Source organism: Taudactylus pleione, unplaced genomic scaffold (assembly GCF_031769625.1).
Source record: "Taudactylus pleione unplaced genomic scaffold, aTauple2 ptg000046l, whole genome shotgun sequence".
In the NCBI taxonomy this organism is placed as follows: domain Eukaryota; kingdom Metazoa; phylum Chordata; class Amphibia; order Anura; family Myobatrachidae; genus Taudactylus; species Taudactylus pleione.
The window spans coordinates 15,172,080-15,316,258 of NW_028284448.1; the positions used below are offsets into that span (position 1 = coordinate 15,172,080).

At 44.6% G+C, this 144,179-nt stretch overlaps 1 long non-coding RNA gene and 1 pseudogene across 3 annotated transcripts; one reads left to right on the top strand and one right to left on the bottom strand.

The window, feature by feature from the left end:
- Positions 1-39,366: 39,366 nt before the first annotated feature.
- LOC148537704 (uncharacterized) lies at positions 39,367-107,049 on the bottom strand. Of its 3 annotated transcripts, none has more exons than XR_015873479.1 (5): positions 106,994-107,049; positions 83,235-83,337; positions 71,214-71,265; positions 54,453-54,541; positions 39,367-39,451 (listed from the first exon to the last, which is right to left on the bottom strand). It is a non-coding gene; the product is annotated as an uncharacterized LOC148537704 (long non-coding RNA). The 3 variants fall into 3 exon arrangements; XR_015873480.1 differs by lacking the exon at positions 106,994-107,049 and adding an exon at positions 106,613-106,681; XR_015873481.1 differs by lacking the exon at positions 71,214-71,265.
- A 346-nt stretch (positions 107,050-107,395) lies between these two features.
- LOC148537705 (uncharacterized) lies at positions 107,396-108,565 on the top strand (annotated as a pseudogene).
- Positions 108,566-144,179: the final 35,614 nt, after the last annotated feature.

The window sequence follows — 144,179 nt, forward strand, 5'->3', positions numbered from 1 at the left end:
ACAAAAAGGAGAGTGAGAGTTCCCAAGCAAAAGAACATTGTATAGAATAGCTGTATAATGCCTCAATGCTCAATCATCAGTCCAAACATTCATGAGTAGTAAAGTTTTTATTTTATTTAGAACACTCTCTCCTTACACAGGAGCTACTCATTGAAACCTCAATGTGTAATTAATTGTTTTTATTTTGTATATTTGTTTCCTTTTATCCTTTCAGAAAAAATGCATATATTTAAGGGCTCAGATTGCCATCAGTAGAGTTGATTAGATTGTCTGATATAAAGCTTCAAACAGAAAAAAAACAGCATGGTAAACACAATGTCTATATCAAAGATAGAAAAAAACCACCATTAAATACAAGTGGAATGAGAGGAATGTAAGGAATGCCAAGCTTGCAATGTGAATAGCAATACTATTTGTTAATGGATGCTTACAGTGATGCTCCCCTTATAGCTTTGGCCTCTGAATGTACACATAAAACAGTGATAACAGGCAGTGAAGATAGTGTGCAAGGAATTTCAATTATTTTGACATTTTTTAGCTGAAGCACTATCTGAAATACTAGGAGTTAGGAAAAATGAGTGATGCAGGTCAATAACAGCCAATCACTGGTTATCTACAGCTGACATTTAGGACAAATAGGCTTCTTGCACTACGATTTAAAATATACATGATAGGAGTTGCTAAAAAAATGCAAATAAGTTGTACAGGTAGCTTTAGATAAGAGAGATAAAGGGAACATTCTCCAATATATGTCATGGAGTAAACATGTGTACTGTATTGTTCTGTTATGGCGTTTTGTTTTGGGGGGTTTTGCCTGTTTTTTACTATAAAGTTTTTTTTTATTTAGTATTGTACTTTAGTGCAAACCACAATGAAAATGTGCCTACCTGCTACAAACAACTCAATCACATGAAATAAAATAAATATAGTTGGGATCTTTTTTTTAGTACAAAGATTGGATGGGTGTAGTAGGTATTGCCTCCGGCCTCATGGCCGGTGGTTCAAATTCCGACAGCGTCAGCCCGGCAAGGGTGAAAATACAGATCGTCCAAAGGTAAGTATCGCTAACCTAATTCTACCCCCTAACCCTCCCTTAGGGGTGCCTAACCCTAACCCCCCCTCTAAGTGCCTAAACCTAACTCCCCTTCCCCGCCACCTAAACCTAAGTCTTCCGGGGGGGGTGTCTAACCCTAACCCCCCCAGGGGTGCCTAACCCTAACCCCCCCGCCGTTCCCCTAGCCTAACCCTCCCGGGGGGAAGCCTCCTTAAAGAATCGGGAGGCAGGGGGTTGGTATTTAGACTATCGGCTTTCTGACTACATCATAGATTGGATACATCTATGCTACCTCTATAATTTGAGATCACTTGAAATGTCATAATTCTGCATCCCCATCCCATGAATACACAGATGTTCCAGTATATCATGGTATGAAATAGAGATAAGCATAATACAGTATCTAGCTGATTTGCTTTCTTGGAAACACAATACATTGGGTAGGTAGACTGAAGCATCTCAATCCAAAATGAGACCATGGAGCTGATTCAGAGTAGGGCGCAAGAGGCAATGAGGATGGCTCGTGTAGATTGCAGCGTGCTGCACATGCTCCAAAGAAAATAATTGCGCCAAATCAGAATTAGTCATCAGACAAATCAGACTTAAGAACAAAGAGTTTACAAGTGCGTACAGATTGATCCATCTTTTGATGAACACCACTATCTGTGAAATTAGCGTTCATGGGTAAGCTTGCGAATGCATAGAGCTTTTCCATCTAGTAGGAGTGTCAATGGCGTGTAGACCAACTTTCATACTCTATTGCAAAGTGCGGGCAGAGGTGGGTGCCTATTTCAGACGGATGTTTTGCACCCAGCACGGGGTAGGTGCAAGTTCATATACTAACAACGACGACTGCAAATGGAAAAACAGTGGTGGGATAGGCTTCCACATGTAGTCGTAAGGGTGATAACTGTGTGGTGCGCGTACAGATCAGAGTTACCTTGGTGGGGAAGTCTTCTTTCAGTAACAGTTCTTCACTGAAGCCGCACCCCAGCAGAGGGACAAGGATTCCCCAGACACAGAGACATGCAACACAGCTCAGATGCAATATAGCAACAATATTTAGTCCACAATCTGGTGCAATAATTGGAATGTTCTCACCAGGGGCCGGATTCAAGTAGAGGTGAAAAGTGCCGTTTTGAGATAAGTTTCCGCAGATTCTGACTTTCCGCCTGTTTTCAAAGTATCTCCATATTAAATTCCTGGACGATTTGTGGAAACTCAGGCCCTGATTCAGACCCACTCGCGAGCGGCTGTCCGCTCGCAAGTGGGTCGATGTTCTGCACTGAGCATGCGCACGACGGAGGGAGCTCCGTCGTGCGCATGCGCCAGACGCGACGAGCGAAGGACTTTCCTTCGCTCGTTGTGTCTGATCCAAGGGGGCGTGCTGTCGATGTTGATTGACAGCACGCCCCCTTTGGTGGGCGTGCCGGGGGCGTGCCGGGGGCGTGCCTCCCTGACGGGGGCGTTCCTAAGGGAACGCCTCCCGTCAGAAGCCGGCCCACTGACATCACTAGTGATGTCAGTGGGAGTGATTTTGGCTCTGATAGAGCCAAAATCACTCCGGGCCTTGCGGTTGAAAACCTCAACCGCAGGCTCCGGCACGCAGTTTCGATGGTCAAGACCATCGCGGCCATCAAACTGCACGCTCGTATAGGCTGTGGGTGGTGACCCACAGCTATACGAGCGTCCAGGAGGACGCTCCATAGTTATGGAGGCCGGCCCTCATTCAGAGCGTGCGCTCTGCTCAGAGCGTACGGCTCTGAATGAGGGCCTCAATTCACTGTAATAGGTGGAAAAGTATCTCCTATGTATAGCAGGTGAATCGTTATTGTGGGGTGCAAATCTGGGGAAATAACTGAGAACCCTTGGGACAGCCACCCCAAATGACAGATCAACAACAAAAAATTTAAAAAAATTTCCTCAGAAAACCCCCATAAAGTACTTTCGTTTGGGGGGTGAAAAAGTAAAAAGTAGGGGGACAAGCATAAAAACTAGTGAAAATAGACTTCTTAGGGGTCTGCACCGATGAGTCAGGTGTTTTTAGGATTGCAGGTGCATGCCGCAGGTGAGTTTTTTATGTTTTTTGGTACTTCCGTATCTATGCGGCCCCCACCACGTAACTTACTTAGCCACTACGTAAGGTACTGTACTACTTACACTACTGACTCTTTCTAATGTATTTTGGCGCAGACGCCACGCCCTACTGTATTTCGGCGCCAACGACGCGCGATATATCTGTTTTGTCCCCCACTGCTCTGTCCCCATTTCGTGCCCCCCCCCCGCGTTGTTTGTGGTAATAATACAAGTTAGACTTACCTTTCTTTACCCGTCGAACACTCGCCGCATTTCTTTAGCCGCCGAACACTCGCCGCATATGACCAGCCGAACACACCCCCACATATGATGTATCTTCACTAGTCAGTGAAGATACGTAAGTAGCGTAGCCAGCAGGGGGCCGCAAAGATACGGAAGTACCCATTTTTTAAAAGTTCACTTTAGAGACATATAAATATACTAGCACCCATTTTCAAGTACCCTAAATTTGACTGGACTCCTTATTTTCACCAAAAAATACTGCTTTATGCCATTCTTCACCACTTTTGCAAAGACACAAATAAGAAGCAATTTAAACTACTTACCGTATATACTCGAGTATAAGTCGACCTGAATATAAGCCGATGTACCTAATTTTACCACAAAAAACTGGGAAAACTTCGAGTATAAGCGTAGGGTGGGAAATGCAGCAGCTACTGGTAAATTTTAAAAATAAAAAAAATTGCCCCCAGTAGTAGCCCCCCTTGTAGTGATTCCAGTAGTAGTCCCCCTTGTAGTGCCCCCATTAGTAGCCCCCCATTGTAGTGCCCCCATTAGTAGCCCCCATTGTAGTGCCCCCAGTAGTAGCCCCCCTGTAGTGCTCCCAGTAGTAATCCCCCCTGGTAGTGCCCCCAGTAGTAATTCCCCCTGGTAGTGCCCCCAGAAGTAATTCCCCCTGTTAGTACCCCCAGAAGTAATCCCCCCTGGTAGTGCCCCCAGTAGTAATCCCCCCCTGGTAGTGCCCCCAGTAGTAATCCCCCCCTGGTAGTGCCCCCAGTAGTAATATCCCCCCCTAGTAGTGCCCCCAGTAGTAATCCCCCCCTGGTAGTGCCCCCAGTAGTAATATCCCCCCCTGGTAGTGCCCCCAATAGTAATCCCCCCCTTGTACTGCCCCCAGTAGTAGCCCCCCCAGTAGAGAGAGACGTAATAAAAAAAACAAACACCTGAAACCCCTCTCAGGGTTCCGACGTTGCTACCTGCTCCTCCGGCCGCTTTGCATTATGGGAGAGACATCATGATGTATCTCCCATTACCCACTGCGGGAGCCGGTAGATGACTCCCGCAGTGGGAGCAGCAGCAGCCGATGAGAGTCTGACAGACTCTGATTGGCTGCTAATTACAACAAACACACAGCTGCCGGCGGCGGCTGTGTGTTTGGCACTGTGTAGTGTTGACCGAACTCCGTCCGATCAGCGCTACACACGCGGTGCAGCTGTGTCACGGAGATACAGTCTGCACCGCACCCCGCATGGTACGCAGCTGAGTGAGGCGCCCTCCAATATGTGGCGCCCTACTCAGCTGCGTAACGGGAGAACCGGCCAGGTAACTCGAGTATAAGCCGAGGGGGGCTTTTTCAGCACAAAAAATGTGCTGAAAAACTCGGCTTATACTCGAGTATATACGGTAAGTACCCCAAACACTTTTATTAGGGCTATTAGTACACATCTACATTGATTCCCTATGTTAGTGCATCTTTTTTGGGGGTACAGACTGATTTCCCTAATTCTGACAATACTTTCCACCTGTTCCGCATTCGCCGCTTTCCGGTTTCGCCTGTTTAGGAATTGAATAGGGAGAAAAGCGGGGATACATGCGTAAGGTTTCCGCCTCTGAACCAGGCGAAGGAGGCGGAAAGTCGGATTGGCTAAACTTTTCTGACTTTTCGCCTCTAATTGAGTGCAGGCCTCAGTGCTGAGTGTCACTAGTGAATCAGTTATTCCTCTGAACTTGGGAAAAGTCAGGTATAATAAGAACTGCTAGCTCCCTGTGGTAAGTGTAAGTGACTCCAGATGCAGGGTTGCTTGCAGCACAATCTGTTTTTGCTTTATGCTGTTTCCTAAAACTCCTCCTTTCTCTGTTCACTGATCTCTCCTTTATTTCTTATTCGCAGCGGCTCTATGTAATCCCACTGCCAAGTTCTGGAGCTGCCTTTCTCCCTCTCACCATGATGTACAGATCACCCAGCACCTATATATCCAGCTCTGCCTCACCTGTACCCATCACTAACTGTCCTCTCTTTGGCTGCAGAGGCCGGAGCAGCACATGAAAAACCAACTAATTGGTACCCAACAGTTGCAGGATACCACAGATGTTGACAACTATCTTTGGGAGAATAATAGATTTTTTTTAGGGGAAATGAATAGATAAAATTAAAAATATATATGTGTGTGAGAGGTGGAGAACCCCTGTAACAAAGTCCTTACATTATTTTCAGCGTTTACAAATGGAATTTCATCAGATGAGTAAGATCCTCTCCATACTTTTCTCCAAATTGTAAGCGCATAGTGTATGTGGAGAGAAAGAAAGTCTCTAGTACATTATCTCATATAGAGGATGGAGAATGTATTCATACATGTACATATAAGGACATAATACCACATAAAATATCTGTAAATATAAACAGGTGAGTACCCTACCAGATGAGGGTAAATAAAAACGCTCCTGGATTAGCAGTTGCAGCTTCAGATAATTGAAGCAAAGGAACCCAAGTTACTGGCGGGTGAGCACTGTTGTCAAGTAAGTACCTCTTCCAACGCATTCCAACAGTTGTGTGTATTATTCAAAGATGAGGTACTGACTGAAGACAGGGCCTCTTTATACTCTAGACCCAGGTAGATAACAGAAAATGATGTCACTACTCTGATAATACAGTGCATCTATAGATGTACAATTAATAAGAAATGATGAAAAATCTCTTCTGGAGAACAATCATAATCAGTGGCGTAACTTCATCCCAGGTGCCCGGAGGCAAGATAAATGTTGGTACCACCCCCCACAAATTAAAATATACCATCTCCCAGCACCTATGCCAGCCCCAGCTGCCGCCACCCCCCTATGCAGTTCCTTTTATACAATGCCCCCATTACTGGTCCCCCTACGCATTGCCCTCAGTAGAGGCCCCCCTATGCAGTGCCCACCTATGTAGTGCCCCCAAGTAATGATCCCCCTATGCAGTGCCTACAGTAGTGGTCCACCTATGTAGTACCTTCAGTAGTGGTCCCCCTATGCAGTGCCCCCAGTAGTAAGGCCCCTGTAGTGCCCCCAATAGTAAGGCCACTGTAGTGCCCCCAATAGTAAGGCCCCTGTAGTGCCCCCATATGATGCCCCCACTAGTAATGCTGCTGTAGTGCCCCCATATGATGCCCTCAGTAGTAAGGCCCTTGTAGTGCCCCCAGTAGTAAGTTCCTGTTATAAGCCCCCTGTAATGTCCCCTGCAATGCCTCCTGTAATAAGCCCCCAGTGGTAAGCCCCCTTTAATGCCCCCTGTAATAAGTCCCCAGTAGTAAGCCCACTGTAATGCCCCCAGTAGTAAGCCCCCTGTAGTGCCCCCTCAGCATGCGCAAGCGCGCACACATACAAAAAAAAACAAAATACTTACCTTAAACCCTGCTCAAGTGCCTGCTGCTGTCCGTCCCCGGTGCCCGCTCCTCGGAACTATAGGAGTGATGTCACGACGTGCACTGCGGGACCCAGAAGCTGGAGCTCAGGAATGAGCTCCGTCCTCTGGTTACTGCCGGGGGGAGAGAAGGAGCCGGGCGCCCGCTGGTAACACACTCAACAGGCGCCCGGCAAATGGAGGGTGCAGGGGGTGTGACTACACCACTGCACAGTCCGTAGTTACGCCACTGGAGGTGGAGCGCTGATCAGCGGCGCACCTTCTCCATGCAGCTCCGGTTGACAATGGAGCCAGGTGTCCCCTTCAGGGCTTGTTGCCCGGCGGCAAATTACTCCATTGTCTCCGGGAGTTCCACCACTGATCATAATTCCCCTCTATTGACGTGATCTATGATTTCAAATTTGTGGCAATAGATTATACTTGTACACAGAGAATGACTTCCGTTTAAATTCTGGTTGTCTAGGTTACTTACAGCCAAAAGTGAAGTAACGGTCCTTCCGATTGCATATGGCTATGTGTGTTCCTGACATGTAACCCATTAATATACCTCTTTCCAGTCTGCCACAAAGCAACGGATGCAGCCGGAAGTGACGTCCAGATTGCCATATACAGTACACAATACCTAAAAAAATATTGATATAAAAATGGTGAAAATTGATACAAAGAGGATAAAAAAAAATCCAACCAACATAATATGGACAATCATATGTAACTTAAAAAAACATACAGATCCGCAAAGCAAGAATGTGGAGAGGGAAGGAAATGTAAAAACAGCAGCAAATGGTAAATTGCTAAAATTATAAAATTAATAGATATATTTCACATAAACCACTTTATCTCAAAGTCTATGTTAAGTCCATTGGCCATTGGAGTGTCCAAGAGGTAAATCCATAGCATCTCCATCTGCCCTAGACATTTATCATTGCCTTTGTTTCACCAGTGTGTAATAATTCTCTCTACTGTACAATATGCCTATAACTTTCTTCATATGGCCAAAGGAACAATGATGATGACATAAAGCAACCTAATTCCAACTACCTAGACGTTCAATAAAACTTTTGGGAGCTTATTTTACATCATCAGTACATTTTTCCCCCAACAGTGGAAATCAAAATATGCTTTGTAGGACCCTTCATCATCATATATAACATATATAACAAATGCATTCTTTCCCACTTGTTATCACAGGAGTATATGACTTACTAATTATTGATTTTACCCCATTTTTTGCACTTAAAGGTTTTTACATTTAGGTATATATAGACATGTTTAACCTTGGTTATACCATATCAAGCAACACAATATCCCTCAACAATTCTCAAGTGTCTAGATGGTTCCTGATTAATCCTACAGCTGTATGGACAATGGAAAAAGCATAGGGAACAGAGGGCCTGATTCAGACCCGGTCACAAGTGCTGTGTGCTTGCAACCGGGTCGATGGTAGACCAGTGCGCATGCGCACGACGGAGCTGGCTCTGTCGTGCGCATGCGCGAGACCCGGATAGCGAAGGGCACTCCGTCACTCTAGATCTCATATCACAGGGGGTGTGCTGTTGATGTTGAGTGACAGCACGCCCCCTTTGGTGGGAGGGCAAGGGGTGTGGCTGCCCAGATGGAGGCGTTCCCATGGGAACACCTACCGTCTGGGGCCGGCCCCACTGACATCACAAGTGATGTCAGTGGGAGAGCTTTCGGCTCTGTTAGTGCCGAAAGCTCTCTGGGGCTTGCAACAACGAGACCCTACCACCAGGGGCGCCGAGAGGGGGGGGAGCGGGTACAGTTTACCCGGGCCCGGGCTTCCAGAGGGGCCCCGTGGGGGCCCGGGTCTGGCGCTGCCCCCCCCTCACTTCCTCCCTCCCTCTGCAGCAGCCCAACACACAGTGTGTGCTGGACTGCAGTGGGAGATTGCTTGCGGCTGCTAAGCAGCAGCCACAGCAATCTCCTATGCCTGAAGGGGGGAGCGATCACACTGATTGCGCCCCCCACTGGCTTTGCGCCCCCTCCCCGATGCGCAGCGCCGCTCCGCGGTGCTGCAAAACTCAACTTATTTTTCAATGGGGCGTGGCCACGCCTGCTGCAATTAGGCCACACACCCTCTTTACCGGGGCCCTGCGTGGCTCTCTACGCCCCTGCCTACCACAAGGGTTTCATCACAAGCCCGATGGTAGCAATGGTCTTGACCATCGCGACCATCATCATGGCCGCTCGCCCACAGCTATAGCGAGCGGCCATGATGATGGTCGCGATGGTCAAGACCATCGCGACCATCGGGCTTGCGACTAATCCCTTGTGGTAGGGTCTCATTGTCGCAAGCCCCAGAGAGCTTTCGGCTCTAACAGAGCCGAAATCTCTCCCACTGACATCACTCGTGATGTCAGTTGGGCCGCCCCCAAATGGATGCGTTCACCTGGGAACGCCTCCGTTTGGGCAGCCACTCTCCCGGCCCGCCCACCAAAGGGGGCATGCTGTCACTCAACATCGACAGCACGCCTCCATTGGTACTAGACCCGGAGCGACGGTTCGCTATCCGGGTCTCGCGCATGCGCACGACGGAGCCGGCTCCATCGTGCGCATATGCACTGGGCCACCATCGACCCGCTTGCGAGCGGGGTCTGAATCAGGCCCAGAGGGCTTAATGTAATGTCCCAGAATAGAGATTTGCCTAGTTACAAACAGCACAGCCACTTGTAACTGGGACAGGCCATAATAATCAAAGCCAGCTGATGATGTCAGAGATCATGCCAAACTAATACATTACTTCCCAGATGTATATCCATAATTATGTGTCATGTCAGTATACTGACTCCACAGAATGGAAGAACTTAGTGGCATCAATGAACATCACCACTGCCTTATATTTTTCATTCTGCATCAATTGTGGTTAGTGGTCATAGGCTTACCATCATAAAACCTGTCGGGTCAAGATGTGTGATTTGAAATATGCCTTTAATAGGGCACAGAGCCAGAGCCTTAATCATTATCATGACATCTGTGTACAACATTGTCGAAGCCGGATAATTGGCTGAGACAGGATTGGTTTAAAATTAAATCTGCGCGACGCCATTTTGCAAATGGCAATGAGATACCATTTTGCAACTGGCCGCCCAACGCCATTTTAGTGAATCTCGCCCATTATAAGTACATACGGCGATGTTATTATTTAGCGTTGTGCTATTCCCACGCAATAGAAAGAAGTTAAAGGTCCTCACCATTTAAATACAGTCACTAAAACATATAAAATGATTAACCCTGCAAAACACATACCAGGGTGTACTCCACAAACATGTAGTCGCACTATGCTAACTAGCGTCTTTTCTCAATTCCCCCATACTTACACACTACACACTTACATAAAAGGGTTCCCTAGCATTAAAGTGTAATATTCAAGGTTTATTCAGTATTATTAATGTTGTCAAATAAATGGAATTTGATATCTAAGGTTTAGTACATGGTAAGCAGACCGTGTTTGGTGTTGTACTGATCCACTGTGTCTTTGCAGATTTCCGGTACAATCGGTGAGAAGATCGCAACATGTGTCTGCAAACTATGGACTAAAGAAAGTTATTAAAATGTACTTTGTAATGTAGCCAGCTTAGATTTATTATGCAGCGGGAAAAAGGACACAAAGAGCTGTTGGAGGCTGGTTTGTATCCATACGAACTGACCTATGAACTATACTGTAACAGAAGAACCAGGAAGAAGAACCAATGGAATCATGCCAAACTGTTCTATTGTATTGCCTATCTCTGCTAGAGTATATATGGGCTCTCTAAACTTGGATGCCAGTCTGACTGCTTTGCTGCTGACGGAGGTTTCTATTTTGATGCCGGTATCTGGGTCCAGAGCGCGTGCGTATGTAACAACTGTACCTTGGGTCTGTATGATTTATTTGCGCTAATTGTATTTAGATCACAGCATGTAACCATCTGTTTTTTTATATTGAATGATAACTTTTTGTGCTTTGCAACTACACTCAAAGTCTGAAAGCATTTATTTCTTGTGCAACTCATTACGCTAAATGGCGACAATTTTAGAAGGTATAGGTAGGTAGGAATCGATAGTTGGGAGCTCGCAGTGTGAATCACACTACCGTTCACTTGATAACACTCGGTCAGCGATCTCTCAGCAAAAGGGTGGAGGCACCATAGCAGGAGAACGCATTGTGCCTTCGAAAATCTGCTACCACTTTGTTGTTGAGAGTCCGCTAGCCGTTATTATTTTGGCTTAAGGAGCACTGATTAGAATCCAGGGACAAGGGAGGAAAAAGTTTGTTTTCCTTCATTGATAGATTTTCAGGTTTAAAAGGGGAAGTCGCACAATAGCGTAAGAGTAATAATATGTTTTGTGTAGTAGTCGCGTTATTGTGTATGCGACTAGTCGCACAATAGTGTATACATATTTCCTGTATTGCTGCCACGTGTTTTAAACAAAGTCGTTGAGAGTGCACGGTGATATTGATAGATAGCATTGTTGTAAATATCTTGATAAGTGTTGCTATAGTCTGGGAAAACGTGTATTTTTCTGCGCAGGAAAAAGGTGTGTAACAGTGAATATTTGTTGGTAGGGGTAACATGTTCCCTAGTTAAGGGTATCGTAAGACCCTTAAGTGCTAGGCACCTGGTGTCGGCCTAGTGGCTCGGTAGTAGATACCGCAGTCTATACACATAAGCAGGGGTAGTAGTTGTCTTTGGTGTAGTTTCGGCTCTCAGTGTGATTACAGTATTCAGTATTACAGTATTCAGTGATCAGTTAGGGTTATTTGAGCATTGTAATTGAACCGCACAGTTGTGGCTAAATTGTGATTGTGAACTGAGCAGAGGGTGGACGAAATCACTGAAAAGGGTAGGTGTTATTGGAATACCTACATGCTAGCAGTTGAAAGGTAGTCAAAAAGGGATTAGGTGCGTGGAGCAGCCTGGTTATTCTTCCATAGGTGTGTGGGCGCATCCTGTTAATATCGTCCACAGGTAAGTGAAAGTATCTTGACTGTCTTTCACCAGTCTAAATCTCTATTGAAAAGCTTAGGGTTCTCCCAGAAAGGGAGCCAAGCAAACGGTAGAGATGTTAGATGATGTGCTGCTGTTGGAAGCGCTGCTTGGGTCGGCACGGCATATTATGCATACTAAGTACGGTGCTTAAGCAATTAGGTACTGTGATGTATGGTTTAAAATGATTATGAAGAGTGTTAGACCGTTTCCCAGAATTGGCAGCTTTGATAAGGAGGTATTGAACAATGTCCGAGATAGCATCTGTATGGTGCGCTCTCAAATGAAAAAGGTAAAATATAATGAGTGTTTATAGTTGTGGCAGCGTGAGGGGGATGCGTGGCTTAAAGGTGTGCATGCGACGCAAACTAGCATTGCGAACACGTTACAGGAGAGTGCACGCACAGCGCTAAACTGTGGTGCGTGCGTGCCGTGAGATAGCACGCATGTGCAGCAAGGTAGCGTTGCGGAAGGTATTGCCAGTGGTTCACGCGCACCACCACCATCCTATGGGGATGGGGGTGCAGGTCAGGGGCATAGAGAGCGACGTGGGGCCCCGGTAAAGAGGGGTCGTGGCCTAATTTCAGCAGGCGTGGCCACGCCCCCTTGGAAAAAAAAGAGTTTTGCAGCGGGGCGCTGTGAGCCCCTCAGCCCGGCGCAAAGCCAGTGGGGGGCGCGATCAGTGTGATCGCTCCCCCCTTCAGGCATAGGAGATTGCTGTGGCTGCTACTTAGCAGCCGTAAGCAATCTCCCACTGCAGCCCAGCACACACTGTGTGCTGGGCTGCTGCAGAGGGAGGGAGGGAGGAAGGGAGGTGGGGGGCGGCGCCAGACCCGGGCCCCCGCCGGGCCCCTCTGGAAGCCCGGGCCCGGGTAAACTGTACCCGCTCCCCCCCCCCTCTCGGCTCCCCTGGTGCAGGTACAGTTGTTGAAAAAACCCATAAAAATTTAACAAGTAACTTGTACCCTCTCTTGAGTAATCACAAAGAAAATGTTTATGATGCAGATGATGAACCTATTGTTATGTCTGCCATTTCCCATGCTGTACACATGTTAGATGCACCATCACCACAAGCACAAGTGGTGGCCCCATCTTCAGCAGTGATAGTACAGGAAGTGTTAACATCCACTGCACCCATAGAGGAAGTTGTTAACCACATACGTTGCAGTAATAGACTCAATCCCCAGCCAGGTAACAAGGTCAAAAGTAACAGTGCGGCCGGTCTGCATCCCATCCGGACAATAACTATCCCGAATGGGAATGCAGATGCAAACAGTGTAGTGCCCACAAAGGAGGTAGCAATGCATTGTCCTTGGACAAGAGCGGAGCTAAATTCCATAATGAATGATATCCCTAACCCTAAAAAGGAATTAGCCAAATGCCAAAGATTTTTGAAAAAATTTTGTAGTGCTCACGAGCCAACCAATAAAGATTGGCGTGTGGTGTTAAGGGCGTGTCTTCCACACAATACCGACGTGAAAAAGTTTATCACGGATTGTGTATTGGATGGAGATGGTCCCATAACATACAAGAGTAACCAAGGTAACACTACCCGCATAATAACTCAGTTGGGTGTATATTTTCCAGTAGTAGTTAACTGGAGTAAAATTTTCACCATAAAACAACAAGAGAGTGAATCTGCAGAGGATTACTGTAACTGAGCTCTGCAGGCTATCACCCACTACACTGGGATAGAGGATATTAAAGATAGGACATCACAGAGGAATGATCATCACTGTACTTATGGTGGTCTAAAAGAGAGTCTAAAGACCTGAGTTCAGACCTCACCACCTGGCTGGAGAGGAGTTACTGTAGACACGCTCATAGAATCCGCTATTGAACATGATAAAAACATCCTCAAAAAGAGAGAGACCCAGAGCGAGAAGCTAATGGCTGTTAGTATTCAAGCTCTAGGAGGAATGACTGTAACATCACAGTCACCAGACACACCTGCACCGGCACACCTACATGTCCTAACCAATCCTGCACCACCACAAACACAACCCTACCCCACTTATCACACACAGCCTCAAAACCCATACTATCCACAACCACCATATTACCCTCAACATCCTTATCCACACCCACAATCTTTCCCTACCGCTCAACCCACACAGCAACCCTTTCACCCACCCCACTCACGAAGGTGCTTTAACTGCAACCAAGTGGGACATGTAAGTAGGAAGGTGAAGAAGGTAGGACCCCCTAACCAAGGAGTACCTGGCTATCCCCATAAGGGATATAAACAGAGTACAGGAAATTCCCAACAGTCACCAGCTCCAATTGTGACCTTAAATGCTATATTGGAGAGTGAGAGTCAATGCTAGGGGTCAGGTCATACCTGTAGTCTACAGATAGTCAGGTTAACGGGAAGTACTAGGGAAGAATCGGTGATGATGGTTGATGTAGCTGGTACTAAATATCCTTTTCTTGTAGACATAGGGGCGACCAGATCAGTGATAAAATCTCCAGCTAGTTTACAGGTGACCAGCGAGACAGTGCCAGCAATGGGTGTAACGGGTAAAGTGCAACATTATCCTGTAACCAAATCCACAGAGGTCACTATCGGGCCATTGCATACCAGGCATTCTTTCCTCCTGGCAGCAGTGGCTCCTACTAACCTACTGGGAAGGGATTTGTTATGTAAGATGGGATGTGTCATATATTGTACCCCTGATGGTATATTTCTAGATATCCCAGAGAGAGTTGCGCATGAAGTGAGGGATATATTGGACACTCCCCAAAGGATAATGTATTACCGGTTCAGGTAAAAATCCATCTCAGGTAGACCAAATGTTATCCAAAATTCCAGATTCACTTTGGACCAAGGATGGACAGGACACTGGATTAATGGCAAATGTAGCTCCCATAATGGTAAATCTAAAAAGCGGTAGGCAAGCTCCAAAAATTCCCCAGTACCCATTAAAACAGGAGGTAGAGTTAGGGGTTTATCCCATAATTGAGCAATTATTACAGCATGGAATTTTAGTCCGTACAGCAAGTGTAGCCAACAGTCCCATCTTTCCTGTGAAGAAGAGTGGTGGGAGGGTTTATAGGCTGGTACAAGACCTTAGAGGTGTTAATAAGGTAGTAGAGAGCCAATTTCCCATAGTGCCAAATCCAGCTGTCATCCTTATGCAGATTCCACCAAATGCAACACATTTCACTGTCATTGACCTCTGTTCTGCTTTCTTCTCTGTACCTCTTCATCCTGACTGTACCTATTTGCTTTTACATACAGGGGTGTACAATACACATGGACATGATTTCCGCAGGGTTTCATAGACAGTCCCAGTATCTTATCCCAGGCCTTACACGACTGTTTACAATCTTTTCAACCTGCCAATGGATCTGTTCTAATACAATATGTGGACGATTTATTGTTATGTTCTGATTCGTTTATGTCATGTTTAAATGATACTAAACTTTTATTGCTTCATCTCTCGCAAACAAGACACAAGGTTGCTAAGGACAAACTACAGCCATGCCAGTCCAGGGTTAAATACTTGGGACACTGCCTAACCCAGGGTTTACGACATTTGACAAATGACAGAATTCAAGCCATACAGAACATGACACTACTGCAGAATCAACAGCAAATTCATACCTTCGTGGGGATGTGTGGATACTGCAGAATGTGGATCCCAGGTTTTTGTATTTTGGCCTTGCCATTACAGGACAGTCTCTTCCTCAAAGCCCGATCATGTCATACACACAGATGAATCAGAGCAGGCTTTCCTTAATCTTAAGGATAGTCTGACCAGAGCACCTGCTTTGGGAATACCTGATTATGAAAAACCTTTTGATTTGTTTTGTACGGAAGCTAATGGTTGTGCAGCAGGTGTCCTGACACAAAAACATGGTGATGCCAGTAGGCCCGTAGCATACTACAGTGCACAATTGGACACTGTGGCAAGATCACTCCCAACATGTTTAAGAAGTGTAGCAGCAACTGCTCTATTGGTCAGTAAGAGTGAGGATGTGGTATTAGGCCATGATATGATTGTCTATACTCCCCATGTTGTATCTGCTTTGCTAAACTCTGCCCAAACCAGACATGTCTCCTCAGCTAAATTCACAAAATGGGAACTAGCCCCACTAGCACCTGCAAACATCACCATCAAAAGGTGCAGTATGTTAAATCCAGCTACGTATTTACAATATGTGCAACATGATGCACAAAGGGTGGAGAGAGGTGAGTCGCTGGCGAAAGGTGTGTTCTGCAGGTATATTGATGCACAGGATTGTATGGAATATCTAAATGAAACCTTTACTGCAAGACCTGACATACGGGATGCACCGTTAGAAAATGTAGATGTGACATTTTACATGGATGGGAGTTGTCATAGACAAACTGATACTGGAGAATTATGTATAGGTTATGCTGTGGTAAATGATGAGGTTGTTATAGAGGCTGAACCTTTAGGCCCACCACACTTGGCCCAAGTGGCAGAACTGGTGGCACTAAAGAGGGCGTGTGAATTAGCGGAAGGAAAATCTGCTAATATCTACACTGACTCTAGGTACGCCTTGGGGGTAGTACACAATTTTGGCGCTCTATGGCGTCTGAGAAAATTTATGACAGCAGCGGGCACACCAATTGCACATTCCAGACATATAAAAGGACTATTGACAGAAATCCAATTGCCTAAAACAGTGATGGTAATTAAGTGTAAAGCCCATACATGTGAGGATGATCCGGTGTCACTGGGCAACAACCGGGCAGACGAAGCTGCAAAATGGGTAGCAGGGTTAAAAATGAATATACCAATTGAACAAATGATGACTTTTCAAACAATTGACATGCTGAAATTAATTGAGATGCAAAATTTGTGTCCCATTCAGGAAAAGGCAGTCTGGAGGTCCAAGGGATGTGGGCAAGATTCTTCTGGACTCTGGAGAGATGGACAAGGTAAGCCAGTGGCTACCAAAGTGTACTACCCAAGCCGGGCTGACGCAGTGCACAGTCTGACTCATTTGGGAAAGCAAGGTATGTGCAAATTGGTGAGAGCATACTGGTGCGCACCAGGTTTTTCTTCTCAAGTGGAAAAAGAGAGCAATGTCCTGTCAGACCTGCTTGAGGAAGAACATTGGGAAAACGATCCTTACCGAACCATCCCGACTGACCTTTTCAGGTAATACAAATTGGTTTCATCCAATTACCACCCTGCAGGAATCTCAAGTATGTATTTGTGTGCACTGATGTGTTTTCTAATTGGGTTGAAGCATACCCAGCTTCCACTAATACTGCTGCGATCACTGCCAAGAAAATTGTTCAGGAGTTTGTATGCAGATACGGTATCCCTAAATGTATTGAGAGTGATAGGGGTACTCATTTCACAGGTGATGTTTTCCAACATATGTGTAAGCTGATGGGTATTAACAGTTGACTTCATACCCCCTACCAACCGCAAGCCAGTGCCAAGGTGGAGAGGATGAACAGGACTATTAAAAACAAATTAAGTAAAATCATGTTGGAAACTGGACTGGGTTGGCCAGAAGCACTGCCACTTGTCCTTCATAATATCAGGACAACTCCTAGGCCTCCTCTTAATCTGTCCCCCTTTGAAATACTGTTGTGTAGACAACCTCATTTGATTATAAGTCTGCAGGAAGATTTGAAAGGTAACAACGAGGTAACTGTAAGGTATCTTATAACAATGAGTAAACAGCTGAAACAGCAACAGCAGAAACTGAAATTGTTGTCACATGATATGCCTGAAACAAACTGTCATGATGTTGAACCTGGAGAATTTGTTATGATCAGAAATTTCTTGCATTCAGGTTATTTGACCGATCAGTGGGAAGTTCCATATCAGGTGTTGCTGATGAGTACAACCTCATTGAATGTGGCGGAGAGAGATATCTGGGTCCATTCCACTCACTGTAAGAAGGTCAACCAATCGGTGGAGATACAAGGCGGAGATGAGGCAGATAACGTGGACCTGTCGATTGCGAGCTTTTTCCGGGAGGGTTAAAAGGTTGCAGTGAGATATCTGAACTAAAGACATTTGTAGATCCTTACTACGGCAATGGACTGGTCTGCTGTGTTAATTTTCGTATTCTCTTTCAGAGTTTCCATCATCCTGGTTTGTTCAAGGATTTCTGGTTTCTGTGATGGGGGACCGATAGAGGAGATGGGAGCTAATGGCAGTATTCATGGAGTGGAGTCAGAGGAGGAGTGCTATGCCAATCAGGGGAGTGCCTGACTAATCTTAGTACAGTAATTGTTAAGAGATCTGCTATTCTGGATACTTGGAGAAAGTGTGAAGGTCTATCGTCAGAGGATTATTGTATGTGTGAGTTCTGTGGGTCCGTAGTCAATGAGAGATGCATCCAACAGTGCCAACCTAAGTATAACCAGTATTGGGGTGGGTATCCTTTAGAGGATTATCACACAATGGTGGGAAAAATTTTGAACCAAACCGACTGTTGGGTGTGCTCTCACATGCTCCAAGGGCAGCATAATGTAGGATTAGTGCCATTCCCATTAAATGTCTCTGAAATTTTAGAATTACAAAAAGGGAAGACACTGGATGGAAAATTTCTTAATACCAAACCACCCCATTTTAAACTTCACCAGTACCAGGCAGATAAAACACTTTTATGTTTAAACATCACCAACTCCAATGAACCAGGAAGTTGGGAGGTGACTGGAAATAACCAGACGATTACCTTCTCACAAAGAGCTGACCGTGAGCCTATGAATTATGAACTGTTACGCACAAATAGGTCAAGTGGAAGACACTTCCGGTATAAATATACACTGAGTAACACCAAATAAATGGTTGGCAGAATACCAGAAGGGTACTGTGCTAGGGTTATACAACCAGAAACATGTATTAGCCAGATGGGAGAACCTTAGATAGGATCATTTGTGAGGGAAATGTGTTGGATGATCATGATGCATTCTATTCCTTATGTTCTCCCCAATGATGTATATTTTACATGTGGAAGGAAAGTGGCTCTCTCCAAGTTCCGAAGGTTTGTGTTATCTGGGAAGAGTAGTTCAAGAAGATATGACCCTCACACATTATGAAATGCTAGGTATTCATAAAAACACACCATCACCATATCTTCACACACAGTATGAACACAGAGACAAAAGAAATATGATACCTGGTGACGTGCATAAAGCCACACAGTTAATTAGTGAGACAACTGGCTTTCAAGTTTTGGTAGATTTGGATCCCACCAGGATTGCTCGGTGTATACTAAATTTTAGATATATCCAAGATCTTGCTAAATTAATAAATAATATCACCGAGATGTATGATGACACATTCAGGTATACAGGTAGGGAGTTGCAAGCTTACAAGAAAGAACTTGTGCAACATAGACTAGTGTTAAATTATTTAACAGCTTCACTGGAGGGTATTGCATAACTTTTGCCACCCAATTTGGTGTAAAATGTTGCACTTACATTACAAACGATACCAGCGATCCCAAGGAGGTAATAGACCGGAAGATGGATGAAATTCTGCAGTTAAAATGGGAATTTCGAAAGAACCATAATGCTTCCATGGCTGAATTAGAGGAGAAGGTAGAGGAATAGGTTTCTTGGTTGAACCCAGTGAAATGGTTCTCAGGCCTAGGAGAGTGGGTCCAGGAAATGATTGCGAGCATAGGTAAACTCCTGATCCTCATACTGGTTGTCATCATAGTAATTGGCTTATGTGTCAGGTGTGTTCCTACTGTGTTGAAATGTGGAAAATGTAAAAATAATGTGAATCAAAGGAATGAAATTATGATGGTGGTCAGAGTTAACAATATGAATACTGAGGTAAATGTAGGACTGCATTACAACCCTGAACTAGAAGGTACCATCATATGATGTATAAGATTTAGACATGCATAAAATACATTATTAAAATGTTATTTCAAAACATCTTACATAATGTAAATCCCTATTCCCCCTCAAGACTTCCTTTATAGGATTGGTGCATCCCCACATCTTTCCCATGATCTTTCAAGATCTGCGGTGTGTGTATAAAGGTAGTTTTATGTCCCCTCCTAGAGACACATTATTGATGGATTAAGAACCACCTTCTGCCATCCCATAATATAACATTAAATAATATGTCATAATATAAGCCTCAATTAATTTTAAAATCAGAGTATGATAGCATGTTGTTTGCTACCAAAGGGTGGACTGTCGAAGCTGGATAATTGGCTGAGACAGGATCGATATAAAATTAAATCTGCGCGACACCATTTTGCAAATGGCAATGAGATGCCATTTTGCGACTGGCCGCCCAGCGCCATTTTAGTGAATCTCACGCATTATAAGTACATATGGCGATGCTATCATTTAGCGTCGTGCGATTCCCATGCAATAGAAAGAAGTTAAATGTCCTCACCATATAAATACAGTCACTAAAACATATAAAATGATTAACCCTGCAAAACACGTACCATGGTGTACTCCACAAACATGTAGTCGCACAATGCTAACTAGCATCTTTTCTCAATTCCCCCATACTTACACACTACACATTTACATAAAAGGGTTCCCTAGCATTAAAGTGTAATATTCAAGGTTTATTCAGTATTATTAATGTTGTGAAATAAATGTAATTTGATATCAAAGGTTTAGTACATGGTAAGCAGACTGTGTTTGGTGTTGTACTGATCCACTGTGTCTTTGCAGATTTCCGGTACAATCGGTGAGAAGATCGCAACATGTGTCTGCAAACTATGGACTAAAGAGAGTTAAATATTAAAATGTACTTTGTAATGTAGCCAGCTTAGATTTATTATGCAGTGGGAAAAAGGATACAAAGAGCTGTTGGAGGCTGGTTTGTGTCCATACGAATTGACCTATGAACTATACTGTAACAGAAGAACCAGGAAGAAGAACCACAGGAATCATGCCAAACTGTTCTATTATATTGCCTATCTCTGCTAGAGTATATATGTGGGCTCTCTAAACTTGGATGCCAGTCTGACTGCTTTGCTGCTGATGGAGGTTTCTATTTTGATTCTGGTATCTGGGTCCAGAGCGCGTGCGTATGTAACAACTGTACCTTGAGTCTGTATGATTTATTTGTGCTAATTGTATTTAGATCACAGCGTGTAACCATCTGTTTTTTATATTGAATAATAACTTTTTGTGCTTTGGAACTACACTCAAAGTCTGAAAGCATTTATTTCTTGTGCGACTCATTACGCTAAATAGCGACAATTTTAGAAGGTATTGGTAGGTAGGAATCGATAACATGGATGTAGCCAGGATAGAGCAAGTCTTTAGAAGGAAGTACATTTATAACTGCCTCTGACATAGGTGGGGGAATGACCCTTTATCCTGTAGTTGATTAAAATTTTCAAGGAGCTTGGGGATAGAAAATGCTCTATGTTTTGTGTACAATACAATAAGCAGACCATCCAACCCATAGGCTGTGATATTGGGAAAGGATGTAATTACCAATGGGAATATCAAGCAATTTGTATCATGTAAATTGGAGATCTAAACATCAAGGTTACAAGACCTGTGAGGTATATAGTTTCTTAAAAATTATAGAAGATAGAAGCATTTAAATGTTAAAAGCTGTTTTTTACCCCAATCATCCAATCTCCACCCTTGCTAGGGAAGAAAACTTGTGTTGAGCATGCCTAGGAATAGTTATTCTCCCTTTGATTTTACATTTTTTAACACCTGCCACTTTAGAATGCTTTAAATAGATCCCAAAGTATAGGCAGCCTCACCATCTGTGTATTGATTGAGGAATTTTTCATCCCTCAAGAAAAACAACTTTTTTTTTTTAATCAAGCAAGAGGTATCTTATGGAATGCATAGAAGAAAAGTGGTGGCTGAAAGATTTTTTGGAGCAGTATCCACCTTCATATACAATGCAGTATTTTCTGGGACATTGTATGCACATTTCTCAATGCAACTGATCATTATATAATACTCCCTTCGGAGTGAAAGTGTGTCCGTACCTCTTGTTATCATAAGATAATGAGGATCACCAGAGTACCAGTTAAAGCCAGGATGGCCAGCAAGTGATAGTTGGGAGTACGAGTCAGGGCCGGATTAGGGGTCACATGGGCCTGGGGCTGAAAATGATGAAGGGCCTATTGTGAGAAGCAGAGGTGCTGTGTAGGTGCGGCCACTGCCAGTGCCATGTGGGTGTCTACACCACCTACACTACCAGCCCCAATGTGTAAAAGTAAAGAAATTCCATCATTATGCAAATAAAATAGAAATACAATTTTAAAACGTATGATTTATGGCCAACCGCGAGGCCAGCTGGGCACTGGTCAGTAACAGATCAACCATACTCTCTGTTCTAAATCTGTGGAAGATGCTTTAATGTCATTAGTGAAGTGGGGAGGTATTACTTTACTTGTTAACAGATCTGCAACTTGTGAAGTTAACACTGAACAATATATTATCCTTTCATGATTTATATATTGGGGTTTGTCGGTTACATTAAATCTAGAGTAATAACCAGCAGTCAACTAATATATTTCCAAAGCAGATGCCGAGATTCTGTTTAATACCCCTATCACACAGAAAAGCAAATCACCAGGTCAAGCATTTGAACCTGGTAATTTGCAGATCAACACAGGTCCTTTTTCTGTGTGAAAGGGTCAACCCAGGTCAAAATTACCGGGACTTCGACCCTGGATTTTACCAGGGTCGAAGTCCTGGGATATGATCCCTTGATCTGCAAATTACTGGGTCCAAAATGCTAGACCCGGAAATTTGCTTTTCTGTGTGCATGGGGGTACAGGCTGGGACCAGCAAAAAAACCTGTGCATCAAATGCCGGGTAAAAGCAGGGTTTTTGTATATTTTCTGTGTGAAAGTGGTATATGTAAGGGATAAGCCAACCAGATCTATTGCTGGGCCGTCTGATGCGAGAGATGGGTCAAAGAAATAAAATACTGTTAACACTCAGTACTGACCTTGCTCTAGTGCATAGGTTCTCAAACTCGGTCCTCAGGATCCCACACAGTTCACGTTCCCCAGGTGACCCAGCAGGAGCACAGGTGTTTTCATTACTAATTGACCCATTTTAAAAGATCCACAGATGGAGCTAATTATTTCACTTGTGATTCTGGGAGGAGTCCTGGAAAACATGCACTTTTTTGGGTCCTGAGGTCCGGGCTTGAGAACCTGTGCTCTAGTGCATGTGACTTGCACATTTTCAACTTACAAGGAGAATCTCAATACCTACTAAGATGAGCAGCAATAAAAATCAAATGCATTAATATTCTAGGCATTCACACGAGTACGCACTAAGGGCCTGATTCATCAGAGGATGCTAATGTGATCGCAGCAGCGATTTTGCATGGAACGTAGCTGCAAAAATATGCTAATGCTTGCCAAAGCTGAGCCAGCATAAAGACGCCCACTGCTGCCTTCCCATATCCGTCGAATGTCACACTCTTGTGTAAACATTGGTACCATCAACATACATCAAGCAATAAAGCAGAGAGCTCTCATGCTGCGAATGCAATAGCTAATTTATGCACGCCCACTGTCAGATATGCCTGCGTTCACCTAACCACCCCTGTTTCCTCCTCCAAATGCTGATCACGTGACTATCTCTTTGCGAATGGCTCCTCTGTGCATATGTAATAACAAAGCAATGCGACTTACATGAATGCGCAATGGCAAATAATCGCCCGATCTGTTTAAATGTGCTGCCACACCTCTAATTCATCTTTTCAGAATGCATACAAAAAACATAATGGTTTTTCATCGTTTTTTTTTTCCACAGAATGAGACAGGCTGCATTAGTAATTAGATGAAGTAGAACTTCCTCCAATTTATTTAATTTTACCATAAATCTCCATCCCTCTAAGGTACCATGGTCCTGATTCAGAGATGTACACTTATGCACACAGCAGCTATGTCATATGCTAATGCTGCAGAAGGTGTCTGAAGGAAAAAGACGTGTCCAGCAGCATCCAAAGACGCAGGACTGGATCAATATCACGACCATCGGTTGCAATGTTTGCAGCATCAGCCATCTGAGTAAGCCTAAGCCTACTCAGAATGGCCACCTCCTGCCTGCCTGCGAAGCCAGTAAATCTGCATTGCAGATGCACACACTGGCCTCGACACTCCCAGAAAAAGAGGCAGACACGCCCGTGTTATGGGACCGCAGGCAGCACTGCCCCGCCCCCAAATGCCGAAGCACATGTGCAGTAGAGTTCCTGCACACACCAATCATTAAATATTGGAGTTGTACATAAACCATTGGGTTTGCGTACAACTCTGAATCAGGCAGTAAGTAAAACATTTTATTTCAGTGATATTGTTTATATACAGTATGTGATACATTATTCATGTCCAAATTTTGTAGATATAGGGGGGAGATGTACTAAACCTTGGAGAGTGATAAAGTGAATGGATATAAAGTACCAACCAATCAGCTCCTGTCATTTTACAAGCTGTATTTGATCAATGACAGGAGCTGAATGCTTGGTACTTTATCTCTCACCATATTATCACTCTCCAAGTCCCTTGGGGCCTTCAATTTGTATGCAAACCCCATGGTTTACACACAAATCCAATGGTGAGGCATCTGCACATGTGCAGGTCCTGTTATGCACATGTACAGGTCGGGTCCTGCATGATCGCTCACAGTGCCCCCTGAGCTGCAGCCTGATTGACAGCTCCCCTGCCCTTTGAGGGTGGGGAGAGGGCGGTGACCGGGTCCGCTCCAAAAACTGAGGCGTGCCACCTCTGTTTTGTGGGAGTGCCGAGGCCAAGGTCTACGTCTTCCGACGCAGACTTCCAGGCCCAAGTTGTGTAAAACTACCAGCCATCCTGCATAACCTGAGGGATACTCAGATAGCCAATGTTCACGCAAGTGATTCAATGGCAGCGTCCTTGGACCCAGTTTCGGATCACTGAAGTATGCAGACACCTCCTGCTGCTTTTGCATATGTTAGCATCACTGCTGCGTCCCAGGATTCAGCAGTGATGCTAAATACATACCCATTAGAATCCAGCCCATAGTCAGTATTCTTACAATCTGAACGCAATTCAGTTCTGGGTCAGGGAAAGAAAATGAGACATACGACATCCATGCCTGTAAAGACGTAGGATCTCTAGTATTTGCTTTTTAGTCAAATATCATGCAAATTCCTAAAATTCAGCTTTTCGGACACCTGAATGCTTTGCATGCTTTGTAAGCTTGTACTCTAAAACCAAATAGGCATACCCTTGTTTGCATGTAGTATTTGAATTGGAACATGGCTGTTGGTACTTTTCATGGAAGTGCTTCCGTGCTATCCAGGAACCAGAGAGTTAAGCTGCATGACTATGACTCCAATAACAAAGTAAGTGTAGCAACATTCAGGGATTCTTCTGTTGAAATGCAGCATTTACAATTGTTAGCAGATGGGCCTAAAATATAACAATGTTGCTTGGGGAGTGGGTGTTGTTGTCTTATGTCCTGGACAATTAAATATCCTCTGATAAAATAGTCAGCTAAGCCAGCAGTCATCATTAACAATTATTTTAGAGCTTTCCAAATTATCATTATTGCTACATTAAGGTAAACATAATGATGACAATCTGCACAAATCCAATGTACTGTACCTAGTTAAGATGAGATCTTTTTTTTTTCTTTTTAATCTTTGCATGGTTACTGGCAGCTTACAACAAACAAGTAATTAGAGTATGTCTTATCAGTTCCCATGATATAGAAATAATGATGTTATTCATTCTGTGCAGAGACTGATACACTATCTGGATGGTGCACCTTTATTTATTTTTCCCTGAGTTAGCACAGAATAAGCTGGGCGGTCATGCAAATGGTTTTGGCAGTTTGTAGGAAGTGACAAACTTTTTTTTAACTGGTGTCCAGAGTAAAAAAGCTTATCACATGACCACATATGTATAGTTATAGCAGGGCCTGTTATTGGATGGGTGCATTATTACATTTCTCTGTGCCTTCAGCCAATCTCTAATTGGCCAATCTTTTATCAAGATACAAGAAAATTTCAGTATCACTACTAAAGAACAATATTTACAGCTCAGGTCCTTTCTTCAAACGTCTAAAGCTGGGTACACAATAGATGATGTGTACCCAGCACAATCTCGTTAACGTTGGGACCCGACAGGGGTGCCAGCATCGGCAAGTGCGTACACACTTGCCGATATCGGCAGCGACTGTGGGGGGGTTTCGCAGGGAACCTTTGAGCACAGTAACGGTAAGTGACGTCAAAGAACGCAGGTGTTTCACAAGTTTTTGGGGCGTGTCACAGCCTGTCTGCAACACCGTATGCAGTGAAAGTGGCTCCAATGTCTCAGTACATGGGGCCATTCTGCGTGAACATAGGGCAACTCAGAACTGCGATTATAGAATGATATGTGACTAATGCTGTGTCTTTGTGCACAGATACTTAGATTTGCGAAGCTGCAGGTGGGGATCTCAATACAATCCTCGGCATCTGCGACACTTGTATATTTTGTCACAGCAGCTACGTACGAGATCACAACTACAATGGCATTAGCGTACAACTCTGAATCAGGCTCTCTGTTCTCAGGGCCTGATTTAGCAAGGAACGCAGTTGCTTATATGTACGCAATCGGGCGATTGTTGCGTTCTGCGCATGCATATGCATTGCAATGCTCATGCACGCACTAACTATTGCGATTGGGACATCAATCGCAGAGGCTTACCAGACCCATCGCAGAGAGATTGACAGGAAGTGTCGTTTGTGGGTGGTGACGGAGGGGTGGTTGGCCAAACGCAGGCGTGCCTGTGCGTTTCAACAGCGTTGCATATATTAGCCACTGCGATACCATATGCAGCCTAAAGCTGATGTAAGCAATTCCTGAATAAGGTCTGACCTGCCTTAACTGTGAATGAGGTTTCGATGGTACTCGATTGTACCGATGTTTTTGCAGTATTGCTAACCATTACGGATGTGCGTGTAGATGAAGTGTGCGTCCTTAAGCAGTGGCGTGGCGGCATTGCGATTGCTATGGACTAGCGTACAATCACAGTTGAACTGTGTGCGTATACTATATTGCGATCTGTAGTGAATCAGTCCCTCAGTCCTCTGCCTTTTTCACTGTGCACCAGGACTCACAGTTACAGTGCTGCTCCCTAGTGGTAATAACCCAGCCCCCTGCCAAGTGTCACTATAGTATATATGTAGCACCCCCACCCTATCCGGCCAATACACCTTTGTAAACATTTATATATTAAAAAAACAATAAACTCCCCAACCGCCCCATGCCAATATCCCCCCCCCCCACCCCAATAACCCTGTAGAGCACAGCAGAGCATATATCATGGGGGGACTGATCAGTAATCACTAAACGCTTACTTTATTAATCTTTTGTTTTTATATATTTATACGAGGCCAGTTTCTCATTTTTGGAAGCAGCATATGTGTCACAATTGGTGTCTGCGAGTTACCTGTCTCAGGTGGTGATCGGGTTTCAATGGAGGCCGGCATGACTGGAATCACAGATAATGCAGATAGCTCTATTTATAAGACTTGTGTAGCAGTGAAAACTGCCTTTGATGATAAATGACAGGAACTGGAGGGACCGGACTGGGACTGGCAGGAAGACTTGTTGAATTGAACTGGTGAACTAAGAACTTGACTCTGGACTGGAACAACGTGGACTGAACTGATGAGCTTGGAACTTGACTCTGGACTGGAATGTGACAATGGCTGATGGGAAGTCAGGTAATGCTGAGATGAGGGCTAAACAGGGTAATCTGGAAATGCTGTGACAAGGTTGGAGCTCAGGTGCAGGCTGGATAGGATAATTGGGAATAACAGGTTTCAGGAAGGAATGGGTAGGTTTCGGAATTTTAGGTTCAGGGAGGGAGTAGGTAGGTAAAAGGGGCAGGAGTTGATCCACAGCATGAAGCAAGGCAGGGTGACACGATGCAGGTTTACAGAGTGCCAGGGACCAACCAGGAGTAGGACTAGCAGCAAAGCACAGGCCAGGTATTGCTGTAACAGGACGTCTGGATGCCAGGTATGACTGTAGCAGGTTTTCGGGATGCACCAGGTGTTGCTGTCAGCAGGCTTACTGGATTGCCAGGTTTGGCTGTAACAGGTTTTCTGGAAGTACCGGGGGTTGCTGCCAGCAGATTTACTGGATTGCCAGGTACAGCTGAAACAGGTTTTCTGGATAGCGCCAGGGATTGCTGTAGCAGGTTTCAGGGATATACTTGAATGCAGGAACAGCATGAACCATACACCACGGGAAGACAAGATGTTCAGGCCCAGAATGCTATCAGGAGAGGATATATATACCATGGGTCTGGCAGCAATTGGTGGATACGGACAGGTGGTCTGGTAGTAGCATTCTGAGTGGTGGAAGGCACAACATGCAGAGGGAGTATTCATCACTGCAGCTCTAAGAATCAGAACCACACCTGCGATTCCAATCAGGGCTAGCAGTGCTCACAGACAGAGGAGAGACCAGGTGCAACAATCAGAGCAAACCCTCCAGGCAAACTACACACACAGATCCATGGGGAAGCTAACAGGGGTAAGCCCCAAGGCAAAAGGTGACAACTAGAAAGGGTCGTGACAATATGTGGTTACTACTTGTTAGACAATAGAGTCTCAGGTTAAAATCAGCACCTATATTATATATATTTCTGAATTTGTTAAATATTTTTCACAAAACTTTATTAGAGAATCTAATTTTTTTTAAAATGAATGATTTAGGTTAGTAACATATATTTCAAAATGTATTTAACACTATTTTAGTAAACTAACTAAATACCCCTAGTAGGTGTCTACAACCATGCTAAGTGGCTAAGGTTGCTGATGTCCTTGCTCCCTGCCTTCTTAAACTCTTCCAATAAAATAGCCCAACAGACACTTTTTTAGGTGTTTGGTCCACCCTTAAGATGGGGGCACTGGTACATACTGGGCTCAGCATTTAGTTTTCTCCTTTGCTATACTGCTCTCTATTCTGTTATATAGCGGCAGATGTGTGGCTCTCTGGATTTTTTCTACTTATTGTAATCTAACCACCGAAGTCTGTACCAGCTTTAAATATGGCATAGCCGCATACCTTTTTATATAGGAATCTGAACACTTGTCAGTGCCAGAGTATTAGGTCTCATCTTCACTACTATATTGCTTTCTCCTGTGCTACACAGTGTTCAATGTCTCCCAATGGTCCAGCCTTAGTACTAAGCTTTCCTAAGCTACCTGTTTGTCACGCCAGGTGGCAGAGCTGAGTACCACAACCTGCCGACTCCCTGCAGCTAAGCCCCACCTTCCTTATGGGATCACTAGTAAATGTCTAGTTTGACTCTGTAGCTCTATTATGTCAGTGCAAATACTGGTTGGTAAGAGGAAATCTGCTGCATACAGATCCTACTCCATTACACTTGTCTCCTCCCAGAGTCAGCACCTTCCATCTCCCAAGCCTGCTGCTTTGGTGTCACACTTGACTTCACCTTCTGCTTTATTCCACACAGCCTGTCTCTCTCCCAGTCCTGTCTCCTCTACATAAGAAATGTTTCCAGAATACACTCTTTTCCTACCTAAGATGTTATCACTTGTATCCACTGTATAATCATCTCACACCTTATCTGTAATTCCACTTAACCACCTATCTTCATTACAGTCCTTCTTAAATACCACAGCAAGACTGATCTTCCTCTCTCAACACTCCATATCAGCATTACCACTTTTCAAGTCCCTACACTGGCCCCCCTGTGATCTCCAAAATCAAATTTCAATTACTCACTTCAGTCACTTACTTATAAAGCACTCAACAACACCACACTTTCAAACATCTCAAAATACTGATCTATCTCCTCTCATCACTGGGAACCACCATTCACTCCTGCTTCCAAGACTTCTCTCATGCTGCTTCCCACTTATGGAAATCCTTTCCACAACTGATCAGACTCTTCTACCACCTTCCAATTGTTAAACGCTCTATGAAATACCATGATTTTCTTTTAGAGCTTACCATACTTCCACCAATACTATCCACACTACTAATGCGCCATGACAACTTATCCAATCTCTTCTGAGAGCCACATTTGCTTCTCTTGTTTGAGCTCAGCCCTCTTTCAAATAGAATGTAAGCTCTGCCATGGGCAGGGCCCTCCCTATTATTTCTCTGTTCATACTATTGCACAGAAATATTGATTCCTGACATTTCTTATTGATTAGTTGTATTTGTGTCATTTACTGCTGCATCAACAAGTGTATGTGGTGTGATACATGCTTATTACAATGAGAAAGACCACATGCATTATTAGTCTGAGCTACACAGTTATCTCTGACTTTATAATGACCATACTGATGCCCATCTGACCTAAGAAATGCTGTACCCCCATCAACGTTGATATCTCTTGGTTTATTACTGATTGTCCTGATCAGTTTTTACCCAGTGCTACTCTTTGCTCTTTTTCTAGGGATTCCTGTTATTATTCTTCAATCAGAACAGTGAGATCCTGGACAATTATAAAATATTGATTGACTATTTGGACAACAAGCTGGTCGTGGCTGAAACCTACAATGCTGTTTGGCAACCCCTGCCCTCTCTGGACCCAGCTGCCTCCAGCTTTGGGTCAACTGCCTGTAACCAGTCCTGGCATCTGGAAGAGGATGCTGCACTATTTGCCATGTCTCCTGGTTGTCATTGTCTCTAATCCTGTTTTCATATGTTTGTTATTTTCTTGCTCTTACAGTACCATGGTCTCACATTATCTTTCCATGTTTCTATCGCTCTCTGGCATTTATCTTTGTCTCTTATTTTGTGTTCCTTCTTATATTGTGCATTTTCAGCCTCTTGTTCTTGATACTATATTACTATCCATTGTTTGGCCTCTTCTCTACCACTGTCATGTCCTGCCACTTAACTACAATTGTCTCTTTTGTAATATAATTTATTTGCAGCAAATGTAAAGTGCTTTGAGTTCTTTTAGATAAATGTTTTATATATAAATACATATTTAATAGTAGTATTCCTGTATTACTTAAGATAAAGCTTACTAGAGGAATACTTGGAACATTCTGAGTTATTTCCTATTCATTAATCTTGGTTCCCCAGTAGTTAATCACACAATAACATCTTACCACATTATAACTTACAGTACTCAGGGCCTGATTCAGACCCGCTTGCGAGCGCTCGCAAGCGGGTCAATGTTGCCCAAGTGTGCATGCGCACGACGGAGGCGGCTCCGTCGTGCGCATGTGCGAGACCCGAATAACGACAGCCAAGCCATCGTTAAGGGTCTCGCACCAAAGGGGGCGTACTGTCGATGGTGATTGACTGCACGCTCCCTTTGGTGGGCGTGTCGGGGGTGTGGCTGCCCAGACGGAGGCGTTCCCATGGGAATGCCTACCGTCTGGAGCCGGCCCCACTGACATCACTAGTGATGTCAATCTAGTGATGTCAATCACTAGTGATGTCAATGGGAGTGCTTTTGGCTCTGGTAGAGCCAAAAGCACTCCATGGCTTGCAGTAGCGAGACAGTACCGCAAGGGTCTCATCGCAAGCCCGATGGTCGCTATGGTCTTGACCATCGCGACCATCTTCCTGGCCGCTCGCTATAGCTGTGGGTGGTCACCCATAGGAGGAGGCAGGAGGCCACTCTGAAAAACAAGAAGGCCGGCCCTGATTCAGAGCGAGCGCTCTGTCAGAGCGTCCGGCTCTGATCAGGGCCTCAGTGTGTGAAGGGGTGTGCACACTTGAGCTTCTACATAGTGAAATAGCTCAACTCAGGACATGACCCCCCTTCAGATTTGTCCTACATAACTATATTTTGAGATATACTTACCTGTCAGAATCCAGAAATGGACCCTGAAAGCACACACTGACTGGCACTGTGGGTGACAGGTAATCTATTACATTAGGATACAAACACTCTATTTAAAAATGTTTCTTCTGCACTTTAGTGTGCATAATAGTGCAGTGCTTCACAGGTGACTCAGGCCTGATTCAGAGAAGGACACAAAGGCATATTTTCACGCAATCGAACGATTGTTTGCCATCGCGCATGCGTATAAACTGCACTGCGGGTGCCCAGCGATTGCACTGCGATCATGGATGCACATAGGAATCCATCGCAGAGTGAGTGACAGGTTGTCAGCATTTGGGGGTGGTAATGGAGGGTGGATTGAGAAACGTAGGAGTGTCTGTCCGTTTAAAAGCTGTTACATGTGCGTGCATAAATTAGCCACTGCAATCTTCTACGGAGCTCTGCATGTCCAAAAAGCTCCCAAGGCTGCGGCAGGTAAGACCTGCCACAAGGCCAAGATGGCTGCCGATGTGCATTAATGTTACTGATATTTACGCTGGCATGCATCGTCGAATGCAGGTAAGAAAGCAGCAGTGGGCGTCTTTATGCTTGGGTGATCTTTGCAAACATTAGCATATTTTTTCTGCTGCTGCATTGCATATGAAATTGCTGCTGCGATCGCATTAGTGTCCGTCTCTGAATCAGGTACTGTATATGAGGGAACCTATTCTGAGGGCCGCGACCTGTGTGCTGGATGCAGCCAAGCCCATACCCTCTTGCGAGGGTCCCTGGTGTACACCGTCAGCACATTAGACTCCGCGCCTCAGAAATAGGTCACGCCAATCCCCAAATATGGGTTGCATCCATAACCATCCGGGAGTTGTGACAGATTGCTCAGGCCCAAAAATATGGACGCTGCTGGTCAGACTCAAGTGGCAGACCCCAGTCTAGGTCTCATGAATGTGCTGAAAAGATTTGAGACAACACAAGTAGGTATTCTACAACATTTGGCTGATTGTTTTACCATGGCTTGTCAGTCTCAGAGGATTTTTCCAGACTCTGTTAACCCCTGCATACCTCCACTCACTGCTGAAGATTTTGCTGGTAACCTGCTTCTACATAATTCAGTTAAAGGGACCGCTTATCACAATTGCTCACAGACCTCCCAGTTATCAAGTAAATTGAATCCTGCACAACTGGGAATGTTTCAGCAAATGCTAGAGCAGCTGCAAAAGCTTTTAACCAACATTATGCTGATTCTACCAGAACTCATTTCTTCTGGTCCTGACAAAGGCCCTGATTCAGAGCCGGTCGCTATTTGCGGTCGTTCGTTCCAAAAAAAGGGGTGGCTATTCAAATGAACCGTTCGCTCTTTGCGGTCTGTTCACGCCTCTATGTCTGAACGAGCGAACAAAACTTGCAGTCGTTTTTTGGATAACTACGCCCCCTAGCCGCTCGCATCCTACGTCATGTCCGCTATTTATTAGATTAATCGAGTACATCGACCAGCGTGTGAACTGCTCGCTATTCTTCTGGTTGTTTTTTCCTACCATAAATTTGCGAGCAGTTCTGACTATAAAATAACCCAGTGACGTGGTCAGTGACGCTGCTGTATTAATTATGTACACCCATAAAACGCCCGTTGTGACCTTTAAGCACGCCTGCGTTCTGATCTCCACTCCCCATTTTCAAGCACCTTCCCCTGTTACCACCCACATACGCCTCCTCCTGTCACTCATATTAGCAGGCATTCGCTATTTAGCGAACAAACGATTTTCGGCCGCACTGACTGGTTCGCGCATGCATATTACGATCCGTACGCATGCGCAGTTGGGCAAACATCGCTCGGAACGAACGAGCGGCCGCTTACGAGCGGCTCTGAATCAGGTCCAAAACCCCAACTCAGTATAATAAAACTATGGAGTTTGCTGATTTAAGAGCCTTAAAGACTGTGGTCTCCTCCTATGTACTGGAAATGGAGAAGTATCAGAGTTTTCCATGGCTCAAACTGTCAGAAGCTGAATGTCAGCAGCGCAAGGAATTTCAACTTTGCCTTTATTATGGCGGGGGGGGTTCCGATAATTTCTTAAGAGACTGTTCTCTTTGCAAATCGAGGAAGGGTGACAAGTGTCACAGCATTTATGGCAATGAGCTACCTTGCATGTCATCTTCAGTTCCAGTTCCCACTACTCCAAATAGGAGTGCTAAGGAAGTTGCCCAAAAAGGAACTTCAGTTCAAGATTGGGGTCCAGTGAGAAGAGCACCCAATTCCAGCTTTGGAAATCAAAAGAGAGTATTAAAATCTCCCAAAGTCAGTGAGAAGTCAGTTTTTGCAGCCTCAGCAAAGGTATCCGATACTTCAGTCCAAGCAGAGATATTCGATGTTTCAGTACCAGTGGGGGTATCCAATAATTCAATTCCCACAAGGGTACCCTATGCTCAGACTCCAAAAGGATTATTCGATGTTCAGACTCCGACAGGGGTATCCGATGTTTCACCTCCAACAAGGGTATCCGATGTTCCAGCACAAGCAGGGGTATCCAAGGTTCCAGCTGCAAGAGAGGGATTTGAAGTTCCAGCCCCAGTAGGGATATCCGATGTTTCATCTCCAACAAGGGTATCCGATGTTCAGACACCAGCAGGTGTGTCCGATGTTCTACCTGTAAGCAAGGTGTCCGATATTCCAACCTCAATGGGGGTTTCCAAGGTTCCAGCTGCAAGGAAGGAAATCGATGTTCCAGCCACAGTAGGAGTATCCGATGTTACAACTCCAACAGTGGTATCCAATGTGTTAACCCCAGCAGGGGCACCCGATGTTTCGGTCTCAAGAGCAGTGACTGATGTGCCAGCCTCAGAAGGGGTATCTGACTTCCTAGCCACAGAGGGGGTATCTGACTTTGCAGCCCCAGAGGGTGCATCTGATTCTGTAGCCCTAGTAAGGGCATCTGACTTTGTAGCCCCAGAGGGAGCATCTGATTCTGCAGCCCTAGGAAGGGCATCTGACTTCATAGCCCCAGAGGGTGCATCTGATTCTGTAGCCCTAGTAAGGGCATCTGACTTTGTAGCCCCAGAGAGGATATCTGATCCTGTAGCCCTAGAATGGGCATCTGACTCTACAACCCCAGAGGTGTCTGAGTTGCCAACCCGAGAAGGTGTCTGAGTTGCCAACCCCAGAGGAGGTGTCTGAGTTGCCAACCGCAGAGGAGATGTCTGAGTTGCCAACCCCAGAGGAAGTGCCTGAGTTGCCAACCCCAGGAGGGGTGTCTAGTGCCTCAGCCCCATGAGGTGTGTCTAGTGCCTAAGCCCCAGGAGTGGTGCCTAGTGCCTCAGCCCCAGGAGGGGTGCCAAGTGCCTCAGCCCAGGAGGGGTGTCAAGTGCCTCAGCCCCAGAAGGGGTCTCCAGTGCCTCAGCCCCAGAAGGGGCCTCCAGTGCCTCAGCCCCAGAAGGGGTCTCCAGTGCCTCAGCCCCAGAAGGGGTCTCCAGTGCCTCAGCCCCAGAAGGGGTCTCCAGTGCCTCAGCCCCAGAAGGGGTCTCCAGTGCTTCAGCCCCAGAAGGGAGATTTCCAGTGCCAAGATCCCAGGAAAGATTCACAGTGCCAATGATATAGATATGGATTCCTGTTGCCACTTCCCGAGAACATCACCATGTGGACTTCTAGTATGGTCCAGACTCAGAAAGAGTTATCTAAACTTCCTGTTCCTGCCAGTTCCAGTGTGTCCGGTCTTAATCCGGTCTTGACCTGTACGATTCCTGCCAGTTTAAATGTCTCCGGTCCCAATCCGGTTCTACCTATTAAGCCAAGTGAGGGTCCTATGTCTCCTGGTGCCAAAAAGGACTCACAGACCAGTCTAACACCTACTGCAGTGAGCCCTTCACCTGATTCTCTGCTAAGCAGTTCAGTGGATGATCGACCATCTGTTTATTTTGATGGAGAGTTAGATCAGTTTTACGCCTTGGCACGTCAATATCTTACCGATGTGGGTTCCGGACTGTTGACTTCACTTACTCCTGCCAATGTGGTCAAATATTTCCTTTTGGCCTTTAGGGGCAAAGCTTTGGACTGGGCTAATCCAATCTTAGAAACCAAGAACCCCATTTTAGAAGATCTCTCAGCTTTCACTGAAGCGGTACTGCAAAGGTTTGCTCCAAAAGCGTCGAGATCAGCACAAGGTCCACAGCATGTGGTACTGCAAAAGGTTACTCCTAAAGCCTCAAGATCAGCAAAAGGTCCACAGTCTGCAGTATTGAGACTTGGGGTCACTTCCTTGGCCTCTCTCCATGAAGGCCCCTCTGGTGCTGTTTCCAAGGGAAACATTTTTTTAACTCATCATCCACTTCTGGTGCTGTTTCCAAGGGAAAAATTTTTTTAACTCAAGACTTAGGCCCTCATTCAGAGCCGTACGCTCTGAGCAGAGCGCACGCTCTGAATGAGGGCCGCCCTCCATAATTATGGAGCGTCCTCCTGGACGCTCGTATAGCTGTGGGTCACCACCCACAGCCTATACGAGCGTGCAGTTTGATGGCCGCGATGGTCTTGACCATCGCGACCATCGCCACTGCGAGCCGGAGCCTGCGGTTGAGTTTTTCAACCGCAAGGCCCAGAGTGATTTTGGCTCTATCAGAGCCAAAATCACTCCCACTGACATCACTAGTGATGTCAGTGGGCCGGCTTCTGACGGTAGGCGTTCCCTTGGGAACTCCCCCGTCAGGGAGGCACGCCCCCGGCACGCCCACCAAAGGGGGCGTGCTGTCAATCAACATCGACAGCACGCCCCCTTTGATCTGACACAACGAGCGAAGGAAAGTCCTTTGCTCGTCGCGTCTGGCGCATGCGCACGACGGAGCTCCCGCACAACATCGACCCACTTGCGAGCGGACAGCCGCTTGCGAGTGGGTCTGAATCAGGCCCTTAGATTCTGATTCTGATCCTGTAGCAGATGAAGCACCTTTCCCTGGAGGTTCTATGTTTAAAAAAGCAGTTTTTGTTGAACCAGAGATCTCGTCTCTTCAGAGTGGATCCAGACGATCCTGAAAGGGTAAGAAGATTTGTCGAAAGCATTAACTGCGACCATGGTTTCTGCTCCTCCAACGAAGAGGGTTGTTGATCTTCAGAGATCTTTTCAAGTTTATTTTTCTCAAGTCATAGTGGTGTCCAGAGGCCACCCGTTAGGAGGGGGGTAATGTCACACTCTGCACAAATTGTGCGACTTACCTTGCTATCTGCTGCAGGTCAGGATTTCTGCCTGACCTTGTTTGGGAACCATGCAGTGACATCACCATCATGCACTATGTCAGCTGTTAGCATTCTGCCAGTGAGAGTGCTCCTGCCTCAGCTGACCTCAGCAGCCTATCAGGGACTTGCAGCAGACTCATATCCCCTGTGAGACTTCCCACTGGTGCCTGAGCAAAGTGTTGCTTCCTAGAGATCAGTTGTAACCTGTGGCTCCTTTGTGCAGAATACCACCACTGCTACCAGGCTCATTTACCAGACTCCAGAATTCCTGTGATATTCCATTAACCTGTTCCTGACCTTGGCTTCGCTTGTGACCCTGATTTTGACTGAACCCTGGTACTACATCTGATATCTGGCTTTGACTTCAGCTATTCCCTGTGACCTGTTTACGCCTGTTCCCTGGTACCGTCTAAGTCCATTTGTTTCTGACCTGGCCTGTCGACTAAGCTACACGTCTTCTCTGCTTCATCCAGTATTACCCAGCACTTGTATAAGGGGACCTATTCTGATTGCCGCGACCTGTGTGTTGGACACAGCCAAGCCCATACCCTCTGCGAGGGTCCCTGGTGAACACCGAGGGCACATTAGACTCCGCGCCTCAGAAATAGGTCACGCCAATCCCCAAACACGGGTTGCGTCCATAACCATCCGGGAAGTTGTGACAGTGTGCTATGTAGATACAGGGACTTTAGAACCTTAAAAGCACATAATAACTTCTTGTACAATTAGGTTAAGTTTAACTCACTTTTGGTATTTACAAAGTAATTTACTTTTTCATTAACAAATTATGTTTTTTTTGAGTTTTGCAACTAAATAATTTACTGTTATATGTGTGGTGTAACCCATTTGCAGTCTTGTATTAACTGGTAGTCAGTGGTATGTAATAAGATTCATGATCTTGCGTGTTTCACAAATATTGAGTCTTTGGCAAATGTTGGCTAACTTCGGAAATTACTACATTTGTGGATTTTTTATGGCTCATATTCAGGCTTGTCTTAAAGTGTACAATATGGATGCTTTTATGTATAAAACCTGGTTGTAGCTGTTGTCATTCAGGTAAAGGTTGTGCGTTCAAAGGTAAATATAATAATATAAAAAACATACCATCCACAGTCTTCTGTGTTTAGATTCCATGCTCCCACTAACCTCTACGTTGCTTGAATGTTTGGTTTACAAGAGATTAACACCATTGTTGTTTTTGTTTTTTTGTTATGTTTTAATGCAACTTTCTTTTACACCCAGTCAAACAAACCTGGCTTTTGCGTGCTATGATCAACATAAATTGCATTTGCCAATGACTCATTGCTGCTTTGAGAAAGCTCTCCTAACTCCCAGATCTTTCCTCTGCTCTTTATACTAATTAGTATGCTCTACTGTTATACATCTTCCACTCAATTTGCCTAGAAACAGTTCAGTAAGCACAGTACTTCTACCTGCTGCAGGTTAGTGTAGCTGCCTGGAAGATTATATAAACCCTTGAATGTCTGTTATGTGCTCACAAAACCGTTTTTTACACATTGGCAGTATTATTGTCACTAAATTTATTTAGCTTCAGAGCTTCATGGAAAAATATTCTTTTTAGACAATATCAGGTCATCCTGTGTAGTGACTTAGACCAAGACCTCCTTCAATCATAAATAAATGTAAATATGAAGATTCAGAAAGAACCATTGTAGTTTACAACTCTCCTGATAGCCCTGACAAGCCTGAAAATAATTGCTGTCCTACCAATAATTATTTAATTACTAGCTGGAGTACCCAGCGTTGCCCGGGATATTAAGAACGTTTGTTGTTTACACATCATCCTCCAACAAACATCTCCTCAGGCAGGCGTCACACAAAGTGTGACAAACTTCCCCATCTCGGGTCCTAAGGTCTTTCGAAGGAAGTAGGACCTGTAACGATGTAAAGCAAACTTCGGAGATAGAAGTATTCAAAATTTGTCGGATGTACAGTGTAAACACGGCCAAGAGCTTCTGTTGCTCTGATACCAGGATGACTGTGTACTTCCTGGTTGCTAGATCACACTATGAAATGCACAGCAACTACTTCTAGTTCCTTGTGCAGCTGTTTCCAGCATTCAGGGTCTCCACGGTGTATAAGATTCATCCAATCTGTTTTACCCTTCAGGGGCTGACAAAGGAATGAACCAGAAGTAGCCTCTGTGCATTCCATAGTGCGGTCCAGCAACCAAGGAGGTAGACAAAAAAGTTTGGTCGCCACTGTTGACACCATCTAGTTGTGTAAGCTCATGCATGAGCAAGTATAAATAAAAATTTGTGCTGCAGAGCTGTGTTTTTGCATCCCAGTATAGTTGCCATTTTTATGGGCTTGATTCTAAATCAGATGGATCTCTCCTCATGGATGCAGATAGCAATTTTTACCATATTCAGACTCATAATTAGCCTGGCTTAATATCAATAGTGGTTATAAATTCATACAGCATTTAAAAGGTACTGTAAACTCCACGCGAGGGCCATAGTAAATGATGTTCAGAGAGTTAGATTATATGCTACAGAATAAAATTCCATAATTCCTTAGTATGTAGCAAAATGCATGTTATAAAATCAAATTATGAAATGAAACAAAAATAATGTTTTAATATTTTTATTATTGACATTGCAGATGGCCCAAGAAGAATGGTGTCCAAATCTGCATCTAACAATAAACCAAACAGGACAATGCTTTTATTCTTCTTTGGTGTTTTAGGTGTAGAACCGTGAGAGATCTTGGCTTGGAAACTGTGGCTTGGAAACTGGGGATTTGTATAGAAAGACAGATGGACAAATTTTTGCTTTTATATAGTAGATAGTAGAGATAGAAAAGAAAAAATATTAGATAAGCTAAATCCTTTTCTAATTCCGTACCTGACCTGTAGAGGGCGAATGCTATGCAAAAATTGTGTTTTTTAATTAATTAAAAATGAACAGTAATTCATTTCGAGTTCAAATTTTTTTAGTTGCCTCCACCGTGTTTTAATACGCTCAGATGTAATATTTCACAATCTCGGCTTGTAAACTGTGGATTTGTATAGAAAGACAGAATGACAGAAGGACAAGTTTTCGCTTTTATATTGTAGATAAAGGCTAATGCATGCCCTCAATCACCCTCTACAGTTGTACACATGACACACTTTAAAGGTTACTTAATCAAACTCATATAATAATGCCATTTTAGCACTGGGGAACATGCAGATTAAAACTATGGTCTGAAGATGTTCAAACACTGCATGATAATCGTGCAAACCTGCTGATCAAATGACTGGTTTGAACAATACGGATCTGAAAAATGGTCTGAATCATTTGATAGGGTTATCACACTTGTCCAATTCACCTGACCATCATTCAGTCATCTTCATGCTGTGAATGGAGATCACCTCCAGCTACTGTGCAGTGTATGGGAGCGCTCCTATTTTCGCCCCTCTTTTGTGTCGGCTGGTCAGCTGCATTAATGTGCGGTGTATGACCAGCTTAAAAACAATGTCTAACCTGTGTACCATATTAAAACATTTTTCAAGAATGACTGTTTGACAAAGAGAAGGATCATGATGCAAACCAAAAGAAATTGATTCAGAAGATGGATGTGGACATTTGCGTCTCCAGCCATCATGAATAGAATTTTCATGGCCCATGTTGGGATGGAAGAATATTACTTAGTCCCCCAGTGGCATTAAGAACCTGACAGTATACCCAGTGTGGAGCCTTGTTACCTATCCATTTGATTTGACAGCTTGTCCTTCAAAATGTCGAACTATGTTGTGAATTTCACCTGAAACCAGCCTTATCCATGAGTGCAAAAAAATTTTGCCTAGCTCAATAGTCCAGAGGGCATATCCACAGACAGGTGTCTTAGGTAGGTAAAATAAACAGCACAATAAGTGCAAGGGTACAATCTGCTTAATGAAAGTCTGGATAGACAGATTATTAACATCCAACTCTACTACAGCACCCCAGAGAGTATGCCAACTGATGCTTCCTAGCATAGTGATATATTAACAAAGAGAATCACTGGCTTGGCCGGCTTTATTTTTCCCTTTATTTTCGAGGGCAGCGCACGTTTATGTGTAGTACAACAATGATAGATTTTTATTCCTGATTCAAATGTTTTCAATGTATGTACACCTAGCTACACACCTGGTTAAACACCTAGCTACACACACTTCATTCTTCCTTGATCTCCTTGAAACTCAATATATAAAAATTGTTCACTTTGACAAACATGACATATTACTAAGGTACAGCTCATTTGTTCCCAAGCTTGTACATTTCAAATTGAAGGTGAATCAAGCCATTAATATAGGATTCACGAGTGGCAGGGTTGAGCTTGGAAAGGGATCAGAGTCCTGTATTTGCCTGGCATAAGCTATTGGTGACATTGGTATCATGATGTTTTGTAAGTCCATAAAACCTACTGTATGCTTCCGTTTGGGTGATGAATACTGTACTGTACGTCACTGTGATCTTGCTAATCCAGTGTTTGATCAATAAAAAATAGTGGAGTTAAAAATTAGCAAAGGCAAAAAAAATGTTCTCTCCTGTGCAAACTGGCACAGAAGTTACTGCACAAATTCCTACATCATTCACATATCTATATGATCATGGGGGAACCATGATCATTACATTGACTAATTATGGTCAATGTAATGTTGGAGAATATGTGGCAACACGGAAACATGTGGACCTTTCCTGCCAGTCTCTCTGAAAGGATAAGAAAATACTTGCATGAGTTCTAAAGGCAGTGACCCATTGTTATACGTAGTGTTCCATTATACGAAGAATATAGGAAACCTGTGATTAAATATAATTAAAATGGGAGGTTTGCTTACTGATATGGAAGTGTAGGAATTGATTGTAAAAGTTTCCAAAAATTAAACAATAACTTGTAATATGTCATTAGAAAGAAAAGTGCTGTTTTCATTACAACAAAGTTAAATTTTGTTGTATAAAAAAAAGATAACTTTACATATCCTTCAATATATAAGAAATATTTGCAAACCTAACCTATCTTCTTGTGATTTAGAGATTTGAACTGACATTTATCAAGTGACTTAGGGCCTGATTCATTACAGATTGCTATTGCGATCGCAGCTGTGATTATGCATGCAGACTCACTGTGATAATATGCTAATGTTTGCAATCGCAATGCCGTCGCAGCCCAACATAAGGACGCCCACTTCCCCTTACTCACATCCGTAATACATTGCAAGTCTGCGAAACCATAGGTAACAGAGTACCATCGGAGCCTCATGCACAATTACAACAGGTCTGACCTTACTCAGAATTTACTAACCTCATCTCACGCAGTGAAAGTTCAAGCTGCGTATGCCATTTCAGTGGCTAATTTAAGCACGTCCATGTAATGGCATTCACACGCACTGACACGCCTGCATTTCCCCAGACCTTCCCCGTCACCACCCACAAATGGTCACTTCCTGTCAATCACCCTTTGATGGATCGCAGCGCAGTACGCAGCAGTCGGCCGTCTGCATGCGTAATCTCAGTTGCGATCCGTAATGAAACAGGCCCTTAGTGAACATCTTATCTGGACTCTCACATTTACATCCCATCTTTATCCACTGCTAAAGAAATTAGTACAAAGCCAGGACTATTGTTACTTTATATTTAAAAGAAAGAAAGAAAGAAGATCAATGTTTCCAAATCAGCTAGTGATCCATTAGGGATGTGAATTAGAAAATAGTTATTTTAATATCTCTCTTTTCAGTGCAAAATAAAAGTAAATAATCTTGCAAAAAAAATAAAGATCAGGTTGTATTTTTTTGTTACATTGAACTCAAGTGCATGTGAGCAGATGAGAAAATGTCACATTCACCCGAGCTCTCATTCTGATGGGAAAGGGTCCAGAAGTGGAATTTCAACTCCAGTATGAAAAATACACCTGTCCAGAAATTTAACCAGCGCATAGTTTTGTCTTCAAACTGACAACCAGTAGACACAGGAGTGGTGTAAAAATTCATATATGATCAAGGTTAGATGCAAAATGTCATTTAATGAAGATTAGCCCTTTGTGAAATGACTACCATTGTCCTTTTTTTGTCTCCTCAGAGTGAAAGGACAGCACAATAAATGACACAGCTGGCTGGAGCACCAAGGGACATGAATAGGATGGTCAGAAGGTCTTTCAATGGAAATGAGATCTGCTGACAATCTGATTCCCAATAGTCGTTTCACAAACCCAAAAAAAAAATAGTTGTGAGATGTACGTTGAAATCATAAATCTGTCCAACATGCTGAACATATATTTCCAAATATAACTAAATAAAGCAGGACATTATTATATTTCAGCAGCCTCCTGTGCTGTGTATTCCAAAGCTTAGTGCAAAGATGATAAACAAAGGCAACATAAAAGGACATTCAAAAAAGGTCCATAGTCCACTGAGGTGAATAAGGATTTACTCAGTCTCCCGGGTATGATTCTTTATGCTTATCTTAAAAGACGGAGTAGACTTGAGCTATGGAACTTGCAGATTCGTTAAGCTTCCTAAAAAGCCAGCAATAGATGTGCTGTAGCCTTGTCTGTATGACTGGGATCTGTGTCTGCTCGCATTTCCAGCTGCCTGCTGCCACTTTAGCAAAAGGCTGATGTCATTTGAGAATTTGCATTAGGTGCGAACACTCAGGGGATGAAAAAACACCAGACATTTGCCAATGCAGTATATTAGGAAAACCAACATGAATCTGGGTCTTCTCATTTGGGTAACATCAGGACTGGATAGTCATGATGGCAAACTAGTGATCCAGAACAAGGTATATTACAGCCTTACAATCCATAGACTAAGGGAAATACTTTTATCTTGATGAGAAAAAGGTCTCATTAGCATTCTTGCGGAAATCAATATTACGAATAGGAAAATATGTTAAGGGGGAGGCACTGAGCACATGTCAGGCAGAACAAATTATATAAATTGATGATGGGAAACGTAGAGTTATTGTTGAGTTTTTCTATTCAGTGACTGTGGGATTACAGATCTTGCTGTATACAGAAATGAATGCACCTTTCTCTGACCATTCAAATTTCTAAACATTTACGGTGATAAATGATTCATCTTAGATAGTAATTATTGACTTACTGTATCAAAATAATTGCAATTTGATAATGAAGCACTCTAATAATCATTTTTCATTGCAATTTACACTTCCATATTACGGGCCAAGCTGGATAATTTACAGAGGGCACAGATTTTCTTTTTTGTTGTTGTGCTGCTTAGTTTGTGTCAACAACTCATTAATTTAGTCAAAATGATGTACCAGGTGGCGTCATGCAGAATGACATGTGCCTGCAGGGTATTCAGTGACTGATTTATGAATGTATAATTTATATTATATTTATTAAAATTATCACATGGCACAATAAACTCATGACATAGTCATATAACTTGGCCAGCTCTGGTATATTCAGATTTATACGCATATCAGTTTTAAAAAATAAGATTAATACATGCGAGTGATGTGGCTTAATGTACACATAGTGCCTGATTCAGACTTGTACACAAAGTCAATGGACTGCGTACAAGGCCAATGGTGGGTGGACTTGCTATGCTCAGAACCCAATTGACAGCCTGCAGCCATTGGGGGCGGGGAGGGATTGGTGCTGGGCAGCGTTTTCAAAAATGGGGGAGTGTCATCACTGACTTCTGGGTGTGCCGAGGCCAATGTTCAGGAGAGCTTCTTACAGAAGGGGAAGCCCTGTCTGATGTTTTCAACAGATGTATGCTAGAACATGGAGAAAAGATTGCGAATTTGACTATATTAAATTGTGTTACCCAAATACAAACATTCCATTTATAAAAAGCAACTGCCTTATATCTAGAAATACATTATAAAATCAAATTGCATAAAACATTGAGATACAACAAAATAAAGGAACTCAGATCCCAAGACAAGGTTGCTGCTCAGTATGGTGCATTATGTAGGAAAGGAAGAGACACTGTAACTCTCTCAAGAATTATTTTTATAAATATAAAACAAATCCTGTAACTGTATCAAATTTAAGTGATGCAGAAATACACTAGACCAGCACAATGCCTTATCCTCTCAACAACTACTCTAATAGCCAATATGTCCTATGGCACACTTCCTAAATAGTCCACATTTGCGGACTTCAAGTGGGTGGGGCTTAAATAAACTTGGCATAATTTCACCCAAAAGCGTGCATTTCTCTACACATTAATACAGAGTTTGGTGGATCAGGGGTGGGACATCGGACCCCACATCATACGTCTTCTCCAACATTCAGGAGAGCACTGAAATGATTGAAGTATATCATGTTAGTGATGATGAAAGTTTGTCAGTGTCTTATGGAGAAACACAGTGCATGATCTGGATAAGCAGTGGGGCTCTGCTTCAGTCCATAGGGTTTTCCCAAACACCATGGAGAGCTTAGTCAGACTGGCCATCTAGCACTTCTGACAAATGCCAGATGGGCCAATGTTCTCATAAGCCTGCTCAGCCACCAGACGGAGGCTGAACCATTTAGAAACCAGGCTGATCAGGTCTGATTTCCAGAGCTCAGCTCACTTTCTGATCGTTGTCCAGCACAATCGGCAATCAGAGGCTGACCCATTTGGAGGCCTGGCTGAGCTGCACCGTCTACCAGTGATCTGCTCAGTGCAATGGATGTAAGGTGCAATGTGACATCATCACATCACATCACACATACTGGGTGTGACTGGGAGCCTCTCAATAATCCAAAAGGAGGACTCCATTAGCTGGACACCATCACCAAAGTGGGCATGTGAGCTTTAAATGCCAAGGCTTAGTTTTAGTCCCAGTCCAGTCCTGCTGGTGGGACAGTCTGGTGCTGTTATGTCTAATAGCAAATCAGACAAATATGCAGATGTGGACTTAAAGCTCTGTATGGTGAATATATACAGTATATGCTATTTTCAATGCACAATTCTTTTGAATACTGTTCACCCGAGATACTTTCAACTCTGCGTGAGGCATTAAGGTGCATATCCACTAGCAGATAGTGCAACGACATTACGATCAACATTGTAATCGTACAGTCGTTCCTCTTCCCCTGCAGTGCCTACACTGAACGATATGTCATTCAGTGTAGGCACCCTCTCTCATCCCTGAACATGGTCAATTTGTCATTATCGGCAGATTGTCCAGCATGTTCAGGCGATGATTGATGTTGAAAATGACCAGCCCGCATCGCTGGTCATTTTTGACATTTTCATGCCCGATTCATGCACGATTAATGATCGATTCAACGATAACGATATTGTTATTGTTCAATCGCTCATTTTAATCGGCAACTGGATACGCGGCTTTAGATGTACAATTGTTATGTTCATTTTTATTCTTGGAACTATGATGTTTCTATCAAGGTTAACATCAGTGGCGAAACCCACGTCATTACAAGGAGAATGGCAAGTACAGAAGCAAAGTTTTATATATTTAGATACATTTAACTTCCAACATAATGCTAATGAAGATTCAGGGTGAACCAAGATACAGTAGGTACAGAAATAAAATATGAGATTCCCCAATTGCAGCTTCTTTTTATGTATATGTAATGGGTTAACTTCAAGTCACCAGGCAGGAATCTGTACTGAAGTCCAGCAGAATCTTGAGATTACCACAGCAAGTAACAACATGCAGGCACAGGATTGGAGAATATACACAAGGGCAAAAGTAGGATTTCTAAGGGGAGTTCCAAATCCTTGATTTTTGAGCGAGTGTGGCCAGCTCATAAGGAGGACAAGATTAGCACATAACAAACTATAGTCTGCCTCATACAAAGTGTATGTAATATATATACTGAAAACATGCACAGGTCCAACAATCACAGTAAGGCGTTAGATGCAGCAGTAGGGCTAGTTTACCTGAGTTGAATTTATTTTTTTCTTGATTTGGTCACCATTCCACAATCCAAGTCCCAAGCATTGGAGCATGTTTGGAGTCTGGGGTAGTGGCAGAAGAACCTAGCACCAGCCCTAGACATATATGTACTCATTGGTCTCCTTATACACTGAACAGTGTATGCAATACAGTATTAAAACTGTTAGATGTATCAATTATTGCCATTAAATTGCAATACATCCCACCCCTATTCACCTGCATGCCGGCTTTTTATAATGGCTGTATGCAGGGACACTTAACCATTTCTACAGCTTCTCCAATATAGAGCTGTCCCTGTGATGTACAAATTCCAGTATATGACCCGGGAGTTCTAATGCTTATCTGCGCTCATCAGCCTGCTAAAGCGCAAACCATAGGAGAGTTTCTGTTAATAGAAGACCATAAGCTTCTATAAGCAATGACATCTATAGATGGTGTTGCCTAGCGGACACAAGCTCCGGAAAGTTATGTGTTCGGGAACTTGATGCATACAGTCACATCGCAGCCCCATAGATATCTGCTGGAGACCTTTTAACATAGAGAGATCAATATGTATTGAGATAAACCTCTGAAAACTAGAGCTTTTGGAGGTTGTAGCACATTTTAGGATTAGTGTAGGGTAGAAATTAACTTAGAACTGTAGCAAACATATTTATCTCATATACTGTAAATAACACAAGTGACCAGGAAAAGGTTAAAATTCCCATATTAAATATCTCTATATATATATATTTATTTATTTAAATTATTTTCAACATGGTAGATTAATACTGAAGACATCAAAACTGTGAAAGAACACATATGGAATTTTGTTGTAAACAAAGAAGTGTTAAACAAATCAAAACATGTTTTATATTTTAGATTCCTCAACATAGCCCCCTTTTACTTTGATGACAGCTTTGCACACTGTTGGTATTCTCTCAATCAGCTTCATGAGGTAGAATCCTGGAATGGTTTTGAATTAATAGGTGTGCCTTGTCAAGAGTCAATCTGTGGAATTACTTGCCTTCTTAATGTGTTTGAGTCCATCAGTTGTGTTGTGCAGAGGTAGGGTTAGTACACAGTGGACACCACTATTTGATTACTGTTGTAATCCATATTATGGCACCAACCACTCAACTGTTCAGAGGAGACTGCGTGAATCAGGCCTTCATGGTCGTATTGCTGCAAAGAAGCCACTACTGATGATGAAAAACAAGAAGAAGATAATTGTTTGGGCCAAGAAACACAAGGAATGGACATTAGACCAGTGGAAACTGTACTTTGGTCTGATGAGTCCAAATTTGAGATTTTTGGTTCCAATCGCCGTGTCTTTGTGAGACGCAGAGAAGGTAATCAGATGGTTTCTGCATGTGTGGTTCCCACTGTGAAGCATGGAGGAGGAGGTGTGATGGTGTGGGGGTGCTTTGCTGGTGACACTGTTGGTGATTTATTCAAAATTCAAGGCACACTTAGCCAGCATGGCTACCACAGCATTCTGCAGCGCCATGCCATCCCATCTAGTTTGTGCTTACTGGGACCATAATTTGTTTTTCAACAAGACAATGACCAAACACACCTCCAGGCTGTGTAACAGCTACTTGACCAATAAGGAAAGTGAGGCAGTGCTGCGTCAGATGACCTGGCCTCCACAATCACCCGACCTAAACCCAATTGAGCTGGTTTGGGATGAGTTGGACCGCAGAGTGAAGGAAAAGCAGCCAACTAGTGCTCAGCACCTCTGGGAATTCCTTCAAGACTGTTGGAAAACCATTCCAGGAGACTACCTCATGAAGCTGATTGAGAGAATGCCAAGAGTGTGCAAAGCTGTCATCAAAGCAAAAGGGGGTTACTTTGAGGAATCTAAAATCTAAAACATATTTTGATTTGTTTAACATTTTTTGTTTACAACATAGGCCCTCATTCAGAGCCACTCGCTAGCGGCAGTACGCTCGTTCCGAGCGATGTTCGCACATCTGCGCATGCGTACGGATCGTTATACGCATGCGCGAACCAGTCAGTGCGGCCGAAATTCATGTGCTCGCAAAATAGCGAATGCCTGCTATTTTGAGTGACAGAATGAGGCGTTTGTGGGTGGTAACAGGGGAAGGTGCTTGAAAATGGGGAGTGGAGATCCGAACGTAGGCGTGCTTAAAGGTCAAAACGGGCGTTTTAAGGGTGTGCATAATTAATACAGCAGCGTCATTGACCACGTCACTGGGTTATTTTATAGTCAGAACTGCTCGCAAAATTGTGGTAGCAAAAACCAACCACAAGAATAGCGAGCAGTTCATACGCTGGTCGATGTACTCGATTAATCTAATAAATAGCGGACATGATGTATGGTGCGAGCGGCCAGGGGGCGTTTTTAACAAATAAACGTGCATATGTTTTGCTCGCTCGTTCAGACTTAGAGGTGTGAACAGACTGCAATTTGCGAACGGATCATTTGAATAGCCACCTCTTGTTTTTGAACGAGCGAGCGCAAATAGCGACCGGCTCTGAATCAGGGCCATAATTCCATATGTGTTCTTTCATAGTTTTGATGTTTTCAGTATTAATCTACTATATTGAAAATAATTTATATAAACAAAAACCATTCAATGAGAAGGTGTGCCCAAACTTTTGACTGGTACTTGTATATAATGAGTAGGAGCCAGAATTGAGGTTTCTAAGCACACATTCTCCCACCTCATGTTAAGAATCCTGTCTCTTCTTACTGGCAGCTGCTCTTTGGTCTCTCTAGTCCTGTGTGCCCCACACAAAGCCGACTTGGTGAAGGAAGTATTAAGCATAAATACGCAGTAGAATTTCTGAAAACTGCTGGATCCCCATAAGTATTAAAAAAGGTCTGCAGCAGATATGAAAGATATCTGCTGTAAACCCTTGGCACACCAGTCCCTATAGGAGTCTATGGGGCTGAAATATTAATGCATGCATCAAGCTCCGGATAACGTACCTTCCAAAGTTTGTGCCAGGAATGCAACACCATCTATAGATGACATTACCAATAGCATTCTATAGGCTTCTTACAGCCAAAGGCCGCACATTCACCATTGGACTCCCGGGTCACAAACCCAGAAATTATTTCATCACCGGGACAGCTCTATAACAGAATAATAGGGGCAGAATGTATAGTAATCTAATTGCGACACTCGATACATCCCACTTTTGGTAGGAGAAGCTGCTTGTTAGTGGGCATGCGCAACAGCTCCATTCTGTCCCTAATACTATATGTTATGACAGCAGCTCTAGTAATATCGTATTATATACTACTGTGATTGGGGTCATGATTTCAGCCACTGGCCAGGAAGGAGATGGGGATTTCTGTGAATCCTCTGCATTTGCCTGTGATACAAGTTCCATTAAATAGAGGCCCTTAAGTGCAGATGTGAGGGGTTATACAGGGGCAGAACTATGGGAGACAATGGAGGCACCTGCAGCCGGGCTCCAGCTCTGAAGGGGGCAGCTCCTCCATTATCCACAACATATTCACCCCACTTAGGGCTGTAACTATGTACCCGGAGTGTACCATCACGGCCACCCAATACATGGCACCCCTTCTTGGCACCTGAAAAACCCAGCATACACTAGTGGAGAGCTCCATGTCAGACCATCAGCTGCTGCCTTCGTTTATCTATAGCCTGTCTGCATGCAAATTGCAACATTACAGTGTCAACTGCTTTGAGGGGTGGGGTGGCACCACATTACAACTTGCCTCTGGGCGCCTGGGATGAATTTACGCCACTGGGGTTATAACAAACTACCCAAAAACTAGCCAGCAAGTGACTGAGCTTGAGGACATAAATAGACCCCAACCACCCCATATAAGGAAAAGGTGCAACTAGCCATTAAATGCAAGTAGGATAACCCCTTCTTTACATGTGGCAGTATCTCACCATAGGCCTGATTCAGGGATAGACGCAATGGCCATGTTTTCCAAATGGACAATGTTTTAATTACTGCTCATGTGTAAAAGTCGCACAGAGAATGTGTTCCATTGTTGCTCACAGTGGGGATTTATTTGCAAAGTGATTGACATGCAGGGACAATTTGTTGGTGGCATTGGGGGGGTGACAATTCAAACACAGACATGTCGCAACCAGTTTTGTGATTTGTCTCATCCTGCTACTGCGTTCCTATAGGCAGTTGCAAAAGCTCCGGCATCTCAGTTATTCTGCGTGACGATAGGGTTCCTCAGACCTCTGATAATCGACTGATCGGCGTCCTATGCTGCATATTTGTACGCAATCAGTTGGAATTGCGAAGCCGATGGGTGTTTCAATACAAATCCCGGTGGTTGTGACATATCCTATTTTTGGTAGTCTTTCATGTCACAATGGTATTTACGTCCATCTCTGAATCAGGCCCCCGTCACAGAATCCATCTATGGGCTGTATTCAAATAGGTGCGAAAAGTCAGTTTCTGTGGAAAAGTATCACGAGTGACGTCATTTAATCTTGCAAAAAGTTTCCTCCGTATTCAATTGCGGAAACTCAATGCATTGGAACCTGCAAAAAAGTTTCGACCTATGGATAAGTGTCGAAAATAAGTGCAGAATTGAGGTTTTGGGGTGCAAAGCTGCGGAAACCCCCCTGCACCCTTGGTACAGTCCCCCAAAGGTAAACTGCGTAAAAAAAAATAATTTTTTTAGATCACCTCAAAAAAGTACTTTCATTTTGGGGGCGAAAAAGTACAAAGTTGGGGGACAAAATGAAAAACTAGCAAAATAGACTCCATGGAGTTCCTCAAGTATTCCCCAGGTGTTTTTAAGTTTTCAGGTGCTTGCGGCAGGTGGTTTTTTAACGATTTTTAAAACTACACTTTAGCAACTTAAAAATATGCTAGCACCCATTTTCAGGTACCCCAAGTTTGCTGGGACTACTTATAGTGATGCAAAAAAACTGCTAAATGCCATTCTTCACCACTTATGCAAAGACGCTAAATAACAGCTATTGAGAGTATGCAGGTACCCCAAATACCTTCAGTAGGGCTATTTGGGGGTATCTAGAGTGATCCCAAATGTCAGTGCATCTTTTGAAGGGTGTCAGGCTGATTTCCTCAAATCTGACAGTACTTTTCACATGTTAGAGTTTCGCCGGGTCCCGTTTTTGGCACTTTCTAATTGAATACAGGGAAAAGCAGGCACGCGTGCGATACTTTTTCGCATTGAAAACCAGCGATGTAGGCGAAAAGTCTGGCATGAAAAAAGTACGGGATTCTTCACCTGGAATTGAATATGCCTCTAAGGCCCGTATTCAATTTGAGCCGAACCGCGATACTTTTTCGCCTCCTAGACTTTTTGCCTACTATCGCGCGTGTGTCCGCGTATTACCGTATTCAATTTAAAAGTAGGCGTAAACGGGACCCGGCGAAACTTAAACAAGCGGAAAGTACTGTCAGTTTTGGGGAAATCAGCCTGAGACCCCCAAAAAGATGCTTTAACATGGGGTTCACTATGGTACCCCTCAATTTTGGCTTGCTGAAGGTATTTGGTGTTTTTAAACGGGCTCAATAGCTGCTAAATAGTGTTTTTGTATAAGTGGTGCAGAATAGTATTCTGGAGGTTTTTTGCAGAAAATAACATCCCAGCAAATTTGGGGTACTTGAAAATATGGGTCAGCATATTTAAAAGTTTCTACAATGAAGTTGAAAAATCATGAAAAATCCACCTGCCGCAAACACCTGCAATGAAAAAAACACCTGGGCCATACTTGGGGACCCCCCCAGAGTCAAGCTTGCTAGTTTTTATCTTTTTCCACCAACTTTTTTTTTTCGCCCCCAAATTCAGAGATTTTTTGGGGTGTTCTTAAGTCTTTTAAAAAAACAATTGACACAGTTTACCTTTGGGGGACTGTCTGAAGGTTGCACGGGGGTTTGCACCCCAAAACTACAATTCAGCACTTTTTTCCACCTGCTATTCATAGGCGAATCTTTTTTGCATATTAGATTGCATTGGCTTTCCGCCTAGGCAGAAAGTCTTTCAAATTGAATACGGCGATACTTTTCCGCCTGGCGAAATAACATCGGCGAAAAGTTTTCGCCCAAAACACACGAAAATGACTTTTCGCTCCAAATTGAATACGGGCCTAAGATTAAAGGTCTATTTATCAATATGTTATGATACTGTAGTAAAAACTGTTCTGTCACTGCAGTGTACCATTAAAGGTTTGCTGGGGCAACTGGCTAGCAGTGATAAGAGGAGACAGATAGATAGATAGATAGATAGATAGATAGATAGATAGATATTTACTAAAGTGTGGGTTTATAGAAGTGGAGATGTTACCCATAGCAACCAATCAGATTGTATTTATCATTTGTCTAGCATCTTCTAGAAGATAATAGCTAGAATCTGATTGGTTGCTATGGGCAACATCTCCACTTCTAAAAACACGCACTTTAGTAAATATACCTCATCAGAGCCGTAACTAGACTTTTTGGTGCTCTGTGCCAGAAAGAGCATTGGCGCCCCCCTCATTTTTCAAAGGGACATAATGTACCCAAAAAAAGGGAATGGCCTCATGGGGAAGGGCTAGGGAAGAGATAGGAGAGGCCAGGAGATGCTGGGGATGAAATAAGAGAAAGTTACAAGCAAGAATCATAATAAACAGAAATTTGACAGGCCCAAACAGTGCCCCCGACCTGTGGTGCCCTGTGCGATGGCACCGGCCGCACTACCCTAGCTACGGCCCTGTACCTCATATACAGACAACTGTAGCTCTGTTTTCGTCATCATGAGATGGCAGTAATAATAGGAAGACAGCTTACTTGCACCATTATTGTCCTTTATTAATAGGCTTTGTAAAATACTCAAAGAATGAAGACACTATCGCTGGAGGTAGCCATTGAAGGCTATTACAAATTATATTCGGCAACAGTTATCAGCAGCCAGTCGCTTCTTAAATAGAGAGAAAGCCTATCTTTGTTGAAAACATTCATTTTTTATGGGCTTTTCTCCCTAAAATAAATAAATTCTTAGGTGGAGATATATTAAATCTTCTAAAAAGGATCAGTTTCTAGCTATCATTTTCTACAATGTACTTGATAAAGTCAGCTAGAAGCTGATGGTTACTATGGACAACCTATCCATACATCCTCTTTAGAAAGTTTTATCCTTTTCCCCCTTAAGGGGCCTATCCATTTGCCGACTTTCTGCATGATTCGACCAAAACCAGGAGATTTTGGTCGGAACGTGCAGAATGTCTGCTAGTGGATAGCCGGCAAGGACCAGCGATGCGTGTGCATGCTGGGTCCTTGCCGACCCCGACTATCTATCGCACATGCCGGTCAACCTGACGACGGTTATCAGGTTCGGCATGTTAATAGATAGGGAGGTTGGGCTCCTGCAAAGAAGACGTTCAGTGAACGTCTTTCAGTGTGGTGCCCGCAACCTCAGCGACATGAAAGTCTGAACGCTGGACGTTCTGTCTTTCATGTCGTTAAATGGATAGGCCCCTTCTGTGTGTTCAGTTTCCAGCTGTGTGATAGGAAAGATAATACCAGACAAATTTCAGATAAATGTCCTGAAATAATTTAAAAAGGCAAAGAATCTTTGCATGTTTTTTCTGTCTGCGAGAGATATTCTATTGAATATTGTTGAGTTGTTGTAAGGATCCATCTGGATTCCATTAGTGGACTTCATCTGGCTTACATTTGTCCATTTTCATTTGTTTAAATAATTAAACTCAGAAATTCTATGGCATCTTTTTAAATTCCCATTTTCAACTTGAGCATAGAGGTATGGAAGTAGATTAGCCATGTGCAAGCAGAGAGGAGGACAATGTCATCCAAATAAGCAAAAAAAAGCAGCTCATATGTGTGTTTGAAATGAATACATTCTAAACAGATTAAAATATACCAATGTAATCTCAAGATGCCCACAATGTATCCAGAACGCTGTTTGCCACTCACCTTCTTAGCAGAGCCTTGCCAAGTTGAGAAAAGAGCGTGGAATTGCTCAGTGTCTAGTGTTCATTCTTTCTTTATGAAAAATACAGTTTCTGCAGTGGAAGGAGAAATTCTGATGAATACAGTAGCTGAATACAGTCTTGCTATGATAGCAGCATAAGATCTGAGAAAATGTAGATTCCCTAAGAGGTATGGCAGGGCTAGGAAACAAAAATCCAATTTGGCAACCATAAACACAGTTTTCTTCCACAGTCCAAAAACATAATGGTAGGTTAATTGGTTTCTGACTAAATTGGCCCTAGTGTGTGTTTGTGCCTGTGAGAATTAAATTGAATTGAACAGCACTGTAGAATATAGTGTAACTACTGTATATGATTAAATTGTTGTTTTATGAACTGGTGAAATTAATTGTCCTGACATACTTTATAATTCACAACCATTTACTATCAGATTTGTTTTGCGGTGCAGTATAATTTAATTTTGTCCTGTACACAAACCCCTTAGAAATGCACAATGAAGACAATCTTGGGGTAAATCTTATAATACCTGTTTAGTGGTCAGAATTGGAAACCTGTTGTGAAATTATCACTTCAAAAGTACTGTACAGCCTACTATTCATTTTGGACCACTCCATAATTAATTAAAAGCAGCATCGGCTCCTACCCAATTAGATGAGGGGGGTTGCCAAGGCTGAAAACGGGAGGGAGGGTGCAATTACTCACCTGCTTCTCCTGGCTGGGCCTGCGCAATCGATCTGTCAGGTGACGATACCAGCGCATACGCACTAACATGCCACCGGCATCCAAAGGGTTGCATCGTCTGCAGCCCCTAGGAGCCGGATAAGGCTGGCGGAAAGGCAGAGTAGCTGCTTCCTCCTGGAGGCAGCTCTCTGATAATAGCAGCCCGGACTGGCAGTCCCATTTGCCCTCTCATATATTGATGTTGTATCCTGTATGTGTTTAAAAATTAGAGTGTGCAGTTCGGTTTTGCTGAAAACCGAACACATCCAAACTTTGGGGTTCCACGTCAAATTGAGTCCAGGCTCAGATCACTTTTGGGGTTCCCAGTAAAACAGAGTCCTAGCTCGGGTCTCTGTAAGTTCAAAACTGGGATTTGAAAATTGATTCTCGGGTTTTGGGTTGTATGTAAATAGGTCCATGATTTTAGCTATTTTTATCAATTTTAAAGAAATCTAAAACCAAAACAGAGAAGAACCAAAATACTTGAGGGTGGTTTTTGCCAAAACCAAAACCATTACATTTGCAGACCCTCCAACATGACCCATTCCATTAGGTACAACATTCTCTGCTCCTGGACTTCTTTCTTAATTTATGATTGAAGCCACCTGTGCTGATACACCCTTCTCATGAAATAACTAGCTCAACACAGGTGACTGCAATTAGATGGGGCGTCCAGGAACAGAGCATTTTGTACCTAAAACCAAAACATGCGGGTCCGCGCACATTTCTAATAAAAATGGATACAAAATTATACAAATTTGTAAAAATCAGTTAATCAAGTCACAAAAGAGGAATATATGACATTTGGGCTGAATATGTATATTTAAGCATTGGCTAATGATGCCTTCTTTCTTCCCATACAAACTGAAGCAAAATTAATTTTGATGGTTTTATCTTGCCCAAGAGACATGTAAGAAAGCTTTGCAGTAAAAATATACAGTTGGACTCAAGGTTACTCTGTTATTTAAGGCCCTCTAGACAGATAATTAATGTAAGTAATTTAACTGTATAGGAAACAAAGGCCCTCATTCAGAACCGTTTGCTATTTGCGGTCGTTCGTTCAAAAACAAGGGGTGGCTATTCAAATGATCCGTTCGCACATTGCAGTCTGTTCACACCTCTAAGTCTGAGCGAGCGAGCAAAACATACGCTCGTTTATTTGTTAAAAACGCCCCCTGGCGGCTCGCACCATTCGTCATGTCCGCTATTTATTAGATTAATCGAGTACATCGTACAGCGTATGAACTGCTCGCTATTCTTGTGGTTGGTTTTTTCAACCGCTATTTTGCGAGCAGTTCTGAGTAAAAAAAACCAAGTAACGTGGTCAATGACGCTGCTGTATTAATTATGCACTCCCTTAAAACGCCCGTTTTGACCTTTTAGCACCCCTGCGTTCAAATTCCACTCCCCTCCACATACGCCTCATTCTGTCACTCAAAATAGCAGGCACTCGCTATATAGCGTACAAACGATTTTCGGCCGCACTGACTGGTTCGCGCATGCGTACTAAAAACTGTACGCATGCGCAGATGTGCAAACATCGCTCGGAACGAGCGTACTGCCGCTAGCGAGCGTCTCTGAATGAGGGCCAAAGTTTTAATGCTTATTTAATCATGCAAAAGTCCATTGTTAGTAATCAAGAATGTGTCTTGGTAGTATTAATAACTATAATATATTCTAACACTATTTGATAATAAAAAAAACACAACAAAAAGTTGACAAATCTCATAGTATTTTTGCAGAATTATATTACCTCTTAAGGTGCATACACACACAACGATTTTTTGAATGATTATCGTTAAACGATATCGTTTCACGATAATCGTTTGAAAAAATTCTCAGTCAAACGATGAACGATTATTGTTCATGCGCGTTCACGTTTGTAGTTTGTAGTTCAGTCAGACTTGTCAACTCAACGATTTTCATTAAGTTAATATGCAAAAATCGTTTGTAGTTCATAAAAATCGTTCATTACATTTAAATGAACATAGTAAATGAAGAACTTTAGTAAACGATTTTAGTTCATTTTTTCAAGGTAGAAAATCGTTTACTAAAATCGTTCATTAACTCAATCGTTGTGTGTGTATGCAGCTTTACCATTATTTGAGTGTTGTAATACCAGGAATGTATGTGGAAATTAATTTAAGAAAAATATAAAAGCCAGCAGTGCCTGCAGCAGGTGTTACTGTATAAAATTAATATCATTGTGACAAAATGACAGTATGTAAATTATACTTGGGGAAATAGAATGGGGATGCACAAATCTAAAATAGATATTAAGAGATATTTATAAATGCTGTAAGATTTATCTTCTAAATCATAGTGATCAAGACTTTCATTTTTCTTAGTTGCAAAACTAGGACAAAAAAATAACAGCAGGTGTTTAAATATTAATAATAAAATACAGTGATAAACCTTGGTTGGCGATATGTTGGCTGATGGGAAACAAGTTAATTTGCTGTGTTAATAGACAGGATATGGTAATGGCAGGGGTGGTTTAAAAGAGGGTGGGGCCCATGTGAGCCCTCCTCTCTGATGGGCGCATGCACCGTGTCTTTGGGAAAATGGTGCCAGAGCCATGTATCCAGTGATTTATCTGCTGTGCATGGGCAGATCTCAAGGAACATGGCACCAACACCATTTCACTGTGAATTCTTCTTCATGATCGGAGACGTAGGTATAATATATAGGTGCATGGTGTGTGGTGTGGGCCCCCCTGGACCCAGGGGCCCATGTGCACTGCATACCCTGTACCCATTATAGATACGCCTATGGGCAATGGCAACTAGATGTTGTTTTGAATATGTAGTTCTTTCAGGTTAACCTGAAGGTTACATGGCGAAAGTATGAGAAGACTTGGTTAATCCATTATTTCATGAGAAGGGGTGCCTTGATATGGTTAGGAAGTACAAGTATAAAATAATTGATTCTGTGCACAAAAATAGAAGGACAGAGAGCAAGTTGATTAGTCCCTTGACTCATCAGGTGCATAACTTTGATGAAGGTTTTGTTACCTTCTATGAAAATCAAGGAAATAGCCACAAATCCAGTCAAGTAACAAAATTATAGTCATAACATGTAAAAGGTCAGGGCAGGCACAGAGTACAATAAAGGTCTTATATACAGTACCATCAAACTTTAGGTACCCCATAGAGATCCAAGCTGGGACCCCCAAAGTTTGGGTGTGTTCAGTTTTCAGCAAAACTGAACCAGTAATCTTTATATGTAACCAGGGGCAGCTCAAGGGGTGGATTGGCAGGGCTAGTGCCTGGGGCGCTGCAGTCTCTAGGTGCTGCCGCACTCACCCTGGCACAACGGTCACTATCGCAGTTTCTTAATTGACTGCTTTAAAATAATTGAAAATAATTATTTTTTTGTGATTTAAATATGGGCGCTGACTGCTGCATATTGGTGCAGGAGTCAGTCAGTCAGTGTGACTGACTCAGGGGGTGGGGCTACAATGCCAGCCCCACCCAGGCAGCGCGCTCAGCTCTACTAACAGCAGCAGCTCCTAGGAATAGAAGATGGTGGATCGTTCTGTATCAGTGCAACATCCAGAAGAATGAAAATAGTAACAAGGAGGATGAAGTTATATTTGGGACTTCAGCTCATCAAAGAAGGTCAAGCCTTCCTATGTTTTCTGGGGATGAGTACTGGGGATAAGGAGATATCACCTGAAAGCACAGTGTCCTGTATCTGATGCTGGCTAGTTATCTATCAGCCATACTACTTATCTGGTGTCTATCTCCTTCTGTACACTAGTTTTTGTCTTTTAGCTGAGCACTCTTCTATATGGTGATTGTGCTACACCTAGCATACCCCTGTCATGTTGAAATAGTGTACAAGCATATATATATATATATATATATATATATATAAACAAAGGTAAATGGCAGCACTCACAGGATTTCTCAGCAAAATTAGAGCCTGTACAACAGGCTGCATGAATCAACGTTTATCCTGGTGAAAACTTACTCAGATAAATTGAAACATTGATGTACAGAGCCTCTTGTACCAGCTCTGCTTTTGCTGAGAAATCCTGTGAGTGCCACCCAGAGTTGGACTGGCCCACAGGTGGACAGGGGAAATTCCTAGTAGGTCCCACTGCATGAGGGCCCCACACCTTGCTCTATGGGTCAGTAATTTGGTGGAGTAGGATAATGGATGATTTGGGGTTCTTGGTTTGCTTCTATGGAAAACTACACAGAGATTAGCCCTCCTGCCAATCAAAGCCCACCTCCCCTGGTGCCTGGCCACACCCCATAAGCTTGGGCCCTTACCACAGTATTCCGTGGTGGGCCCTTCATGCCCCAGTCTCTTACTGGTGCTGCCAGTTAACTTTGTTCTAGTACTACATTGGCGGAGGGCACCCGGGCTATTGTTACTGCTGTGCAGAGTGCCAAGTTACTTTATATATATATATATATATATATATATATATATATATACTGTATATATGCACATACATACATTTTTAGAATTAAGAAAACTCTCCCAGAGCTGCGGCAACTCTGACATAATAGAAACAAATTGAGACACTGGGCATGCATAATACTAGTGTTCATATTGATTTAAGTATTGTGTTAACCTGAAATGTTCATTTTTTGATGGGGGTGGGGCGCCAATGGAAACTCTTGTCCTGACCTCCACATGGTCTAGAACCGACCCTGTATGTAACATATTTTTTCCATTTATAGCTATAGTAGTAACATTTTTATTGAGAATATGTTTCAGTCATTTTCAATTGTTTTTCTGTATTTGTGAAGGATAGAGTGTTAATCACAGAACAGATGTGGATAGTTTGTTATAGCTTGGATAGCAATATGTGTTAATCACTGAGATGTGGACAAGCTTAGACCTTTATTTATACACATATATTATCTACAGTGGTATGTATGAGAAAAATAATAGATAGATAGATAGATAGATAGATAGATAGATAGATAGATAGATAGATAGATGGATAGATGAAATGTGCTATAGAGAATTAGATGGTACTGTACCTCCCTCGTTCCCTCAACTTGACCCATGTTAGTTTGCCTGGTGTGATCAGTAATCGAATTAATCAAGTCAGCCTTTTCAGATCAGTTAATTTAATTTAATATTAATATTTCTGAATCTCATTTAAATGCACATATTCTTTACTTCTTAAGGTAATATATTTGACATTTGCACAAAATGTTTCACATATATTCTGTGAAAAGAACAAGTTACCTTTGAGTCTCTGTCACCCCTAGTCACAGACCTTGTGCACCTAATGCTAAGGGGTCTATTTACTAAGCAGTGTTAGGAGACAGAATGAAATGACATAAGGTGCCAGCCAATCAGCTCCAAACTGCCATGTCACAGGCTGTGCTTGAAAAATGACAGTTGGGAGCTGATTGGCTGTTACCTTATCTCTTTTCACTCTGTCTCCTAACACTGCTTAGTAAATAGACTAAATCTGATACTGTACATTCCATACTATAACTTTCCGGACTACAGGGAGTGTTTGCTCCTTGTGACCCGATTCTGTCTCTTGGAGTGGGTGAGGCCTTGATGATTTAGGCCCTGATTCAGAGCCGGACGCTCTGACAGAACGCTCACTCTGAATCAGGGCGTCTTTTTTTTTTTAATGGAGCGGCCTCCTGGCTGCTCTCATTGCTGTGGGTTGCCACCCACAGCTAATGCGAGCGGCCATGATGATGGTCGCGATGGTCAAGACCATCGCAACCATCGGGCTTGTGACGAGACCCTTGTGGTAGGGTCTCGTGGCCGCAAGCCCCAGAGAGCTTTCAGCTCACACAGAGCCGAAAGCTCTCCCACTGACATCACTTGTGACGTCAGTGGGGCCGCCCCCAGACGGTAGGCGTTCTCATGGGAACGCCTCCATCTGGGCTGCCAACCCCCCGGCCCGCCCATCAAAGGGGCGTGCTGTCACTCAACATCGACAGCACGCCCCATTTGGTGCGAGACCCGGAGCGATGGATTGCCCATCGCTATCCGGGTCTCACGCATGCGCACAACGGAGCCGGCTCCGTCGTGTGCATGCGCTCTGGTCCACCATCGACCCGGTTGCGAGCGCTCAGCGCTTGCGACCGGGTCTGAATCAGGCCCTTAGTTCACTGTAAATCACCCTTTCAGGTTGAAAAAAGTAGTTAAGTATGGTATATACGATTCCAAGTTATACTTCTACTGAGAACATTTTGGGAGTAGAATAATATGGCAATACATCAGAAATAAATACAGTTCAATACTATAGACATATACTGTAGATAAAATTGAGTTTTAATACTTTCAATACTATCAATATTCAGCAAGAAAGTTTTCAGAGAAATGAGTACTAAAAAAAATTAAAAAAATAAAAATTTCCTCCAAACTAAAAAAACAACTTGCATTCAAAGATTTCACATGTACAATACAATATTTTGGTGGTTTTTTTCGAGACATTGGGCTCTAGTTACTACAATCCGTATTAGTAATGCAGATTGTAGTGTGATACTACCGATTGAATTCGCATTGTGAATTCAGGCAATATCACAGGGATTTACTACAAATCCCTTGCAGGGACAGAGCTTGTGAGAAAGCTCTGTCCCTGCGAATCCCCTCCACACACTAGTCTCGGTAGTTTTGCAAAATAATACTGTGACCGGCCGCCGCTGCTGCTGCTACCCCCCCCCGGCGCTAAGCCCCGCCCCCCTGATTTTTTGCAGTGTATCAGCTGTGTGGTCTGTTTGGACCACACAGCTGATCACTGGGGCCGGCTCCCGGCTCTGCTCTGCCTTTTAGAGCAGAGTAGGAGCCCGGTAACAGGGGGAGACCCTGGATAGGTGTCGTTATTATCACAGGGCTTTCCCTGGTATTTTTTACAATTTATTTTTAGTAACTTTGGTCGGATCGCATTTCCCATTACAATTATGGGAAATGCGATCTGATTACTAAAAAATAAGTGATACTTAGGGGTTGGAGTAGAATTTTACGAATTCTACTCCAATTGCCCTATAGTAACTGTAGGTGAAATTAAAATAATGTGAAAATGGTGTGAAAACACCCTTTTTCACTTTATTTTAGTAAAAATAATGTTAATAAATAGAGCCCAAAATAATAATACGAATTTCCCTTTCATTTCCTTATTTAAGTGTGCCTTCTGCATGAAAACAATATACTATTTCATAAGGTAAATCTGTACTTTTTGTAATAGTAAATGATCTGTTTATTATTAGTGAGCCATGAAGCCATTTTCTCCTGGATTTTGCTGGTAATTTGTAAGAGGCAGTAAACATAATAGCAGTAAAATAAGTCACAGAAAATGGGAGTCTATATAACCATATATAACTGCGTTTGTTCTGCTGAATTCAGAGTAGCTCGAACATTATACAAGTATACAATAGAGACAGCTCTGCAAAGCCTTCATCTGAAACGTATACCCAAAAGATTAATCGATGTGCTGCTCTTCATTAAGAGATTATATTATCACAGCTCTAGCAGTTCACTGGAAGTTCACTGGAACAGTTCTGCTGTCACTAAGACACTGGGAAACGGAAGAATCCTTCATGGAGTCATCTTCATAGAAATCATTGGTTTGTTGATGTGTTTTTATTATGATGAAAGGTCGTTCAGCTCCTCGACCAAGAACGCTTACCACAAATTCTATTTTCTTTGAAACACCCCACAGTTGCAAAATCACACTAACATGCCAAGAGGGATAAAAGGCAGTGAGGGTGTGCTAGTTATGAAAAGCTAAAACCCATAAGTATTAAATTAGACAAAGATCAATACAAATATTTCACATCTACTTATCAACAACTGATTTTTTGCAACTGTGGGCCTGATTCAGAGCCGGACGCTCTGAATGAGCGCCCGCTCTGAATCAGGGCGTTTTTTTTTATGTTTTGGAGCGTCCTCCTGGACGCTCGCATAGCTGTGTGTTACCACCCACAGCTTATGCGAGCGTCCATGATGATGGTCGCGATGGTCAAGACCATCGCGACCATCGGGCTTGCGACGAGACCCTGCGGTAGGGTCTCGGTGACCGCAAGCTCTGGAGTGATTTTGGCTCTATCAGAGCCAAAATCACTCCCACTGACATCACTAGGCGTTCCCATGGGAACGCCTCCGTCTGGAGAGGGTCATGTTGGGAGGTATGGGAAAGTGTATCCATCGATGAAGTACCTGGCCTTGCCACTCCCGGAAAACAGGGCAGACACGCCCCCGTTTCTGGGAACGCCAACTGACCCCGTCCCTGCACCGCCCCTTAAATGCCTCTGCCTGTCAATCAGGCAGAGACATCGAAGGGGCTGCATGCAATTACGCAGGACCCATACTGCACACTCGCAAAATGAGTCCTGTGCACGTGCAGATTCCCGATTATCGGGTATCTGCGTTCAGCATTGCACTTTCGTGCAATGCTGAATCAGCCCCATTGTGCGTACACACTGTGCAATCTTCCATATGATCAAATTATATATTGTGCGTTGTTCGGTCATTAGATTGTTAAGATATAACGGTAACATATCTCCTGGACATCCCCTAGTGCGTACACACTACACGATTTGCTGAAAATCATTGATGATATCCTCAGATTGAGCAGCTTGTACGACAGATCTGAAGATGCGACGGACGACCCCGCAGGAGTGCGCATAGGGACTGATTCAGAGATGTATGCTAACCCGGTGGTTAGCGCACATCTCTGATGTTTGAAGGACTGCGCATGCGCAGCAGGTGTACTGCGCATGTGCAGCCCTCCGACTGCGAGCCTGCTCGCATTGTGTCCCAGCCGCAGCTTGATTGAGAGACTGTTGTGTTTGGGAGGCAGAGTGGGGGCGTTCCCTGGCAGCATTCCCAGAAACTGGGGTGTGTTGTCCCCGTTTTCCGGGATGGACGAAGTCAGGGTCTGCATGGGTGCATGCAGACTTCTTGGCCTCGCAAGCTGCCAGGATCTGGCCAGGCTGCGGGAAGCTTTAGCTCCCACAGTCTGGCCAATGGAACATCGACAACAATACAACAATCACAAATGATGGTCGTGATTGTTTCGATGCTGACCGATGGGGACCCCAGGCTGTGACCTGGCCCGCCGTGCTGGGATCACGCAAATGCATTGTGACACCTCCTTCTGCATTTGCATTGTAAATGGACGGAATTGCACAGCTGCTTGTGTGTAGCTGTGCAGTTCCGCCCACCTCTGAATCAGGCCCATACGTTTAAAAAATCGTCTAGGGTGTACCCAGCTTAAGAAGAGGTGTGTAGACGCCGTGCAGGGGCTCTGAAAGGGGGGAGGGTTGTAATTGAATGGGCCTGGCATGTGCCTGGGTCTGTGCCTCCCCTAACACTTTGGGCCAAATGTAATAGGGTGTGAGTTTGTTCGCACATATGCATTCGCACCTCCTCGCACCTTTAAAAGTTGCGAGCATGACTCTAAATTTGCGTATGTAATAGATAGCGATATTTCCGCTACCTATACAGGTCGCATGCGACGTCTCGTGATGAAACTCACTGGAAAAGGCTCAAATTTTAGACCAACTGAAATGCGATTTGCATTTCTCCAAGCATACTGACACAAACAGATTCACTCATTGGCAGGGCAAAGTCCCATGACTTAAGCATCACACACACTATATAAGCCCCTGAGGCACCATTTTGTGCTTTGATAGGGAATTAGGAGCTGGATGCATGACAGGAGACAGGAGGAATTTTGGCATATTCAATGCAGCATGCCAGGCAGGAGAGCTGGGGGACCTCAGCAACGGCTGGAGGAGGAGGAGGATCACGAGGTGTTTGTCAGGCATAGTCACAGTCAGGAGGAGGATGATGACACAGAGGTGGAGGATGAAAATAAAGATGAGGGGGAGGATGAAGAAGAGGAGATGGAGCAGGGCCGGCTCAAGAGTTAATAGCGCCCTGTGCCGGCTGAGTTTACTGCTTCCCTTATCACGTGCGGCGTAGCCGTGCGCGACCAAACTTGGGGTGTGGCCTAATTAACATAGGCCTTGCCCCCTTATACAAAGTTATTTGGCGAAATTGGCTGGCTGCTGGCACTGGCAGGCAGGCTGTATGAGGTGGGGTGCGCACACACTTAACACAGCAGCCAGCCCCTCAGCACGGCCGCCCTCGTCGGTCGACGTATCCTCTCCGGGCCTCTGCATCCACCCAGGGCTCACTTCAGGGTGCAGACTGCAAACACGCTGAGCCTGGCCCCCATGCGCTGGTCCTTTGGCCAGCCGTCTGCCCGCTACCTCTGAAGTAGCAGCCAGTGCCCAATGCCCATCCACTGCCACTGCCCGCTGGAATCGAAGACTGCGCGGGCAGGGATGGCATGTGATGTCACACCCGGCCCACCCAGCTCAATCTTGGAGGAGGGACTGGCTGGTGGTGTCCAAAGCAAAAGCACAGTAGGCTAGCAGCAGGGTGGGTGGGCAGCCCGGCATGATAGCACACAGCCAGACAGTGACAGGGCCGGGCCGGCCAGGGAAAATGGCGGCAGAAAATCGGCGCCCACTGTAGGTGGTGCCCTTGTGTGGTCAGTTGGGACATGCTTAGAGCTGGCTCTGAGGTCGTGGAGGCTGAGTCTGCTGGTCCTTTGCCTGGGAATACTCGCAGTGTGCGCAATAATCGCTTCACCTATGAAGAAAATTCTGCACTGGTACATGCTATGGTTCCAATGTTCACATGCAGGGGTGTATCCAGCAATCCGAGCGCCCCTGGCAAAGTAAGGGACTGGTGCCCCCCTCCACCCCCTGTATTGTAACTAGATAAAGAGTGCTCTGAAAAAGGGGCGTGGTGTCATGGGGAAGGGACGTGGCCTCAAATTAATATCCCCAATGCAAATGACTCCACACAGTACTGCCCTTTACTCACATTAAAACTACACAAAAAAACCAAGCGCCACAAAGGGGTAATCAGTAATTATGATAATAAAAATCAAATGTGTAGGAAGCTGCCATCCACCTGGGAGTAAGCCACCACTCCCAATAGGCACAGGAAAAGTGCCAGAAAGCAACAGAAAATATATAGGTGGGATGGCGCTAGATACACATTACAACATGGAGATAATATAAATGTAAACCTTTTAATAAGATGCAAGAATCAATAAGCAGTGCTAGTTAAGCCGGAGGTAATGTAACAATAAAAACATATACAATATAACAATATAACAATATCTCTGCAACAGTAAATTTATGAGAAGGGAAATAATGTATAACTGCAACAATAATAGCAAAAGGTGAGTGTAACTGAACAAATGAATGTCCGTTCCAAGGAGAAAATGAAACTCCAAAAATAAATGGAATGTGAATACCGGTTAGCAGCCATGGATATGACAGAAATAGTAGAGTACCCTGGAAATAAAACTGTCAGGTAGTCTGGATGGCAAGTACACCACTCCTAAAAATTAGTAGCTCATATTTGATGCGCTCACCTCTTGGTCGTGGTGTATGAACTCTCCAGGGAAGGATGCGGTACCAGCCTGAAGGTGGAAAAAGGCTGGTTCGCAGTTGGAGGCCCCGAGGGTTATGTGAAACTGCTGATGCACATGTGGGAGCACTGGAGCTGTGAGCTCTGACGGTCCAGAGATGCGGCAGTGTGTAGCAGCCGGCGATGGACTGCCGGACTCCCAGCAGTGAGGTAACTCTCTCCAGAGAGATGTGAGCAGCGTGTGGGAAGCTCACAATGCTGAGCCACAACTGGTAATCAAATCCTGTGCTGGCTCAAACAGGGCTCAGAATTGGAGGAAATCCGGGTAATGTGTCAAATCACTGGCTGGATAGATCATGCAATGATGTGATACTGGAGCAGTTGAATAAAAAAGAAGTGGTCTCTGTATTCCTTAACGCGTTTCACTGCATAAAGCAGCTTCTTCAAAAAGGCCTTTTTGAAGAAGCTGCTTTATGCAGTGAAACGCATAAAGCAGTCAGTCAGTGGGGTATGGCCAGCAGAGTCACAGTGCTTGTATACACAGTGGGCTACATCCCAAGGAGACATAGTGCTTGTATACACACAGTGGGCTTATGCCCAGTCACGGAGCTTGTATAATACACACAGTGGGCTTATGCCCTGTCACGGAGCTTGTATAATACACACAGTGGGCTTATGCCCTGTCACGGAGCTTGTATACACTCAGTGGGCTTTGCCCTGTCATGGAGCTTGTATAATACACACAGTGGGCTTTGCCCTGTCATGGAGCTTGTATTATACACACAGTGGGCTATTATTATTATTATTATCCTTTATTTATATGGCGCCACAAGGGTTCCGCAGCGCCTTACAAAGTACAAAAACAAATGAGCACACAAGACAACAGTTATTAACAGTACAGTCAATGCAGGACAAGTACATGATTTATAAACAATGCTGCATAACACCTAAATAAGCAGCAGTGTGTCAGTAAGCAGTTTTAGGCACCATTGTAAATGAAAGTAAAAGTAAGGCAAGAAGAAGCACGTGAGGAAAGAGGGCCCTGCTCGTGAGAGCTTACATTCTGAGGGGAGGGTCAGACAAACAGGGGTGACACAGATGGGCTAGATAGTGAGGAAGGAGCATAGAGTAGTGGGTTAGGATGAGCGCTGGAAAGCATTGAGGAAGAAATGGGTCTTGAGGGCCCAGTTGAAGATTAAAAGCCAGGAAGCCAAGTGATGGAGGAATTTTGCAGGAGCAGTGGTGTCAGAGGGGTAAATCCAGGGTTTGGTGATGGCAAGGAGAATCAAGGCATTACAGATGAAGTGCTCATGAACAGGGACCAGTTTATTATAGACAAAACTGGCTTTCCAGAGGGAACAGGAGAGAGGGATAGAGTTAAGAGGCGAGAGGAGAATGAGATTATTAGGGTTGATGTAGTGTGGAGGTGATATTGATCTAGAGAAGGGGGATAAGGAGTGTGGGGTTATGTGGCTGGCTTCTGAATGAGGAAGGGTGACAGCAGGTGATGGGTAAGGTGGAGGTTTAGTGTGGTTTGGGGGGGGAGAAGGATAAGTATCTTGGAGAAAAGAGAGGGTGCAGGGTTTAGTGGTGGTGCAGCAGGACCATGGTGGAAGAGTAGTGAATAATACTGGAGTTGTGGGAGATGCAGTTGAGAGACTAATATGTGATGAAGAGAGACAGAGGAGGGGGAGAATGTAGAGGGGACTATGGATGGAGAAAAGAGGTGAAAACTGGTGGTAGAGGAGAAAATAATGTAGCAGCTGAGTGAGGGAGGAGTAGAAGAAAAGAGACATCGTGTAGATGAGGCAGTCGGGGGGGGGGAAGTCAGTAGTAGTAATGAGTGTGAGGTGAGGGAGCAGTACAGGTCAAAGGTCAAAATCAGATAAAAAGGCACAACTACAATAGTATATTATAACCAAAAAAAAGAGTATATAGCTGTTAAAGTAGCAAGACTTGAGAATTAGTCTAAAGTATGAATATATGAATATATATATATATATATATATATATAAATAAAATGAAAAAGGTATACTTGTGAAACAATGGTAGGTACTACAGTGGTATAAAGATAAATTGACAGTGGTATTGGAATGATTTAAACAATGTAGAGAAGAAACGCAAACATACAAGTATTTAATGTTCAGTAAGCCGGTAGTTGCTTACAATGTTGAAGCAGGGTGTTTGCACAAGGTGTGTCCAGGTTATAATGGAACCTGGTTGCTGAGTAGCAGGGTTTCCTGAAGCTCTGAAGATCCTTTGCTTTTTCCAAGTTATAGAGAGTTCTTTTAAAATGTTGTCCTCCTGTCTTCCTCCTGCTTAACTCCTGACTAACTCTTTAAGTTATGCTGTAAATGTAGTCCCACTTAGAAAAACCCCCACTTTGAAGTAAAACCTAGAAGCCTTGTACAAGCCTAAAGCCTTGTAACCTACTGATTATATAGTTAAGCATAACATGTGTAGTCACTGATTACACCCACCCTCAATACCCTCGCCCACACCAGAAACAAGTCATAAAATTCTAATACAAACAAGCAGAGCCAAAACAGCATCCCATGAAGCTAGGAGATAAGATCTGACTAGATATTTACATTTAAAGTTACTCTGGATTTTACAGATATTAATTAAAGACAGTATACCTAGCAAATGAGAATTCCAAACAGCATTGGTTTTTCTATAATAGATGCCTATGCCCAGTCACGGAGCACACACAGTGGGCTTATGCCCAGTAAAGTCTCATAGAGGTTATTTTTTTTATATTATAAAATGTCAGCGGCAAGAACAACACTCTCTAACTATAGACTCGATTCTCTCATCTCTATTCTCTCTAGCACTAACTAAGCGTGACTGTTCTGTCCGACACAGTCACGCGAAAAGGCGCCAACTGCCGGGCGCAGCGCCTTTTATAGAGGCCGAACGTCACCCGGGTCTCGCGAGATCTCGCGAGAATCCGACGCCGGCCAGGTGACTTTCAGCCTCGTGGTGGAATCCGAGTCAGGCGGGAACACCCGAACTTACGTTCGGGTGGACTCGGATTCCACCTGTTCGGAGTGGTTCGGATTCCTCAGATTCCGAACCGCTCATCTCTACTGCAAACGTGACATTTACAACGTGAAGAAGGATTTCAACAATATCAATTGTCTGTTAAAGGACAAAATGGCGGTTGAAGTGAAGCAGTCCAGCAAGACAGGTGGTGGGCGTCACATCCCCATACACTACACATATTATGTACAAAAGCCCAAACAAATCATTCCCCCAGAGATCCTACCAAGGACTCATACTGAGTATACAGACAGACCTCCAAGCCCGGCCCATATTGGTGAGTAACATAACAATACTCATATTACATACTTGTACATGCATATTTTTCTTTGCTCTTTGTAATGCTCTATTCCTGTCCAATAATCTGCTGCTGTAGAACAGCACATAGCAGTATGCTTTGACATAGATTGCACTATACAAATGTAGGAATGTTTTGACATGCTGTGATGTGTTGTGCTACAGCATTTTTTTATTTTATTTTTTTTTAAATTAAAAATTAAACAATATTGTTAGGAAGTGTAAATAGTTTCTAAGTTAGTATTATTATGTTTGTGAACTTAGGGCCTGATTCAGAGCCGCTCGTAAGCGGCCGCTCGTTCGCTCCGAGCGATGTTCGCACATCTGCGCATGCGTATGGGTCGTAATGCGCATGCGCCAACCAGTCATTGCGGTCGGAAATTGAGTGCTCGCAAAATAGCGAGTGCCTGCTAATTTGAGTGACAGGATGAGGCGTTTGTGGGTGGTAACAGGGGAAGGTGCTTGAAAACGGGGAGTGGTGATCCAAACGCAGGCGTGCCAAACGGTCAAAACGGGCGTTTTAAGGGTGTGCATAATTAACAAAGCAGCGTCATCGACCACGTCACTTGGTTGTTTCTTAGCCTGAACTGTTCGCATGATTGCGGTAGGATAAACCTACCACAAGCACTGCGAGCAGTTCAGATGCCTTTCGATGTACTCGATTAATCTAATAAATAGCGGAGATGATGTAGGATGCGAGCGGCCAGGGGGCATCTTTACAAAATAGCGAGCGCATGTTTCGTTTGCTCGCTCAGACATAGAGGCGTCAACAGACCGCAAAGAGCGAGCACTCAATATAAATAGCCGGCCCCTTTTTCTGAACGAGCGAGCGCAAATAGCGTCCGGCTCTGAATCAGGCCCTTAGTTAGCTCAGAAGGGCCAATGCACTGTTTCATTCACAAACAGAGCATTTTTATTTTAATGTCCTAATGAGCATTTTTGGGTTCACTGTACAAAAATATAAGATGAACATGTAATTGTCCAAACAATAATGTCTTGAATTGTTCCACAGCTACTCCAGGGAGGAAGCGTTCTTCATCAAAAAGGCCTCATGCACGTGTGGAAGAACATGCTGCAGATATGTGCTGATATAGAAATACAGGAAACACAACACATTAGTATGTACCATAGCATGGATTGAGGAATTAGCCCCAAAGCAAACACTAGTAGAATAAGATGTAAATAATCTAATCTTTACACATGTATCTCATGTCACCACAATCAGAACTCAATTATGGTACGAAAAAGCTTTGTAGCCCCCCCCCAACATTTCAAGCAGTAAAATAATAATCATTACCCTTTTTTTATGTCCATCACGTCCACATCCACCAACTCCTCAACTCCATCGTCTGAAAGAAGATGATGCTCATGAAATTGTATTAGTCACAGTAAATCCTGTCATGGTTGTGGATGAAAATACAGAAGTGGTTACTAACAACAACCAGCAAATTACCCGTACAGCAACAGAGTCTACACCTACACCTCCAAAACCCCCTTCTGTAGATGAGTTAGCTTTGGCCCTGATTCAGAGCCGCTCGTAAGCGGCAGTACGCTCGTTCCGAGCGATGTTTGCCCAACTGCGCATGCGTACGGATCGTAATACGCATGCGCGAACCAGTCAGTGCGGTCGAAAATCGTTTGTTCGCTAAATAGCGAATGCCTGCTATTTTGAGTGACAGAAAGAGGCGTATGTGGGTGGTAACAGGGGAAGGTGCTTGAAAACGGGGAGTGGATATCCGAACGCAGGCGTGCTTAAAAGTCAAAACGGGCATTTTATGGGTGTGCATAATTAATACAGCAGCGTCATTGACCACGTCACTTGGTTTTTTTATTGTCTGAACTGCTCGCAAAATAGCGGTAGGAAAAACCAGCCACAAGAATAGCGTGCAGTTCATACGCTGTTCGATGTACTCGATTAATCTAATAAATAGCGGACATGACGTATGGTGCGAGCGGCCAGGGGGCGTCTTTTTCAAAATTACGACCGCAAGTTTTGTTCGCTCATTCAGACTTATAGGCGTGAACAGACCGCAAAGAGCGAACGGTTCATTTGAATAGCCACCCCTTTTTTGTGAACGAACAACCGCAAATAGCGTCCGGCTCTGAATCAGGGCCTTTGTCCCTTGACAGTTTTAGAACAAAGCAGGTCTACTTTATGGAGAGACAAACAGAACAAATGGAAACCATTAAATATGTTGTTAACAAAATTTCTAGTGATAACAAAGGGGCAGAGGGCACACGCATTAGAATGGCTAAGAATATTGATTTATTGCTGCTTTACCTCACTCAGGCTATTCGGTCACATACTGATGCACTTAAAAACCTTCACACAGAATAAGTAGCACAGAGGGCCCTAATAAAGCCTACATCAGGTTCCACTATTAGTAGTGTGTTTTACTACTTCACTAAGGGCCTGATTTAGAGCTGCTCGTAAGCGGCTGCTCGTTCGTTCTGAGTGATGTTTGCCCAACTGCGCATGCGTACGGATCGTTATACGCATGCGCGAACCAGTCAGTGCGGTCGAAAATCGTTTGTTCGCTAAATAGCGAATGCCTGCTATTTTGAGTGACAGAAAGAGGCGTATGTGGGTGGTAACAGGGGAAGGTGCTTGAAAACGGGGAGTGGATATCCGAACGCAGGCGTGCTTAAAGGTCAAAACGGGCGTTTTATGGGTGTGCATAATTAAAACAGCAGCGTCATTGACCACGTCACTGGGTTATTTTATAGCCAGAACTGCTCGCAAGATTGTGGTAGCAAAAACCAACCACAAGAATAGCAGTTCATACGCTGGTCGATGTACTCGATTAATAAATAGCGGACATGACGTAGGATGCGAGCGGCCAGGGGGCGTATTTATCCAAAAAACGACCGCAAGTTTTGTTCGCTCGTTCAGACCTAGAGGCGTGAACAGACCGCAAAGAGCGAACGGTTCATTTGAATAGCCACCCCTATATTCTGGACGAGCGAGCGCTAATTGCGTCCAGCTCTGAATCAGGCCCTAAGTCCATCACCTACAACTCCACCCAGGCGCAGTCTACACACACATGATGGTATAGTTAAAGGCAAAGTTATAGGTGTATTTGGTCAGTGGACAAAATTTAAATTTCACTTAAGTTATAGTATGTTTCCAAATCCTGTTTTTTTTTACAATTTTTACAAATATTGACAAAGCTGTTTTTTCCAAAAACTATTGACATTTTTACATATATTTGTGGAAATTGATGAAAATATAAATGTTCACAGTGAGCCAAGTTTAACTATATTATTGCAATGTAGCAATATTGTTGTATTTGCAAATAAAAACATGTTACAGTGCATTAACTGTTACAAAGGCTAAATTTTTTAATTTCCTAATCATTTAATCCTAAGCAAATGAATACAATATTAATTGAAATGGTGTTTGTTAATTTTAAAACAAAAACACTTACCAGACACTCATGAGCAAAACAGAAGGTATGTCATGCAGCTTTTCCACCGGTTCCACCTCATACATTTGAATTAATGTGTTTGTAGGCATACAAATTTTACACATCTATACACATACACATTCTCTTACTTTGTATGCTGAAAAACTTACGTGAAAAATACTGTTGTCTGATCCTCCTTTGAACCTCATTCCCGCCCTCTGTATTGACAACGCCCTCTGATGTTAAAGAGTCCGGCTCCTCCCCAACTGGTGCAATGTCCCCAAGGTCATCATGGCCTTGCCAAGAGCCATGTTATGGAGCATGCAGCATGGCTGGATGATGTCACCAGGGTTGTAGCTATGGTGGTGCGGCCTGTGCTGTCACACAGAGCGCAATGCTCTGGGGGCGGCACAGCTGCTGCCCCCATGGTCCCTGCATCTGGCAAACAGGGTGCCTGGAATGGCACCCTGCAGCCAGAATTCCTATGTCACTCACTGTAGCGCTGCCCATATGCTCCCTCTGTCCTGCCCAGACCCAGCCTTCTCCCATGTGGCCCTCCTCCTTACCCCACCCGCTCTCTCCTCCTTCACATACAGCTCAAGCCAAGAGCTCCGCCTCCAGCAGCAAGAGCAGCGGTTGCCGTTCCTTCCTCAGCGCGCCGCTCACGTGCATCTGGACACCGCCATCCTATTTCTCAACAGCCAGCATAGAGCCATGAGCTGGAGTACGGAGCTGGGGGTGAGTGTGGCCTCCCCTGCACACCGGAGCTGTACTGTACAGTGGTGGCTGGGGTTAGTGGAGTGCTGTGTGTGAGTGTGTGGATGCGTGTTGAGTAGTGTGTATTAGTGTAGTGTGTTTTAAAGTGTAGTGTGCTGTGTAGTGTACTTTGGTCATTTAAGAAGCACTGGCTTCACCATTACCTGATGCTCGTGAAAAGGAAGGGGACACTGCAACCTCCCTTTAAACCTGTGCCATATTTCCTTATCCCCCCCCTCCTCTCAGTCTGCAGGGTGCATACTCTGTATTCCTGGGAATAGGTCTCAGGTATCAGGTGTCAGGTATTAGAATACAACGTCCCATTTATTTCCCATGGTCATAGATCCATCATCTCCAGGCTATTTAAACACATCCCTTCCCCACAAGACAACACCCCTTTTTTGGTTTGGGCACGTGCTGCGTAATGTCACTATTTAAAAAATATGGGGGGGGGCAATGCTCTTTCTGGCACAGGGCACCAAAATGTCTAGTTACGGCTCTGGATGTCACACACTTTATGCACATCGTAAAGGAGTATGCCAGCCGACCGGTCCGAACATCGAAAAAAGTTTTTCAACAGCCCAAGGGTATGCTCTATTGCTGACTTTGTAGCAATGACTTAGACATACCCCCTCAAGTGCGGCATTTTGATCCCAATGTGGGTGCAGTCTATGGCTCCCAGCACATTAGGCAATAATGAAAGCCAATAGAAATATATCTTAAGGTCCAGTCACTCGGGCTCACGAGGGAATGAGATATATGCTCACCACAACTTCTTCAGGGCAGATAACACTTGAGATAAATGACTAGAGAAAGTGGCCAGTGCCAAAAACATGCAGGGCACAATGGCTGTAAGTGTGGTTTACATAGGCATGTGATGATGATTTATGGACTTCACATGGGTTAGTTAGCAAATTTTTTTGTTGGGGGGGAAGTGTCATTAAACTCACCTATCTGACCTGGTCTAAAGTTCTGGAGAATTTTAGTCACGTTTGGGTTGCGATTTAGAAAATCACACACATGATGGTTTAGAAAATCGCAACCTATTACATTTGGAGAGTAGTAAGTTTAGAATGGGAAAACATCTGGATGACAGTTGACAATTTGCAATTTGGGAGAAAAAGAGAAAACTCACAAAAAACTAAATTGCGACCTATTACATTTGGTCCTTTGTGTCTGTCAGCTGCAGCAGTCTCTCTCCCCAGCCCAGCACACGCTGCTATGTGCTGGGCTGCGGTGGATCCAGGGAGGCTGCTGCCGCTAAGCAGTAGCAGTCTCCTCTGCCTGCATGTGCATTGGGAGAGCGATTGCACTGATCTCCCCTCTCTGCAGCCCCTGGTGCACCCCAGTACGCCGCCCTGCTCAGTCATTTTTACATTTTTGTAGGTGGCGTTGCCACATCTCCATAATGTGATGGCACCCACCCAGTACCTGGGCACAAGCATCTGCTCTGTGGCCCTGACACCATGCATGCACAGCAGCACACTTACCAGGGCATATTTATAATGGGTGCAGGGTGTGCAGTGCACAAGGGCACCCATATTATACTTACCTCTCCGGAGTCCCACGTTGGCGCCAGTGATGGCGCTGTAAAAACGCCTGCCACCTCTGCAATTTTCCCATCATATTGCACATGCGCAGTACAGGAAAAATGGCCACCGTGGCCATTTTCCCAGTGACCTGTGCATACTCTATAGACTCTGGGCACACTCTAGTGCCAAGAGTCTATCAGTGCGGCGCTGGCCGCGCTGCGCTCAGTGCGCTGCCGGCCGCCAGACTAAGACGAGGGGGCCAGTGATGGAGACTGCTCTTTAGAAACGCCCCTGACACTTACTAAGTATCCGGGTCTAAAGTTGCAGCAATGACACAAATCCAGCAGTGCCCATAAGGTTATGAAGGAACAGTGTGGAGCGGTCCCTTTACAACATAAGTTACATGTGAAGGAATTTTAGAGCAAGTGAGGGTGATGTGTGTGCATTTTAGAGTGAGTGACTTTGGTATGCAGAGGTTGTTATGGCAAGGTTTTTTTTTTTTTTAATTAAGGGTGGTGTGTGGCTCTTTGTAGGTTCGAGAGCCATGCATGCAACCCTTAAAGTATACTGGTTTGCCCATTACTGGCCTAATTTACACCTGCCATTTACTGCTGGCCACGTCCTTTTAGTCATGGCGTGCACAAACTATTTCATAGCCCCTACTGTAGCGTTCCCCTGCCGGCCTTATCATGACTCAGGGGTCAATTTACTAAGCAGTGTTAGGAGACAGAGTGAAAAGTGATAAGAAAGTGATAAGATGCCAGCCAATCAGCTCCCAACTGTCATTTTTCAAACACAGCCTGTGAGATGACAGTTAGGAGCTGATTGGCTGGCACCTTATCACTTTATTATCACTTTTCAATCTGGCTCCTAACACTGCTTAGTAAATAGACCCCTCAGTCTGACACTGCACATATCTCCTAATTTTTAGGCATCTGTGAACAACTTTTTCTTCCCTTCCTGATTTCACAGTGATGAAAGATCAATACGCCATTCCCAAATATATTTTTGTAGCAAAAATATAAATTTTAACTATAGTGATTGGACAAATACTATGCTGGTGAAAGTAGCATAAACACTTCAGTTACTGTATGCTTTAGGCATATTATTCTGCTCAGTCAGTACTGAGAAGGATTTTATGTATGTTTCAATCCAGCAATTGTAACTCATTCCGTAAAGTAATTTATCTATACAGATTTTTATCGGTGAGGCAAAAATGAACACAAATCACATCACATTTAGCAGAAATGTATTTAATTCCATTTTTTTAAATAAAAATAGTTTCTTGGAAATCTCAACCAGGTGGGAGTCTGAATTGGCACAGATGTACATGAGCTATCAATATAATGGAGACAGAATAAGGGCTATACAGAAAATATTATTCTTATTCTTAAACAAAAATAAAACCAGGAACAAATGTAGCAAACTTCGTGTAGAACTTTGTCGAATACAACTCACATGCCCTTTAACAGTTACCAAACATGTCACAGTCACAATAAGCAAGGGTGTCGAGGGGGTGGGGGGGGTGGGTACTGATTACTCGGGCCTGGGCTTGCTGGAGGGGTCCAGTGGGGGCCTGGTTCCGCCGCACCCCACTCTCCTAGTCCTGTCAGTGGCAGCAGCGCAGTGAGGACCTCATTCAGAGCTGCTCGCAAAATGTGAGCGCTCGCTCTGAATGAGGGCGGCCACTTCTCTGTAAGGAGCCAGCCTCACCCACAGCTTAGCGAGCGGCCAGGTTGATGGTCGCGATGGTCAAGACCATCGCGACCATCGGGGCTTGCGACAAGACCCTAGTGGTAGGGTCTCATCTACCGCAAGCCCCAGTGAGATTTTGGCTCTTTTAGAGCCGGAAACTCACCACTGACATCACGAGTGATGTCAGTGGGGTCGCCCCCAAGTGGCAGGCGTTCCTTTGGGAAGGCCTCCATTTGGCCAGCCACCCCGCCTACAAAATGGTGCGAGCTGTCAATCACCATCGATAGCCGCCCCTTTTGTAGTGAGCCCCGGAGCGAGAGAATTTCTCTCTCACTCCGGGGCTTGCGCATGCGCAGTGTGGCTGCTACGCATGAGCAGGGCCTCAACATTGACCCGCTCGCGAGCGCTCAGCGCTTTCGAGCGGGTTTGAATGAGGCCCTGAGTACAAAGAGGCTGTGGCTGAGTGCCGCTGCAATCTCCTCTGCCTGTACATGATAGGAGTGGAGAGAGTGATCGCACTGATCTCATTCCCCCCTTCCTATATCTGCCCCTGGCTGATGGGCACAATACCCCCCTGTGGAGCACTACTGTTGTTTGTTTTTTGTAAGGAGAAGTGACCATGCCTCTTTACATTAGGCCACGCACCCTTGGCAGTACCCCAGCCCGGTCCAGGCTCTCTACAGCCCTGACAATAAGTACCCTATATAATGAAATACAGATATAGGGCCTGATTCAGACCCGGACGCTATACTGCGCTTGCTCGCATTGAGCGATTTTTCGCAATCTGCGCATGCGTATGAGTCGCAATGCGAGTGCGCGAACCAGTTATTGCAATGGGAAAGTGCTCGCCCGTAGCCCGCAGTTGGGCCGCTATTTTGAGTGACAGATAGTGCCGTTTGTGGGTGGTAACAGGGGAAGGTGCTTGAAAACGGGGGTGTGGATGTGCAAAAGCAGGCGTGCCTGACCATCAGAACGGCGTTTAAAGGGTGTGCATAATTAGCAAAGTAGCGTCATTACACACGTGACTGGGTTGTATTTTAGCCTGAACTGCTCGCAATGTTGTGGTAGGAAAAGGCTACCACAAGCGCTGCGAGCAGCTCCGATGGCTCTCGAAGTTCCCGATTGATCCTACAACTGCCGGAGATGACATGTGTTGCAAGTGACAAAGGGGCGTCTTTATACAGGTGCGAGCGCATAGTGCGGCCCCTCGCTATTACTTAGTGGGCGGCTTTACGCGACGCACATGATTTAAATAGCTGGGCCCTTTTAGCCTGCGAGCAGACGCAAATAGCTTCAGACAGATTCAGACTCAGTCACACAGCGATATACAAATGTCGCACAACTAATTGATCAGCGCAATAAGATGCTCATTTTGTGCAAAAATTACGCTCAGTGCGACAGAGTCGCCTGCAACCTGGCACGCTGAGAGGGGCTATTTGGAGAAATTTGAGCTATAGTGTATGAGGACACATCTGTTTTTAAAGAAAAGATGCAATGCTTGTGCAACATCACTTGCATTTACACAGTCTATTTCAAATTTCAAGACGTGAGTACAGTATATCTCATAATCTCAGGAAGAGCTAAAGGGCCCCATACATCTGGTGGGCAATCTCACAATCCCCTGATAGGACCAGAAGCGCCAATACGCCGGTTGGAAATACTGATCCATCGGGGGATCGGTGCAAATCCTCATGTTAGATTTCCAGATTTGCTGATCACTATCATATTTTCATACCATCCAACATTTGTTTGTAGGGAGCCGGGACTTGTGCACGCCGAAGGCGCGCGTGTCCGAAAAGGGGGCGTGGCCTAAGCGTAAAGAGGGCGTGGAATGATGACACGTCCCGATTTACATCACTAATGGGGCGTGCCCAGCATCTCTGAGATGCTGGGCAGCCCCCGGGCTTCCCCCCCGTACTCTGAATAGATGCTGTGCGCATGCGCACAGCGTCTATTGTAGCTCTGCTTACATGCTGCTCTAATAGCTGAGCAGCATGTATGCTTCCCCCAACATCCCCCCCACCGCGGGACAATGCAGCCCGCGGGCGGGACAGTGGGACAGTCCCAGAAAAACGGGACTGTCCCGCTAAATGTGGAACAGTTGGGAAGTATGTATTTTGATCGTGATCGGAAAATTAGTAAACATGTTGTATTTCATCAATTCGCTGACCCCAACATTCGGGTATCGGCGAATTGCCCCAATCAATCGTACATGTATGACGGCCTTAATTTGCATGCTTCAGCATGTTATAAAGGGAAAAGAGAGGGGGGTATTACAGGTGCTTTATAAAGCAGGCATATCAAACTCTGTTTTGACAGCCACATTTCCTTTTGTTTTTGGGGTCCTTGGGGTCCTCCTTAGCCAATTTAATTATTTAAATGAACTGTGGCTACCACCCTTCTAAATGTACCTACTGTATATTGCATTAAGAAAATGTAATTACATTATATTGCAAGTAGGCTAGAAAGTTTGATCATGTTGGGTTGAAAAGTGGTACATTACAATATTAAAAATTATAGACATAATTATAAATCAATAATTAGATTTTTTAGCACTTAAATGAATGCAGCAGTTTTTCTTTCTTCGCACGCAATCGGCCGATTGTTGCGTACTGCGCATGCACATGCATCGCAGTGTGCGTTTGCAAGAACTAGGCACTGCGATCAGGAAAGCGATCTCAGAGGATATGCAGACCCATGGCAGAGTGATTGACAGGAAGTGCCGTTTGTGGGTGGTGACCGGGGGGGCGGGAGAACGGGCGAATGCAGGCGTGCCAGTGTATTTCAATGGCGTTGCAGGGGCGTGCATAACTTAGTCACTGCGATACCATGCGCAGCCTGAGGCCTCATAGCGTGCGCTGAATTAAGCAATTCCAGAGTGAGGTCTGACCTTCCTTAACTGTGCATATGGGTCCAATGTTAATCAATGTCACCGATTGTTTCGCTATGTTGGCAAAGTATACGGATGTGAGTAAGGGGAAGTGGGCATCCTTATGTTAGGCTGCGATCGCAATGCGAATGTAAACATTTACATATCCCCGCTGATATTAGCAACTGCGTTGCGTGTGTATAAGCAGAAGAGCGATCTGTGGTGAATCAGGCCCTCAGTGTGTGCAGCCCTCAATGGAACTTTTTTAATCAATGTTCTAATCCAGCAAAGTCTAGAGTTACATTTCCATTCTTATCCTTGTCAACTGCTCATCTGCTGATTTTGACCCTGTTGTTTGCCCTCTTCTCCTGCACACCCTTTACTCCAGTGACCTAAATCATATCACTTCTCAAAATATCTTCCCTCTCAGGCTCTTAGATCTACTTCTGACCTGTAACTAGTCTCATCTATAATAATCATCTCTCATCCCCACCTACAAGAAATCACTTGTGCCGCTACCCACTGCTGGAATTCCCTACATGACCGATCACACTCTTCCACAGGCTAAAAAGCTGTCTGAATTCATCTCTTTATTAGAATTTACCCTACTCCCTTAATATTGTAATTTCATTAATGTCTCAGTCAAAGGAACTGCTGCTTGATTTGTACATGAAAGGCGATTTTCCTACTCCATAAAGGCCCCCATACACGGTGCGATAAAGCAGCCAATCTGACTGATTAGTATGATTTGGCTGCTATATCTCACCGTGTATGGATCTGATGTCAGACCGAGTGTGCACTCCCTGATCTTACTGCAGATTCAGTTGATCAGGGGATGCGATGTGCGATCCCATGCGGCGCTATGTGGGAAGAGGGGGGAGCCGGCAAATCAGGCAGTCGGCCACCCGATTGCACCATGTGTGGGGACTGCCCGATATTTTGGACGTCGGACCCCCCATCGCGGCTCACGGTGCCCCATCGCTTAAGACTGCATGGAGACCTAGACAAAATCCTGGTTTGGTGCTTCCCTCTCCTATCCAATGTTTTTTTTAAATAGGCACAGGAGGTACAAAGCTTAGCCATGCCCATGGCTCACTACTAAGCCTCACACCCATCTCTGATTGGCATTTGGCCCACTGCCCACTGTGTAGCACAGGCAGAGATGTATATTGATGGGTGAAACCATCAATGGTTTCCCGACAATAGTTTCATGCCATCAATGTTTAGCGCTCTGATGGCCCTCTCTACCTCAATCCCATGCTGTTGAGCAGGAGGACTCAGAAAAGAATGTACTGAGCCCTGCTTGGAAGAGCTTAACAGCACTGGCTCCTGTGACCCCTGTGATAGATACTGTGTTATCGAGCAAAGCTGTTGGCAGGGCTGGATTAAGGCTTGTGAGGGCCCCAGGGCACCTTAATTGTGGGGGCCCCATCAAATATTACCATGGCCTTACACTTCGACTGCTATGCCCCTTACCTTGTCTCCGGTCTGTCTCTCCACTGACCGGCAAGGTTGCAGCATACTACTTCATGTCCGTAACACTGCTGGAAACCGACTGCAGGCAGCGTAGCGGACATGATCTAGTACACTGCCAGGGGCAAACACAAGATTTTGAGTGGGGCGTGAAAGAGAGAAGGAGGGAGGGATAGATGAAGTGGGAGACAGAAAGATAGAGAGGGGGGAAAAAGGGAGAGAGAGAGGGAGGCTGTGAGATATAGGCCCCCATTTATTAATGACTGCAATGCGATCCGGGCATGACATTACCACCCATGATCGCATTGCAATAAGCAGTCATAGAGCCCGGATGTATTATCCAGCACATGCAGGAACACGGGTTCCAAAAGGAGCCCATCCCTGATATGTGCCCGGGGAGCTACGGGGGCTGCTGCGCTTGTGCAGTCATGCTGACTGCACATGTACAGCCGCCATTGCCGGTGAGGGTTCCGAAGGAACCCTCGGGAGGTTAAATGTGCATAGTGTAGCTCATAGGCAGGGGCCAATAATGTTGGTAAATTTGGCAGCATCGATCCCCCATAGAGACCTATGGGGGATGTGGCTGCCCGCGGGAATGGAGGGGTACCTGCTGTGGTCCCTGTTTCCCATGCAGATCCGATGAGAAACATCGTCAGCGGTTGATGATGCCGGGATCCCCACTGGGTCCCGCTGCGCGATAGGTCGGCTAGGTACACATCATTAACTGTGTACCCAGCTTTAGTGAGCATCCATACCCTACCCTTTCATTCCAGACCCTCTAAAGAGAAAAAAATATATATTTGGGCAGCTGACAGGCCCCCTATGGCTCACAGGGCCAAAGGCGGGTGCCTGGGTTGCCTTGAGGATAATCCAGCCTTTTTACCTACTCTAATGCACCTTCACAACTTTCCCAATCTCCACAGTTGCTCTTCTGTGCCTCCTACAATTAGAGAATGTAAACTCTCTCTTGAGCAGAACCCTCCCTTCCTTTTTATTTCACACCTGTTTAGCTCTTAATGACATGTACAAGTTAATTATATAAATTTCTTATTATAATACAGATTATTACTATGAAATGTAATTGATATAAAGCACTTTTTAATATTATATGGCAGACTGAAGCAAAGCAAGGGGAAGCTGATGACTGACAAGTGGGAGGACATTTTTACAAATAAAACAAATACTGGTAATTGTATGTACACACCAAATGTTCCATTAGAGGTCATATTGTGCCTTTAAAATAATATTATTAGTATTTGTAAATCACAACTAACACTCTTCTTGTTGAACCCAAACTCTTATCATATACTTTGTTTTTATCTATCAGCCAATCCCAAGATAGTAAATGTTCTTAAGTACACACATCGGAGACTAGTCATGATTAGTCATGATGAAACACACGCACACACACACACTCTCACACACACACACATATTAGTGACCAAACACCGAATGGCGGCACTCCAGGACTTGATAGAGTAAGAGATTAGTCAATTCAAAATTGCAATGTTTCATTAACTTTTTTACTTTTTTCAGGGATGTGTATAGTGCAAAGACAAACATTAATATACCACCCACCTCCTTACCAGTTGGCGCTGTTCTAGAGAGTGGCGTGTCCTCCCTACACATGTTGGTGCACAGAAATCTCCATGGGAACCACGTATAGAGACGCAAGGATCGTCACATGACCTTTGTACATTGGAAAAGTAATGTGATTAAACAATAATAAAAGACAATTACATAACTGCTAAAATACAATAAAACAATAAAACTATTCCACTATATTACTGCTAACAGCCCTGGACACAGTATACAATCAGCAAATGTTTAGTTTAATAGAAAATTACAAATGACCAAATATTATCACAACCCTAAAGGTAACATTGACATATACAAAAAATACTGATCAAATCAGGATAACAGCAAATATGCTCCACCTATAAATAAAGGAAACATTGTAGCACAAGTAACTCATTAAGACCCCTGGTAGCCAGTGTCTATAATTTAAAAATTCATGTGGAATCCCTTTGGAGCAATCTTTTAGCATTACCATACCCTCTATTCATTGGTGGAATGTGATATATGGTTCTGTAACATAAAGATGCCAAGTTATGTTCCTGTATGACAAAATGGCTTGCCACAGGTTGTTCACTGTTTATGGAGAGGATGGCAGCACATACAGCAGACCTGTGCAATGCCTTCCTCTCTCTAAACTGTCTTTCAGTTTTACTGAAATAGGGCCTGATTCACTACCGATCGCAACTGCAATTACGCACGTAATCGGGCAATTTTTGCATTCTGAGCATGTGTATGCATCACAGTGCACATATGCAAACAACCCACCCACTGCGATCTGGACTGCGATCGCAGTGACTACGCAGACCCATCGCAGACTGATTGACAGAAAGTACCATTTGGTGGTGGTGACGGGGAGGGGGGGTGGTTGGCAAAAACACAGGTGTGCCAGTGCGTTTGAAGGACATTCTAGGGGCGTGCATAAATTAGCCACTGCGATGCCATACGCAGCTTGGGCTGTTTGTAAATACATAGGTTTGTTTGCCTCCAAACAAATTTGTCCAACATAATATCTAGTTGTTTTGCAAATTTAGTAGGGTCGTTTACTATTCTCCTATCTCTCAAACATTAGGAGTATGGGAGACCAAATTCAAGGGGCTGAGGGTGGAAGCTGTAGGCCCTTAGGATGGTGTTACAATCCGTAGGTATGACAAATAAATTGTTTTTAATTTTTAAATATTGATGCATACATCAAGAAAATTAACTTAGTTATTACTAATAATGTAAGTTAGTTTTCCAGGACGCAATGTATTATTATTGTGAGCAGGGGCGTTTCAAGAGAGGAGGGGGCCCGTGTGCAGTCTCTGTCCGGGGCCCCCTCCTCTCTCTCCGGCTGCCCGCAGCACCGCGCCGGTAGTCTCTGGGCACTAGAATGTGCCCAGCGTCTACAGTGCATGCGCAGGTCACTGGGAAAATGGTGCCACAGCCATTTTCCCTGTTTTCTCTACTGCACATGTGTAAAACGCCGGAAAAAATTGCCACCGCTCCTATTTTCCAGGTGATTTTGGCAGCGCTATTACCAACGTCGACGTGGGACCCCGAAGGCGAAATGGTAAGATTTAAAAATGTAGGTGCAGGTTGTGCGGTGTTGGTCCTCTGGACCCAGGGGCCCGTGTGCACACCATGCACCCATTATAGAAACGACCGCTGCTGCTGTTACTCTGTATGCAGTGGATGTACAAAAATATGCAAATGTCGCAGACGCGGAGGAATGTAGTAAGATGCCCACCTGCAACTTTGCAAATCCAAGCATATGCATACAAAGACACAGTGGTCGCAGACCCTTTGATTATCTGTCTTTTGAGTAGCAGCATGTACTGAGACGCCAGTGATATTTTTTCTTGTATACAGGATTGCAGTCGCAGGATGTGACACGCCTTCGAAACAGTCACGACACACCTGCGTTCTTTGCCGCCACTCCGTTACCTCCACCGAACGCTCCCTGACTGTCAATCACACTGTGAGTAAAAAGTTGCTATGAGTAATGTATCTTGACGCACTCGCAGCGTGACTTAGATGCATACGCAGTTTGCCAATTATCACTCAACTGCGAAAAAGTCGGCCCTAAATTCACTTTCTCTGACCAACCAGATTAACAACAACTCTTCAATAAATCTACTAGTGTACGGAACTTTTTTGTAACAGATTTCACTGTTGTTAAAAAGAATTGCTCTTTTTCCACCATGTATATAAAGGTGTTGGCATATGATGGGGCCACATTGAACCCCATCACACAGCCAGACACCTGTAAATAGGACTTAGCATCATATAGAAAATTAATTCTGGTTAACACAAGCTCTAATTGTTTCAAAAAGAGCTTATCTCAGGACCAGTATATTTAACATTATCTGTGATGATTTGTTTTGTAGCTTGTAAATCCCATGAGGAATTATTGTTTACAAGCTAGTAACATCAATACAGTATAATACGCAAGTTGAAGGAATATCACCAGCTTGATAGCTTAGAGGGCCCCAGATCATCTTAACCACTTAACTGACTAATTATTTTTCCAAAAACCGCTCCAAAATTGTTGGTTTCTTTTATGATTGAATTAGGTCAAGAACATAATTTTAAACTTATCCATCACTATTTTATTTGAAAAAAAATTTTTTTTAAAACCCAGTATACCATAAAAAATAACACATTTTATGTTATACTGTAGTGATGGCCATTGACAGCAGTACCATTGATGGTTCAACCATCGTTAGAAGCCATCAATTGTTTAGCGATTGGGCAACATCTGTGTAGACCACAATTGTCGATGTTTCCTAAACATCGATTGATGGCTACCATCGATGGTACAACATTGATGGCCACCAGCAATGGCAAACCACTTGTTTTCAGTCAGACATCGATGTTTGCAAACCATCGATGGTTGGCTGACATCCCTAAACAGAGGCTCTGCGATATCTATCAAACATAAATGTATATATATATATTTATATATATATATAGAACACTTATATATATATATATATATATATATATATATATATAGAACATATATAAAAAATATTATACAAACTCGGCACTCACATGCTTTTCAAACTTTCCCATCTAGCCAGTCCCTACACTGATTCTCAGATAAATTAACTTGATCTGCCATCTTGGGCTCAAGCTTGCATACATTTTAAACATGAAACTGGGTCCTGCCTTAAAGAGACATGACCACACCCAGGGCTATCAGTTAATAAGCACCTGGAAAAAGAAAAAAGTTTGTCTTACATTTGAAAAACAGGGTGCCCTAGCAAGTGTGACCACAAAATTTAAATAACATATATGTATATATATATATATATATATATAACATATATGTATATATATATAACATATATGTATATATATATATATATAAAACATATATGTATATATATATGCATATATATATATATATGCATATATATATATATATATGTGTATATATATATATATATATATATATATATATGTATGCATATATATAAACGACAGGCTCAATCCACGGCACTCAGTGTAGGGACTGGCTAGATGGGAATGACCGTGAAGCGGTGGCCAGCTTAACAAATTATTGCAATATTTTGGAACCAACATTCCCTATGTTCAAAGGAGTTGCAGTTTGAAAAGCATGTGAGTGCCGAGTTTGTATGATATTTTTTATGCATATATATATATATATATATATATATATATATATATTATTATGGCCAGGCCCCTTATAAAAGTGGGCATTATGGGGGAGGAGGAGCAGCTGAGGCTGGAGGGGGTGGCCCGGATACCAGAGCCGCCGCTGCTGTCTATACATGGCCAGTGATCACTGTGTGATCACTGCCGGAGCCGCAGTGGGAGGGTGTCCCGCTGGCGGCCCGGACCCATAGCACAGCGGCGGCTAACAGAACCGCCGCTGCTGCTTCTGCTCAGCCAGTGATCACTAAGTGATCACTGCTGTTCCGGAGCCACAGCGGGAGGGTGTTCCGCTGGTGGCCCGGCTACTCAGCAGCAGCGGCGGCGGCTACCATAGCCGCTCTGCTGCTGCTTCTACACAGTGATCATGCTGATCACTGTGTGTTCACGGAGCCGCAGTGGAAGGGTGTTCCGCTGGCGGCTCCGATACATAGCAGCAGCGGCGGCTACAAGAGCTGCCGCTGCTGCTTCTACTCAGCCAGTGATCACTATGTGATCACTGCTGTGCCGGAGCCACAGCGGGAGGGTGTCCCGTGGCGGCCCGGCTACTCAGCAGCAGCGGCGGCGGCTACCAGACCCGCGCTGCTGCTGCTTCTAAACAGTGATCACGCTGATCACTGTGTGTTCCCGGAGCCGCAGCGGAAGGGTGTTCCGCTGGCGGCTCCGATACATAGCAGCGGCGGCTACCAGAGCCGCCGCTGCTGCTTCTCACTGAAGGGGGTGGGGCCGGCTGGGCTGCCCGATCACTGCTGGCCACAGTGATCGGGATATACTGGAGCCTGCAGCCGCGCCGGGAGAGGGGGTGCCGCCAGATGCCCGATCACTGTGGCCAGCAGTGATCGGGACACAAAGGAGGGGGAGCCGCGGGTGTAGAGGGACCAGAAGGTCCCTCTGATATAGGCGGCAGTGGGAAGATTAACTTCCCATAGCCGCCTAGTGGCCATTCCTGACTGGTCGTATCAGATACGACCATGTCAGGGAAAGCCCAGCCTGGTGTGGTCGTATCTGATACGACCATGCCAGGCAAGTGGTTAATCAACCCCTGCTCTCAGGGGCTTTAGTCATCAACACTTAATTTCTACAAAAGCAGGTGAAAATGAACAATGAAAGAGTCCTGGGTTGCGAAGAGGGATCCTTACAGATCCCTCTGCCCCAGTCTGGCTCTTTCCGCCAGACACCAGGGCTTTTGTGCGCCTGTGTGAACTCTAGTTCACGTAGACGCACTAATTTCACTGCTCCGAAAGTAGCAGTGAAAAGATTCACTGTTCTGAAAGGAACAGAGAAAACATTCTGGGAGACAGCTGATTTTCGGATCAGCTGTCTCCGCACGCAGGAACAATGATGAATTGCTCCAGCGCTCGAGTTGAGTTGAAATGTAAATTATCGGGGTCAATTTGGACCCCAATAATTAACATAATGAATAGAGCCCCTGGGGAGATGACGGATCTCAGCCTGAGAGGATGATGCTTATAGTTTCCAGCATCCATGTGACAGTATAGCCCCTATCCATCTACGTGTGAAAGAAGCCATCAAAACTACCAGTACGCAATTGCACCAGAACTATCATTGGTGCAAGAAAATCCCAGTTGCACCCAAACAATTGGAGATGTGGCAGAGATGTTTACTGAATTACCCATATTTGCTCAAAGTTGCTTATGCATTTTTAGACATGTGCACAAATATCTCAAGATCCATCTATACCACAAACTTGTGTGCAATTCTGGATCAACTCCATAATGTTTACAGGAGTTTATTTGGATGTTTAAAGTGGATTGTGTTTTGTGGGTTAGAATCAAGGCCTCCCTAACAGTTGTCATGGTGTAACAACAACCAAGTAGTAAGTGCCGGCCAAGCATAGGATTAACTTTTATCATTTTGTTTTTGTTCTAACCCCTGTGTGGAATAATTGCATGTTATCTTGGAATATTATATCTGTTATATAATTGGACTGCAGCTTGCCATGATGATACAAATCATATAATCAACCCATGTCCATCCTAGTGAATAATTATTATGCAAAGCTGTGATAAAGCAAATAGTGTCTTCATATTCTTATATCCCCACCTCAATGTCTCAAAAAGATGTGCCTACCTCTATTCTTCTTTCCCCCACATCTTCTGGACGGCAGTTATCAACAGGCACATTTACTGTGTGGAAAACTGTGAGGTGAGCTAGATACACAACATTTCTGGACTGTGACCGAGTTCTCTGTGTGTATGTTACATATGCCGAGCCAGTCCGGATGATAGGACAGTACCCCAGAATTGTGACGGTACCGACTAAATTGGGACAGATAGAAATGATGCAACTGTACAGCATATGTATAAAAAAAATAATAGAAAACATGTAAAAAATCAAATGCATTATTAACAGTTTATGATATATAAACCGTAAATAACAGTACACAAAATAAAATAAAAAAATGTAGATGTTGATGACAAAATCTGAGCAAGGTGCCAACTTTGCCTCCCAAAACCCTACAGCAAAGTAGTATTTACCCACAGAGTAGTAATTACCCATAGAGCAGTATTTACCCATAGTGTAAACACTAGTATTATTTCCATTACATTGTTAGATTAGAGCGCTCATAATTTACAACTAAAAGCTTAGACACCCATGTGATATCAAATTTTATCATCTTAGAAAATGCACCCCATACTTTATTCTTGTTATCATATGCAGTAAAAAGTTATATAATCAGATCTCAACTCTGATAATCCAGATGCTCAAAGAGATTGTATTCTGTAAAATACATTATCCCAAATCTCATGGCAAACAAAGGGGCATCCTGGCAAACCAGGACACATGGGTGCATTATATAATATACAACACAGAGGTTACTTGAGCAAGTGGGTTATTTGAGCAGAGCAGGTGCCAAAGCCCCCAGAGAGCCATTGTGATGTCTTGTAACTGATTTTTCAACCAACACACCAATTTTTACTCTGCCATTATAAGATTTACTAGCTAAGAAATATGATTTCCCCTTGATACATAAGGCAAAGTTGAGAAAATAATGTTAGCAGTGGATGGGAAAGGTGCAACTTGTGAGTTTTAGGGATATTGGGTGTAAAAATATTGATTATGGAGAAATAACACTATAGGGACAGTAGAACATTTTGGCTAATATAGAGAGAGTAAGCTGTAGAGTGGAGGTGTACAGTAACTGTAAGGGGTAAATTTACTAAAGTGAGAGTTTTTAGAAGTGAAGATGTTGGCCATAGCACTCAATCAGATTCTATTTAACCTTCTAGAAGATAAGGCTAGAATCTGATTGGTTGCTATGGGCAACATCTCCACTTCTAAAAACTCTCACTTTAGTAAATTTACCAGTAAATGTTACTTGTATACAAGTGATATTAGAGCCCACATGGAAATACTAGATGAGAAGTGTAAACAGAGAACAATGGTGGAGTAGTCATGGGTAAGATGGAAGTGTAGAAAGGAGGAAATGGTTGAACAAGCAGTGATTAATTTAGTTGTACAAATGGTTCTGATTTAGCACAGAGACATTGGTTCCATTATTCTATATTAATTTCAACACCTTTTCATTCTCTAGTTTATACAGTGCTATAAAAGTCCCAATATGATAGTATGTATTTCTAACTTGCTATGAGCTTTTCTGGTACCTTGTACAGTAGAGTCGATGACTGGAAAACATTGGAAGAAACTACCTGGCAAATGGGCTAATACAGTACTCGTAATGTTGTGAATACAAAAATGTAATCATCTAACACATTTCTACATGCACAAATGTCCAACTTGTAAGCAGCCCAGGCTTTTAGGAAAGTGTAACTGAAACTAGGTTGGTTCAGATCTTTAGTCATTCATATTTAATAGTCTGACTAATCAATCAGAGTTTAAATATGTCATAAAGATATAATTAGACAATTATAATATTAAAGTGCCAGAAGGGGCACTCTTCAATTGGAGTCTATAAATGCGTACATTTAGAGAAATACACACTTATATGAACAATAATCTATCCTACAGTATACAGTAGGTTTTAGTGAACACTCATGGATTGTCTATGCAAGAAAGCTACTATAGTATATGACAATTGGGAAAATACATTTTAAATGGCCAAAGAGGTTCAGCAAATTTCAAACCCTGATGTGCTAAAGGGTCTCAGATTTGTTACATTTATCTTTTCAGTGTCTACTACAGACAGGAAACAATTGTGTTGCTGCATATGTATAACGTTTATGCCACTAATATTGACCATTTACAACCTAGAGCAAACAAACCTGGCATTAAGCTAAATATTGTAGGATGCATGGTGAGGAAACAGAGGCAAAGTGGAAGCCAGTTGAAATAGTGCAGTAAATTGTAGCACAAGCCAGCTGCCTGTCACTATGCCATGTTTTATATAATCCAGATAAGATTTCACTTTGGCTATGCGGTATACAACTGTTACCAGTGCCAGATGTTGACAGTCTTTACACTAATAGTTTGTGCTGCCTCTGTTAATGTTCAGAGTATAATAACTATGCTGATAATCACCACCAACCCCAGGAAAAAGGCAGTGGGCTCACAGCTTACAGGTCTACCCCACATGAACCCCTCTCTCTACTATAAAGCTGCTGACAAGACAGGCTGTACTGGAATAAGTACAAACAGCAAAAGCAGAGCCAGACCATGGGTTAGAGCAGATAGCACAATATTGCAAACAATAACCAAGCCATGGTCAGCATCACTAGGAAGCAGCACAGTAATTAAATAAGTATTGGACTAGTATAAAATAATTCAGAGGCATAAGTGCATATCTACAGAAGTGTGTAAATAGAGTGATGCCCAAGGGCTAGGCCAGTGATATTCAACCTTTTCAACTCAAGGGACACTGCATAAAATTTTAAAATTGCCAAGGCACACCATCCGGCGATGTGGTGTCCATGACCAATGAAAAAACATACACATTGGATCCCACATAAAAAAATTCACACACATTGGCCTCCACAGGAATAAAACACACTACATTGGCCTCCACAGGAATAAAACACACTACACTGGCCTCCACAGGAATAAAACACACTACATTGGCTTCCACAGGAATAAAACACACTACATTGGCTTCCACAGGAATAAACCACACTACATTGGCCTCCATAGGAATAAAAAACACTACATTGGCCTCCACAGGAATAAAACACACTACACTGGCCTCCACAGGAATAAAACACACTACATTGGCTTCCACAGGAATAAACCACACTACATTGGCCTCCATAGGAATAAAACACACTACATTGGCCTCCACATGAATAAAACACACTACATTGGCTTCCACAGGAATAAAACATACTACATTGGCCTCCACAGGAATAAAAACACACTACATTGGCCTCCACAGGAATAAAAACACACTACATTGGCCTCCACAGGAATAAAACACACTACAGTACAAGTGCGCTAAGCTGACCGCCGCGGCACACTTGACAACCGCTCGTGGCACATTAGTGTGCTGCGTCACAGTGGTTGAAAAACACTTGGCTAGTCAATAAAAAAGAGACAATATATACATATATACATTTTGTGTATATATATATATATATATATATATATATATACAGTGGCGGGCTGGGCCGGGGGGCAGGGTGCCATGTGCCCCCCTGGGCTGCAGCACCATGCAGGCCACGGGCCACGACCCGCGGGCAGTCTGTGTCTCTGTGACAAAGCTGCACCGCGCATGTAGCGCTGACCGACGGAGTTCGGTCAGCGCTACACAGTGACTGATAGATACACAGCCGCCAGCGACGGCAGCTGTGTGTTTGTTTTGAGTGGCAGCCAATGAGAGTCTGTCAGACTCTAACTGACTGCTGCTGCGCCCACTGCAGGAGCCGCTCCATCTTCCGGCTCCTGCAGTGGGTAATGGGAGAGACGTCATGACGTCTCTCCCATAATGCAGAGCGGCCAGCCCGGGAGGACGAACGGAGGAGCCGATGGCGCCGGCGTGTGCCGGGAATCAGGTAAGTGGGTTTTGTTTTTGCTTTTTTTTTATTACGTGTGGTTACTGCACTACAAGGGGGAGAGCACTACTGGGGACACTACAAGGTGGAGAGCACTACTGGGGGCACTACAAGGTGGAGAGCACTACTGGGGGCACTACAAGGGGGGGACTGCTATTGGGGGCACTACAAGGGGGGGACTACTACTGGGGGTACTACAAGGGGGAGAGCACTACTGGGGGAACTACAAGGGGGAGAGCACTACTGGGCCCTACAAGAGGGAGACCACTACTGGGGGCACTAGAAGGGGTGGGGACTACAAGGGGGGCACTACAAGGGGGAGAGCACTACTGGGGGCACTACACGGGAGGGACTACTGCTGGAGGCACTACAAGGGGGAGAGCACTACTGGGGGCACTACAAGGGGGGGACTACAACTGGGGGCACTGCATAGGGGGTACCACTACTGGGGGAACTATATAAGGGGCTTACTACTGGGGGCACAAGGGGCACTGCACATGGGGGGACCACTACTGGGGGCACTATATAAGGGGCTTACTATTGGGGGCACAAGGGGCACTGCACAGGGGGGACCACTACTGGGGGCACTGTATAAGGGGCACTGCATAGGGGGATCACTACTGGGGACATTACTGGAGGCCTGCATAAGGGGGTCCTCTCCTGGGGCACAGGGGCACTGCATATGGGAACCACTACAGGGAGCTGCCCCTAATCTTTATTTCTACTTTACATTAATTCCATATGGACCCGCCTCCTCCTTGGAACACTTGAGGGGGGGGGGCGCGGTAGCACGCACATGCTCCGGGCACCCTGGCTACACGCTAGTCCTCGGCCAGGGCCACCTGCATGCATTTGCCCCCCAGGCTAAAAGTTGCCAGCCAGCCCCTGTATATATACAATACTGTATATACATTTTGTGTACTACATACCAGCTATTAGGGGAAAATGTATCAAACTAAAAGAGGGCAAGAAGTTACTCATAGCAACCAATAAGCCACTAGCTAGCATTTATCAAGTACATTCCATAAAAAAAATATATTGTAGCTGATTGGTTGCTTTGGAAACTTCTCCAATTGTCCCCTTTAGAAGGTTTGATACATCTCCTCCACAATGCTGTACAAAGAATATGTCATAAATTACATTAGTCCCTGCTCCATTGCAGCTTACAGTCTAAGGGGCCTATTTATGGATTCATAAACATGAAGAAATGGCATTTTTTGTCCTGGGGCAACTTAATGAAAGCTGAATTGAGGTGATATCAGAGAGAAAGCAGGAGACCGTAGTCCCTATTATGCACAATGAAGACTGTTGTCTGAACCAAGTTATCAAGCACTGAAAAGCTTATCTTTTAGGTGTTTAACCCTAATTGCTAACACCATTTGTAAGCTACAGTGTCCTTTACTATAACATAATCTCTTCATTGTATAGCGGAAGTGGGTCCACAATGATACTATCGCGCTGCCACTCCCCACGCTCTGCCACAACCTCTTGCTGGGCTGTCCTGGCTGCCACCACATTCGGGGAGGGGGGGGGGGAAGCCAGAATGTCAGCAAGTATGGTTCAATACTGTTCTCTTTATTTTGTTTTCTGCACATGCGCAGTGAGAGAGCTCAGTCAGTGCGCACACAGTAAGAGAGCTAGGTCAGAACCTAGAAGTAAAGTGATGGTAAAAACTGTTAGTTTAGACAACTTCTATGTGTGATCTATGACCTAAGTGTTCTTGTAAGATAATATATCTGTTTGACCCTGCCCTACTCCTGATATATATTCTTTATATATTGTACCCGGTGTTTCCTTCGCGGGACACGAGGCTGATGCGGAGAAAAGGGAGAAACTGCAGGAAGGACCCAAAGATACCTTGATACATCTATTTCAGCACGTCTCACTGTGAGCTGAGGTATACCCAGCATCCTATTATCTGATATTTCACAGGGGTGGATAAACTGTATATTATAAAGAATATTGACTAAAAGATACCTTTATGGGTGGCCATCAAAGACGAAACTGGGGGTGGTCCGGGGGTGCACAGGAGCACCCATTAGCCCAGTTCACCGAACCGCCGTTGTCCGCCCACTGCTGTCCAGGGAAGTGGCCGGCAGCCGCCCTGCACCCTCCCACAGCCGCTGCCGCGATGGGAGCTGAGCTCCGATCGGGCAGCTCTAGTTTACGGCTTCTGCACAAAGCGCATGCACAGAAGCTTACCTAAAAATAAAAAATGGCCGCTGGGGGAGCTTCTGCCCGGCAGCAGCTTTTCCCACATGCAGCCAAATAGCGGATGGAGCAGCACGCAGCAGGTGAGTGCTGGCGGCGGCAGGGAGGGGAGGGGGGGATTGGAGCTGACTGCACAGGGGACTTGGAGCTGACTGCACAGGGCTGGGGGGGATTGGAGCTGACTGCACAGGTGGCTGGGGGGGAAGGTTGGAGATGACTGCACAGGTGGCTGGGGGGGAAGGTTGGAGCTGACTGCACAGGGCTGGGGGGTTTGGAGTTAACACAGGGCTGGGGGATGATTCTGGGGGTGAGAGACACACACTGGGGCCAGCCGGGGGAATGGGGCAGAGAGGCGCACACTGGTGGTGAGAGACGCACACTGGGGGTGAGAGCCGCACACTGGGGCCAGAAGGGGAAATGGGTCGGAAGACACACACTGGGGCCAGGGGAATGGGACTGAGAAACACAGGTGGGCTTGAGGATGGAGACACACAGGGGATCCTGGGGATGGAGAGGCCCAAGGGGTCCTGTGAGAGACAAGGGGGCCTGGAGACAGAGAGACATGGAGGCCTGGAGATAAAGAGACACAGAGAGCCTGGAGAACCACAGGAGACCTAGGGATGGAGACATTGGGGGGTCTGGAGTAACACAGGGGAGCCTGGAGAGACAGAGAAGTTTGATCAGGGAAATTCGTATTTTCCTTCACAAAAGCTTCTGTTACTACAGTATATATTATTTGGTTATGATGATGACAGGGGTTATATTTCTACATAAACAGGCATCTTCCAGACAATGTAACCTCCTACATGAATAGTGAATACCGGATGAAGACACTGCCCAGTGAGGCTCAAATTCCTCAGAAGTTTCCCGTTGCAGAGAAACCACCATATATGTAAGAAAAGACCTTCAAACTGACTGGGGTCCCTAAAACACGCTGAGGGGTGAGACCAAGGTCACAGGAGGCGGGTGCCGCACTGTAGCATTAGGTGTAGCACTCGGTTCCTGACAGTGTGAGGGAGCCAGTACTCCACAGTGCTCACCTGTACTTCTGGCACCCCGCACACACCGACAACTGAGGTTCAGGCCACGAGGCCATACCCCCTTCCCAAGTGACCACGAGGCCACGCCCCCTTTTCGGTGGTGCGCGGCTTAGCCAAGCGTGCAACCTCCATCCCCGCACAGGGTAACTCCGTGGGGACAGACACCATTTGTGTGTGTGTGATAGAATTTTTTTTTCCAAGAAACAGTAACACAATATCTGATAAGGGGCCTGATTCAGACCCGGACGCTAAGCTGTGCTCTCACGCAGCCAAAAGGGGCCTGGTAGGCAAATGCCGCAATTGCACTGTCTGGTGGAAGGATGCCCTCTATGTCTTAGAGAGCGACGGCATAGCAAACGCACACCAGTATAAAGACACCCACCTTTCTTTCTTAGCACACGTCATCTCCAGGAAGTGTGTGATTAATCGGTTACATGGAGAGCCATCGGAGCTGCATGCAGCGCTTGAGATAGACTCTACCCACCGCAAGCATTGCGATCAGTGCTGTCTAAAATACAACCAAGTAACGTGTACAGTGACGCTTCTTTGCTAATTGTGTACACCCCTAAAACACCGTTTAGACGCCCAGACACGCCTGCGTTCACACATCCACTCCCCCGTTCACAAGCACCTTCCCGTTACACCTAGAAACGGCACTATCTGTCACAAATTAGCGCACAGTCTGTGTATTACGAGTGCACAATACCCTGGTGCAGTGAGTGTCTCGCGCATGCGCATAATGATGCATACGCATGCGCAAACGTGCGATTATAGGCCATAGCGTTCGTTCGCAGCTTAGTGTCCGGGTGTGAATCAGGCCCATGGTGTTAAAACTGGGACCACCCATTACCAGATCTCTAGTTTCGCCTATGGTGGCCATTACTCTGTTTTGATGTGAGTATGGTACGACTACTTATATAACTTAGGGCCCGATTCAGACCTGCTCGCTAGGATGCGTTCGCACTCAGCCAGCAGATGTTTGCATTCTGTGCATGCGTATGCATCCCAGTGCGTGTGCACAAACCAGTCCATGTGATCGCAAAGCACTCGCTCACTGCGCATAGCCACCTCACCAGCATGAGTGACAGGAGAAGCCGTTTGTGGGTGGTGACAGGGGTTGGTCGAAGGAAACGGGGGAGTGGAGGTGCAAATGCAGGCATGCCTGAGTGTCTCAACGCTGTTTCAGAGACGTGCATAATTAAGATGCAGCATCATAGTACACGTCACTTGGCTGAATTTTACACTGAAGCGCTCGCAGTGCTTGCGGTAGGATATGTTCAACCACAAGTGGTTAAATACACATCCTGGAGATGACGTGCATAAATGGGCGTCTAAAGAAATGCTGGTGGGCGCCTGCATACACAGCACGAACGCACGCCAAGACATAGTGGGCGTGCTAATGCCTTGCCGAGCGATCGCGGATTTGCATAATTTCTCTGAGTGCGAACGCATCTAGCAAGTGGGTCTGAATTGAGCCCTTAGTCCATTGTGTGGGGGTCCAGTATCGTAAAGAACATAATACACCATTGGTCTTTCTCCTTCCGTTTTTGTTTCCCTTTTTCTGAGGGACACTGAATAAAGAATCCATCATCTCACGGAAAAGATAAAGATCAAATATTTACAGGATTGACTAGTCTTGTCGACCTGGGATAGGACCTGGACTTAACAAACCCAGTGACTTTTTTCAGCTCATTCGGATTACTGTACGGTATGTAATGTATGTATGTTATCTATCAGTTTTGTATTTCATTGTAAGGAATAAGTATAGAAGAATCTGAATACTACATCTATATAGGTTGTGTGCAGTTTGGGTTGTGCGGACAATTTTTATGTGGTATCTGTTAAATAGGTCCCTAAATTCTGTACCAGACATACAAACACATACATAAAGTAGGGTTCATTGTGTCAGAAGTAGAGATGAGCGGGTTCACATTAGTTCGGATATTCCCACCAAGTTAAAATCGGGTCTCAGAAAGAGGCAAAACGTCATCTTTCATGAACAAACATCATCATTCTTGGAAAAGATGACGTTTTGCCTCTTTCTGATACCCGATTTTTGGCGGGAAAAATCCGAATTTGGCGGGAGAATCCGAACTAATCCGAATCATCTCTAGTCAGAAGCCATTTTGTCTACCAGAATATTTTTTGGACTGTTGGTGGAAACCCATGCAAACACAGGAGGATATATAAACTCCAAACAAATAAGGCCGCTGTTGGAATCAAATCCATGACACCAGCAGTGTGAGGCAAAAATACGAACTGCTGTGTCACCCAGCTTACACAAATATAGCATAATATGCATGGCATTGGCAATATTTTAAGCATTGTAAATCATGCTGATTCGGAAAGCTGACAATCTGAATGTCTTTATTAAACATTACTGTATATCACAACACATCAGAGAAAATTCACCAGAAATGTGTCATTCAAACCTGCAGGCTAAAAGAGTGATAACCTGGTCTGCAGATTTCCTTATTTCTTCAAAAAACATATACCTGTATAAATTAAAAATAAAAACTCAGTAAACAATAATGAAAAAGAAAGTGAGAAGAAATTTCCCACATACTGTATAAATTCACCAAAAACATAATACTGCAAGTTTCTCCATTTTCATCAGGGATTTCTCTGGTATTGGAGGAATTGAAAAAAAATCCCAGTGTTCTCTGTTGTTTCATTTACGTATATGTAGTTTTTTGTAAAAGGTTAGTACATAGCTCTTGCGAGAAAAGGCTGTTTTATTACAAAGGGTTTTTTTCTCTGTCGTCATTCCTCCAGGAATATTAGGTACTCTCTTATGTTGCTGTCAGTCGTTAGGAGCAATGACTGTAATTGCTTTCAGAGAACATTTACTGTGACCTGTAGCTTAGTTGTCTATAGCAAACAAAATATTATGTGTGTTTAGGTAGTTAATCACTTACTCTGATATGGCAGGTGGCATAGGAGAAGAAGATAACAATATGAAGTCATTTTTTTTTATTGCTTTGTAGTCAGACACTAAAAAACGATTTAAAAAAAAAAGATACTTTTGAACCAAAATATTAAGGGCTCTATTTATTAACATTATTTTTACTAAAATAAAGTGAAAAAGGGTGTTTTCACACCATTTTCACATTATTTTAGTTTCACCTGTAGTTATTACAGGGCAATTGGAGTAGAATTAGTAAAATTCTACTCCAACCCCTAGTATCACTTATTTTTAGTAAAGCAGATCGCATTTCCAATAATTGTAATGGGAAATGTGATCCGACCAGAGTTACTAAAAATAAATTGTAAAAAAATACCGGGGGAAGCCCTGTGATAATAACGCCACCTGGAGGTGGCGTTATCCAGGGTCTCCCCCGGTTACCGGGCTCCCACTCTGCTCTAACGGGGAGAGCAGAGGCGGGAGCCGGTACCAGTAATCAGCTATGTGGTCTAAACAGACCGCAAGCTGATTGCTGTAAAAAAAAGAAAAAAAAAATTGAAACTTTTTTTTTTACTTACCTGAATCCAGGGACCGGTGATCGTGCCTCCGGTGATGGCTCCTCTCCGGTCAGCTGGTCTCCCATAGTGCACTGCGGCCCGGTCATCAGGTGATCGGGTCCCAGTGCAGTATGGGAGATCACCTGATCGGGAAGCCCGGAGAAGATCACCGGAGGCCAGGAGGATGCAGGTAAGTGTAATGAAGGGAGGGGGGGGGGTCGCAGGGGGGGGGGGGTCGCGTGGGTCCGTGATCGCGGGGGTCGGGGCTTAGCATCAGTGGGGGGTAGCAGCGACTGTGGGTTGGCGCATGCGCGGGCTCTTAGTCGCGGTATTTTTTCCGAAAGTACCGCGACTAGAGTACGGATGGGATCCGCAGGGACAGAGCTTTATCACAAGCTCTGTCCCTTCAAGGGATTTATAGTAAATCCCTGTGATATTGCCTGAATTCGCAATGCGAATTCACTCGGTAATATCACACTACAATCCGCATTCAATATGCGGATTGTAGTAAATAGAGCCCTAAGGGCCTGATTTATATTCCTGGGTCAGGTGTGAATTAGCTGTGGGCATGTTCATGAAGTGGGCACATTCAGTACATATGTGCCTTTGCAGATTTGCATGATATTGGCATGAATTCTAGCCTACATATGGTATGTGTGATAGATGAGAGAAGGGACATTCTATCATAGGCCAGAACAACAGTATTTCTTTTTTATGGTTTTTGTTACTTGAATGTATGATGAGGTGTTGTTACTGATGTATTAGAGAAGTTTTTAAAAGTTTTATTGATGTCTAATAGCAAATGTCTATTTTGTAAAAACAAAAGTATGTTTGGAAACAAATACTAATTGGCATAAGTGTATGTTATGTATGCCTGGAATATATTGCTAGCATATATAGTAGGCCTGCATATTTGTAGAGACAGTTGCATGACATTGTTGTAAGTGAACACAAATGACCAGGTCAGCACATTTAGGTTTCAATTTATTGTTTCATGTACAGTTAGTCCAGGGCCGAAACTAAGATTTTTTGTCACCCGGGGCAAGGCTATATTTTGGCAACCCCCCAAAAAATACAACATAGAGGAATAAAATGGTGTGTGGTTTTGTGACACAGTAATGCCCCTTATAACACATTATGCCACACAGTAATGCCCCTTACAACACATTGTGCCACACAGTAATGCCCCTTACAACACATTATGCCTCAGTAATGTCCCTTACAACACATTATGCCACAGTAATGTCCCTTACAACACATTATGCCACAGTAATGTCCCTTACAACACATTATGCCACACAGTAATGCCCTTTACAACACATTATGCCTCAGAAATGTCCCTTACAACACATTATGCCACAGTAATGTCCCTTACAACAAATTATGCCACAGTAATGCCCCTTACAACACATTATGCCACAGTAATGCCCCTTACAACACATTATGCCACAGTGATGCCCCTTATACATTAAGCCACATTAATGCCCCTTATTCATTAAGCCACATTAATGCCCCTTATACATTATGCCACAGCAATGCCCCTTATACATTTATGCCACAGTAATGTCCCGTACACATTATGCCATAGTAAGGCCCCCTGTACATTATGCCACAGTAAGGCCCCTTACACATTATGCCACAGTAAGGTCCCTTACACATTATGCCACAGTAAGGCTCCTTACACATTATGCCACAGTAAGGCCTCTTTTACATTAAGCCACAGCAAGGCCCCATCTCTCTTCTCTTACCTGCCAGGGCCATGCGGTGGGTGAGCTTGGGGTGGCATGGGATGGGGCTGCCACACACTGGGGAACTGTCAGTACTGCTCATGAACCAATTAGAGCTCATGGACCGACAGCCTCTGCTAATTGTCCGCAAGCACTGATTGGCTTGCGACCGGCACCACATTAGACTGACTGTGTCTCTGTCCCTCTCAAGGCCAGGATGTGGCTCCAAACCCACAAGAGCAGCAACCTTGCCTCCCTGCAGCCTGTCCCTGGCACCCCCTCAAGTCCAGCATCCGGGTCACGTGCCCCCTTACCCCCCCCCTCCTAGTTGCGGCTCTGGTTAGTCCTAAATGGGCAATCTGCTAATTCTAATTTTATAAATCTCTATATAAAAGTTTCTATACTGTGATTTAAAGACAACTGATTGCTGATTAAAGGCCTTATTCAGAGATGTGCGCTATTCTGACTTTTGCGCAGGTGAGTGATTATCGGTCAACTGTGAATGCGTCACAGTCACACTGCGCACGCATCAATGTACCTTTGTGAGGGTCACTTTGCAAAGTGATTGACAGTCAGGGAACGTTTGGTGGTGGCAAAAATTGCAGGCGTGTCCCGGCCACTTTCGGGGCCTGTCGTATTCTGCATCTGGGATCTCATATGCAGATAAAGTGGTTCCTGGAGTCTCAGTTCAGGTGGCCATTCTGCGTGACCATAGGGCTACTAAGATGGACGATTATCGAATAATCTGCGATAGCGGCTGTGTATTGTGCGCATTTGATTGGATCTGCAAAGCTGCCAGTGGGTGTTTCAATTAGAGATGAGCGGTTCGGATTCTGCGGAATCCGAACAGCTCCGAACATAGAGGATCCGTGTCCCTCGCCTGACTCAGATCCCCGTTCGGGGCTGAATGGCGGCCTCCAGATGTCGGATTCTCGCGAGAGAATCCGACGTCAGGGCTCCTCTAGTGTTGGGCAGACCGCTGTGATAGCGGTCTGCCCAACACAGACATCAACACACAGCCGCCAGCAGCAGCTGTGTGTTTGTAATAGCAGCCAATGAGAGTCAGGCAGACTCTCATTGGCTGCTGCATGGAGGGAGCCGGTTGGAGCTCACTCATGAGCTCCGTCTTCCGGATCCCTCCGTGCGTAATAGAGAGCAGAGCGGACGGCGGCAGGAGTGGGGATTCAGGTAAGGTTTTTTTTTTTTTTAATTGTGTGTTTGTAAGGGGGCACTACTGGGGCAATGCTAATAGGGGCACTGCTACTGGGGGCATACTACTACTGGGGGCCTGCTAATGGGGGCACTACTACTGGGGGCCTGCTACTGGGGGCACTGCTACTGGGGGGCATACTACTACTGGGGGCATGCTACTGAGGGCTCTACTACTTGGGGCTTGCTACTGGGGGCATACTACTACTGGGGGCATGCTAATGGGGGCACTACTACTGGGGGCCTGCTACGGGGGACATGCTACTGGTGGGCATACTACTGGGGGCATGCTAATGGGGGCACTGCTACTGGGGGGCATACTACTACTGGGGGCATACTACTGGGGACCTGCTAATGGGGGCACTACTACTGGGGGCCTGCTAAAGGTGACAATACTGCGGAGGGGCATACTACTACTGGGGGCATGCTACTGGGGGCACTGCTAATGGGGGCATACTACTGGGGGCCTGCTAATGGGGGCCTGCTAATGGGGGCACTGCTACTGGGGAGCATACTACTACTGGGGGCACTGCATAGGTTGCCCTACTACTAAGGGGACTGCATTGGGGGCACCACTACTGGGGGCATTGTGTAAGGGACACCAATGCTGGGGGCATTGTATAAGTGGCACTACTACTGTGTATAAGGGTCACTACCATGGGCATTGTGTAAAAGGGTCACTATTGTGGGCATTGTGTAAAAGGGGCACTACTGTGGGCATTGTGTAAAAGGGACACTACTGTGTGTCGTAACATAAATAAGAGACATTACTTTATGGTGTAATGTGAATCAGGGACACTATGTGCGGTGTAATGTGAATAAGATTGTGCACTGTGACTCCTAGTGCCGTAGCCCACTTTGTAAACAAGTACTGTGATTCTACTGGCCGTACCCCACTGGGTGGGTGCACTACTTTTCATTTCTGCCACTGCTATGTGGCAATGTGTCATAGATGTGCTTTAAACTATAGTGTCTGTGCCGCTGCTTTGTCGCTTGGTAACCAGTCAGCTTATTGCAACCTTTGGCCAATAAAGGTGAAAACTATAATTTAAACTGTGAGGTGGTCTAAATTGACTGTAAATGACTGGAAATTAAGGTTATTGAGGTTAATAATACTCTAGGAAGAAAAAAAGCCCATTTATGTGATTTTAGCTTTTTTTGTCAATTTTTGTAAAAAAATCCAAATCCAAAGCCAGTCACGGCAACTTGGCAAATCCAAATCCAAAGCCGGATGACGAATTAGAACCAAATCCAAATCCGGCAAAAATGGTCCGGCACACATCCCTAGTTTCAATACATTTCCAACCGGCTATAACATTAGCATATTTTAGCACAGCAAATGTGTGCGGGATCACAGTTTTAAATGCATTAGCCTAAATCATGCCCTAAGCTTGAAGGGACATAAGCGCTTTGCAGGTAAATATATAGCTTTAAAGCTAAATAGCTGTTGTCATTGTTGTTACTTAAGAAATAAGAGTTGATTGTTACGGAGCATACACACGGTCATACCGCGGGACGATCAGATAACGATAACTATCGTTATCTGATCATCCTGCATGTGTTGGATGATCGTTATTGAACATCCAACACATGCATGTTTGGCACCCACGACTATAACGTCCCTATAGTAAACAGGCTAACCTGGTTGATATTGACCAGGTCTGCCTGCTTGCACGGACTGCGGACAATGGTCAATAATGGCCATACGTGGTCGCGCATCGACCATAGTTTGGTTGTTTGCAGGCGCCAGAAGCTGTCAGATTTTAACGATAATGATAGGATTGTTATCACTATCGTACATATCTGACAGCTTATCTGAACGTGTGTATGCGCCATTAGTCAGATAGATCTCTTTTCATGGATGCAAAGAGTGAGTGTTAGCATACAGCACATGCGCAGAAGCGTTATGTCACAGCTGTATGGCTCTTGTTTTTTCCTCCTTTCTGCTTGTCCTCCAGTCCTCTCACTGTTCCCAAGGTCTTCTCCCTTTGGGTGACCAATGGCTCAAGATGGATTTGTTTGTTCCTCAGTACCAGTTCCTATTATTTCGGTTGCTGTATTGTCTTGGTCATCACTCGTTGCCTGCAGGTCGCATGGATGATGGTCCAGTTCCCTAGTTTCTCAGTTTTGTTGATGTTGTGGTTAGTCAGCTGGTTGCTGCAGATGTGCCTGGCCTTTCCGGTGGAAGTGAGCATATGCATTATTGTTATCCTATTAGTTATAGTTCATTATCTAGCCATAGCAGCAAATCTTCAGGATTGATCTAGTTAAGGCTTTGGTGAAGCATTATAAGTCCAGCATGCACAGGATGCTATGGTGTTGGATAGCTTCTCATATGCAAATATTGTACATTGTGCCAATACCACCATTATGCAGGGAATTTGCCCTAAGGTTAGGGAGCGTATCAGAAGGGGCCATTTCATGGACATGTTATTTGTCTTGGAAGAGAATAAGAAGGTGTTTGTAGCTGTGGTGTACCCCGGGGGGGGGGGGGGGGGTGGTTACAGGGTCTACTCCTATTCTAATTGGCTAAGTGAATGCTTATTTTTGCTGCCTTCAATTTGATATAAAGTCAAAAACATTTGTGTGTTCCAAAGTACATGCATCTCATTAATGTATGTAAAGTATAGGCATACTATGTGAAGTAAATACGCTGAGGAATTCTGTCACAAGCAGGATACCCGGGCTTCTATGCCCTTTGGATATAAGGATGTGAAGGTCTGGTTGTAAGTAGTACAGCAGCACATTAGGCACAAGACTGGAACTCGGTGGTTGCTGCACGCTATTAGGGATTGCCATTACTGAAAGGGAAGTGATTTGCTTCAATAGTTCCTTGTCTACCAGTGTTACCTTGTGCTTTTTTCACCACTTCTGTGCAAGAACTCACCCAGAGTTTCCAATGCACCCTCAGCATTTTGTGCAGAGGCTCAGCAGGATGTTCATTAAAGGGCCTTCCTCTATTCATGTCAGCTTTGGATTTTATGTTGTGTAGTTTTATGCCGGTTTATGTTTGCCTGTGATTCAGGAGGTTTGTGTTGATTCCCACCATAATCTGAAGTTTGCTTGGGATTTCCTACAGGTTCTGTGGGCTAAAATGTCTACAGAGAATATTTTGTGATGCATTTGTGGCCCTTTTGCTTCTCGCACATTTCAATTGTACCTTGTTTCCCCATTAGGTGTTATCCTCAAAAAAGTGACTGGAAAATACTGGCTGATTCAGAATTTGTCTTATTCATTGGTGGTATTGTTTAAAAATGCCATTAGTCGGGGCCGGATTAAGACCCACATGGAAATGGAGCTGAAAATGTTCAAGGGCCTATACTGAGAAGGGGAAGAGCTGTGATAGGTGCTGTGTGGGTGTAGTCAGAGTCATCCTGGTTTATACACCCCCTAAACTATGAACCCAATTTCTCCTTAACTACATAGAAAAATTGCATAATTTATTTATTTTTGGAAGGAGGGGGGGACTAGAAAAACTAAACACTTAAAATGTATGGCCAGTTAGGCAGCTGGTAATCATGCTGTCATGTTGATGGGCCTATTTTTGTGTGAAGGCCTGGAGCTGGAGCTCCATCCGCCCCATTGTTAATCTGGCCCTGCCATTAGTGATGCTGTATAGGGTAGTTTATCAGTCATTATAGTGTAGTATAGTGTATCGGTTTATATTGAATCGGCTTTTCGCCTTTTCTCACTTCAACCTGACTTTTTTCGCTTCATGGGCTTTAAACTGGAAGAAACACGTAAGTCATGCATGTGACTGTAGGGACATTAAACCTACAGGCCTGTACATCCTCACTCAGCATGGACACTCGAGGGTTAGTCTTTTTATTGGAGGGATTTTCTTGTGTTAGGGATTGCTAGAGTGATTGGCTAGAGTCTGTTAGAAGGGGTGTGTTTAACTTGATTTAGGGATTAGTCTCTATGGTAAAATTCTCTTTGTTCCTGGAGACTTGACAGAGAAGTACCTCAATTACACATTGTGACTAAAACATTCTATTCTTCCTATATTCATTCTATTACATTATCTTTCTAAATTCTAACTGCATCTCTTTCTTCCTTTATCTCTCGTCTTTCCCATCTTCTATCTGTCTTTTACTAACACTTTCTCCCTTCTTACCTTCATCATGGACAGGCCCCGCAGGGTGATCGCGCTACCCGTGCGTTACCTGTCCGGCGGCGAGAGGGACACGGAGCATCATGACTGGGCCCCCGGTCTGGGAGTGTCCGCTCACGCAGTAGCCGGCGGCGCGTGAGAGATGATGCGCCTGCATGACAGGGCCGCGATCAGTTGCCTCTCTGGCTCCACGATCGCGCGCCCAACAGTAAGAACAAGCCCGCGTGATAGGGCCGCGATCGGGGGCCTCTCTGGCTCCCCGATCGCGCGCCCAACAGCTAATACAACGCGGGGAACCTTGTTGCGAGGGGCTACAGCATCCTCGCCTGCTCGGGAGCCCTGGCAAAATGTTTCTACGCAGAGGCGAATAATGCTAGAACCCACCGGCGTGACAGATGCAGGCACAGGAGAGGGGAATCTGACAGCGATGCCATCAGTCGGGGTTCACCTTTAAATAGCAGTAGTAGTGCAAGTGGGGACATTAATATGCGGACGCAAGATAGGGGTCTGCCCTCAGTTTTGATACCGGGGAGGTCTTATGCAGATGCAGTCAGGGAAGCACCTTCCCAACGGCTGGAACCAGCTTCAGCCTTGCGGGCGCATGACGCAGATCATTTATTGGCAGGGGGTCATTAATTGGCAGGAGGTTTGAACGTGCAAGGCCTGTCAGCAGTGGCACTATGTGCATCTATTGTAGCGGCTATAGTTCCCATTCTTACCACCGTCCCCGGTGGCAGAACCGCAGCCACATCACAGGCTGATGCAGCAGCATCATGGTCATCTACAATGGCACAAGCACTCATTCCAGCGGTTACCCCCGCCGTGACTGGTTTACTGGGTACGGGCGACACACATGACTCAACAATTGATAGTAATGTTGCCATGACTGCTTTGGTGTCCCAATCTTTTTCCCCAGCTGCAGGTGGATCTACGTTGGATGCAGACATGAATCGTAGGCAAGTGGTGGCAGACGCTCTGGATGAGGCCTTGGGGACAGATGCTGCTGGTGAGTCCTCGTTAGATCTTGATTGGGAAAATGAAGAGTCTTCTGCTTCTTCTGGGTCAGTAAGCGGGGAGAGCAATAACAGCGCTAGACATGCGAGGAATCGCAGCGGCAGAAAACGTAAGGGTAAAAAGTACGCTAGCTCTAGCATGTCCTTCACCTTGTCAACTTCTTCATCTGCTTCTGAAGGTGGTCGAAAAAGCGTAGAAAGCGGCGATCAGGGAGGAGACGCAGGTCTTCTAGTGGTAGTCTGTTGCTGGATTCAGCGCAATCCGATGGTGTTCACTGTTCGAACACGGCAGTGCTGCGAGGCTTACGCCCAAGGATAAGAGACAGGATTCGGAAAGGGTGTTTCATTGATTTCTTTGCTCTCATGAGCAAGACACAGAAAGCGATGAAGGCAGCCAAAAAGAAGGGTGAGGGGGCATTGGATTCGTACAGGTCATACCACAACTGGCTGCGTGGAATGTACGTCTTCGCAGCTTGTTACCTTGAGACACGTCCTGACGAACACATGAACGTGGTACGTTACCAATTCCTGGTACATGACCTTTTTAGTTCCTCATGAGGTTTAGCTTGGAGAACCAACGATGAGGAATTTAGAAGGAAACATCACGGGAGCACTATCATTGATTTTGTTACAAAGGATGTCGAAATCTTCGTCAATGTTACCCAGCCAGATAGGGCACCATCGGAAAACTCTGGAGCTGGGGGGGTCGTCCCAAAGTACAAACTTTCGTCCCTCAGGGTTTAGAGCCGGACACGGAAAGTGTTTAGCTTATAACAACGGAAAATGTAATATGGGTTCACGGTGCAAGTTTTGTCACCAATGTATTCGTTGCGGAGGGTCGCACACGATCAGAGAGTGTAACAAACCCTCAGGGGGAGGTGGTGGTTCCGCAGCTACGGCTCCATCCTCAGGGCGAGGGGCCGGCCCTTCCTCCTCTAAGTAGGGCTCCTTCCCCGGTTTGGATAGGTGCAATGTCGACATGGCTAGATGCTTACCTATCCCAGGGGGACGCAGATTTCCTTCGATCAGGTTTTACAACGGGTTTCCTGCTGCCAATTGACGGCAAAGTTGTTACAGGTTTTGTAAAAATCCTTCGTTCAGCTAGGGAATGGTCAAAAGTTTTACATGAAAAAGTTAGTGTGGAAGTCTCCCTGGGTCGCATGGCTGGCCCGTTTGACTGAACCCCCATTCCGGACTTAGTGCTTTCCCCAGTGGGGGTTGTACCTAAAAAAGCCCCTGGAAAGTTCAGGCTGATACAGCACCTATCTTGCCCTGCTGGGTCCTCGGTTAACGATGCTATATCTGCATCGCATAACCGGGTGGTCTACCAGTCCTTTGACTCTGCCTTGGAGTTAGTGCATTCGTTCGGTCCCTGTTGTGCAAGTTGGATGTGGAATCGGCCTTTTCCTTGTTACCGCTTCACCCGTCTTGTTTAAATTTATGGGTTTCAAATTAAAGGGTCAATATTATATAGACAAATGCTTACCTATGGGGTGCTCGGTATCTTGCACGTACTTCGATTTAGCATTTTTCTCCATTGGTGCTTAGTCAGAGCCACAGGCGAAGAAGGCATGGCGCACTACTTGGACAACTTTCTTCTGGTCGATCTGGCAGATCCTTCACGGTGCGCTAATTTGTTAGACAAGGCTATTGCTCTGTTTGATAGTTTTGGAGTTCCGCATGACAAGACAGAAGGTCTGGCAACTGTTACTGTTTATCTGGGGATCGAAATAGACACGGTCAAGGGTTTGTGTCGGCTTCCCATGGAGAAAGTGGTTCGTTTGCGTGATGGCATCCTGTTAGCTTTGTCGGTAGGTAAGGTCTCCCTCAAGCAGGCTCAGTCGCTACTGGGCCTGTTTCACTTTGCATGTCGGGTTGTTCCAGTCGGCCTAGTTTTATGTAGAAAGCTGGAAAGGGCTACCTCAGGGGTCCGGTGACCTCACCATTTCTACTTCAGGGTCCATAGGGTATCCACAGGATACCTTGGGTATAGGTGTGACGTCAGTCGCAGGGCACCAAAGAGTTAAGCTTTCAGCCTCCCAGGATGCACTAGGTCCCCCTCCTATACCCCGCCCCCGGGCCAAGGCACCTCAGTTTAGTTTGGTGCCCGGCCGGAGTCGGGTGCACCTGTTGGAGTGGGGGCTAGAAGAGCCCCTGAAGCTTTTTCTTCATGTAGCTGTGGCTGCACATCTGGATGAACAGCATGGACAGTCAGTCCTGACGTCCATGCTGTCTTCCCTACACCCCGCCGGTACCAGAACGCCGGTACTGATCCGGGGATGCTGGTGGGCGTCTGGGGTCACAGCTAGTGGTGACCCCAGATGCTCCGGACCATGGCCGGATTCAAGGGGGACAGAGGTAAGCAGCGGGGTCCCGCGGTGGGTCCCCGCTGATCACATGGTCCTAAGTCCCCAGGCAGGGGGCTCCCTGGGGACTGGCTGCAGCGTGGAGCCAGGCGACCAACCTGCGCTTCCACTACCCCCTGGGACAGCGGACCGCAGCAGAGCGGTAGCGCTGCGGCGTCCCAGGGGTTAAATGCATGCCAGGGGAGCGCGCCTTCCCTGTCTCACAGCCGGCGCCTCCCCCGCTGCACACAGCCCTCTCTGCACTGTGCTGACTGGTCCTGTGTCAGCGCTCCTCCCCCAGGCCAGCTTCTCTCTGCTCCTCGGCGGCCATCTTCTCTGCAACGCATGGTGAACGCTGCTGGAAGTCTGGAAGGAAGCATCGTGGTCTGGGTCCCCCCGCATACCTCTCCTCCGCTGTGGTCAGGTCTGTGTATGCAGCGCTGTGTCCTACCAGGCCCTGTGTCTGTGTAGTTGAGTGATCAGCGCTGTTAGTGCAGGAATTGTTATCTCTGCATTGTATGTGACTGTGCTAGCGCTGCCTGTAACTTTTCTTCTCTAAACTGTCAGCTTTATTACTGTCCCTGTTCTTTCTGCTAAAGCCCTTGCGGTGCGGTGCTGCAGGGTGGTCTCTCGCCTATTTAATACTTAATTGGTGAGAGAGGTCACATACGTGGTGCCATCATGTCTGAAAGTGATTTTCCCCTCCGGCTACAGTGTACCACGTGCAAAGTACCGTTAGCGGAGGGGGAGGGTAGCGCGGAGGGCCTTTGCCGGCAGTGTTTGTCCATGGCGCGGCCTATTACGGTTACAGCACCGGTACAGGAGCCGCCCTGGGCTTGTTTCGCTCAGGCGTTAACAGCTTTAGTGGGCCAGTTAGCTCCGCAGCCCGCGTTTACTCCGATGGGTTTGTCCCAGCAGTCTGTGGTGTCGTCACCCATGCAGGGGTTCCCACGACAATTGGTGGTACCCCACAGTCTCCCTATTTCCCCGCTCCCGGGTTCTCAGGAGCCAGCGTGGGTTAACTCCCTGACGAGTTCTGTACAGCACTTGTCGGATGTGTTGCAAGGGGAGTCTGTGATGCGGCCTCATAAAAGGCCGGTGGCGTCTCTGTCCGCTCCTTATGAGGATGACGAAGGGACGTCTGATGATGGGGAGATTCTGGATCCTTACGATCAGGAACCTCTCCATACTAAGGACGCTGATGCTAAGTCCAAAGTATATATTCCTGGACTTATTCGGGCGGTCCGCACAGCCTTGGTGATTGAGGACGAAGTTCCCCCAGCGGCTAAATCTAAGTATGCCTTTTTCAAAGATGTGAAGGGCGATGCCACAGTCTTTCCTCTTTCGGGTCAGTTGGTGGACCATTTAGAGGAGGTGTGGAAACAACCTGGCAAAAGATACCAGCCGCAGAGACGCCTGGCGGTGGCTTATCCGTTCGCGGATAATTATTTTGCTAAGTGTGAATCCCCTCCACAGGTGGATTCTCACGTGACCCGTCTTGTCCGTAGTGCCACATTGCCGATGCCATCCATGTCCTCCCTTAAGGATGCTACGGACCGCAAGGTAGAAATCTGCCTGAAGTCCGCTTATTCCCTTGCAGGGGGGGCAGCACGGCCGGCTATGGCCATTTGCTGGGTTGCCAGAGCGATGGAGCGCTGGGCGGATTCATTAGAGGCTTCTTTTGAATCCGACTGTCCGGCCGAACAGGCGGAGTTGATTGGCAATCTCCGTGATTCGGCCACCTACATCAACGAGGCGGCTCTAGACATTAGTACTCTGGTGTCTAGAATTTCTTCAGCAGCGGTAGCTGCTCGTCGCACCTTGTGGCTGCGATCCTGGAAGGCGGACGCAGATCCAAGAAAGGTCTGGAAGCGTTGCTGTTTACCGGAGAAGTTCTCTTCGGTCCGGATCTGGATAAGATTGTGGCCACGCTGGCGGCAGCCAAATCTGCTTGTCTCCCGTCGGCCGCTGCTCCTTCTGGTTCTGGACCATCGTCCTTTCGGTCATCTAGGGCCCAGGGCAGGCCCAAACCACAGTCGTTTCCTCGACAGGCTGGCCCTAAGAAATCGGTCAAGCCCCGGAAACAGGCATGGAGTACCAGACGTCCGGCCCCCAAGCCAGATGACAAGCCTGCGGCCTGACGGTCCGGGTCTCCCCTTGGGGGATCCCAGGGTGGGAGGCCGCCTGCTGCAGTTCTCCCGGTGTTGGTCGTTCACTACGACAGACACTTGGGTTCTGGAGGTGGTCTCTCACGGGTACGCCCTCTCCTTCCGGCACAGACCCCCGGCTCGATTCTTCACCACGGGTCTACCATCAGACCGGAACAAGGCTACGGAGCTGCGGAAGGTATTGCACACTATGCTCCAGGCTGGAGTTATAGTGCCTGTTCCATTCTCCCAGAGGGGCCAGGGTTTCTATTCAAATCTATTTTTGGTACAGAAACCCAATGGGTCATATCGTCCGATTCTCAACCTCAAAGCACTCAACAAGTCATTGCGGGTCCCGAAGTTTCGGATGGAGACCCTACGGTCCATCATTCTGGCGCTGGAACCTGGGGACTACATGGTGTCATTGGACATACAGGACGCTATGGCGGCTTCTCTGCGGCTGCAAGGAGTCCGCATGTTGCCGTACTTGGACGACCTGTTATTGGTGGCAGGATCTCCAGAGCTCCTGTTACACCACTTGGACCTGACCATTGCACTGCTGCAACGGCACGGCTGGCTAATCAACTGGCAGAAGTCCACTCTAATCCCGTCTCGGAGGATTCTGCATCTTGGAGCCTTATTGGACTCGGGACAGCAAAGGATCTTCGTGACGGAGGACAAGATCTCTGCTTTACAGTCAAGGGTGCGCAGTTGTCTGCACAGCCGCCGGGTGTCCTTACACTCTGCGATGAGGTTACTGGGCTCCATGGTGTCGGTGTTCGACATGGTGGAATACGCCCAGTTTCACTCCAGACCTCTGCAGCACCTGATCCTGTCCAAGTGGAACGGGCTGCCTCAGTCTCTGAAGTTCCAGACGATTGTGCTCACCCCGGAGGTTCGCCTGTCCCTTGCGTGGTGGTTAAAGACGACCCACCTCAACAAGGGACGTCCGTTCTGGGTTCCAAATTGGGTCCTGTTGACAACAGACGCCAGTCTTCGGGGCTGGGGAGCAGTTTCGGGTCCACACTTGTTCCAGGGCAGGTGGACGCCGACAGAAGCGGAGCTTCCAATAAATATCTTGGAACTCTGTGCGGTCTTCAATGCTCTCCTGCAGGCACAGCGGTTTCTCCAGGGTCACCCGGTGCAGGTCCAGTCGGACAATGCTACCACCGTGGCCTACATAAACAGGCAAGGAGGAACTCGCAGTCGGGCGGCTCTCGTAGAGGTCTCTCGGATCCTGGTTTGGGCGGAGCGCAATCTTCCGGCCATATCAGCGGTCTTCATCCCGGGAGTGCTAAATTGGGAGGCAGACTTTCTAAGTCGCCAGGACGTTCATCCAGGGGAATGGTCCCTGCACCCGGACGTTTTTCAACTACTGGTGGACAGGTGGGGTCTTCCAGAAATCGACCTCATGGCGTCCCGGCACAGCAACAAGTTGCCGGTGTACGGGTCTCGCACAAGAGACGAAGGGGCGTCTCTGGTGGATGCTCTGTCCGTCCGGTGGACGTTCAGGTTCGCATACCTGTTCCCTCCGGTCTCCCTTCTTCCACGGGTAATCCGGAAATTCAAACAGGAAGGAGGGACGCTCCTGTTGATAGCTCCCGCGTGGCCCAGACGGCACTGGTTCTCAGACCTTCAGGGTCTGTCCGTGGACAGTCCTCTGCTGTTGCCGCTACGACCGGACCTTCTGTCTCAGGGTCCTTGTCTTCACCCGGACCTGACTCGGCTGTCTTTGGCGGCGTGGCTGTTGAGACGGCCATGCTGAGGTCCTGGGGGTTTTCCAGCTCTGTGGTGCGTACCATGTTACGAGCTCGGAAACCGTCTTCCGCGAGGATATACCATCGCGTGTGGCATACGTTCTTCCAGTGGTGTCGACCGAGAGGTTATGCACCGCGGGAGTTTCGTCTGTCTCGGATTCTCGCCTTCCTGCAAGTGGGACTAGATCATGGGCTTCGCCTTGCTTCTTTGAAGGTACAGGTTTCGGCCCTATCTGTCTGGTTTCACCGTAGGATTGCTACAATCCCGGATGTGCGCACCTTTATGCAAGGTGTTCTCCGTATTCAGCCGCCCTTTGTTCCACCTGTGGCGCCTTGGGATTTGGCTGTGGTCCTGAGGGCTCTCCAAGGACCGCCGTTTGAACCACTGGGCTCAGTGGATATTAAATGGCTAACAGCTAAGACTGTTTTCCTTCTGGCCGTTGCTTCAGCCAGACGAGTTTCTGAGTTAGGGGCTCTTTCTTGTAGACCCCCTTTCTTGGTTTTTCATGGGAACAGGGCAGTGCTCCGCACTCGGCCCGAGTTTCTTCCCAAAGTTGTTTCCCAGTTTCATGTTAACGAGGAAATAGTTGTTCCGGCCTTTAAATCACCGGGTCTTTCCGTGGGTGAGGCCTCTTTGGATGTTGTGCGGGCCTTAAGGACTTATGTTAACCGCACTTCTTTGTTTAGGAAGTCGGACGCTTTGTTGTCCTCTATGGCTTCTGTAAAAAGGGTTGGCCTGCTTCAAAGCAAACTTTGGCAGCCTGGATCCGTATGGCTATTTCTGAAGCTTATCTTCATGAAGGCCTACCGGTCCCTCCTTCTCTGAAGGCTCATTCCACTAGGTCTGTGGGTCCTTCGTGGGCAGCTCGACGTGGTGCCTCGGCAGTTCAGATCTGCAAGGCTGCTACGTGGTCTTCTGTCCATACCTTCGTGAGGTATTACAGGTTTGACACCTTCGCCTCTCAGGATGCTTCCTTCGGGCGGCGGATTCTCCTTTCTGCACAGGAGCGTCCCCACCCTTAAAGGATACTGCTTTGGGACATCCCCAAGGTATCCTGTGGATACCCTATGGACCCTGAAGTAGAAAATATGAGATATGGTAAGAACTTACCCTTGTTATCTCTATTTCTACGAAGTCCATAGGGTTCCACAGGACTCCCGCCCTGTCGCACCTGTGCTGCAGATGGGCTTTGCTCTGGTCACCGGTTTTCCGTCTCCCTCTGGTGAGAATGTGATTCTTGTATGTGTCCAGATCTTTGTTCTCTCTCTTCCTTCTCCTCCTCCGGCCTATGGCTTGGTAACTAACTGAGGTGCCTTGGCCCGGGGGCGGGGTATAGGAGGGGGACCTAGTGCATCCTGGGAGGCTGAAAGCTTAACTCTTTGGTGCCCTGCGACTGACGTCACACCTATACCCAAGGTATCCTGTGGAACCCTATGGACTTCGTAGAAATAGAGATAACAAGGGTAAGTTCTTACCATATCTCATATTTTTATTAGGTTATCCAGGGAGATAAGCAGAGACCTTTTGATTTGGGAAGCCTTTTTACAGGATTTTAATGGTGTGAGGATTTGGTTGGCTCTGCCAGTCGCCAGTCCGAGTCTTCAGCTCTTTACAGACGCTGCGGGGGCCTCTGGTTTTGGAGCTTATTTCGAGGGACTAACAAAAAATGTTTTGCTTTTGGAGTTGTTCCCGATAATGGTTGCGCTAGAACTGTGGTGTGCAAGGTTAGAAAACCGGTCAGTCATCCTCTGGTGTGATAATCTAGGCATAGTTCATGCAGTTAATAAACAAAAATCTGCTTCATTACCAGTGATTCGATTGCTTGCACAGATAGTTTTGCGTTGCCTTCAGCATAACATTCTATTTAGGTCTAGACATGTGCCTGGGACTAATAACGGGGTTACAGATGCACTATCTCGTTTTGATTAGGCTAGGTTTCGCTGGTTAGCTCTGGATGCTGATGTCATTGGTGAATCTTGTCCCTCTTATGTGTGGCAGGTGATCTGGCCGGCATGGAGGGACTAGCGCCTTGGTCCCTGCGGAAACTTTCCGGGCTTATCGGCATGCTTGGGAACAATGGAACCACTTCTTGCAGAGTGATGAGAACAGAGGTAAGAGTGCGGATGCACTTATTCTTACTTTTGTTTAGAGCTTTTATTCCGCTGAGAGGTCGAGATCGTATACGAGAAAAGTATTGGCGGGGATCTCCTATTTCCTTCGCTTGCAAGGGCAACGGGATGTTACGAAATCTTTCTTTCTGTCATGCGTATTAAAAGGATGGGTTAGAGTTGCACCCGCTCGACCCGATTCGCGGCGCCCGATAGATGGGTCATTACTCCGGAAAATTTTACAGGCGGTTAAACGGGTTTGTTTTTCGGAGTACGAAGTCGGTCTATTTCGCCATGGCTTACCATGGGGCCTTTGGGGTTGGCGAATTGGTTGCTCCTTCCAGGATGGCTGTTTCGCCTATGCTGTTGCCTCACGTGGTAGTTGGTACTGATGCTATTTACTGTCGGGTACAGTGTTCTAAGACCAACCAGGCAGGTAGGGGGCATTGGGTTTCGATGGGTCATTGCAGGGATCGCAGGATTTGTCCGGTGGTCTTGGCTTCGTCCTATTTGAGCTCACGTCCCACGTAGATGGGTGCTTGGCTGATGCACATGGAATGCGTCTCCAGTGTCTTGTTATCAATTTGCTTGGGTTTTGAGACACTGTATCTTGGAGTTGGGCCTATCTCCGGTTGACTATGATACCCACTCGTTCCGCATAGGCGTCGCCACGGCTGCTGCTGCGGCGGGTTAGTCCATGGATGAGATCCGAGCACTTGGCAGGTGGAGGTCTGGTGTATTCAAGAAATATATCAGAGTTTAGCTTGTCAACGGCACCCTAACTTGAGGACTAGCTACTCGCTGCCCTTTGGGCAGGGGTCTTGAGGAATTTTTGTTTTATCACTGATTTTAATTATGGCTGCTGCCGGCCGGTGGAGGTTTTGTGTTTTTGCCTCAGGTCAAGTTAGGTTTTTTGTGGCCTGTGCCCCCCCCCCCCTTGCCAGGTCCCCAGTTTTTCACTGTAGCCCATTAGTTTGGTGTTTTTATACTGCCCATTACTTACAGTAATTTAGCCATAATTAACGCCTTGTTCATTTTCTTTTAACAGGCTTACGATTGGATACTCAGTGTATTTGGGTGGTTGGGCATTCATTTGTTCATTGGGCCTCCCGTTCGCCTTTGGCGAGTGATTATTCTAGGTTCAGAGAGAGCTGTTTGATACGCTGGATAGGCCGTAGGGGTTTGTAGTTGGAGTCTTTTAGCCAGGTCATTTCAGAATCCGTTGCGGTTTTGGGCGTCCACTCTTTTTAATTGTACATCTAACAGGTAATGACATTACAACTAGGTCATTCCTGGATTTGCGATGTGAAATAAGGCATGATTTATTGGATTTGATGGGGCTCTGGCCCTTTTGCAAAATCTTTTGGTCAGAGATCATACAAAGGAGAGTGTGGCGTGGTGCTCTGAGATCAGGTGCTGTTGAGTAAAGTTGAAGAAGAGTAAACACAGTGGTGGGTAGAGCTGTTGAGGAACATGGTGATGCGATCATTAGGCATCCTGGCATTTCTTTTCAGTTGGGGAATTTGTTTTTGAGACGGAGTACACCTTTCTGCAAAGGACATGGCTATATTTTTGGATGATTTATTTTTGAGTTTGAGGTCCGTTTAATAGTTAGAGTATGGTGGTGGCTGCGGTTCTTGTAACCTTGGTTTGGCCGATGTCAGAATGGCTGTTAGTTGCTGTTGTTTATGCTTGGTTTTGCCTTGGGGGCAGTTCTAATCATGGGGAAGCTTAGGCGTGGATGTCAGTTTTCGTTCAAGGGTTATCACTAGGCCTGGTGGGCCCTTGGTCTTCGCTGTGTTTGGACTGCTTTCAGTTGGGTAAAGATGATCTGGGCAGATGGCAAAACAACACTGGATCGTCCCTGCAGGGGTTGGGCAGTTGGTCCTTCCCTTGCGAGTTGTTGTGGTGCGGATGGAGGCAGAAAGCCACATCCCTACTTGAGTGGGCAGTCGGCCCTGTGTAAGTTATGCATAAAGTAGTATTAGCTTGGCCGTTCTTTACCCCGCCACCATACTTTAGTTTAACATGAGTTTTAAAATTAAATAAATAAATAAATAGGCAAAAAATCCCTTCAATAAAAAGCTTATCCATTTCACCGCAATTCAGTTGTCTGTGTATTTATTTCTTTGGATAAGTGTTTGAATGAGTGTGGATGTATCGGCCGATAGAGAGTTTAGAAACACGTAAGTCATGCATGTGACTGTAGGGACATTAAACCTACAGGCCTGTACATCCTCACTCAGGATGGACACTCGTGGGTTAGTCTTTTTATGGGAGGGATTTTCTTGTGTTAGGGATTGCTAGAGTGATTGGCTGGAGTCTGTTAGAAGGGATGTGTTTAACTTGATTTAGGGTTTAGTCTCTATGGTAAAATTCTCTTTGTTCCTGGAGACTTGTCCTCCCTCCCACCCTAAACGTTATGCAAAGTCTTTGGATAAGTGTTTGAATGAGTGTGGATGTATCGGCCAATAGAGAGTTTAAGATGTTTTTATGTTGCCTGCCAAGTTTATAAGAATAAATGGTTAATCCTTTCATGGGGCTACATATAATTTTAATTGCAAAACTTTAGATACTCATGTGTATAATAGAAATATACAACCCAACAATGTTCAAATTAAGTCACATTCAAGTCTATAGTTATGTGTAGTTTAGTAGTCCATAAGAATTCTCCTGTAATCCTATTTATTACTCTGTGAATGATTGAATCATGAAAGAGAAAATGAACCAAGGTGCATACTGTAATATGTATAAACGGGTATTTAACACTGTTAAGTTATGATGGAAACCAGGACATAAGGGGTTTAACAAAGGAAGAGAGGGAATTCCCTTTGGACTTTTATACTGTGCAAGAAGTAAATTATTGTGCAGGATTTCCCTGAAGGTAGAGATTCATAAGTTAAAGGTGCATCAAATGGAATGTTTCTTTGATACTGTATCTCTCAAATTGGGGAGATGAATCTCACTGTTTCTAAAGAGTTGATAAAATATATGAATAATAACAAAAATAGGAAAATCAACTCTTTATAGTGAAAATGACACTTACCAATGTATTAAAGTACAGCAGAGATAAAAGAAAAAACAAGAAATTACAGTTTAGCCAGAATGGCTCCATACCAGATAAAGATGTAAATCAGGCTTCTCAAAATTTATTTTTGTTCTATGAAAACAGCCCAAGCTAACAGGAATGACTGGACCATATAACCAGAGGGACAACAAGAAAACCACAAGTTCATGCCCATCCTCGCTGATATGTTTCAACCCATTGGGCCTTTCTCATGTTCTTGTCCTATACATTCTTTGCAATGTTTATTTTCTTCTTGTAGTGATGCATTCAGGCTGGAACAAGGCATACCTGAAAATGCTCATTACTTGGACAATTTCCTCATTGAGTGACGTTTGAATGTGTTTTTCTCCAGTCATGTGTTGGTATGTATCATGGGTGTTTCTATAGCTATACCAAAGGTCCTACATTCCATCTGTCATATTTGGGGATACTGTAGAGATCATCATGATGGCTATCTGCTGCCATCTGCGGGTTGACAAGGTCCAGTGGTTGGAGGACCTACTTTCCATTTGCCTAGATTTGGACAAATTAACATTGTGGCAGGTTCAGTCTCTCTTGGGGCAACTGAACTTCACGTGTCACGTCATTCCTTTGTACTGTTTTCTATAAAATTCATGAATGGGCCACTAGTTCTGAGTCCTGGGATTTAGCTGTCTATGGAGTGGTAGGATGACCTGGCCATGTAGCAAGCCTTTCTGCAGGATGTTAATGGGGAGTTTATCTGGCCTCCCCCTTTTCAGTAGTCCAGACATCCAGCTGTTAACAGATGCATCTGAAGCTCTGGGGTTTGGGACTTACTGGATCAGGGCTTGGCACACCTGGCCACCAGTGTGGCATGACAAGGCTCTTTTTGGAATTAGTTCCAGTGGTCGTAGAGGTTGATCTATAGTCCTCTGAACTTCAACATTGTTTTCTGGTGCAAAAATATGGGGGTCATACAGGCCATTAACAATCATCAGTCCATGTCATCCATGGCATGTGCCTTGGGTTGATAGTGGCATTGTTAGAACCTGTCTGCTGACTGGAAGGCATTGTTCATCAGCAAACATAGTTGACATAAGAAGTTATTGTAGACACCTCCCCTTTGTAGTAAGACAAGGTGTCCTGGTCTTGAGAGGGTACTTAGGTGTGTCCTTGAGGAACATCCAGTCTGGCCATTTAAGGGATTCTCCACAGTCCAGGTTAAGTCTAGGGAGTATGTTACATCCACGTGTATAATATGTTATGCTTGGCTGTAGCTGACTGTCTTCAATGCTTTCTCTGCCACCCTGTATTTTGATTCATTATTATTCAGTTACTAAAGCTATGACCTTTACCACCAACTTCATTGTACGTGTGTTTATTTTAGTCAGGGTAAGAGGGGGAGTGTTTATTGTTATGGCTTTGGCCTGTTTGAAACACATTATCCAACAGGCGGTTTACTTAAATATATTTCACATTGTGACTAATTGTGTTAGCTGTCTCATTTAAAGCTATTGTCCTCAGTTATCAGCCATTTTGATTTGCTAAACTTGCTGCATGCTGTAATCTTGTCATTTAACATGTCACAATGATTAAATGTATCTAAAACATCCTTAGTGGTGATAGTTTCACAATATATTTACAAATCTAAATGAGTCCGTTAGTAGTAGTTAAGTTATAAAAACTTTGTGACATTTTAGTGTTAGTGGTCATGTAATGCTAAACGTAAGTGGTGCAGTATCCTTTTTAGTAGGCTATTGTAAGCTTGCATGGAATTTTGTCTCTGTGATGTATGTTGGACAAGTATAAAGAGTGAGTGTGGCATGATGAGCCCTCCAGTATATGATTACATTTTCTCCCATCTGCTCACAATAAAGGTAATTGCTTTCCCTTCCAAAAAGAAGTGAGTCATATTGTCAAGAGAGATGACTTAATAGAGAAGTGGCTCGGGGATGGACATTATTTGCCTGGAATAAATATATCATTTTGTTTCACATTATTTAGATACCATTATTACAACATATAGATTATTAAGCACAGGCAATATACTTTCCTTGCATATTAGGATATTCACATAATTCAACAGAATTGGAAATTATCAAATTGCATGACTTGATAAAGTAAATAAAAACTTTATAAAAAATGTAATGAATCGTGAAAATGTCACAGTGACACTTTTTCAAGGTGTATTCTTGTTTCTCAGAATACCGTATACGTAGTGATGAAAAGAAGTGATGAATCTGCATACCATTAAAAAATATTTTTTAATAATTGATTTGCCAAAACAGAGCTAACTAGTCTAATATCTGGTGCAATTCCCTGCTGTATCCATAATCGTACAGACTGGGAACCAACATTAACATTCAACAAGGAACTGACACATATCTGTGATATTTAAAATAAAATTAAGCAAAGCACTATTTAACTTTTCTTTTAGTTTGTATATATAATGTACATGTAATGTCATATTTAAAACACAATTAAGCAAAGCACTATTTAACTTTTCTTTTAGTTTGTATATGTAATGTACATGTAATGTCTGTTCACCTTGTGCTTATTGTTCAACAAGCGTAATATGTTGGTGCATAGTAAATAATGTATAATACTAATGTGCATAACATTGAAGCCTCACTGCAAAATGTGACGCTTGTTTTTCATCAGTTTTTCTGACATTGAAAAATGCAGCCTGGGGGCAAATCTGGAACTGCACTTTAATAAACGTTCTCCTTTGCATGAAGAACTGCAGCTCTGGTAACCCTGTTCACTTGGACTAGGGCTTGTAATATGGTTTTGAAATACTCAACATATCATATTAATGTTTAAAGGGGAAATTAAATGACAACAATATGAGAAACAATATAGCCTTAGAGGAAGTATGTGGCAAAGGGGATTCCAAGTACCACAAACAACATTGTAGTATAACAAAGTAATAAAATATGTACGGAAGCTCCAGCACTGGTTATCTAGTAAGGAGCGGTAGATTTATAATTTAATATGCTTTTCTTCTGGTTGACCATTTCTGAATTCCAGTTTCAAGAACCGCACTTGGGTTTATCAGGTCACAAATCTATAAAACATTTACTTGCTATTTCGGCAACATGTCTGAGGCCAAACACTTTCTTGACACTGATATCCTGGTGCAGGACAACAGGCAGGAAACTTAAATACAGGAAAATCCTGTACAACATTTGTACTTTTCTACAATACACAGATATATTTTAGAGACGTGCGCTGACACCCGTGTTTTGGTTTTGGGTCTAAAATCATCATCGTGTTTTAGTTTTGGTAAAACCACCATCAAGTGTTTTGGTTTGGTTTTGCTTTTGGTTTTGTATCTGGTTTTCTTTAAAAATGTAAAAAATAGCTAAAATCATGTAACTTTGATCTGATTTTGTTCTTATAGTAATATTAACATTACTAATAAGTTATAACATTTATTTCCAGACACTTCCAGTCAGCTCACAATATTGTTTTCACCAATATTGACCAAAGGCTGCAGCGAGCTGACTGGCTAAACTAAGAGACAGATCAGCACCACAAACACATGGGGATGTAGTTTATATCCCGGCTGTCGGGATGCCGGAGCTTAGAATACCAGTGCCAGCATCCTGACCGCTGGCATCCCAATGGTATGTATTGGGGTTAGAGGGAGGATTAGGGTTAGGCACTAGAGGGATGGTTATGGTTAGGCTGTGAAGGGTAGGGTTATGTTTAGGCTGCGGGGGGTAGGATTAGGTTTAGTCTGTGGGGTGGAAGGTTAGGTTTAGGCTGCAGGGAGGGATGGTTAGGGTTAAGGGTAGGGTTAGGATTAAGATACTTACCTGCAGATATCGGTATCCTAACCCTATCGGGATGCCGGCATCTGGAGTCTGACCGCTGGGATTGTGAGCACTGGCATCCCATACCCAACCTGTTGACAAGAGTCAGGAATCGTTTCTACTTGGAAATCCAAAGTGATGTATAGGAACCCTTGTACTTTAAATATCCTGCATTTGTATCTTGTTATACCCTTCTCTCTTACCATGAGATGCCCAAGGAGCTTTCCATGGCTTCATTTGACTTTGAAGCGCCCAATGCTGCGTGGCTTCATCATATCTGCTGGAATTAGTGGATCGCCTGCTGCCAATGTAAAGATGCAACAGGCAGAAGGCATATTACCGTACAATAAAAAGAAGGCATGTTTCCACAAAAATATCACTGTGGCATCTGGCAAAATGTTTAAATTGTCCCATGCACATGAAATATATAAACATGATTAACACAATAGCAGACTGAATTGCTATTTTCCAGGTCTTGACATCCCCATTGCAAGTAGGGCCTTAGTGAGCCTTGCTGGGCCCCAGTCATTTTGGGAGGGTGGCCTAATGTCAGTAGGCGTGGCCAGGTCTACTTGAAAAATAAAATAAAAAACAGTATATGCTGCACCTGCAGGGAGGGTCCCACTGCAGCCCAGCACACAGCAGTGTGTGCTGGGACGAGGAGACAGTGACACTGCCATTGACAGGTAAGGAAGGGGAGGGGTGGCGGGCCTGTGTCCTCGCTGGGACCTTCCATCAAGTCCAGTCTTGGGTTATTAGTACCTGTTCCCCCCCCCCCCTCTCCATGCCCCTGATCACAAGCACTAGCTAACTACTCCTGATTGGCTTATTGTGCATTGATTCCTCCAGCTTATAGTACTTAAAACAGTAATCCATATGAAAAATTGGATTATTTTTTTTTAACATGCTCTAAGAAGTATGATCACATTTTCCATTTTCATTCGCTTTGTTTCTCCAGGATGCTATTAACAATTTATAATCTTGCTCAATGTAATGGACTAACATGGCAACCACAGTCACATGGTACATGATGAGAGGCTTTAAAATTATAGAGATGTAGTTAGCAGACCGGCGGACGGCATGCCGGCGGTCTGAATCCCGACGCTGGAAGTCGAGCATGGGACTTGATAGGCGTCAAAATACTGACGCCTATCTTAATCCTGATGCTGGAACACAGACAGACACCAGCCTGAACCAGGTAAGTCCGGGGCGTCTTTACTGTTAGCAGCGGATTTTTATGGTTTAGGTACCATGGCACCCCTGTGGGGGTTAGGGTTAGGCACCACTGGGGAGGTTAGGGTTAGGCACTAAGGGTGGAGGGTTAGGTTTAGACACGAAGGAGGGAGATTTAGGTTTAGGCATTAACAGGGAGGGTTAGGGTGCAGGGTGAGGAGGGTTAGGCTACAAAAAGGGAGGATTAAGGTAAGGGAGAGAAGGGAAGAGGGTAAGTATAATTACCTGACCCCTGTCAGGATACCAATTGAGGTAGGTAGGCCCAAAGGAAATTTGAGGAAAAATTACTTCACAGAAAGGGTAGTGGGTAAGTGGAATAGCCTCCCATCAGAGGTGGTTGAAGCTATCACGGTGGAACAATTTAAACACGCTTGGGATAGGCATAAGAATATCCTTAAGAGAGACGAAAGGAGCAAATAGGGTTGAAGTTGCCAAAAGTATAAATTAAAAGGGGCAGACTAGATGGGCCAAGTGGTTCTTATCTGCAGTTAAATTCTGTTTCTATGTTCCAAATTCTATGTAACCATCGGGATGCCGCTGTCAGTATTTTGACAGGAGGCATTCCGACACCCGGCAATACCTATCGATTCCAAGTTATATGATGATTTGATGAAGGACAACTAAAAATATGATCTTCTATGTAGGATTACTGCTTTAATTAATTATTCACATAGCTATAATATATGCATTTTATTTACATTAATTTGGATTTATAGTTTGTATTTGTGTTTGTATTTAATTTGATTTTACATGGAACATTTCAAATTGGTTGGGTCATTGCAAATGCTGATAACAGTCAGTAACATATGAAAGAACCAATGTTTGTGGAGGCATAAACAATATTTGAGAGGTAGCTAGTCTTTAACATCTTTAAACACTTTGTACCATGAAACAATATAGTAAGAGAAAGGGAATAGTGGGATCTGGAAAAAGTATGACCATGTGACACCAGAAGTACTGTAGATTTAAAAACAGGTTAGTGATTACATGGCACAGTGGCCAGACATGATGTGTAAATAAAAGTAGCATTGGCTGGCAATTAATGTTGGAAAAATGAGCTCTCATTGTCAGCTTGAGTTCACAGAAAGCTATAATCAGGCCAGCCCACTCCCAAATTAGTTTAAATTAGCCTATTTAATGTTATACAATCACCTCATTGAAATAAACCGAGATGTGTTTCAGCTGAGTTATTACTCAAATCAAATGTGGGTGAGTTAAATGACTTTATTTTCCCTTGCTTTTTTGTACTACAAATTAAATCACTTTAAGAAGTAAATAAATCAGTTTTAACAGTTGTTATATTTTCACTCATATTTTTTAATTAAGAGTGTAGGGGGTAAATTTACTAAGAATCGAGATTGGACTAGATGCCACTCTCGGGTGATTTTAGGCATGATTTTCATCTTGCAAATTTACAAAAGACAAACTTGGGTGAGTTAGAGAGAGAGCATAACCATATTTATTTTCCAGTGGAGGTAAGGGTGCCGGCCGTCTGCTGGCACTTGTAGTTCCACAAGTGCCAAAGGGCAGGCATGCTGGCACCTGTAGTTCCACTGTAAAATACAATAGTTTACTTCTATTTTACACTTTATTACCTCCGTACCCACAGCCAAGGGATGCGGGGAAGAGCCCCGGGCTTAAGACTAAGCCTGGGGTTTCGGGAGTGGGGGGACCCACCTCCCCTGAGATCCCTGGCTTGGCCTGACAGGCTTGGGGTGAGAATGTTTTGGCCCTGGAGACCCAGTAATAGAGTCTCCTGGCTGTGGCATTACACCCTGGTCGGTTTGGGTCCAGTGCTGGTTTTAAGTATAGGGGGACCCCTACGCAATTTTTCCTAAATCATGGTGGACCCTACTCATTTTGTTCCCCGTAATTTTTAGAACCAGGACTGGCTGACCAGTCCGGGGCTGGTTAAGCTTTTGGGGGGGACACTGCGTCATTTTTTTTACAACATTTAACCCTTCTTTTACAGGTTTACACAAGCAGCCTTCACATATCTTCCTGATATGTGCATGCTACTAGTTTGGGAGAGATTTGCAGAGAGAAAACACTGCAATCTCGGGTGAGTAATCTCATCTTTACTTGCAACTCAGGGGAGATATTCGATCTACTTCACTCACTTTCATCTAAACTCACTTCTTAGTAAATTTGCGAGATGAAAAACGGGACAATCACCCGAGATTCTGCGATGCACATCGAGATTAAAAAAAAAAAAACTCGCACAATCTCGATTCTTAGTAAATTTACCCCTAAGAGTGGTAAATAATAATGTTACATGACAACCATCCAAAGAAATGGGCTGACCAGTATTTACTTTTTTCCTATATCAGTGTAATTCAATGCTAAATCTTTATTTTGTTTAGAAGTGTATTGACATACTGTACAAAAAAATTGTGATTATTACAGTATACAAGCTTTAGACTACCTTATATGTCACTGATCTGATCATTGTGTCTGTCTGCACTGGGTTTTGCTTATTAAGTTATTCTCTAATGAAATATTATATATTCTATTGCAGTTTTTTTATTGTTTATCATAAGGTGGAAAAATTAATGAAAACCATTTGTAAATAAAATCACGGAGCAAAACATGCGCCCATCACTATTATCAGTTCTCACGCCAGACCAATATGATGGGCAAGTATAACGCTACTAAAGGTAATATCTTAAAGATAATTTGAAGTCGAATGTTTTAGGGGTGTGGTTGACTTGTGCCTCCATGTTCGTACTTTACAGATATTATACATTAACATCGTTAACCTATCTATTCAAGTGTAAAGAAACTCAAGTTGTGTGTAGTGAGTCACACTTTACATAGTCACATTTATATGTAATACAAAGAAACTTTTATCAAAAGCTTGATCAGCCCTATATTCCTCACATTAGCTTTGATGGATGAAGTTGGCATCCAATCAGATCATGCATTTAAGACCAAGGAAGGGTTGAGGTCCAGTGGCAGGGGTCATCCTATGATCCTGCTTTGTCTTAACAGGTCTCTTTTTGCCAGGGATGTACCTACAGTGTTCTTCTATTGTGCTAAGTTGACAGTAGCATTTTTACATAGAATCTGGATGTATGTGAGTCAGTTTTTTTTTTTCCGGTCACTGTGCCTTCGGTCAATGTGCCCATTTTTCAAAACAAGTTTCTTACTCCATTTAACAATGAGTTATAACTCCTTAGCACTAGTGTCCGACACTAAAATGGGTTATGACAGCAATCCAATATTCACAAATAGCAGGATGATTTACTTTCCACTGTTCATTTACATATCCTTAAGCCATCTATAGAGTCCCCATTGACCCAGCAAAGCTTTTATGGCTCCAGCTAAGCCTTCCCGACACCGCTGAAGCGTAGTGGAGTGCACGCCTGAGGCTTCCTAAGGGCACTCCGGGAGGCACTGTTGCAGAGATTCTGGCTAGAGGGTGCCATTACAGGCATCCTGCTAGCTATATGAAGGGACCATGGGTGAGCAATGGTCCTGCTCACAGGGCCCTAGTTACGGCCCTGTTTGATAGTAACCCATTGCTGGCAGGGTTAGGCTGTCAGAAATACAGGAGAGGATGCCACAGAGGAGGAAGACCACACAGGATCTCACCAGTCATGTAAGTGATATTAACTACAGTGATACTAAGTAAACTATAGAGCTGTCAACTTGTCTCATTAAATGGAGCCCCAAGCAAGACTGTAGAGAGCTGGGCCTGTCCATGGAACTTTTAATAATCTCGGTATGCATGGCCACACCCACGTTAGAAAAAAATAGAACAGGGGGGTGCCTTGAGTCCGTCAGCCATGGGCAAATCCAAAGGGAGGGGGGGGTGTTCAGTGTAATCACTCTTCCCCAACCCCCACACAGGTCGAAGAGAAAGATGCTGCTGCTCAGCGGCAGCAGCCTCCCTGACCCCACTGCAGCCCAGCACACAGCAGCGTGTGCTGGGCTGGGGAAAGAGGCTGCTGCTGACAGGTAAAAAGGAGGGATTACAGTGGCGGACTCAGGTCCCTCCAACAAGAATGGGTAATTCATACCCGCCCTTCCCCCACACACAAACACACATACCCCTCTTGGAGGCCCTGGGCCCGAGGATCATCTCAGGAAACCGTAAATATGTCCCTGCAAGCAACTTGATTATCAAAGAACACTATTGTTTTCATAGTAGGCATTACAGCCTTGCCTTTAGAAATAAACAGCATCAATAGTATTAAAATTTAACTTGAATGTATTTGAACCTGCTCTTATGAGTGTGAACTAGCTTGAATACTGTTGAACAGGCTGAAACATGGTTGAACTGGATGAAATATGGACCAACTTTATAAATGTATTAACTCGTTCCAACATTTTAGAAATTACAACCCATTTTCAAATGATAAAACCAGTTCAAACATCTCAAGTTATGGGGAACCAGTGGCCAGTTACATTGCATGTAAAGAATAGTGATGTAGAGATAGCAAGTCCAAGTGTGAGTGTTAGTTCTTGGACCAAGTGAATTTTAAACTCCTGAGTAATAAGCAGATACACATTGCCAGAGGCCACCTAAAATGTTGTTATGGTGCACAGTGATTGCTAGCTATACTGCAATGTGTTATTAGATGCGAAAACAAGATATTGGGTATAGTGATTGTAAATAAATGAATACTGTATGTATATATATATATATATATATATATATATATACACATTATTTATTCTAGGAGATTATGTGGTGCCCATTAATTTCCAAATGTCTTGTCTGTGCACCATTTCATATGGCTCACCTGTGTTTCATTATTATTCACCTGAATGTGACCTCCGTTTGCTTGCACTGACCCATACTCCCTGGGATGAGAGAGAGAGAGAAACTTAGCCACAGCAGGTTATTTGACTTTAGGATATCCTAAATACAGTAGGTGCAAAGCTGGACATTCTATCATATTACACACCCATGTAACAGGTATTATACTGTACTTACATTAACTAATGATGGAAATTTCCTCATTGGCAAGCAACTTCTTTATACTTCTTCTGCAAAATAAAATATCTGATTAAAATTTCTAATTATATTTACTTTGAAAAATAAAATTGCACATCTGTAGATATTTAAAATGCAATGGGTGACTTATATATATATATATATATATATATATATATAATCTGTAGGCATGCCCGAAAGGCATGACCTCTTGTGATAGAGTCCAGTGTTGACCTATCACTAAACCCCCACCCAGAAAAATAAAAATAAAATGATCAACTTGGCCAAGTTCATTTCACATATGCCAGCTACAGTAAGTATATAGGGGCAAATTGAGAGTAAATAAAAAAAAACAGCAAGTAACTTTGTACCCTGGTAAAATAAAAAAAAACATGCAGCATTGCATGTGGGGCAGTTTTAAAATGTGCAGAGAGATTTAGATTTGGGAGGGGTGTCTCCAAACTAGAATTAAAATTTGTGTGTTTGACCTAGGGGAACATCTTTTTTCCCAGGTACAAGTAGATTTCACCTTCCCCGCACACACTTTTTTAGGTTCTTACAATTCCTCCATTATATTCAGTCTTTAGAAGACCCTTTCCCTAGCACCCAAACTCCAAATATTTTATCCGAGATCTTGGATTTTAACCTAATTTACTCTGACATGCTATTATGGTATACTACCTCAAGGATATGGTGTGCTGAGATCCTGTAGTTAGTAAAAATTTGATTCTACCCTGGCTTTCACTGCACATATTTTGTTGACCTTTCTACATGAGACAAGAGATGGGGCAATTATTTTTTTAAAATTATTAGCCCAATCACAGAAATCCATATGGAAAAATATATGAGAACACAAAGTTATATATGTTGCGCCAAATCACTTAACAACTAAGAACCCCGCCTTTAGTTATTTAAAAAATTATTTTCAATTTCTTTTGAGTGATTGCCCATTAGCAGTGGTACCACCATAAAAATGCATATATCATAAATCACAATTTAAAAAGGAATGCTTGTATAGCAAAACATTGCTTTTAGACACTTTGCAGTATTCTCATTGCCTCTGAGGAAACTGTCCAAGACACAGAGAAACGCGATAGGCAAAGTACCCTATACTCCTGCTACACTATCTGCTAAACTATTGTTGCTACTAATACCAGAGATTGAATGAGACCGGTGTTAAAAGCAATTGGAACACCTGAATTGTCTGATTGACAGTGTATTTACCCGGAGTGGGATCAAGAAGAGTGCACCTTCTAATGCTCTCCTCCATCCTGCCAGTTTGATGTAGGATTGCGTTGATTGTATGTGACCAGTGACTGCCGGTGAACTGGAATATGCACATTGCTAGACAGCGCCTTTTCCCTAAATGGATTAAAATCTGCCATGCTGCCAGATTGATGTCGGTTGGTGGGTGAGTTGGATCACAGACACCACCCGATTGCATTTCTTTCCGGAGTAGGACACTGCACTACTTTACTGATGATACTAACATCAGCACTGGGAGAGACACCACTACATCTATCTGCAGAGTGTGATTAAACAAAAATACACACTGCCTGATCACATCCCATGGCATCGTTCAGTATACCATAATACAACTACAGACTATAAAAAGGGACTACATCCTATCAAAAACCTTTTATTTAGAAGTCAGCCAATATAATATCTTCAGTGGATTAAGTTTATCCACCTTAACCACTTGGATATAATCATCAGACCTAATGCTAGCTACAATTGTAGCCAATATTGATTCTACTAAAATAGCAACTTTATTATTATTCTGTGTTTAAGATTGTAGCATGTGTATGGAGTTCTAAGATTTATATCTATGAAAGCATTAATTTTTAAATTGTAATTTAATGATATATGCATTTTTAATATTATATGTGAATAATAAATGAGGAGAAATCCTGTTTAATGCTAAACACCTATAAGGCTCTTGCTAGTTTTTATAAGGTTTCTAACAGGCTTGCATTTTTTTCAATATTTTATTTTTTTGTTCAACATAATTGTGTAGACTTATTAGCGCCACTTCTGTGTTTTTTATTGTGTTTAGAACCAACCAGGTTTTTTTTATAGGCTGCCCATAAGTACCACATGATATATTGTATCGTTGTTGCATATATTGTAAACATTTTGTGTGTTTAAATATCTTATATATTTACCTCTGGAGTGCACATATCAGTGCCCCTACATTTATCCCTTCTTTTAACATAGAGTAGTTTGTTTTTAACCCTTATTTTAGCATACAGTAGTTTGTTACAGAAACAAAGTCACTTGCTTTTTATGCTTTGCTCCCAACTCAGCCGCATTAGTTGCTGAGTTGGGAAAATGTGGTAGTAGCAGATTTGTGCATTGGTGCTTTGATTTTTGCAGAGGCTAACTGATTTAATGAATACTATGATGATATATGTGGGGGAGCAGACATTTGCTCAGGAATAGTACTGTAGGTGCAATGAAGAACTTTACATTTATTTTGTGGCTCATGACTAGTGTAATGAGATAAAGGGGTGAAAAGGGCACATTGTTCTTGATGTTCATTCCTGTGTGGTGGGGCACATGGCTATATCAATTCTGCAATAGGACTTCAAATTTGCACCAACTCAGTACTTATGGTCTTTGTGTCTTTTTCTATACTTTTACGGTCATTTTGCGCCTCCATGTTGCACTTTTGTGGAGATGCACATCCATAAGTGTAGTAAAACAATTTAATAAAAGGTTTTGCAAAAGCATCACTGCAACATTTACTAACAGCAATCTTTGGTGTCCCCTCACCTTCATGATTAACTTATAATATACCACAAAATAAGGCTAAGCAGTATTATTAGGTGACAAATTTTATTTAATTTTATTAGAAGTGACGGTACAAAAGTGGTAGGATGTTGAGATTTGATGTGACATTTATACTGTTGCTGTGTTCCCCTCTGTAGACGTATCCATCTCTCAGCACCTAGGCGCGCTTGTAGTTTGTAGCGATGTTAACGGAGAGAAGAGTGCAGTGTGAAAAATAATCTAAATGTGAGCATAGCACACATAGTGCAGCCCTTGTACCTCTGCCACCCTAGGCACTGACCTAAGTGGCCTATCTAAAAATTTGGGCTTGTTCAAGCCACACCTCAAATTTCCCATGCCACATCAATTTACTGCAATGTCACACCTCTTGCTTTGATTGGTCATGACAATTTTGACCTCTGAAAATCAGGAATATGGAGCACAATTTAAAGATTTTAAATCTCTGGCTCTTGAATGGATGTTTAAACCATAAATAATGGTCTGAAGTGGCATATATGAAATGGCTGTAGTGCCTTACTCTACTGTATAATGGAGGGCCATATGTAATAAGTCTATGAAATCGGTTTATAAAACTTGCCAAAGCATTTAGGTCAGAACCTTTATACTCATTAATAATGCGAGCTGCACATTGCAATAAAATGTGACCCAAGAACAAATTATATGAAAAATTACACTTTAATCAAAAACGTAAAACTCCTTGTCATGGATAAATCATTTTAACATTTAAAAAACTAATGCCAGACCACAAGTGATGCTTAATATATATATATATATATATATATATATATATATATATATCTCATTTATATTTTTAAGTATGAAAGTAAAGCAAGAGGCAAAGTATCACAAGATAAAAACAGGCATTAATTGATAAATCTAAAGCTAATGCAAAAAATGTAATTAAGATAAAGGTCTCACTAATATGTTGCTTGCTACGCATTTCACAGTATCCAGTTGCTTCTTTGGACAATGGAAAGTGAATTTGAATTTGCTGCAAAATATTATTTGATACTATAATGGTATACAAACCATGTATCACAGAATATAGAAGTCACAAGCATAGGCGAAACTAAGGGGTGGTCCGGGGGTGCACCGGACCACCCATTGGCCTCCACGGCCGATTCAACATTTTTATTTTTTATTTGTAAATAATGGGCACCCAGTCAGGAACGCGTTACTTCCGTTCCTGACCGGGAGGACCTTCTCCAGCTCTGCCTCCCCTGCATCGGCATTTGGCACCAATAGGATCAGTCATCTGATCCTGTTGATGCACAAGCATACGGTGAAGTCATAACGTCGAGCCGTGCGCGATCAAAATTATTTGTGCGGAGCGGAATGGTAGCCACTCAGGGCCTGCCATTAAGGGTGGTCTTCGGGGACTAGAGTCCAGGGCCAAACACTTGGGTGGTGCGCTCCAGCTCTATCTACATACCGGCCGGATACTCGGGGGGTCCAGCGGCCCAGAGAGTATAGGCCAGCATCAGCAGCCGCGTTGTGTGTCGGTGTCATGGAGAAGCAGAGCAGCACTGGAGTGGGGGTGGGGCGGGGCCCGACTGCCTGATATCTGCTGCAGCAGCCAGGCTCAGAGGAGCAGGACTAAGAAGTTCACTCTCTGCCCAGCATTGTTATAGGTAAGTGGGTGGGGAGGGAGGGAGGGGGCACAGTGTAGGTAAGATGAGGGAATGAGGGCACAGTGTGGGTGGGATGAGGGAGCACAGTGTGGGTGAGATAAGGGGGCAAAGTATGGGTAAGATGAGGGAAGGGGGGCACAGTGTGGGTGAGATGAGGGAATGAGGGCACAGTGTGGGTAGGAAGAGGGAGCACAGTGTAGGTGAGATTAGGGAAGGGGAGCACAGGGTGGGTGAGATAATGGAATGAGGGCACAGTGTGGGTAGGAAGAGGGAGCACAGTGTAGGTGAGATGAGGGAATGAGGGCACAGTGTGGGTGAGATGAGGGAATGAGGGCACAGTGTAGGTGGGATAAGGGAGCACAGTGTGGGCGAGATGAGGGAAGGGGGCACAGTGTGGGTGAGATGAGGGAATGAGGGCACAGTGTGGGCAGGAAGAGGGAGCACAGTGGGTGAGATAAGGGGGCATAGTGTGGGTAAGATGAGGGAAGGGGGGCACAGTGTGGGTGAGATGAGGGAATGAGGGCACAGTGTGAGTAGGAAGAGGGAGCACAGTGTGGTTGAGATGAGGGAATGAAGGCACATAAGCGAGAGCGCACTTATAACGGCTTCTTTGCTGTTCACGTTAAAGCCGTCAGGAGTCAAGTAGATGGTGAAGTCAAGCTACCACTGAGCAAGAGGCAAGTGAGGATCAGTGCTTGGCATGCTGAGGAGCGGTGTTGACCTCTTCAGAGAAGGGCTGACGCAGAGGGTACCCTTCTGTGTCCGCCAAGGTCGTCAGAGCAGGTAAGGTCCCTGTGGGACATCCTTTCCTCATTTTATACACATATTACCACTCCAGAAAATACTGCACTAGAGAGCATTATTTAAATGTAGCAAAAAGTTGCATTGACAAAGACATCAACGTTTCGGAGCTGCCACTCCGTTGTCAAGACCAAACAGATAGTATTTATTTACTTGTTGTTCTAATTTTTGATCTGGGATTTCCTGTTTGGGTGGAGGTGGGGGAGCGATCTGGAACCTGCCCGTTTGGTCCAGATGGAACGCAAGCTTGCGGTTCCTCTGGTTACGGGTGGGTGAGTGACCAGAAGTCTGCCTGTTGATGACTCTTCCGGAAGCAGGACACCAGCGTGGGAGCAGTGACGGGAAGTGTTTGGTGTTAGTATATATGTTAGTGTTATGTTATTAATTTGTATTATCTGTTTGGTCCTGACGACGGGGTGGCAGCTCGGAAACGTTGATGTCCTTGTCAATACAACTTTTTAAATAATGCTCTCTAGTGCCGTTTTTTGTTGAGTGGTACATATGGTTATTTGGACACAGTTGTTATGTTTGAATGAGTGCCGGCAGAACCGTGGACTAGTGTGTATATATGTACATATGGGTTGAGTACCCTCCCTGTAATTCCCCCCTAAGCGTTCATGCCCTCACTCTCCCTATAACTTCACCTCAGTGCCTCTGCCTTCATCCTCCCTGTAGGTTACCCCTCAGTTCCTCACCCTCCCTGTAAATCCCCCACAGTGTCCCTATACTCACCCACCTTGTAACTCCCCCTAAGTGTGTCTCTGCACTTACCCTCGTAACTTCACCTCAGTGCCTCTGCCCTCACTCTCCCTGTAACTTTACCTCGGTGCCTCTGCCTTCACCCTCCCTGTAGGTACCCCTCAGTGTCCCTGCCCTCACTTTCCCTGTAAGCCCCCACAGCGTCCCTATCCTCACCCTCCTTGTAACTTTCCCTCAGTGTCTCTGCACTCTCCCTTCCTGTACCTTCACCTCAGTGTCCCTACCCTCATCCTCCTCATAACTTCACCTCAGTGTCCCTACCCTCACCCTCATAGTAAATTCACCTCGGTGCTTCTGCCTTCTGCCTCCATGTAAGTCCCCCACAGTGTCCCTATCCTCACCCTCCATGTAACTCTCCCTCAGTGTCCCTGCCCTCACCCTACCTGTAACTCCCCCTCAGTGTCTCTATCCTTACCCTACTTGTAACTCCCCCTCAGTGTCCCTACCTTCACCATCCTTGTAACTTCCCCTCAGTGTCCCTACCTTCACCCTCCTTGTAACTCCCACTCAGTGTCCCTACCCTCACCCTCCTTGTAACTCCCCCTCAGTGTCCCTACCTTTACCATCCTTGTAACTCCCGCTCAGTGTCCCTACCTTCACCCTCCTTGTAACTCCCCCTCAGTGTCCCTACCTTCACCCTCCTTGTAACTCCCACTCAGTGTCCCTACCCTCACCCTCCTTGTAACTCCCACTCAGTGTCTCTACAATCATTCTCCCTGTAACTTCACCTCAGTGTCCCTACCCTCACCCTCTTCGTAACTTCACCTCAGTGCTCTGCCTACACCCTCCTTGTAACTCCACCTCAGTGCTCTGCCTACACCCTCCTTGTAACTCCACCTCAGTTTCCCTGTCCTCAACAGTGACTAATTGGGAGCGTGTCATAAGGACACACCCCCTTTCCAGAAGCGTGCGCGCGATCGGTGTGCACATGAAGACTGCTTCCGCCTCAGCTTCCTGCCCTACCCCCAGTCTGGCATGAACACTAATAGGAATAACATTAGAAATCTTTGCTGCCTAAATAATGATCACAAAACACAGTGCCAAACTTCCAAGGTAACATAAGTTCTGGTAATGGGTTGGAAGTGGGACCACCCATTACCAAATGTCTAGTTTCGCCTATGGTCACAAGTTAATGAAGTTTTCAAAACTCCTCCATGTTTTCCACGCAGAGCAGAATGATTTGGTACCATTACTGTTAAAGCTCTACTTATGGACTAAAAGTTATGTGAAATGCAACTGAATATTATACTGTTTAAACTCTGTATATCTTCCTGTTCCATTGCTAAACTCTAGAGCAACTCTTCTATCTATAACATTAAGTCAAGGTAGCCCATCATCACTATTTGCTCCTCCAGGCTGAACTCAGACAGGTGTTTTATAAGTTACTCGGACTGGCTGTGGTTTACATGTGACAAAGGGACAGACTCTGTCTAGCTGCTTGCAGTTAGCATGCCCAAGGTACAATTTCTCCAAGGTTGCCAATGCTAAGCACTGTGTGGACTTTGAAGCCATGCATGCACAGAGAGGACAGATTCGTAGTTATCAGTATTTTATGTCTTTATTGCTTTTGTTCATTATTTGTCCTATCTGGGACCTTCTGTTATACAAATGCTGTGAAAGCCTCTTACAATGTATTAATTTAATTTTCCATTCATCCTAATCCACATCTGTAAGATCCCAATTAGATGTTGATGAGGATCTTTTTGTCTTTTTGGCCCATGCATGCTGTAATTTGAAGCATAATTTAGGTCTAAAGCACCATAAGTGGAAGTAAAATGGGCATATGGGTGCACACATATCCGGTTGTTACAGTAGGTAAAATCTTGCTTGTTCTTACTTGAACCTCTATGGGACATGAGCAAAAATAAGACAGGTTATCCTACCCTAAAATCCCATAGTATGACATCATGCAAGATTCCGTGGCTAAGTGAATGTAACTCAATTTCTGTGTGGGTACTTTATGTGTTCATAGTCTTACACAAAAAGGTCATTATTGCTTGTACTTATGCTCTATTTAGTAAATAAAAAAACATGTAAGTAAGTTAATTACCTTTACTATGTTTTAAACTATAGAATATAAAATTAATACCACAAACACATAAAGAGTAAAAAAAATACCTTCTGCTGCCATTGTTAGAAATAATTTTCAATTGGAGTTTGCCTACAATACCAGTGCCACACAGAGTATTACACTACTAGTAAATGTTTAGTATCACGTGATTCTTATAGCAAAATTGTAAGGGACTCCATTATAAATGTACATGCTGTGAACTCTCATAACCATCTGGCCAAGATAAAAATGCTTTCTAAATGCCATGGCAAGACCAATCTTACTGCCTCCCTGTGTCACATTTGCTGCATCAACCTGTATATCCTTACAAGGGATGTAGTCACAATTCCGGTGCTTAGAATATCGGTGCCGGAATTCCAACATCTGTCAGAATTCTAGTGCCGGCATCCCGACTGCTGGCAACCCGAAGGTAAGTAGTGGGGTGACAGGGAGGGTTATGGGTTAGGCACTAAGGGGAGTGTTAGGGTTAGGAACTAGGCAGGAAGGGTCAGGGTTAGGCACTGGGGGAAAGTTAGGTTCAGGGTGCAGGGAGGGAGGGTTAGGGGCAGTGCTAGGGGAAGGGTTATCAAACCTACCGACTGGTGTCGGTATCCTAAACCTGTCGGGATGGTGACGTAGGGATTCTGACCGTCAATCTCCTGAGCGCCGGCATCTCATACCCAACCCTCTTACACTGGCTCCTCATATCCTGCAGAATACAATTCAATGAATCATCTCCCCTCCATTAATGATCACCACCATGTCATACTGTCTCATTCCTCATGTAATTATACTTGCCCTTACTGCATTATAGATTTCTCTCTGAGCTGCATGTCCTCTCATCTGTGGTGGTCACTTACCACTCCTACCATGCTGCTGCCAGGATGTAGTCGGCGTGCAGGATGCAGACAGTCTGAATACCTGTGCCAAAATCCCGACCAGTCGGGATCCCGGCACCAGTATCCTGACCACCGGCATCCTAAAGGTTAGTATCAGGGTGTTAGGGGGAGATTAGGGTACAGGGTTAGGGTTAGGCATTAGTAGGAGGGCTAGTGTTAGGCACCGGGAAGGGGGTGTTAGGTTTATTGTGCAGGGAGGGGGCTGTCAGTTTAGGCACTGGGGGGGTAAGGTTTAGGCATCAGGGAGGGGGTGTTAGGTTTAGGGTGCAGGGATGGGGAGGTTAGGCTTAGGCGCTAGGGGGGAGATTAGGGCTTAGGCACTGGGGAGGGAGGGAGGGTTAGGGCTAGGGTAGGGGTTAGGGTAGAGGTTAGAAAAACAGTTACCTGTTTTCCCTATGGATGTTGGGATTCTGGCTATTGGGATTCTGGCTGTCGAGATGCCGCTGTTGGTATTCTGACAGCCGGGATTTCATACCCAACCCCCTACAAGGGTGGTTCAATAAGTAAGGTAACAAGACCTCTCACGTGTGTAATGTTCTCTATTTTATTCTAATTTCCCACCAGACCAGAGCAAGTACACCACTGCTTCCCCTCACAGCTATTAGACCTCATATCTGTCATACTGTTTCAACATCAGTTGTAAGATGGCGGGGCTGTCGGAAACATGGTCAAACATTGAGCTGCATAGTGTGGTCAGATTTCTGCATCTAAAGGGCACATCGGCAGCTGAAATTCATCTCCAAATTGTCGAGGTGTACAGTGATAATGTCATGTCACCAACACAGGTTTAGTGCGCTGCCTTTGATAACAGCAGGGCAGACATTCAAGATGGGAAGCGATCTGGCCAACCAATCACGTCCATCACAGATGACAATTTGTGCCACATTGAATGTCTGATTCAGGAGGATAGACGAATTTGAGTTAGTAATATTGCTGACGAACTAAACATCTCAGAGGGTACTGTGAAAAACATTGTCCATGAGCAACTGAGGAACAGGAAAAAGTGTTCATGTTGGGTACCAAAGCAACTCACAGAAGTTCACAAGAACAATAGGATGAGATTGTTTCTCATGCACTTGATGCGATACCATGAGGAAGGAGTGCAATTCCTGCAGAGTATTGTTACAAGCAATGAAACGGTGCATCATGTAACACCAGAGATGAAGCAAGCATCCATGACATGGAAACACGCATCATCCCCATCTTCAAAGAAATTCAAAACAACTCCATCAGCAAAGAAGGTCATGGCGACTGTGTTTTGGGACCAAAAGGGACGTGCTTCTTGTTGGTGCTCATCACCAAGGGAGGTACTGTGAATGCTGTCTGCTATTATGACACATTAAGCTGGTTGCAGTGGGCAAGTAATCGAAAACAACCTGTGTTTCGTACAGGCATTGTATTGCTGGACGATAACGCCAGGCCACACTCAGCCAACTGCATGCATGAGTTGTTACGGTGCTATCATTGGGAGGTGCTGGACCATCTCACTATTTACCAACAGGAGAAAAGGGGTGAAAAAATGCTAAAGGCAGAAAAATGTCCTGTACATACCACTTCTCAGTATGTACTAAAGGGATTTTCTCTGCCTGCAGCCTGCCAGTGCTAAGAGCAAGCTACAACATCGCACTGCATCTGGGTCGCTTAGCGCGGCCATAGACACCGATGACAGCTATAAGTGTCCCAAGTTTTACTAAGAGGAGATGTCACTTATCGCCAGGTGTCTTCAGCACTGATTTTGCCTCCTGTAGCTGCCGGTATATGCTTTTTCTCATTGGAGAAGCAGGATGTCCTTGTTGTAATTTTTATGTTTGTTAATATAGTTTTTACAAAAAAAGTCACTGCTGCAGCTGCCGGCAGGGAGATGGTGAGTTTCATAGGGCTGTCAGGGGAAAGGGGTCTCAGCTGTTACCACCGAGGTGGTAACTTAGCAGTCACTCTCCTCAGCAGGACTATTATTAATAACAGCTGCGGTAGCTGTCTCTTACTTCGCAGTGCTAGCAGGCGGAGCAGGAGCAGCATTAACTCCATAGAGAGTGGAGTGTTAGTAAATTAACTCCTTAAACCTTGACCTGGCACCAAGTAATTTCCATCTCTTTGAATCATTGAAGAAGCACCTGGGTGGAAGGCGATTCACAACCGACGGTGAAGTTCAGCAATCAGTCATATCCTGGCTTCAGGTTCTTGACACCGATTACTTTTATGCCAGGATAGATGCCTAGGTGTACTGTTGGAACAAATGCTTAGACAAGTATAAGGACTATGTAACAAAAAAATCTGTACCAAGGCCATACTATTATTATATACATATATGTATGAGTTGAATACATTTACGCATTGAGAGGTCTTGTTACCTTTAATCCACCCTCGCACGTCATCTGATCAGACTTTCCAGGCAGCAAATCTTTGAACTCTCTTAGAATCCCACCTCTTTATTAGAGCTTACAGTATACTACTCACACTTTTACACCCGGTCTTTCCTATCTCCAGTCTGAGTTCACTCACTCCAATTGTCTCAGCTCTTTACCACTAGATTGCTAGCTCTCCTAGGTTATGACTACCCTTTGTTCTTACATCTACACAGTGTCGGACTGGGGCATGAAGGGTCCACTGGTGGTATGCAGTGGTAGGGGCCCATGTTTAAGGGATGTGGTAATTTACCAGAGGAGGTATGGCCAGCCACCACAGATGCTTGGCTAACCATTAGGCAAATCTTGGTGTAGTTTCTATAGAAGGTAACCAAGCCCCCATGTTGATCAGTGGTCCTTCTCCTCCAGGTAGCTGACTGATCTAATAGAGTAACAATCTATAATTTCAGGTGTGGAAGCTGACACTTAGAGGAGAGAGGTGGGCCCACTGGCGATTTTCCCTGTACCCCCGTGGGCCAGTCCAACCCTGCATCTTCATGTATATTGTCTAACCTGACAAGTGTTTGCACAGACACCAAGATTTGGTTCTAGAGATACAGGGATTGTGTTTTGAGCAAGGTTTGGGTAGTGCTCAATTCTAAACTTTTATTATTTAGAAAATGAGGCTGCATTTCCAATTATACTCATTTAAGTACTCTGCAGTCTCTTATGATATCATTTGTTATTTTATTACTCCTCTAATAACTTTTTTTATGCATCCACTTTTAGGCTGGTTATCTAGCATTGTCATCAATTTATGTTTCATTTCACAGAAATATTATTAATTACTTACATAAATCTGAAAACAAACTCCAAGTATGCAGAGACTATAGTCATGTTTATATTTGATCCATTTTTCTTGTAAAACAACAAATGTGATGGTATAAAGGGAGGGGGGTTCTAAATGCCTACAGAGCAGGTGTTATATCAACTGAAGCATGGGCTGCATGGCAGTGTTTCAAGTGAATTGCAGAATTACCATGAGTAAAAGCCTCACTCCCTGCCCTGAATTTCCAGCTGTGTGAATGTGTGAGCTGTCAGAGCAGCTGAAGCAGTGGAGACACTGCCACCTTGTCACTTCTTCTAACGTGTGTGTCAAGAAACTTGACTCTTTGTCATCCAGCTGTTGCAGATGTCTATCAAAAGCTGCGGCTCCAGTAGCAGTCATTAAACGAATACCTTATAGCTGATATTCAGCAACTTGCACAGGTAAAATAAGTGCATCAGATCTACTTTGTTCATATATAATGCTGCATACACACAGTACGATCTGTACCACCAACGACTTGAAAAGATATCTTTCAGTGAGTCATCCTGCCACCTCTCTGAACAGGCAAAGTTGACAATATCGTGCAAGTTGGCCTGCATGTACGGACGATCATAGATATCGTTATCGTTCATGCGGGAACGCGCATCGTTGGTCGTTCACTGCATAAAAATGAACGATATGAACAATATATATCGTTGAACGATATCGTTGTCATTCATATTGTTCATAGATATCGTACCATGTACGCACCTTTAGATACAGTATGTGTATCTGTAAACATGCTTTTCTTATCGGCTCATAGGGGCTGATTCTGAGTTGGGAGGAAAGCGGAAAAGTAATTTTGAACCTTGGTAAAACCATGCTGCAGTGCAGGTGGGGCAGATGTAACATGTGCAGAGATTTAGATTTGGGAGGGTCGTGTCCAAACTGATATCTAAATCACTGTGCTAAAATAAATCTGCGTAGTATTTGTGGGCTACAGTAAAAGAAGTCAGAATTTACCTTGCTATGAACAAATAAATAAATGTATTTGCACTCCTTGCATTGGAATATGGTTTATTCCAGGTACACAGTTACTTTAATAAACACTCATGGGGCTTTAGGCAACATATTTGATTAGCCATACTTCCCACCAAAGTTTGTAAACCCCCAAAAAGTAAAACATTAAAATTGTTTATGGTAATAGCCCACTTATAGCACACAGAGGCCTAGGCTAGATGCAAGGTTGCATAGTGGTTGATCTAACTATGGTCCTGATCAGGGGCTGGCTGGCAACTTTTAGCCTGGGGGGCAAACACAAGCAAGTGGCCCCCTTCTTTTCTAATAAGCACATTGTGGAGCTTGAACCCCAAAAGAGTAACGCCATTTCAATATGGCGTTACCCTATAGTAGCCTATGGGCTACTATTCTTTTGGAGAGGGGTGCTCCGGATCCCTCTCTGTTGGCCCTTGAGAGCCGCTCATGCACAGTGTGTGCCGAGGACCTGAACCAGTAAGGAATCTATATTTGAACCTCTATATACCCCTGCCTATACTTTCTAATATCCTACCTATAAACCTCTAAGGATGACGCTATTTTGCGTACGCAGTCATACAGTAAATAAAGACTTTAGACCTGGAATCTGTGGTTCCAAAGCACAAGTATTATTCAAGTAAAAGTACAGTCAGTTACATGCTATTGATCTATACACAATTAAGCGCAAAGGAATTATACAGACCCAAGTACAGTATACATATGCAGCATTCTCTGGTCCAGATGTTAGGCATCAGCAAGAAACCCCTCGTCAGTCAGCATTCAACAAGAAAACTAAGACCCAGTGTTGGAGCACACATATTTATACCCCCCCAGAAATAGACAACACAATAGAGAAGTTTGTTGCTGATGCCATTGTGTTATGTTCTGGGTTGTTTGTGGACCCGGGGTGGTAGCAGGAGCGATCACAGAAGCGGATTTGAATAAAAAACTAGGTTATTTAATAAGTGCTTGAGAAGACATAAAATATGGCAGTAAGTAAAACTCCAGGAATATATAAATGTGCACAAGAGTTCTGTGGTGGGAGTAATGGGTTAATGTCCAAGTAGAAACAATTAGAGCTGTCCAGGTGTGCAGGCAGTGAGACTGAAAATAATCAACCAGGTATGCAGGTACTGATGCAGGAAAATAATAGCCAGGTATGCAGGTAGTGAACTAAGGCAATGAGCAGGATGTCAGCAGGCTCAGGCACTCAGGTATGGGCAAGGGTGATGGAGGAAGCTAGGAGCTGACTGGCAGACAGCGAATTCACAGGAACAGGATAAGCACAGAGAACTCCCTCTCAGCTAGGCTGAGATACATGTTGCACTGGCAAAGAAGGAAGGCACTGACCCTTCCTAAATACCCCATGCCGTGCTGTTACTGGCCGGAGGGAACATGTGACTCACCAGGATTGGCCAGCCGCATCACATGGCCAGAAGGCAAGATGGCGGCGCCCATGCCAAACGGAACGGAGACGCCGCCAGGCCTTACCAGCGCAGAGTGAGAACAGGCCCGCACAACAACGTGCGCAGCCAAAGCCCCCCGCCAGGCACCAGCTCCGCCGCCAGACAGCCCGCGCCACAACGACCTCACAGGTAAGACCCGCCTAGCGCCATGCTGAAATACCCTGGCCGTGACACATTGGTCCTCAAGGGGGATGCATCTGTTACAGAGCATTTAACAGGCTGATTCAAATAGACACAACCCAGCCTCCAACAACTGAGGGTCTCTGGTTCCTGCCCCATGCAACATCCTAACAGTTGTTCATATAATATACATTTTGTTGCTTGAAGTCTCTGCGGTCCATAAGTTGAGAATGCATGATGCGATCTCCACACCGATAATACCGGAATTAATATGCGATTAGTTACCAGCGCAATTGTGCGTATTAATGTGTGTATGAGAAATGGTGCACTTAAATCTCACTTAAGCTAAGTGAACACCTAGCAGTGTGGAATGCTGAGCCTTATAGTTCCACATGCCCCCCTCTCTCAGCAGCCCCCACCCTTCCCAGGCTCAAAAGTAAAGTCCTTTGTTATCCCAGACTCTTGTGTAGA